Source organism: Microcebus murinus, chromosome 26, assembly GCF_040939455.1.
Source record: "Microcebus murinus isolate Inina chromosome 26, M.murinus_Inina_mat1.0, whole genome shotgun sequence".
Taxonomy (NCBI): Eukaryota; Metazoa; Chordata; class Mammalia; order Primates; family Cheirogaleidae; genus Microcebus; species Microcebus murinus.
Window position 1 is genome coordinate 18,641,375 of NC_134129.1, and position 144,179 is coordinate 18,785,553.

The window sequence follows — 144,179 nt, forward strand, 5'->3', positions numbered from 1 at the left end:
TAGGATACCACTGACTTTGTCATGCAATTTATCAGGATTTTCATGTACTGACTTCTTTTTTGTCAGGAAGTCTTAATGACTTAATTGAATTTCTTGCAGCTGTCTTATATAGCTCAATCCAGGTCTTTTTTTTTTTTTTTTTTGTCGTGTCACTTCCAGACTTTTTCCTCTATACTTTTCTCTACCTGTTCTTTAGGTGTGTGAATGAATGTGTTCTGTGTGACCATTTTGATAGAAATGGACACTTTGTAGACAGGATCTCTTATTTTTTTAGAAAAGAAATGATGTTGATTAATTGGCATCGATTTTTCAGTTATTGCATTGCCTTGTAATGGTTGTATATGAGACCTGTAAAATGTACAAATGTCAAATATTAACTGTGAGTCCTATCTGAGAATTCCTTCTTGGCTATCTCTGTAGGTATTTCACAGAATCAACACATTTTAAGGCTGAAAAATACTGTAGAAATCACCCAGTCCACACCCCTCATTTACAAATTGATTCCAGTAAAATGAGGCCCAGTAAAATCTGTATATATGTATATATTTAATAAAGAGTACTTGTACAAAAAAGCTTATCATAAATTATTTCATGAATGTGAATAGATTTCTGGCCTTGAGAACAATGCTTAGAATTGTGGTTGGAAGCTATGATAGTTCCTTATTTTGATGAAATGACTTAGTTCTTTGGTGAGGAACACTTAATCTTTGCTTATCTATTGGCCTAATTGTAATAAATATTTCACTGGCTTCCTTTTTTAAAAATAATATTTTTCTCCTATAGATTTTACAGGCTTGAAATGGATAAAAATAAATGATTTTAGATTTATAGACCAGAGATCCAGGTGAACTCATAGTGTTTTTTCTTACCTTTGCATATGACAATTTAAGTAAATCAAGTGGCTGAACACAATAAAAAGGACAAAACTAACCAAAGGCTTTTAATTGTTAATTTGAAGAATAATCTACTTAGTCTAATTGTTAGTACAAAATAAATTATTTCATTTGCACAAAATGGTTATAATAATAACGTGTGTTTTGTTTTCCCTAAATGAATGCCATCAAATCCACTCAACGATCTTTATTTTGGCCATCATTTATATCTTCTCAGTAACTCGGAGGTACATTAAGTAAAACACGTTTGTGAAGAGCCAGACACTTTTACTCTTTGAAAACCTCACAGGAATAATCAGAGAAGCTCAAAGTCCTGATAATCTGGCAAGAAGAAGAGGAATTCTGGCTGAGAATGGTACCTTTGTATGTCTCTTTTAAAGGTGGACTTCAGAGTAGTTTTATTTAGTACTAAGACCTGTACTCCAGGTTGAATACTCACTGCTACACAATGACTTCTAATTTCCTCCAGGCATGACTATGTATAAAATATATTTACATGATTAATCCACAGTTAAAAATGAACTTGCATTCGTGCATATACATATAGTACTTTCAATAATGTATTAATATGTTTTAAATCAGACCTCACAAATCTGGAGTTAAAGTAGGCGGAGAGATAGAGTCACCCTCTTGTATAGATGAAATGCGTTACAGAGAAGTTAATAACAAAAATAAAAGCCCGGGGTTGGAGTGAACTTTGAAAGGTCATGTTTCAGTATTCTCACCTTAGCGATGACTGTGTTTCAAGCAATATGTAAAAAAATTTATTTGTGGTTTGTATTACCCCATGAACTGCTCAATTCTGCTTGGCATAGAAAAAAAAAAAAAAATCTCCACTCTTCTATGCACTGTTTTCCAATGGTCCCCTCTTCTAAATTTGTGGACAATCGCCAGTGGAAAAACACTAGGTGGAGGGACAGGTCACTTAGTTTCAAATTCTGACTGTATTGTGGTTTTAGACAAGTCATTTAAACTCTTTAGATCTGATTTCTCACTTATAACACGGAGGGGATGGATTAAATAGTATCTAAGACTTTTTCAATTTTAATATTCTCTGATTTTCTTAGTAAATACAAACATGTTCTTATAATAGATACACTCGATTCTTTTTGCCACAAATTGTTGTGTATGTAAAAAATATTAGTTACACTGTTAATTACTTTAAGTCCATGACTTGCCTCAAACTAAGGTTTCTTTACCTTCAGAACAAAAAATAACATCTCTCCATTTAGCCCGGGTATTTTCTTTCCCATGGAAGATTCTATCCTTTAAAGACTAAAGAATATTGGTTATTTCTCTTTTCTGGGTTTTTATTGCTTGTGACTAAATGGTCCCCTGCCCAATTTGGATACTATGCTGATTTTTAGTCATACAAAGATAAATAAAACTGACCCCTTTCCCTGTAGGTGGTCACAGTCTGGAAGCAATGATAGACATATAGATAAATAATTATCGAGTATAGTAAGTGTTTCAGTAGTACAGAGCCAGGCTGAAACTAAGGTGATACTTGTTTCAGGCACAAATTGAGGGGCGTCAAAAAACCTCAATAATCAAGATAAATAATATTTCAACTCAATATTTTAAAAATCGAAATTGATGCAAAAAATTCGTGATGAACAAAATATTTCAATTTTAAATAAATATACGGTCAATATTAATAATGTTTTCTTTCGCCTCAGGCTCCAGTATTGCTTGGCGTGGCACCGTTTTAGACGGTGAATAAAGGATGCACTTAACCTTGTAACTCTGTCGATAGGGTGAAAAGAAAAAAGCAATGGCAGGCAGGGCTTCTTCCCAGAGATGGCATTGAACGAAACTTTATAGAATAATTTACAGTTCTTTTAGCTCCCACCCCTCCGCCTCTACTTGTACAAGCAAGCAGACAAGAAACAAAAGCACATTTGTATCACCTCTTGTAGCATGAGAAGAGATGGAGATTTGGAAGGTTCAGGGGAACTCTTACTACTAATAAAGATCAGGATGAACGTAGGGAAGGCTGAATGCAGAGAAGTGAGGGCTGTTGATGTCAGAAAGACCCAAAGGGGCTGGAGTAGGGACAGTTTTGTGTAATTGACTAAGGAGATGGGATTTGGTACCTATTAGTGACAATTTATTAAAAACCTTGCAGGATAATAAGAGGAAAACTAACGTGATTATGCTTCTGTTTTAGACAAATCACCTGATTGCTATGTGAGTAATGGTTTGGGGGGCCATGAGTCTAGAGGTACTGGAAAAATTGAGATCTCTCATTTTTCTTTTCTCTCTTAATTAATCTTCGCCTTCCATTTTTTTTTTCTAACCCAATGACTTCATGGTCATTGTAAAAATGATACATAGTTCTTAAAAATAAAGATAGCATTGCAGAAATTTAAGAACAGTCTCAAAAATCCCACCACTCAGAAATTATTAACATTTCATGAACATTATCCCAGATAAGTCTGTATAGATATGTTTGTATATAAGAATAGACTGCTCGATTAAAAGACACAATTTTATACTTATAAATATATGCCTTAAATGCTGCCATTAAGTAATGAAAAATTAAATTGACTTTTGTCTCAATTTAAGATAAAAATGTAAAACCTAAGAAATTGTTGAAAATTAGATAGTGTTTCTTCAAAGGAAGAGACTTTAGAGAGTCTTTGCTTTTTTATCCCAGATTTTAATCTTTATTTCAGCAAATTTTTCTCTAATTTGTGTCTAAATAATTTTTTCTTTAGAAACGCTAATTGTGTTGAATCTCTTTTGTCTCTGCGTAACTGTTTATAACATTCTCTATAATCACTTTTGTATCTTTAAATTTGTCGTCAAAACTGTTGTCAACCATAAACCCAGGCGAGTTTTCAATTTTGTGTGTTCTATTTTGTAACTTGTGATTTTCAACTCCGAGGTGGTTTTATTTCATTTCTTTCTTTTTCTCTGCCATTTCATTTTTCATCTCTTTTTTTTTTCTATTTTTATCATTGCTTTGTCGAAACATTTTCTCTCTTCTTTGAGCTTCTCAACTCTATTAATGAGAGCACGTGCATAATTTCTTTTGAAACTACAGAGAACTATTTATACAACCTCTTCCTCTGTTTCCTGAAAAACCTTGTTCTCCAGTGGGAGCTTCATTTGCTTTTTCATTGTGTTTTCCCCTCCTGTGCCTGTAATCTGGGCTGGTATCTGTCTATTAATCACTGAATAAGGGAGCCAGCTATTTACTGAGCTGTGGAGGAAGAAGTGGTGGGAGTGTGAGTCAGACCAACCCACAGAGGCTATTTAAATTTCAGGCTTCGAGCCCACCTCCCCAAATCTGTTTTTTCTTCTGCCTAGTGACTATATTTTTTTCTGTATTTTTGACATTTGGGTGGTCTAGGTAGCTCACAGTGTAAAATTCTCTTGTTTTACTTCCTCTAGGTTATTGCTAATGATGATTATTCTCTCTCCCTCTCCCTTTCATGCTAGGATTCTGTATTTCCCAGCAAGCTGGTTCACATCTCTCAAATATAGTGTATCGCGTTTATCTTTGCCCCCATATCCTACCACTTGGAAATATATACCAAAATCATATGGAATCAGATCTTGTTTTTTGGGTTTTTTTTTTTTTTTTTGAGACAGAGTCTCGCTTTGTTGCCCAGGCTAGAGTGAGTGTCGTGGCGTCAGCCTAGCTCACAGCAGCCTCCAACTCCTGGGCTCAAGCGATCCTCCTGCCTCTGCCTCCCTCCCGAGTACCGAGTAGCTGGGACTACAGGCATGTGCCACCATGCCCGGCTGATTTTTTCTATATATGTTAGTTGGGCAATTAATTTCTTTCTATTTATAGTAGAGACGGGGTCTCGGTCTTGCTCAGGCTGGTTTCGAACTCCTGACCTGGAGCAATCTGCCCACCTCGGCCTCCCAGAGTGCTAGGATTACAGGTGTGAGCCACTGCATCCGGCCTAGATCTTGTTTTTCTTTTGCCTGTTTATTTTCCGTCTCATGGAGGCTTCAAACAAACCATCTTTGGAAGACATGTCAGGATCATGACAGTTGAATCTACGTACTGCCCAAGTCAATTTATTTTAATCTTTTAGAGCCAATGTCTGCCTGTTTGAAAGCTACTGATTATAGCTGGTCCCCAATTACTTGTTCATCACAGACATGGTGTTGATTTTGTTTTTTCTCAATTTTTGTTATTTTTGGAGCTTTACTAGGAAGAGAATAAATTGCAAATGCTTTTATTTCACCATCTTTAACTGAATCACCATCCATTCTTTACATTCCGTTAGACCAGGGGTTGACCAGAGTATCTTTTGCTGATATGACAACCAGAGCTATGTGCTTTTTACCTTCTGTATGTCAGATGTCATTGGAATCAGGCATTACACCAAGATTTAATCTGGGTTACATCAGCCATATGGTACCTTAGAATACTGGGAAGGACCACAGAAGTGACAGAACTCCTATATAAAAGGAAATTCCTTTTTTTATTTTCCTGGGTAGTATTTCTGCAAGCTTTTTTAGCTTCTCTTAGGGAATTCCAGAGTTATTTCTGTGAGAATGCTTCCCTTTCGTTTTATTCTCCTTTCTTTCCTAGCCTTCGGTTTTCGATTATATATGTCTATCTTGTTTTATTGCACTATTTATTTTCCTGTCCCTCAATTCACCAGTAGATTAGTGGATTGCTTATTCCTTTAAGGATAAAAGATTTCAAGATATTTTTAAAATAATAAACACTAAATGAGTTTAGTGGAAATTTAGAAAATGTTTATTCTTTCTTATCAGTTTTTCTCTACCACCAATTACTTCTGTTAAGAAAGAAAACACTCATCTGTAATATAAAATAAATTTTGAAAATAATAAATAAATTTTGAATAAAATGTTGCCCTTTCCTTTTGCTGGAGACAAACATCTCTCCTTCAAAACAGAAAAATGTGGCTGGGTGTAAGGGTGGCTCATGCCTGTAACCCTAGCACTCTGGGAGGCCGAGGTGCAAGGATCGCTTGAGGTCAGCAGTTCAAGAAGAGGCTGAGCAAGCGCTAGACCCCTTCTCCACTAAAAATAGAAAAAATGAGCCGGGCATGGTGGCGCATGCCTGTAGTCCCAGCTATTCGGGAGGCCGAGGCAGGAGGATCGCCTGAGCCCAGGAGTTTGAGGTTGCTGTGAGCTAGGCTGATGCTATGGCACTCTAGCCCGAGTGACAGAGTGAGATTCTGTCTCAAAGAAAAAAAAAAAGAAAGAAAGAAAAGAAAAATGGAACTATGCAAAGGAAACATATGAAAATTCCAGGAATATTATTTTATCACCTAACCCATTAATTTCATTGCAAATACTAACCTGGGAAAAAGAATTGAATGAATGTATTTGAAATGTCGGTCATGCCTTGGGCTATGACTGAGTTGGTCATGTCAAAAAAGGGGTACAGGATAAATTAAATACATTTTGTACTAAACACTACCATTGAAAAGTAATTATACTCTTCTTTCATTTTTCTGCTATATACATGTCATCTAATTTTCAGTAAAACAAACTTTTCATCCTTTCTACTTATTCCATGTAAATCTAGTTGCTATAAGGTATAAACTACTTTGGAAATATATCCCTGTAATACATTGGGATTTTGTGTATGTGTATATTTCATCAGAGAGAATAAGCAAATGGTGTCAGCAAAATATTAATGTAAAATAAAGAGGTGATGCAGATTTGCCTTGGTAAAAATATCTCCCTTGCACTTTACTATATATAATATCACATATGAATATCATAATGTGAAGTGCAATTAGGATTTTTTTTCTTATACACCATCTTTTTAATATAAGCTTGTGCTGAACTTATTTGTTTTGTATTTTCCCAAGTGTGTCTCATTTTCATTCTTACTATGGTATTAATTAAAAGAGTGTGACAAATATAGGAACACAGTTATTTTGTTGATAGTATAAGATCTTACCAATTACATAATAATATGTTAAAAGGCAAATTAATATGTTAACTGTAGATTTTCATGGGTGTCCATTGCAAATTATTACTTGGAGTTGATAGAAAACCCATTCCTTTAGGGGAAGTCAAAGAAACCCTGCTAACAGAAAATGTAGATTATAACAGCTAACCTTTGATTGGCATATTCTTTTTCGGTCTTTTATATTTGTGAATTACAGTCTGTATTCTGTTTTTGCAGATGTTGCTGATACAATACAGCACGTTGGTTTGTCATTTTACTGATTATGAATATTGTCTCCTAGTTCAAGTATCCATTAAATCAGTTTTCATTTTTTCAGGAAGTAAATTATTATTTTTATTTCAGAATATCATGGGGGTACAAATGTTTTGGTTACATGGATTACTTTTGTACTGCTTGAGACAAAGTTAAAGTGTGTCCATCTCCCAGATAGTGTCCTTTGTACCCGTTAGGTATGATTTCATCTATCCCCCCTCATCTCCTCTCCCACCTGTTTTTATTTTGTTTGTTTGTTTGGGTTTTTTTCTGTCAACCAGAAAGACTCTGGTTTCTTTCTTTTTTTTTTTATTTTTATTTTAGCGTATTATGGGGGTACAAGTGTTAAGGTTACATATATTGCCCATGCCACCTCCTCCCTCGAGTAAGAGCTTCAAGTGTGTTCATCCCCCAAACGTTGCACATCTTACTCGTTGTGGTTGTATACACCCCTCCCCTCCTCTTCCCTCCCACCCTCCTGAGACCCGATAAATGTTACTCCTATATGTCCACTTAGGTGTTGATCCGTTAATACCAATTTGTTGGTGAGTACATGTGGTGCTTGTTTTTCCATTCTTGTAATATTTCACTTAGGAGAATGGGCTCCAATTCCATCCAGAATGTTACAAAAGGTGTTCATTCATTTTTTTTTTTTAATGGCTGAGAAGTACTCCATGGTATGCATATATCACATTTTATTAATCCACTCATGAATTGATGGGCACTTGGGTTGATTCCACAGCTTTACCATTGTGAATTGTGCTGCAATAAACATTTGAGTGTGAGTGTCTTTTTGGTGATATGGCTTTTTTCCCCCATTGGGTAAATACTCAGTAGTAGAATTCCTGGATCAAATGGTAGGTCTACTTTTAGTTCTTTGAGGAATCTCTATACTATTTTCCATTGCATTTTTACTAGTTTGCAGTCCCACCAACAGTGTATAAGTGTCCCTTTCTCTCTGCATCCATGCCAGCATCTATTGTTTTGAGATTTTTTGATAAAAGCCATTCTTACTGGGGTTAGGTCATACCTCATTGTGGTTTTTATTTGCATGTCTCTGATGATTAGTGATGTTGAGCATTTTCCCATGTGTTTATTGGGTTCTCTGTTCTGTTCCATTGGTCTATGTCCCCATTTTTGTGCCAGTGTCACGATATTTTGGTTACTATAGCCGTATAGTATAGCCTAAAGTCTGGTTGATGTGACCTCCAGATTTGTTCCTTTTGCTTAAGGTTGCTTTGGCTAGTTGGGCTTTTTCTTCTGGTTCCAAACAAAGCACAGACAAATTCTTGGTTGATAAGGTCAGGTTTTATGATTTTAAGGGAGCTTCACTGCAGATTGAATAACAATCCAGTTTTCATGCAAAGCCATATCTACTTTGAATGACTGTAGTTTGAAATAAGAGGTTAAAATTCCCACTGGTTTATACTTAGTGAAAGAAATACCCTACTACTTACTTTTGTGATTACCGAAAATGCTGAAAACTCAAGAAGAAATAAAGGCTTTCTTTGGTTTTTCAACTGAAATGTCACACAAACTGAGGAATATAAAGTTTACCCCTTTCCTTCTCCTCCCAAATAATTTTAAATTGTTTAGTTGTGCAGCTGAAAATATCCCTTATTATAGAAGAAAAACGATGATGCATATTTCATCATATCATGAAAACTAAATTTGTTTTCCTCTTAGCTTCATTATTCTTGTTCAGTCAGAATAGCAAATGTAAAGCGTGATAAAGTTTGATAAAAGATACAGGTGTTTTGATTTCATGGGGAAATCATTTCTTCAAGAATACATTTCTTGAGGTTTTAGCAATCACATTTGACTCCCTGAAATTGGTGATTTTACTGTATGTAGAGTATTACCATGGTAGACTATGGTGAGGAATACGTAGGCATCCTAATATTATTTTTTTGCAAACGTGTTTTGAAAAAAGGGATATTATCAAATGTTGCTTTAGTATTTTAAAATAATTCATCAGAAAATGGGTTTTTAAATTCTGTCTCTCTAAGCAAACATGCCTTGCTTCTCAAAGCTAAACTTATTACTCACAGTAGGAAATTTCCCTGTGCTTCTTAAAAGGAAACTGACACTGGAACATAGCATTGTGGAATTATTCAGGTATCAATTTCTCACTGGAAAGTGAGTCTTTAAAATAGTAAGAATTTACGGGTCAGCATTAGCCCAAGTGGTTACTTCCTCACGCTGGACTTTCCATCCGTCTAAAATAGTAAGAATTTAAATTTCTATAAAATATAATCACAGATACTTATATTTTAAGATATGTGTTGGAACTAAACTCTGGAATTATTAAAATATAAAACATTGTTTCCCTTTAATGTATTTTTTCCTATTTAAATTTAAAACAATAAATACCTTTGGAATATTTGTTGGTTTAAGCCCTTTTTTTTTCTGTGTACAGATATTCTTCATTTAAACTGGTCATAGTATTGTCCCTGACATGATATTTCACTTCGGAAGCAATGCTGCTATCATGAATATTCCTAGTTTTTACTTACCTCTAATTCCTTGCATGACCAAACCACCATTGAGATTTTAGTTATGCCAAGTTTCAATGGTTGGGAAAATTCTTTTTAGGTGTCATGGATGAAGAAAAGTTATAGGATCCATGATAGATATATGATATGGCATAATAAAAACTTTTCACTGTGTGGCTTTGATTTGCTAATGGAGTATCAAATGTATATGTGTGTGTATATATATTTTTTCTGATGGGTTGAACCCAAGGGAAAGAGTCAAAATTAATAAAGTATAGTAATCAATCTATAACTTAATCCTAACTTGGAAGACCAAAGTGAATTTCTGAGAAACCAAATGGGATTAATGTCTAATAAAAATACATGAGATTATGCTTTTTAATATTTAGCTCAGAATATTAGCTGTAATTATTTTGATGAAATTAAGCACTTTGGGAACTATGACTGTCATTGATGAAAGTTTTGGTTTTATTTATCTTTTTGTATCTCATAATGTGCTATGAAATATTTTGAATGTAACGTTCTGAAGCACTGTTTCTTGACGAAAAAATCAGGTTTTTGATTATATCTTTTATAAAACAGAATGTACCTGAGGGGAAATTTAATCAACCACAGATGTTCACGGTACACACATACACATTCTTATATGAACACATGCTAAGAAAACATAATATTCACAGTATTCTTATGTTGTTTATTTGTTGTATGCTATATTAAGTCTCCTCTATATTTATGGCATTTGGTCAGTTAAATATGATTTCGTACTTTAGCAAAAAAATTTCTATTAAAAATTTAATATTTAAAATGTACAGCCTCTTTATTGTGCAGTGATTTGTACTTTATATTAATATATATATTTCTTGAGGTCTCATTGATTACTGGGTCCTGTTTCCAATTGAATTGAATGCTGTTCAGTAACAGCATTGCTTGCTTCCTATTTTTAATGTGGATAATAAAGAAGTAGAGCCAATGTAGAAGAAGTGGAATCCAAAATCAAAAAACAAAATTATCCACAAACACAAGAATAAATAGAGATGTAGGAAAGATAAGTTAATGGAAGAGCTGGAGATAGAATGATGTTTCAAGCTGGATTAAATCAATCATTTAAATTATGCTGGTTTCATTTGTTTTAATCTTCTGTGAATAATTTCTACATAGCTCATTTTCTGGAGAAGTCTAATACTCAAAGGTTAATTTTCTTTCTGATTAACTGGAAGCGGAAGCTCAATGTTGGTCTCTTGGTTATGAAAATAAACCCTGGGGTGGCTCCGTAATTGTGAACTTGTTTACAATGGTACCTAATCTGCATTATTATCCTCTGTGCATTCTGAAAATTAATCTCCTTTACAAGAAAAATTACACGATTTCCTACTATTTTATTCTGGTATGTTTTGCTAGTGTCAAATATGCATCTATCATGTGAATTCTTATGTTATCCATCTCATTTTATTCTGACGAATGTAAAATAATACCATCCATTTAACAATTGGTTTGGATTATGCTCACCTTTGGAAACTCTTCAGGGTCACATCCATCAACTCGGCATTCTAGGCAAATGGATTCATGAATCTGTATCATTAGTGTTAAGACAAATGTTAATCGGCGGCACCATTTATTAAGTAAAGCCCATATGTCTGCTTGTGTAATGATATTATTGTCAACATGCCCCACGAGCATTTATCAGTTGAAAACTAAACAGATTGGTGTATGCGTACTCTTAATAGAAGGATATACCTCAATTGATAAATTATTCTGACTTTCTGATAGCATTTCCATTTCTTGCTTGACTTCAGTTTCCTGAATTTCGCCTACTCCCTGCTTAGTGTAAACATAATATAGAGTGGTGCCAAAACTCCTTCCCTCGTGGTTTGTGGTTTTCCTACCAGGGCCATGAGAGAAGAGAACAAAAATCTCTTTCTCTCCTGCATACCAAGTGGAAAAGATGAAGGTGCCTTTCTATTTTTTGTATATTTTCAAGTGCCTAATTTTCTAACCACTACATCATATAATAAATAATATTTCTCCATAAATGAGAACAAAATATTCTTCACTCATAAGTGAGACTAGGTCTAATGTTTAGTGAAAAAAAGCAAATGTGGAGGAGAAAGCTCTTGCTCTTTATTTTGGAAAACATTGCATTGTGAATAGAATTATACCTTCTGGCCACCCTAAGAATAAACCATACATAGAATTGAAAATGTCCTTTGCAGACTGTGCTAACTGAATTACTCAAATATTTATATCTCTCAAGGAGCAGATCTAAAATGCTGGCATTCATCATAAAGGTTAAGTGAGATGTAATCCATTTTCCATTACATAAATGAAATGTTCCTTGCATTTTTTCTCTACTGGTGGCCTTGTTACAGGTTCCTTGATCTCACCTCTCCAGACCAACCCATTCTACATGTTGATGTTGAATATTTCTAAAGCACATTTCTTTCTTTTTTTTTTTATTTCAGCATATTACGGGGGTACAAATTTTAAGGTTACGTATAATGCCCTTGCCTCCCCTCCCCCCTCAAGTCAGAGCTTTAAGCGTGACCATCCCCTAGACGGTGCACATCTCACTCATTGTGTATGATTGTACCCGTCCCCTCCTTCCCCCTCCCACCTGCCCAATACCCAATAAATGTAATTCCTATGTGTCTACTTAGGTGCCGATCAGTTAATACCAATTTGCTGGTGAGTACATGTGGTGCTTGTTTTTCCATTATTATTATTATTTTTTTTTAGACAGAGTCTTGCTTTGTTGCCCAGGCTAGAGTGAGTGCCGTGGCATCAGCCTAGCTCACAGCAACCTCAATCTCCTGGGCTTAAGCAATCCTCCTGCCTCAGCCTCCCAAGTAGCTGAGACTACAGGCATGCGCCACCATGCCCAGCTAATTTTTTCTATATATATATTAGTTAGCCAATTAATTTCTTTCTATTTATAATAGAGATGAGGTCTCACTCTTGCTCAGGCTGGTTTCGAACTCCTGACCTCGAGCAATCCTCCTGCCTTGGCCTCCCAGAGTGCTAGGATTACAGGCTAGGATTACAGCCACCACACCTGGCTTGCTTTTCCATTCTTGGGATACTTCACTTAGTAGAATGGGTTCCAGCTCTATCCAGGAAAATACAAGAGGTGCTATATCATCATTGTTTTTTAGAGCTGAATAGGACTCCATGGTATACATATACCACATTTTATTAATCTACTCATGAATTGATGGGCACTTGGGTTGTTTCCATAGCTTTGGCATTGTGAATTGTTAAAGCATATTTCTATTCATTTCATAGATGTGAAATGTCTTTGGGAAATGTTTGGTCTCTGTTGGTTCCCCAACACCTTTGGGATAAAATATGAATTCCTTACCATGACATTCAGGGCCCAACACAATCCAACCCTAAGTCACATTCATCTTCTCCCTCCACCTATTCTCCGACCTAGTCACCCAGGACTACTGAGTTTCTCTGACCATATCCTGCACAGACATACCTTGATGCCTTGTCAAGCTATATCCTTTGCCTGGGTTACCTTTCTCTTGCTCTTGCCTCGCTTGCAATCTTCTGTAAATCATAGCACTAATAATTCTGTTTGCTGAGGCCATCTCTAAGTCTCCTTAGTGTAATTAATTCATGATGTTTTCACACCTCTTTTGTATAACCTTTCATATGAAATTCTGATTACTTGGCATATATATATATATATATATATATATATATTTTAATTGTAAAGTGTCTATATTTGAACAAAGAAAGGCTAGGCTATACTCCCTGGTCGCAAGTTCATGGAAGTATCTTTTAAATTTAAGAAGATTAATATCAATACACTCATTTGTCTGATGACAAACTGAAGATCCTAGCATAGTACTTGGCCATTTTCAGGTTTAGCTCATTGGATAATTTTTGAATTGTAGGTTTAGTTGATTGCTAAAGAAGACAAATGACTTCAACAAGGTCAAATTCCAAACTTCTCATTCACTTTCTAGATCATGTTGGCAATGGGTTCCATATGCAAGAGTTATGGTAAAAACCAATAGCCTCGCTAATGTCATCCTACATATTTCATCGATAAAATTTTGATGTTTTCAATGTCAGAACTGACCTAATAGAGAATGCCAATAACAGCTTTCATTTTATTTATACGTTTTTTGATAATGGAGTATTTATTTAAAAGAAGTAGGCAAAACAAATTACTTCATACAGTTCTAATTTAGGATTACGTGTCATGACCAAAACAACCATTTTTAATGCTCTGAATTAAAGCTGTTACAATAGCTCTTTAATCATTATTCTGACATTTAATTGATAGCAATTGAAGAGGGCCTCAGATGCATATATTTCAAAGCTGTTGTAAGATGGTGTAATTTTGAGAAGTACTGTAACTTTGCTATTTTGGACTGTCTTCCCCTCATTTACCACTTGCTAAGAGAAGTACATAGAAACTAAAAGGATCAGCTTCACACCCTTATCATGATTGAAGACTGTTTCTCTTCTCTGTATATCCCCCGAAAATTTTGGTTTGCTGTTTAAGCGCTCCAAAAAAATTTTGTGATTCCTTGACAGTAATCATGCTCCATCTTAAGAAACACTCCTTACTCAGACAATACAAATTGTTCTGAAATAAATGTTCTGATAAATAATCATAGGACAGAGTTGGTCCCAGTGGTTTCAGAGGTAGAACATTTCAGAGGTGAACATTACATTGTTGGTCTATGAAAGCCTTATTTTAGTAAGACTATATTAGTGCACTGTTCGTGACATGCTAACCTGTGCAGAACTCCTTCTTCTAGTGAGAGCAGGAAGAAAAAAATGGTATCAAGGAAGTAAGAGGGTGAGAGAAATTAGGGAATGGTGGGGCACGGTATTCTGAAAGAAGTTCCATGAAAGTTTGTAAGGTTAGCTGGGAGCAGAAGGCAATGAAATACTATGCAAAACAGGGATTCCATTCCAATATTTCCAGATCAGTTTTTCAATTTTGTACAATTAGACGTTAACCTTGGGCCAAAGAAAATAAAATTAGATAACAGAAAGGACATATGAGGAATCCTTTTCCACGAACATAATTTGATATACATTTAACAATATTCTTATTTCTGAGTTGGTTGCATAGAAGCATAGACATTTAGTATACTACCACTGGGGACACAAGCAGATTGTTATTGCTAGTCTAGCTACTTTAATTGAGTGTTGTTGGTATCATCGATATAAAAATGAAACAAAGTCAGCCATTTCTCCTACCCATTTGGCAAGAAATGGCTTCCTTAGAATACAATGGCATTCTTTATATCATTATGTTAAAAATGATTTAAAGGAAGAAATGAAGCTGTAGAAATGAAAATAGAGTGAGGCAGAAACATTCTGAGGATATAAAGTGCATAAAAGCAAAATTAAGACTTTTAATTTTTAAAGTGATTTATTGTATTTTTGTATTAACATGCCTTCCTCTTTGGGAATTCTTAACTACTCCTGGGTACAAAACTTTAAGAGTAGTCTACATGTGATTTTGTATTTTATTTTAGTTTCAATCTTTCCATGTTACTATTAAGACTACATATCTATGTTGGTAATAATATATGGATGGGAAATCATACACAAAGTAATTTTTACTAAGCTAGTATTTCTTTCTTTGTTTTTCTCTTTTGAGAGAAGAAAGTCTGAAAACACAGAAGTAATTGAATTATATGCATATGATATAGATATTAGGTATTGTAGTCACACTTGATCATGTTTAGAAGTTTCTGATGCATAATTACGTGATTTCATATTAAGTGACTTTTTATATATATTAACTGTATTGATTTTGCTTTCAAATTTAATCTTTATAGTGTCTTCATAATTCATATATATCTTGTAATCTGATGTAATGAAGGCGAAAATATGTTTGATGGATTTACTAATTGTCGGCATAAATTATTAGGCAAACACATCCATACACACAAATGCATAATGTCGTAAATTAGAGGCTACAATCTGAATAATTAAGATGATGATAAAGTGCCTCATTTGCTGCCAAGAGGTAGGTTAGCATAGTGGTGACCCAGGGGCTGTAGATTCATGATACCAGTTACTAGCATATGACTTTCGGTATATTATTTAATCTCACTGCTTTTCAGTTTCCTCAGTCAAATAAGAATAATTCACTTATCCCAACAGTGGTTTCTTTTGTTGTTGTATGTTAAGCATTTTTTTAACATATAACATGGCTGTGTACCCCATAATTATATACGATTACAATTTGTCAAGAATGTGTTCAATGTTTACATAAACTGATTCAACTCAACATGTTTTGAAAAGTATCTGGCACAAAAGTAAGTGCTTAATAAATGTTAGGTGTTACTCTGGTTGCCTATTGCTCTTTAACAAACTTCCCTGAAATTTGGTTAAAACAACAATTTATTGTTTGTTTGTTTTTCTCACTGTTCTGTGGGCTCACCTGGGTGGTTCTCATTTAGGGTCGTTTGTACAGTTGCAATGAAATAGCAGGCGAAGTTGAAGCCACGGGACTGTGACTTCACTCACAGACCTGATACCTGAGCCGAGAGGGGTACGAACAGTAGTGGCTGTTTGAGGATCTCTCTCTTTGTGTGGCTACCTGGGGCTTTCTCCTGACACAGCAGTCCCAGAAGTCAGACTTCTTCATGCGGCAGCTGGCTTCCCCCAGAGCAGGGGTCCTCAAACTCTGCTCCCCCCAACCCCAGGACATTTATCCGGCCCGCCCAGTGTTTTTGCCGCCGCTGCCTGTCCTGCTTAGCAGCCGACTCGTTCTGGGCCCACTGTGCGCATGTGTGGAATGTGCCCGCACTCTCCAACGGTCTGAGGGACAGTGAACTGGCCCCCTGTTTAAAAAGTTTGAGGACCCCTGGTCCAGAGTCAGGATTCTAAGTGATAGGAAGTGGAGACAGCAAGTGTGTTTAACACGCAGCACACGAACCAGTGCAGTGTTGTCTCAGCCATATTCTATCAGTCAAAGTAGTTACAGAGTTTACTCAGATTCAAGGCGAGGAGACACAGCCCTCCCCTTTCCCTGGGACAGTGTCAAAGAATTGTGGTCATTGTTAATTGTCACATATACCGTGTTTCCCTGAAAATAAGACCTACCCATCCAACAAGCCCTAGCAGGATTTCTAAGCTTGTGCGCCATAGAAGCCCTACCCCGAAAATCAGCCCTAGTGATGGGCGTGGCTATGAAAATCAGCCCTAGTGATGGGCGTGGCTATGAAAATCAGTCTCAGTGATGGGCGTGGCTACAGAAAATCAGCCCTAGTGGTGGGCGTGGCTATGAAAATCAGCCCTAGTGATGGGCGTGGCTATGAAAATCAGCCCTAGTGATGGGCGTGGCTGCACAGCGCATCTGCACAACCCATGCGTGTTGTCGCGGAGCGGGAAAGAACACGAGCAGCCCTTCTCATCCGCCCCGTGAGAGCTCTAGTGCTCCACAGGAAAGATTGGGGCCAGTGGTTCTAAAGGAAATAGAGTCGCAAGACATTCAGGATGGGATTTGGGGTTTGGAGAGTGATGATGATGTTCCAGAAGAAGACGACTTCACTCTATTTGAATCAATGTAGATGGTTGTACCGTACTTAAAAAAAAAAAATAACACATCTCCTGAAAATAAGCCCTAGGGTGTCTTCTTGAGGAAAAATCAATATAAGACCCCATCGGGGAAACATGGTATTCACATTATACAGTAATCTGTTTAGTGGTTGTCATCATCTTGCACCTTCTTGACAGTTGGAAAACCTCCGTGGAGTTTAGGTAACTTTGGCCTGGATTATCCACATTGAGCTACTAAAAAATCTGATCTTCGAATAGTTAGCCTTATAATTAGTACATATTTCTAGCCTATGAAAAATCACCCAAGCTATCATTTCCCTTTGATCTTTGTCATTTGGTGTGTTGTGTGTGCTCCCACTACTTAATAGGCAAACGCCAATCCAGATTAGTGGCTATAGAGGATGGACCATTTATTCTTTAATGAAACTCATAGAGGATACATAGCTCTACATTCGTAACACGTGAAACAAGATGGTAAGAGAACTGGGTCACAGATGTTCCTCCAAGCAGGGTGTTAAAATTAGAGGTCATTCAGGTACCAGAGCAGAGGGACTTCTTCCTAAACCTTCTCTAAAAATAGCAGCATAATTTAAATCAAGGAAACTCTGAGCTTCGGGACTGTGACGGTGAAGATATTATATCCTTCTTGCTGATATTACACCGTTGCCTTAACTGTGCCTTTAATTAGCTGATTGACTTCAGACCTGATAGTGGGCAGCAACTGAGGCAATGAAGTGGCAACTTGAAACTAGGCAGGTTTAAAATTGGTTTTGAGGTTGCATTTCACAAATTTAGACGTCCCTATAAATAAGCAATCTATACAGTTTATTATTTCTTTTTTCAATTTTTTAAACTCTTTATTTGTTGAAGAAATTGGGTTATTTGTCCTGCAGAATGTCTCATCTCTGGATTTTGCTGACTGTATTCATATGGTGCTATTTAACATGCTCCTATGTCTTATATTTTCTTAAGCAATCTATACAATTTAAATAAATGGAGATGTCAATTCTGTCACAAAGCTTGTAAGCCATTAGTTTAAAAAACAAAAACTTGCATGCAGTAGAGTGTCTCATAATATGTGCATGGCCAGGCTGCAGAGCTGTGTAGCCTGGTATCATAGATGAAATACATTTTAAAAGTGCTAGTATAGCTGGATAATTATTTTACATTTGTATGCTTTGTGATCAAGACATTATTTCATGAAAATTTCTCCTAAATTCTATTGGCCATTCTATATTTTATCCTGCTGAAATTATACGGTTACAGTATGGTGGTCCAAGAATCGTGGCACAGAGATCAAAAATTAATTTCACCTAAGTGGACATATAGGAGTAACCTTTATCGGGTGTTGGGCAGGTGGGAGGAGGGAAGAGGGGAGGGGTATATACAACTACAACGAGTAAGATGTGCAATGTTTGGTGGATGGACATGCTTGAAGCTCTTACTCGAGGGAGGAGGGGGGCATGGGCAATATAAGTAACCTTAACACTTGTACCCCCATAATATGCTAAAATAAAAATTTAAAAAATTAATTTCAAAATAAATTTATTTACTTGGATTTCTTAGGTAGGCATCATGTAGTATATACATATAATTCAAATGACACTTCTCAAAAGCCCCTTTTATCTCTGATTCTTTCCCCATAAGTCATAGTTACTTCCTTATCTTTGCCTTCAAAAGTCTCTATACATGTCTCTCTGAGACCTGTGCCAGGTACTGCTCATTTTTTCACCTTTCCTGCTTTCCTCCAAGCTCTCTACTTTCATTTCTCCTCATATTCCACTACAAAGAAAAGAACTAATCTGGGAAGTGACAAAATCTGTGTTAGAGAGTTCTGTTCACTTCTCACCCTCAAATTGGATGTATGAGTGGGATCTAAACTGAGAAAAAAGCTGGGATGGTTAGTGTTTGGGAGATGGATGAGAACGAGTTATTTCAAAAAGAAGAGAGGTAAGCACAATGTTCCCCTTACCCCCTTCTGAGATTCCATGCTGGGAGGGAGTGAGAGATGGGGTAGTAAACAAAATTTATGTTTTGAGAGAAGTTAGGTGAAAGAAGATCTTGTCAGAGGGGACTTATTTTCATTTCTTATCTGGAGAGTTAGGAAGGTGTCAGGCTCACAGTAAACACACTACACAAAAGAACGTATATCTTATGTCTGGGCATCTTGCCCAATAAAATATTTATCCCATCTTTAAACATTTTTGTTGAAAAACTAGTATTTGTGTTTGCATTAAAATAAGTCAGGGTAGGTTTGTTAGCTCTTGACCTTGTATTTCTCACTTTCACCATGGTCTCATTTAGAAATGTATGTAATGTGTGCAGTAAACAAAATTCTGATTTTAACGCATTGTCAAATCCCACAGACAACAAACAATAGCCTGTCTCTGTTTGCCTGAACTTTTCAGACCAGAAAATATAAATCTTGAAAAGAACCATCAGCACTTACTTCAAAAGTTATTAGTATTCAGTTCTGTGATGTTCCATGAAAAAAGTAAAAAAAGAAAAAAAACAAAAAAAGTTATTAGTTATTTTAAGAAGACCGTACTGGATGATAAGAACGTAACACAGGCAGAGGTACACGTACATATAACAGAGTGAAATACAAGTTTTTGTTTAGATAAATTAATTATTCATCTAATTAATTTTTCTTATTTTTAGTCCAAAATTTTCTAGTGCATGTGCATTGAGACATATTAGCTAAGACCAATTTTATATCACTGTTATGATCTGCTTTAAATATAAAATCAGTTAAGTAACCACCAATGGCTGTTTCTTTTCTTTTCTTTTTTTTTTATTCATGCCATTGAATGAAAACTTTGAAAGATTCATTCTTCAAAAGTAAAGCATCCGCTATTATTGTGCATGTTATTTTATATTCAGTTCGAAGAATATTTAAAATAAAATTACACAGTATAATATGGATTTAAATTGGGCAGAACACAAGTTCATAGTTAAAAAATGAAAATTCCATTTAGATTGAGACATTTTTGCAATAACCATATACTTGGAGTTGGCTGTGGTATGTATATGTCATAAATGAATCTAAACAGCAATTGATATATAAGCTATATAATTGCTAAAATTCAAAAATAAGGTTGTAGGTAACAATGAAATGAATCAAACTTTTTGCAATAAAACTACAATTGAGGACAAAGAAAAAAGACAAACATAATAGCACATATTTTCTTTGTTGCTTTTAAACAGGATTTTACAACTATTCTATCCTTAGAAAAAACTACTTTGTAAATAAATGGTTTACAAAAATATTAAATTTTTATGACATGAGATTTTTTATTCAAACCATTCAATTACCATTCAATTACTCAATAAAATTCAGGTTGTGAACATTTTGCAGATTGCAGTTATTGAAAATGAAGCCTATGACAAAGGAATACATATAAATTTACCCCTTCAAAATTGAGAGATCATATGAACAAATTTAATTGGAACTTAAATAATGTATAATATTTAACTTTGAAATTCCATAGGTGTGTTTTGTAATATTTTAAATCTGTATGAAGACTCTTTTGATGGGATTCCTTTCCTAATTTGTATAATTTCGCATTCTTACAGAAATAAAATAAAATGTAAAAGGTTTTTCTATTTGCAGGATCTAAATTTGGGGAAATCTTCAAAACAATCATAAATAATACAAATCTTATTTTATGAAGTTTGTCTAATACAAAAAATTCCTGAAGATAGGTACTCTTTATAAATGCAAAAAAAGAGTACTTGTGAAAATATTTGGGCTGAAAAAAATTACATATTTCAATGTGAAAAAATAGAAATGATGTTTTCTGTTTAGCAACATTTCTCTGAGCTTATTTTCTCAGTTTAAAATATAATCTACAGTGAAAAATTAAGTGAGGGTGTAAAAAATTTCATATATATCAACCATAGCTACATGTTTGAGAAGACTATAGACAATTTACAAAAATTTTTTAAACAGTAATACTGTATTAAAAAAGTATTCTTCAGGAAATACTAGTGACCCAATATTAAAGATAATTAAGGCTGAAACATGAATTAAAATAAATTAACATGAGCCAAGAATTATCACTCTATATATTTAATGTTCCCATTATTAATACATTTTTAAAAGTTTTTGTTTAATATACAGTTAATTTTTAGAAATTTCATTGTTTGAAATAAATTTTGAATTGCACCCTTTATTGGCCCACCAATATAAAAATCTCAAAATCTCAAGAAAAACAAAAATAAAAACTTATAATTTTAATTAGTTACATTGCCCCTTTCACTTTCAAAGGTCCCGATTTGGATGAAATATTATACTGTCACCAAGACAAGCATGGTGGGCGTGCTTAGAAGAGGTCTACAGAAGACTTCTAGCTTGCATTGGATCTCAGTTCCTTCATGACCAAGTGGGAGAAAGATGTGGCTGAGATAAAGCAACAGTGCTCTTGGCCAGAGATTGTTGTGACATAGGAGGAAAAGATTCCAACAGGAGTGACTATGAATTTCGTTGGAGAGCAGGAACATCTAGCTGAATTCCTTTGTTTCCTTCATCACAGAGGGACGCATATTAGACCCACACGCCTAACATCTGCCTCGTTCTTTCTTCCTGTCGCCGCGGCGATCTTTTAATCTGATTGGTCAGTTTGGAAGGAAGCAGCGCGTGGAGCCCGCCCCTTCCTTTCATCGCGGGCCGGAAGTGCCCGTTTAACTCCGCCCCCCTCACCCCCTCCAGGCTATAAAGTTGGCAGGGACGGCGTTTGCCTCGACGCCATCTTCTCTCAACTGCCTTTCTCCACGTTGACGGTAAGTCTGTGATTTCTGGGGTTCGGTCTCAAGAGTCTCAGAAACTTCACAGTTATAAGCCTTGGTCATTAATGGCTGCTCTGGCAATTATAAGGAATTTTTTTTTTCTTTTTTTTTTTTTGGCGACTTGTGTTATTTCTCCCAGAGGGAAACGAGGCGTTACATGTTGGGCTTTCCTCACACCCTAACTTCTAGGAGTAAAGAGGTGACGAAAAGGGGAGGAGTTCCGTGTCGCAGAGGGACCTGTGGGGGTTTTGTGCTTCTAAGCACGGCCGAGGTGGGAGGCGTCGAAACTTCTGGGGAGTTGGGCTGGGCGTTGATAAACAGCGTTCATGCGTTGGAGAAGAGGCAGGGCGTTGATAAACAGCGTTCATGCGTTGGAGAAGAGGCGAGTCCGTGAGCAGTTTAAGCGGTTAGGAACCCAGCGTCCCGTCGATGACATGGTTAAGAAGGTAACGAAAGCTCTCTGAAAGGTGTAGGAGAAGGAGAGAAGGAAAAAACAACAACAACAAAAAAAACTAGAGGTGTGTATTTCCTTTGCTGCAGAAAAATAGGTAGCAGGAAAAACAGCAACAACAACAAAATCTGAACAGTTGCCATCAAAATCTGAACAATTGCATGATGAAAGACAGCGCCTACAGGGGCGCGTGCAAGAGGAATTAGTTCTCCTTGCAAAATCCCCCGGGGGGCTCAGGCTTCGGAAGCATCAGTTGCAGCAGCTTCTTCAGTTTGGGAATCTGTTGAGCGTGATTTTTTTTTCCAGCCAAAAAAAGAAAAAAAAAAAAAAAAAACGGGATGAGAGAGAGAGAAAACCCTCCGTAAGAGGCAGGTTTCGCCGGCCCCAGCAATTCCATCACAAGAGGCGGTGGAAATGTCATCCTAGCACTCTGGGAGGCCGAGGCGGGAGGATTGTTTGAGGTCAGGAGTTCGAGACCAGCCTGAGCAAGAGCGAGACCCTGTCTGTCTCTACTATAAATAGAAAAGAAATTAATTGGCCAACTAAAAATATATAGAAAAAATGAGCCGGGCATGGTGGCGCATGCCTGTAGTCCCAGCTACTCGGGAGGCTGAGGCAGGAGGATTGCTTGAGGCCAGGAGTTGGAGGTTGCTGTGAGCTAGGCTGACGCCACGGCGCTCACTCTAGCCTGGGCAACAAAGCGAGACTCTGTCTCCAAAAAAAAAAAAAAAAAGTAAACTGAAGTAAATTATAGGATTTGGTCAATTTGTATGAGAATTGATGCATACTAGGGAATTTCTGAGCATATTTACGATAGCCAGTAGTTTGTGTGTAAGTGCTCAGTAACAAAGGGGTTATTAGATACAAGCTCTAAAACAACCAATCAGATTAAAATGTTTAGGGACTCTGAAGAATTTTAAAAACTGTACATGAATGGGTACATCAGTATTTAAGAAATATGAAGTATAAGAAACAAATTAATTGACCAACTAAAAATATATAGAAAAAATTAGCCGGGCATGGTGGTGCATGCCTGTAGGCCCAGCTACTCGGGAGGCTGAGGCAGGAGGATCGCTTGAGCCCAGGAGTTTGAGGTTGCTGTGAGCTAGGCTGACGCCACAGCACTCATTCTAGCCTGGGCAACAAAAGTGAGACTCTGTCTCAAAAAAAAAAAAAAAGGCTGTGGAAAGAGCCACTGTGGTTAGGTATGGGATTGAAATATTTGCTCATCAGAGGTAGTAGGCTCTGCTTTGTAAGATAGAGTTCACTTCCCGCAGCACCAGAGTGCCAGAGACTGCACTCCCAGAGGGCCTGGAGATGAAGAGGTTTTTAAAACACTTTGTAGAGGGGAAAATATGCTTAAGTAAAACCTGATGATTTTGATTGCAATTTTTAAAATATATATATATATATATATACACACTTTTCTGGAGTCAGGAATTATCTCAGATGCCACTCTTGTGAGGGAGGTGACAGGATTCTAAGTGCATTTTCCCCCTGGATTTGATGAATCCTTAGTGTCAAAACGAACCTATTGATAGGAGTTTTCTAGATTGTGTGCTACTGGCATAAACTGACAAGCATCCTGGTGGCGTTGAATCCAAGGATATCTTCCTCTTCCTTTAGACGCCCTTCAACTCTGGTTTCTAAGAACACTATGTATGTTCTTTGGAGTAAGTGTTCCAGGGTCTGGGAGTGGCTTGTGTTTAAATTTCATGGGTGGGGGCGGTTTTGTTAAGTATTCTTTTATTATTGTTTTTGAGCTATACTTCTACATAGTTCAAAAACTAAAGCGATAGAGAAAAGTATACATTGACAAATCTTCTACTCATGTCTCTACCCATCCCCTGCAGGTTCTATTTATTTAATGGTTTATTTAAATAAAAAAAGAAAAGAAAACTTCCATAATACTAAGTGCCCAATACAGCCCTAAGTACTTTGCAAATGTTAACTCATTTATCTGCTGTATTAACTCTCTGAACTAAGAATTCCTATAATTCCCATTTTAAAGATAGGCTCAAAACAGAACCAATAGGATATAGAGAGATAGATACAAGAAAAGATTTATTATGGAAATTGTCTAATGCAATTATGGAGACCGAAAAGACCCATGATATGCTGCCTTAAGGTGGAGAACCAAGAAAGCTGGTGGCGTGATTCACTCTGAGTCGTAAGGCTTGAGAACCCGATGCACTAACGGTGTAAATACCAACTCCAATGCCTCAGCCTTGAGAACTGGAGGCTGGAGAACCAGAAGCTCTGGTGTCTAAGGGCAGGAGAAAAGGGGTGTCCCAACTGAAAAAGGGAGAGAGTGGATGCCCTTCCTCTGCTTTTTGTTCTGTTGGGGCTCTCAATAGATTGGATGAGGCTTGCTCACATTGGTGAGGGTGGATCTTTACTCAGTCTGCAGATTCAAATGCTAATCTCTTTTGGAAGCACCCTCACAGACACACCCTGAAGTTATGTTTTACCAGCTATCTGAGCCTCCCTTTGCTCAGTCAAGTTAACACATTAAACTAATCATCACAACAGATACACCATACTCTTTACTGTCTGCTTTATTAGATACAGAAGTAGTATTTTGATCTCACGTTAAGCTAACATGTTTATTCAGAACTTGAACAGGAGTCCCAATTGCTGATTTTTCCTACCTTCAACTACATCAGGGTGGGAAGTCCATGATGAGGACAATGGATAATTTGGCTGAAATTTCAGATGCTTGATTATGCCTCATAGCTGAGGTGGGAATCAAATCAATCAGTGAGACTGTTTTCATTACCTGCTTCAGTTATAATCCATATTTAATATCCACATGGAGGCAATATATGACAAGTTATATTGTCACAGGATGTCTCCAAAAAAAAATGAACAAGGATCATATGAACCCTTGATGTGTCAATGTGACATATGCTTTTTTCTGAAACCAGAATAAGAAATCACAGGAAAGGTTGAATTTAAAAGTGAAGATTGACTTTTTGTGCTAGGCAGATGATCAAAGGCAGAAATTATAATAAGATGTAGCAATAATGTTTCATGTTGTACACTTGAGTTTTCAGAACTACCGAGACTATAAAGTTGAGTGTTGAATTTTTAATATCTTTCTCAGTCCTTTTGGGCTGTCATAACAAAATGCCATAAACTGGGTAGGTTATGAACAACAAATTTATTTCGCAGAGTTCTGAAGGCTGGGAAGTCCAAGATCTAGGTGCCAACAGATGTGGTATCTGGTCAAGTCCCTGTTTTCTCATAAATGGCACCTACTCACTGTGTCCTTAAATTGTGGAAAGGGGCACACAAACTCCCTGGGGCCTCTTTCATAAGGGCACTAATCTCATTTGAGGGCTCCACCCCCATGACCTAATCACCCCCCAAAGGCCACACCTCCTAATATTGCTGTGGGGGTTAGGATTCCAACATATGAATTTTGGGGGAACACAAACATTCAAATTATAGCAATATTTGTCTTTATTTTATTCTGAATTTGCCACTGATACACTGAGGTATCAGTGTATCAGTGGCAGATTTCTTAAGAGCACCCCCCCACTTCCACCCCAGGTCTTACATTTGTAGTGACTTAATGACAGCTAAGTCCATTTTCTACTCAGGAAGCCAAACTACCCATATACTAAGAACAAGATCAAAATGAAATTTCTTTGCTTGCTTAAGGGGCAAGGAGGAAGTTATCTACCTCTCTTTCTGAGGTGTTTTAGGAAACATAAAGGTCTTCCCCCAGCAGCTTCTCCCCCCCCCCCCAGCACTTTAGTATGTAAATAAAATCTCCCTAGGAGTCAGATGGCCCCTTGTGTCTCAGCCATAGAGGTGTCTCCAAGTCCTAGGTCTCATTTTTTCTTGAAATGTAAACACCTAGGAATTGTCTCCCAAGTACTTTCACCCAGTACCTAGGTACCTATCCCAGTATGTAAAACTTTTTGACTTCCAGAGATCTAAGTTTAATTTTAGTTCAGAACAGTTAGCTCCGTCCTTAGGGAAACAATTTGGCTACAGATTTAATCCTCTGGTATGTGCAAATGTTTCTAGAAGAAATGAAAGAAAAGATTCTCTGACTTTATAGTGAATACATTTACTTGTTGTAGGAGGTTTGGGCTTTTCATAGGAACACTGAGAAAGCTAGGGGTGTTGAGTTTCCCCACACACCCATTGCATGGCTTTGTGTCATTTTGCTGGATAAAGCTGTTAACATACCTGGGGCATAGCAAGGACTCCACAAATGGTAGCTATTATAATAATTGTTATTCTTACTATTTTAAGATTAAAAATACCTATGTCAATGTTGCAGAAGAATCATTGAAGTGGAAATTACTTTTAAATTCATTTCTTTCATTTATCAAATGAATTGGTGGATGAAATTTAGATTGGATAGTAACCATCATGAGCTTGGAAACCTATAGGAACTTATAGTTTCTCATGGAAGGCCAACTGTTTAGCTCACAACTATCTCTTCCTCATTGGTGAAAGAGCACCCCCCCCACACACACACATATATGCTCAAATGTTACATACATAGAATAAAAACACACAGACGCACACTCACAAAACTCTGATTGTTGAGCCTCTCTCCTTGAAGGGCATTTAGATTTCCATTCTTTCCAGAGCTTTATCAAAATGGATTTTATGCTTTTCAAGGTGTTGAGATAATCTATTCCTTTACTGCTAGCTAAACCCAATAATTAGGAGATAATTTCTTATTTGCTTGCCTTTCCAATTCTAATTCTAAGGATTCACATTCTTTTTATTTTCTGTCTAATACTATGACACTTTTTCAAATAGATTAGTATTTAAATGTTCATATGAACAAGTACTAGCATGGTACTAGCTTGAAAGATGAAGCTACTTAAGATGTAATGATTAACATAGTACAATATAGTTAGTATATTTTAAAGCTATAGCAGTCAAAAGAGGAGAAATATCAATACAGGCCTATTGGAGTAATTGATAATATTTGGTAGAGGAGAAGGTACAGGAGTTGGGCCTTATTTTGTATAAAAAGTAAAGAAAAAGCATATCAGCTGTAGACTAATATAAACTAATAAGAACTAAGATCATTTCTTGAGCATGTTAATTTTTTTCTCCAAGTGTATTGGAATATGGTGATTAACAAATGAGGTATTTTGTTTGTTACAGTACATTGTGATCCATTGATTAATTTCTGTGATTAGAGAACAGAAAGGTATATCCTGGCAGCACTGAGTGTATCAGCCTGGACAAAAGGGTTTAAAACAGATGCTATAGACAATGTGGCATCAACACTGCTTTTATAGGAAAGTGAAGGAATGAGAAACAATATTTCAGGAAAATTAATCAGTGATAAATTAAATGGAAAGAAATTTGAGCCAGGATAACCAATTAGGGAAATACTGGAATAAGCTAAGCGATAAAAGATCAGAACACCTAATAAAATTTTGGCTTTTAGAAGAGAGAATTCAGAAGAAGAATCCAAAGCTCTTGTAGACTTGATTTATGAATGGAAGGAAAAGTAATTCAGAGGTTAACTTCAGGATTTGGAGAAAAGAATATAAATGTGGAAGGGAAAGTAGCAAATTAATGTTTATTTGGATATTGGCCAGTGACTACATCCTGGAGAAAACTCCCTATAGACATTAAACTTACTGTCCTTGAATTCTAGGAAGGAGGTTAAGACTCAGAGTTCACCAACCTAAAAGTGATAGCATTTATAAGAGTAAGTCCTTTGAGTTATAAGGCAAAAAGATTAGACTTTGGAGGAAGCCCATGGAGGGTTAGGAGGAGAGATGGGTAGAGATCAGAGAACATAGCCAGTATAATTAGGGAAGCTGAAGAAGTAGTGATGTCAAATCCATGTGGTTAACAATATCAATTTTTTTGTGTGTGAGATAAAAGAAAATGACATCTGAAAAATCCTCATTAATCTTCTAGTTTAAAGTATTACCCAGGGTGGGGATGGGTTGTGTGATGAGGGGACCTGAACTCTTATATCCATGTAAATATGCCCTTTAAACTGCTGTCACCCATTTTGGCAGACTGATTTGTCAGATAATTTGGGGATGGGTTATTTAATTTGAGCAGTGGAGAGAGAGGAGGAATGTGGGTGGGACTGGGAGAGTGGTGCTGAATTGACAGCCATAAGGAGTATATTGAAGGGTATATGAGATAGAACACTTGAAAAGGGGGACGATATTGGGTTGTTTCATAAATTAGTGTTTTCTGATCATACTGGGAGCAATGGAGCACTCTGTTTCTTGGCAGAAGCCCAAGTGTTGTCATTAGTAAAGGTGACTCGGACAAATACAACTTTTCCTAACACTCAAGAAGGGGAATGTATAGCATTCTCCTGAGGCGTAGAGGATCCAGCTGAGCTGGTGTTGGATTGATCTTTTTTACATGGAAAAAAAATGAGAAGAAATCTGGAGAGACAGCAACTCCTTTTTGCAAGACCTGAAACATGGGTGGTGGTGGAAGGGAAGGGAGTTGGTACCTTATGTTACAAGAGCTAGCAGTTCATGACAGGGCCCACCGCCTGAGTGACCTTTTTTCCCAGACAGTTGCCCCTGTCTTGACCCTGTTTGTTTCTAGTTTTGTTGTCTGTGCCCCTGGGTGAGGCTAAGACAGAGAACAATTCGGAAACCAGTCATGGCCTACAAAAATAAGCCTTCAATTGTCATTTTAATGGGTCTACCATTTCATCTTAATTTCATTTCCCTACCTTTAAGAATATATCTTGTTTTGTAAGTTCACAAGCTGACACATCATCCAGAGAGACTATTTATTTTCCCTATCCTTTTCACACAAAGGCTGAGATTATTCTTGCAACAGTAATCAAGATCTTCTGTCTTTGGGTTGCAAAGAAAATGCATTCAACTGTACTTGAAAGAGAAAATTGAAATTCAGCTACAGATGATAAAGCACTTTCTCCTCTCTGTTTTGTCTGCTCATATCAGCTGAACAGCGTTAATAAAAGCAAAGGGTGCCTGTTGCTTGCTATTGCCAAAAATACAATATTCGATTGCCCAAAGCTGTGTAGCTGTGTATTAGGTATGTTGAAGTTTACTCCTATTAAGGAGCCTTGTGCTTTTAGTCCCCTTTTTTTTTTTTCTCTTGTCAGTACTAGCATGGTACAAAATGAACCAGGAAAATAGTCTCCAGAGGAACGTTTTTTTCACTAGCTTTAATAGCTGAGCCATTCGGAATCTTTCAGAAAAAGAATCAAATCTCAAGTGTGATTGGCTTGTCTATCTGCCTGTTGTAAACCTTTTACATTATTGGTGTAATTGTTTTAGGAAACAATCTCATAAACTTATTAGCATACTTAATGTTAGCATTAATTATTTATTGCATTTATTGGGTACATAAGTCATGAAATTGCCACTGGGTACATGTACCAATAGCACAATCACCACAATAATAAAAAGCATCCAAAAATAAAAATAGGTTGGTACCTCTGAGAGAGACATTTCCATAAACAAAGGGTGTACTGCAGATTTCTCCTTTTCCCATTAGACAATCTCGTGGGTATGTCGATTGTGAAACCATAGTCAAATTTGCAGAAGTGCAAGGGTAAGGACAAAATAAAAGTTCATACTCATGTACACTCAGTAATTAATTCTTTTTAGCTAGATGTATCATAAGAGGCCAGCAGCACAAGTCTAGGCAAAATTGTGAAGTAAGAATAGTTTATCTTCAGGTACTTCTAGCCTCCTCCTTGTGTATTTAATAATACTACTTTCTCTACAAGCTTCATTGATTTTTCTTTTCCCTCCAAATTTATTTATTCTCAAGAGGAGATGAAATTTATTTACACTGAGGTTTAAATGATAAAGGCAGTGATAATGCAATGGAAAGAACTGTTTGAGACCAGTCAGCCCTGGCTTCAAGTCTAATTTTAATTATTTTCTGGTTAAGTGATTTTAATTAATTATTTCTCCCTCGGAGAGATCATGGTTTTGTGCAGACTGAAGCTTATACAATGTTGGGGACCTTTTAAAAAATATTAATATTAAACTATGTATATAAATTAAGAAAGTGAATATATGTAATTACACATTAAAAATAACAAGGACAACAAACTGTAAGTAAGTAGGTAATTAGGCAGTAAGTAACTGCCTAATAATTCTTTTTTCCTTCATTTTTTAGCTATATATTCTTTGATTCCTTCATGTTAAAACATTTTATAACATTCTCTATAGAAATAAGAGAAAGATAATTTTGAATTTTTAAAAATATGAATGGTAGTTTTTGTTAGGTTGGAAAAATTTCTTCTATTTTGATACTCATTTTTGGAAGTACCACGCCTTCGACTTTATCAATAGGTTCTTGCTCCAGTTGCTGCTTGTCCATGGACAAGCCCTGGAAAACTCTGGCATTTTGAAATTTCCTTGCATTCCCTCATCTATGCTACAGCTGCCACAGCAGCTGGTCCTGCTTGGCCAGGTCCTTGCCACTCCGAAAAAAAAATGTATGAGCTATATTAATAGAACTCACTTAAGAATTCAGTCATTCATTCATTTTACAGGCCTGAATGCATTTATTCATCAGTTATTCAGTATTTTCTTTTTGGCATTGTGCTGGGTCCAGAGAAGAAAGAAAGGAAGGGGAGGCATTTCTGCCCCCATAAAGTTCACAGACTCGTGCAAATGGTTATTTTATAACATAAAATGAAGAGTTCAGCAACCTAGTGTGAACAGAGGGCTGTGGAAAGTCAGTAGAGGTAATTTCAAATACCACTTGTGTTATCATTTTTCAGAACATATTCAGGGAATGCTAATCCTCTAAGATGCTATGAAAGAGAAGGATTTTTATAGCCAAATAAGTTTAAAAGACATATAATACTATGTTCTTCTCAGAGATTCACAATATGCTATTGCAATAGTTAAGGCTCTAGGAAGACCACCCAAGAAACCTATTTAACTGTTTAAGTAGGCATTCCTTAACCTTATTTGTCTATGAAGAAATTATTTCCACCATAACAAAAAATCCTGCCAAAATAACTAGTGGTCTAGTGATACAGTGACCTATTCTACTCCTTATTTTCTGAAGACATCTGAAGTTATGGGGGCTACTTTGATTTCCGCTCTTTATGAGGTGTCATTTTTTTCCCCGATTATGGAAGTTGATGTGGAGAGGAATGCCAAGGTTTGGGGTCAAAGAGTCAAGCATGGTTGAGTAAATCACCTTCTCAAGTGCCCAGGCTCTAACTTCCATGGGAGCTGATGAGAAGTCCCCAAAGTAACTTGTATGCAAGGAATGCATGTCCATGCATGTTCAATTTCTGTGTTGTGGCCAAGCTAGTGAACTTCTTGTAAATGTGTTATAAATTCTATCATGGATAATAGAAATAAAAGATACATTACAGTGATTCAAAAGATGCCTACCTATACTGTCTGCATCTACTAATTCAGTGACATTTCTGATGGACTTATCACGGTTATTTTATCAAAAATATTAATGAAGTCTAATAAGCAACCAATGTAATGTGCTTTTATTTTCTTTTTAGTCTACCCTATAATGTATAGCAGTAATACTAATAGTCCCTGCAATTAATATCCAAGTCAGGAAGACTTACAGGTTATTGCAGTTAGCAAGAAGGAATCCTTGAATCCTCTGGGAAGAAAGGTGATCTCCTTTCCTTTGACGTTGATATGTTCAGTAGGTTGTTTTTTGGAACCTGTGGGTTGTATTCTGTTGTAGTCCTTAGTATTTGCCTCTCCTGTAGGATGCTCAACAATATCTAAAAGCAAACTTAACACAGGGTGAAAGAGTAAGGAAATAAATGAATACATAAGATACCTGTTGCACAGAGCTGGAACAAAAGAAAACTACTTACATCTGAGTCTCATTTCCTCTTTACTGAGACTCATTTTCTCAGCATAACATGCTGCAATTTAATGTAGTTGAACAACGCTCACAACCAAACTTATTGGCTTTCAGGATGTGTTACCCTGAAGAATCTGTGGTCCCTTCAGCTTGTGCTGAATCCACTGTCGTTCTTTGGTGACACTGACTGGAAGAGAAGGGGGAAGAAGCAAGAGTGGGTGAAGTGCTAAACTAACCAAATGGGATGGCACAGTGTCCACTAGTCTACTTTGTAGATTTCAAATGGATGTGGAAACCTTCATTTTGATCTAAGGTACTGTCTTTTCCCCAGGGTTTCTGAGATCAGAGAAAAGACATGGAAACTTCAAAGTGAGTTCCCTTAGACACTTTGTTCAGTTGACTTTCGGGACATTTTTCTCCTAATTTCTCCCTTGTCTCGTTGCTGTTCCCTTTCAGTCTTCCCTGCTAGATCCTCTTCTTTCTGATCTCTAAATGTTGAAGTCCCAGGACACTGTTTCTAAACCTCTTCTCTTCTTTAGATATGTCCAATTCCTGTGCTTCCTTTGTGATCTCTTAATTACCTTGTATGAAGACCCCAGGTTCTCTCTCTGGCTTGAATCTTTCCCTTGAACTTCAGATTCATAACCAAGTGTGCAAATTTTGAAATTTATTCTGAATTTGACCACTCCTCTCTATTTCCATTGTCACCACTTTCTTCAAGCCTCAATTCTTTCTTTATCCTTCAACCCCTTGTATTTTAGTCTTGCCTTTGTTTAGCTGTACTTCACACATGGCTGGAAAGATTCATTTAAAAATGCAACTATGCTATTACCCTCTGTATGAAACCCTCTGGTGACTTCCTCTTATAGTCAGTAAAATCCACAATCTTTACTGTGTCCCAAAGGCATTACATTATCTGTCTCCAGACTGTCTAACTACTCTATCCTTACTCACTGTTCTCTAGTCATTTTGTTTTCAGCACTTTACAGGTGTTCCTCAGGGTCTTTGCGCTTGCTGTTCCCTGTGTCCGGAATGTTCTTCATTCACATGCCCATATGGTTTGCTCTCTCACTTCTTTCAGTATCTAAGTGTCAGCTTGCCCAAGAAGACGTTATTGACGATCCTGCTGAAAGGAACATTCTTCCCCTGTTTTATTTTTCTTTATATTTTTGTTGCCTACGTCTCCCAGTAGAATGTAAGATCTATGAGGGAAGAGACATTGTCTGATTGTCTCATTCGTCCTCTTTTGAATACCCAGAGTCTACCATGTTTTGGCATAGGCACTGAGTATGCACCCAGTAAATATTTAGGGAATGAATGAATAAAGCATCATAATGTTCTAAGGGCTCCATTTGTTTTAGAGCAGCATCTTTTCCGTGTGGTAGGCAAAAGGAGTATGGCCATAGTCAAATCCCTTATAGTTCCCAGCTGGTTACCAGGTCCTGCTTTTAGCAGCTAATCTCTACCAGAACAGAAGCCAAAGCCTTGTGATTATGAAAACATGTTATGTACTAAGAAAGACCTAGACTTACTTTTCTGCTCACACACGCCAGAGTAACACAAAGCTTTAGGACTCATTCCAGATTCTACTTAGTGGAGGCTTAAGTCTGCTGTCGGCTCCCTTCATTATTATTAGATCCATTATTTCTGGAGCTGTGCTCAGCTGGTCATGCGGGTTACAGGTATCAGTGCTTAGATGAATTTCCTACCATTTGGGATGCTGGCATTTATTTTTTGGGTAAGTCATTTTTTCCCTCATAATAAAATTAACCCAGACTGGATTAGTTAAGAAACATTTGAATAAAAACTATAGAGAAAAGGAGAAAAATAATTATTCAGAATTCAACTTTTCAGAAACAACTATTGTTAACATTTTGATATATTTCTTAGCAGTTTTGTTTTAGAGCGTGTGTGTGTGTGTGTGTGTGTGCGCGTGTGTGTTTACATAGTTAAGGGAAGCCAACAATATTAATAGAACTCTTTTTGTATTTGAAAGCCCTATATTCCTGTGTCAAATAAGCTTAATAAAAAAACCTGAGGGAATTTGGCTTTGCGTACTCATTCTGAGCTAATTCTCAGGAGGCATTCCCTTTATTTGAAATCATAGACATCATTCTATCCACTTACCATTACGCTGTGCTTGAATATACATTTGTCCTTTTTGTCATACCTTATCTAGCCTCTCTCTCGTTAAAATTTGAGAGAGAATGCCCATGGCAGCCTTGTCTACCTTGCTTCCCAGTTTGTCAGTTATTTCTGCTCAGACAAGCCAGAAAAACATTAGAAAACAGAATTTTAATCAGTGGAAACAAGAGTTAAAATGTGTGAGTTCCCTGATGTGAAGAAGAGTGAAGAAGTACCATGGTGTCAGGTCTGGTGGACATGGGGAAGAAATGAATGCTAAGATTGGTTTGTGACAGAACCTAAATCTGGGCAACAGGTGGCAGGTGTACAGTAGGGCTGTGGTTTAAGATCCAAGGCCATACCTAGCAAGGGAGATGTTAAAAGTCCTAGGTAGGAAAAATGCAGATAATAGGCATAATGAGAGGAGCAACTGTGGGTGCTATTTATAAGGGTGGTTTAATGAGTTTTACCAAATGGATCTTTCTCCTTGGATTTGTTTAAATAATACATAATCATTATAGGAGCACTAGAAAGTAAAGATAAATAACTGCCACACTTAAAGATATCTATTGGTGCTTGTTTTGTAGTATTGGTAGTATGTAGGATAGGGGCTTGGGGGAAGAAATAGAATTGAGATTAGAGTTAATATACAGAAGAGATGGGTAGGGAAGTAATATAAATACAAATATAAAATGTTTAACAAAAAAATAGTAATCTGCCCCTGTCCATCACTGTTATTTAACTTGTTATGTATTACTTTTATGATTAGAAAACACATCTAATATTTTTTTTTAAATACTTAAATTCTTAAATTGGCATGAACAAGCTGGAAATAGAAAATTGAAAGGGCCAGGATTTAAATGTGGTTTATTTCTCATAATCCTAATGGCTGAAGCCTTGGCAGAACGCACTGTTAGCTGAAGGCTCTCCCTTGAGATACAAAAGTCTTTGCCTCAAAGGAAAGCACTCTTGTGGCAAGGGACACCAGTTTGCTACTCCTGTTGTGCTCCTAATGCACAGTACACAGCATGTGAGTTACTGCTTATCAGTGAAGTTCCGATCATCACTGTGAAATCTTGTTTTCCAGATGTGTGAGTCATTAGGCGTGGTGTCAGCGCAGCAAGCAAGCCTTCCATTTTGGGCATCTATGCCTTCAGCAGGGTTGGCAGACTCCTGGTTCTGGCCTGATTAATGGCTTCAAATAGGAGAAAGGCATGTCCAGGAGATGATGGCAAAGGAATCTTTGCACCAGGCCAACTCCTGCCTTTGTTGTCATTCTCTAGGCTGCCTGCAGGGTGCAGAGGCTAACTGCTGAAATGAGGGCACTGGGGGAGAGTAGGTAGTAAGACTGCTTGCCTGGTTGGTACACATTGCCAAATGAGACCTGGTTGTCTTGTATCTCTATGGAAGGCTTACTTTTTCAAGTAGTTTTATGTACATGATCTTAGGTGAGTCCTCCAAGATCTGAGTCCTGGGTAATAGGCTGCGTGCAGACAAAGGTCATGAGGTAATCATTTGCTGTTTTCTCACAGGCGTCTGTGACAAAAACTGGCTATGACAAAATAAAGTTCTGCTTCTTAAATGATGGTGTTTGCTTTTTTAGCCCATACCCTTAGGCTAGAAGGACACAAATATCTTTCTATGGAAAATGCACATGTATCCCCTAAAATGCTTCTCAGAAAGCAAACAGACTTAGGAAGGAGAGATGGGATTCATATTATCTCTCTCTCCCCCCCCCCTCTTCCCCTCTTTCTTTCCTTTCTTCCTATTTGATATTTGTTAAGCCCTCCTTGATGTGAGGCATACATAATTGTTAGAATTATAATACTAAGTATTTTTTAAAAAGCCAATTATATTTTCATGTTGCTGAGAAGATTTCTGCCTAGAGTATAAAACATCTGTTTGTGATTTTTTTCCACACCAGTTAATAACAGTTCTGTCCAGTAGGTGGACTCCTGCATATACACGTAGGGGTTTTCTTTTTCTTTGAATCAAGTGTTCCTTAAATCTGTGAAAAGGCATTTCTCATACTGAACTTCTGATTTCACCAATTTACTATCTGAAGGGCTGAAAATAGATTCTGGGATTCTGCCTTGCACCTTAATAGGAAGTTGAGAGTCAATCAAAAACTGTCCAGTGACCTACATGCTGTTTTCCTGTAATCATCTTGAAGGATGGACTCATTTAGTAATATAATCTTGAGTCTTAGCTGAGCACATATCTAATTAGCTAAGGTTTTGATTTCCTAGTCTTTTTTGCTAGGTGTATCTGTGTGTTTAGATTTTTGTCAATTAAATGTGAGTAGAAGTGATGTGGGCAACTGCTGGGTTATCCCCTTAGAGGGAAAGGCTAGGCCGTCTTTCCTTCCTCCCCTTCTTATTGTCTGGAATATGGATGTGATAAGGGAAGGGAGAGGAACCATAGTTGCCCATGAGGTAGAAACCAAATATTGAGGAAGTGGGAAGAACAGTGAGGTAGTGGGAAACTGAGTAGCTCTGACATTACAACCGTCATATTTTTTCTGGACTTTTTATGTTGAGATTATGATGTGAGAAAGATACTTATTTCTACCCTGCTTAAGACACTATATTTTGGAGTCTCTTTTTGACTTTTTGGTGTATTTAAAATGTACAATGTGATGTTTTGATATATATATATATGGTGCTTATTCATATATATGTGTATATATATATACACACACATATATATATATATAGTGAAATGATTATTACAGTCAAGCAAATTGTCCTGTCCATAACCTTTCATTGTTACTTTATATTTTGTAGTAAAATCTCTTTAGCAGATTCTCAGTATATAATACAACATTATTAACTATAGTTCTCAAGCTGTATATTAGATATTAGATCTTATTCATCTTGCATAAGTGAAAGTTTATATCTTTGGACATACTTTTCCCCTTTTCCTCTTCTTTCCATTCCTAGTAACCACTCTTCTCTCTGCCTCTGTATTTGACTTCTTAAATAGTCCACATATAAGTGAGATCATGCAGTATTTTTGTTTCTGTGTTTTACTTAGCATAACGTCCTCCACATTCTTCCATGTTGTAGCAAATGGCAGTATCTCCTTTTTAAGGGTGAATAACGGTCCGTTTATTTATATGCCACAATTTCTTTATCCATTCTTCTGTCAATAAACACTTAAGATTGTTTTCATACTTTGGCTATTGTGAATAATGCTACAGTTGAACATGGGAGTGCAGATATGTCTGCAAGATGCTTATTTCTATTCCGTTTAGGTATAAACTCAGCAGAGTGATTGCTCGATCACATGGTAGTTTTATTTTTAATTTTTTAAGGAACTTCTATACTGTTTCACATAATGGCTGTACTAATTTATACTCCCACCAACAGTTTAAAAGGGTTTTCTTTTTCTCCATGACCTTGCTAATACTTATTATCTTTTGACTTTTTGATAATAGCCATCCTAACAGGTGTGAAGTGGCATGTCATCCTAGTGGTTTGTTTGATTTGCATTTCCCTGATGAATGATATTGAACACCTTTTCATATATCTGTTGGCCTTTTTATGTCTTCATTGGGAAAATGTCTGTTTTAGTCCTTTGCTTATTTTTAAATTAAGTCTCTTCATTAGATCAGTCTAATTCTAAGATATGTGTAATATCTATACTAGGATCTATATCTATATAAAGACAACTGATGTGTGTAGTAAGGTTTACAGTCATAATGTCCTCCTGTAACAAAGTTAGAAAGACTAACCAGCAGTAAAAGACAAAAAGAAATGTTATATATTAAGTATTTTAAGGACAATGAAGGGTGTTTTGTCCAAAGACATATCATGATAAATGTAAAAGCATAAGTTTTGGACTCAGTTGGGCTTGAATTTGGTTGTGAAACTTCAGTCAGTCACTTAACACTAAGTTTCCTCATCTGTAATATGATGTTCCTTATTCCATATACTCATCTCCTACCCCTTTTCCTCTACTTACCACCCCATAATACACCAAGGTCAGCTTAATGTCCCATTTAATCTATTTCTGTTTTATTTTCAGGAATCTTAGAGATCATTTTGCCATTTGTCATAATAGAACAACTGAGACTGTGGTTTCAAAGTTGCTCAATTCTTATTCCTAACAATTTTAGTTCAAAAACTTAAAATTGCAAATGACAAGATTTCCTCTCCAGACTCATTACAGCTTATTTATGTAAATATTGGTAAATTTCTGGATATAGCAATAGCTCTTGTGAGAAAAATACCGAGTAGCTTTAGCCTTCTAACAAAACTCATTCTTGACAAAGTTTTATAAAAATTTTTAATGCAATGGGAAATACTTGAGACTATTTTGACACTTAGATTTATATTTTAATTCTATCATCTAAATGTAGATAAGGCATCTCTATTTTTTAAATTACTGTTTTAGAAAATGAAAAGCTTTCTTAAGACAATAATAGGAGGGATACCTGTGTTTGAAACTCTGAAAATCAATGAGTCACCTTCCCCTTATATATAAAGAGATTAATCAAAAGATTATTTAAATGTCACCAACCAGTATATTTGATCTATAATTTCTTTCTAAAAATGTTATCTCTAACTTTTTCACAGCACATAGAATTTCCCCTATTCTTGGTAACAGCTAGTGCAATTGCATTTTATAAACCCTTTGTTCTTTTTAAAGCATCCTTATATATCCAGTATGTTTCCAGGATGAAGAAAAGCATATGGATAATAGGAAAAAAAAATTGCAAAGGGAATATTCATGTTTTCAATCAGTTTATAATATACTTGGACTAGCAATAGTTTCATAGAAGAAATAATGCAGAGTAGCATGTAAACTTCACTGAAGTATTTGGTTATTACAGCCAAAGAAACAGTCATGAAAGTAAACAGACAGCCTACAGAATGAGAGAAAATTTTTGCATCCTACGCATCCGATAAGGGGCTGATAGCTAGAATATACTTAGAACTCACGAAAATCAGCAAGAAAAATCAAATAACCCTATTAAAAAGTGGGCAAAGGACTTGAACAGAAACTTTTCTAAAGAAGACAGAAGAATGGCCAACAAACATGAAAAAATGCTCAACATCTCTAATCATCAGGGAAATGCAAATCAAAACCACAATGAGATCTCACTTAACTCCAGTTAAGGCCAGTGAGAATGGCCTTTATCAAAAAATCTCCAAATAATAAATGCTGGCGTGGATGCGGAGAGAGAGGAACACTCCTACACTGCTGGTGGGACTGCAAACTAGTTCAACCTCTGTGGAAAGCAATTTGGAGATAGTTTAAAACGATACAAGTGAATCTACCATTTGATCCAGCAATCCCATTACTGGGCATCTACCCAAAAGATCCAGTGACACTCTACAAAAAAGACACCTGCACTGGAATGTTTATAGCAGCACAATTCATAATTGCAAAGCTGTGGAAACAGCCCAAGTGCCCATCAATCCAATAATGGATTAATAAAATGTGGTATATGTATACCATGGAGTACTATTCAGCTCTAAGAAACAATGGTGATACAGCACATCTTATATTTTCCTGGTTAGAGCTGGAACCCATACTACTAAGTGAAGTATCCCAAGAATGGAAAAACAAGCACCAGATATACTCACCAGCAAACTGGTATTAACTGAGCAGCACCTAAGTGGACACATAGGTACTACAGTAATAGGGTATTGGGCAGGTGGGAGGGGGGAAGGGGTGGGTAGTTACATACATAATGAGTGAGATGTGCACCATCTGGGGGATGGTCATGCTGGAAACTCAGACTTGTGGGGGGGGGAAGGGCATTTATTGAAACCTTAAAATCTGTACCCCCGTAATATGCCGAAATAAAAAAAAAAAGAAAAAAAAGGTATTTGGTTATTAAATATGTAATGTCCGATTTCCTTAAGCACTAAGTTTGTCAGTTGTATCCCTGACATGTCACTTTGACATTTCTTGTTTCTTTTCTTTCTTTTTTTTTTTTATTGTGAAGGTACATCCTTAATCTTTCAAATATACGTTTTGGCTTGTGATTATCTTTCAAATTTTTTTGGAGCAATTTTTGTGAAACCATGGATAGTAAAAATTTGTTATTTTTCAATATTAGTTCCATTGTGGAACAAATGCAGCACAGCTTGAAATATCAACAGTGTTTGGGAAGGATGTGGCTAATGAATGCACAGTAAGTACATTGATGGTTTGGGAAGTTATGTTCTGGTGATTTTAGTCTTGAAAATGAGCCATGTAGATGACCTGAGACCAAGGTGGATAATGATGAGCAGAAACCTGTAGTGGCAGCAAATCCATCTCAACCTACGTGTGAATTAGCAGCAAGGTGTGTCTTTACTATTCCAACAGTATTGGACCATTGGAAACAAATGAGAAAGATAAAGAAGCTGCATAGTTGGATACCACATGAATTAAATGAGAGTCAGAAGAGAAATCATCTTGATGCTTGCTTTTGTCTGCTGTCATGATGAACTATTTCTATGCCATATTATTATGCGTGATGAAAAATGGATTCTGTTGATAATCGTAAGCATTCGGCACAGTGGTTGGATAAAAATTAAGTGCCAAAACACAGTCCAACACTGAATATTCATCAAAAAAAAGCTAATGGTGTCCATTTGGTGGTCCATCACTGGTATTATCTATTACAGTTTCCTGAAACCTGGTCAGTGGATTACAGCAGATATCTACTGCAACCAAATGGATGAAAGGATGAGGATGCTTGTAATTAAGCAGCGGAGATTGGTCAATAGAGACAGGCCTATCCTTTTCCAAGACCATGCTTGACCGCATGTCACACTAAAGCTGCTGCTCAAATTACAGAAGCTGGCTTGGAATCTCTCTATCATCCACTGTATTCACCAGATTTTGCACCAACTGACTACCACTTCTTCCAGACTTTGGACCACTTCTTGCAAGGAAAAATATTCAGTTTTCAACAAACTGTGGAAAACAGCTTTGCAATTTCATTGCCACTCATTCTCGAGGTTTCTTCACTGCTGGCATAAGCAAGCTACCGTTAGATGGCAAAACTGTGTCGATAGTTTAGGCACATACTTTTTTTGATTAATTCTGCTTGTTGAAATATAATAAACTAAACTTTTGATTTGAAGTCAGACATTTCATATTTAATGACCTAATACATAGGAGCAGGATACATATAGTGTGAATTTAGAGAAAAATATGACTAGTGAGTTGGAGTTGTTGAAATTTCTTACAGAATTTATACACTTCAGTTGGCCTTGGAGGATAGGTAGGATTTAGATAGCTGAAGAGACGTGGAAGGAAGAGAACATTAGGAAAATTACTGAGGCAGAATAAGCATGGGCATAGGGAATTAAAAGGAATTTCTTCTGATGGAAGAAAAAATAAGTTGAGAAGTCTTAGGTTATTAGATTAATAACTAAAATGGAATGCTCTTTCCCAGGTCTTGGAAACCTATCAGTGTAAGAAATGTGGGCTTTTCCCTATAATCATTAGAACCACAGTAGGATCTTGAGCAAGATTATGACATGATAAAAGTGGGGTTTTAGAAAATTTAATCTAAAGGGTGTTTATGGTGTGTATTAGAGGTAGCAAAAACTATCCTTGGGGCAGTAAAAATGAACTGAAATTGTTTAGGTCCTGAAAGTGAGCTATGATACTGAGGATTGAAAAGATGGAAGAATTCTGAGCTCTTTACAAGGATAATTGAGAACATGGTAAACTGAAAAAATAGTGAAAGGTTAAAACTGGCTCTAGAAGATATTGGGCAAAATGAGTGGTCAGTGCTTTCTCTGTTTGAAAGGAACATACTAAAATCTAGTATTTTGCACTTGCCATTGAATTTAAAATGCCTTTTTAAAATTTCTTTGTTTAGTAGTTATTTTGTTTCATGACACCTCCAAAAAGTCTGCAAAATTCCCATTAAAAAAAGAAAAAAGATTCAAAAGAGTTGGTAATGAAGGGTTAGAAAAATACTTACATAGAAGGTATCTTTATGAAGTGTAGCAGTGACCCATAGGCATGTATGTGCTCTAGGTAAGCTACGCAGCCTTAGTACCCGACTATAGTCTTGGAAGCAAAGGGGAAGTATGAAGTATTTTTAATAAGTGGTACTGGGAGGCAGGTATGAGCCTGTAATTTCCAGAGAATGTCTAGGAGACCAGCCTGGTGACAGCAGATAAACCAGGTAGGAAGCACATTGGCTAAATGGTACCATGGTGATATATCTATAAACAAACACAACAAAAGGGAAACAAACAGGGTAGAATTGCTCATGTCAGTCTTACAAAATACACAGAAATATCAGTGCTGAGAAAGATTTCTAGAAAACATCTGCCAGGTTTGCAGGTATTTGGCTAAGTATACAATTTTCCTGGTATTTTTAAAGTGTTATATCTAATCTACATAGATAAACAATACTGTGTGCTTTCAAAATGCATCAGGGACCACATAAAACCTATGTATCAAAACATAAACTTGGTTTTGAAATATGATTAATGTAGCTGAGAATACATTCAGCTCTTGGAATAAAAAAAAAAAAAACCCACACAAGAGAATCAATATGATGGGCCATATGTTCTTTGATAGTTACAGAAATGGAATATACAATGAAGACCAGATAGGTTTCAGTTTGTTTGTTTTCAGTTTTGCACATTAGCTGCTGCAGCTGAAAAAGCATATCCCCAGTGAGGATTTCATGGGGTGAAATATTACTCACCACTTTATTCTTTTGGGATCCTCTTGTATCTTCACTGCAACTAAAAACACTTCAGCTTTGCCTGAAGCATATTTTCTGGATCTTAAAAATAACATGAATTTAAGCAAATTCTGGCTGTTTTTCCCCTCCTAGCTACATTGCTTTACTTAAATAAAACATAAAAGTAAGTGTTGTATTTTGGTCTTATGTTGTAAATTATGCATTTAAGTTAGTTTTCATAGAAATGTGAGTTGATGTTAATGCTTTAAAACAAAAATAGATGGATAAGCTAAAGTTCCCAGACTAAGGGAAGTCTTTCTTTCATTTGGCTTGAAACACAAAGTGAATTGTAATCTGCAAGCAAATATATTTTTTTCCTTGGGATCTATGATCTTTTAGTCCATTTAATTGGAGATCAATTTCAGTCTCCTGATAATTTGACCAGTAGAATGGGACTTTGGCATAAATAACCAAGAAAATGATAATATTTCTAGTAACAAATAATAATAGCAAAATTTATTAAGCTCCTACCGTATTCTAAGTGCTTCCTATTTTGTTTAATTTCTACTTAATTAAATTAATAACAAAACCCTGTCAGGTAGGTAGCATCATTATCCCCATTTTACAGATGAGGGAGGTTAGGCACAAAGTGACTCAGTAAATTGTCCAAGGTTATACAGCTAGGAAGCGGTGAAGCCATGAACTCAGACTCTGTCTGACCTTCTGACCTCTGAGTTCATTTCCTTGACCCTGTGCTATGGAATTGCTCTATTGACATAATTTTTGAAGAATTGCTACCTTAAGATAGAAATAAGAAACAAGGTATGCGTTGTTGAAAGTCAGATAAAAGAATAGAGGATGCAACAACATTGTTAAACCCATAAATATAACAGTGGTAGCTACCAAGCAGACCTCTTAGGTTATCATATTTAATTAAAAGTCTTTCAGTTATTCTGCTTTCCCAGCACCATTTTCCAGCTGAGAAAACTAGAGCTCAGAGACATGGAGGCCCATTCTCCAGGATCACAGAGCTTGTAAATATCAGATTTAGAATTTGAATACAGATCTCTGACTCCTAAATTTATACTCCTTTTGACAGAAAGCCAGGAGTCAAAAAAGAGAGTATGGGGACAGTTGAGTCCAAATTAGAAGAAATGCTTGGAAGAGACTGGGCCTGTGGCTGAGGCAGTCAAGGGAAAGGAGGAAGCTTGGTAGGCCTGGGGTCTGGATGTTAAGGTGGAAATGACTTAGCAGCAGGGGGAGACCACATACCTAGTGAGACACTTTCAGGCATCACAGCCTGTTTATGGAGCCCAGGGGTAAGGGCTTGTTCATCTCCTGCATTCTTCCTCACACTCATCCATGTATTTTAAGGACAACACGTTATTCCTGAAAAAGTATTTTTTCCACCTTAAGTCAACAGATCTAAGTTTGAGGTTCTGGTTCTGCCAGCAAGTGGATGAATAATCAGAGGAAAAATCACACATCATTTTTGAGCAGTAAGCAGCATTAATTTCACAAGGTTGTAATAAGAAACACTTGGTGATGTTTGTGAAATGGCTTGTAAAAGTGGTCAATCCTGTCCTACATGGTAGTTTGTTACGATTATTTACCTTGACGTCCAGCATTTTTATTTCCTTATATGTCTGAGGAATAAGACACTTCCACATCAATTGCTGGAAGATAGGGCTGTGATTGTGAATCTTTACAACTATGACCCAGACAGATGCCAAATGCTGATGCCTGTATGTACACACACAGCACTCAGAATCTTCAGCAGTTGGGGTAAGCAAAGCTGTATTGTGTGAAAAATTCTCCTGTTCTCAAAAAATTCTTAGGTGCTCTTCTGGGTTGTACCAGCCTACACTAAACCAAATAATTAGATCCGGTTTAACTTTGAGATGCAGCATTCTAAAGCTCTAGAATTACCTCTATATCTCTCTTCCTCCTTTTCTCTTATGTTTAAAATGTATTAAATATAGAACTAATATTTCCATAATGAAAAATGGCCTAAAACCCACATGCTGTTTGAGTTAACTTATTAAAATATCTTAAGATATACTTGATGCTACAATATTTACTTTGTTGGGGTATGGGGGTTGAAGTGGGGTTGGGATATCAACAAGCAACATTTTTGTTTCCCAAATGCAATCTGCAGTCACTTTCCTCCACCCCTTTGTATAAGCCATTTCTTCTGTTTGAACATTTCTGTATTTCTACCCTACCTTGTCCCTAGACATGGCTAATCCTTACCTTTCCTTCAGGTCTCCATGTATAGGTTGGTTGTCTTGGGAGGGGAACCCACCAATCTCTTGTTTTCAAATCATATTTTACAACTTTAATATTGAAATATTTTAATTGCCTATTAGCTTTTCTCTATGTCTGGCATAAAGTCCCTCTTTTTCAATACATCCTCTTCAGTGTATATGAGAAAGTGTGTTGACATTGGAATGGGACAACCCTGGTTTTGGAATCACATCTTCTACATACTAGTTATATGACTGCAGACATTTAACCTCCCTGGCCTTTAGTTTCCCCATAAAATTGTAAAAATTGGGATAGTAATCAGCTTACATTTTTATGATTAAAAAAAGTTATATCATGCAAGACATTTGAAGCAACAGAAAGTACCAACAGATATTTTGCCACAGCACTCAGTAAACCAGAGACTGTAAACTGTCAGTCCACAGGACACATAAACGTCAGAGACATACCCATTTGATTTACGTGATGTACTTAAAAGTTTGAATTCATTTCCAACATTAAAAAAATTAATACATAGTTTACATAAATATCTAGATTCTTGTTTCTGTTTAGAAAATTAGAAGATCTGGGTCCCCTGGGCCTGCATTTCCAAATGGTAGCAACCTGCAGGAACTGAGCAGGCTGCTTTTCCAAGAAATCACTTGTCAGTTTCGGTTGTTATCTGCTCTGCCTGCTGTGGTTTCACTTGGCTTTCTTGGACCTGATAATCACTTAAATTTATAATCCCTGAGTTATACCATTTACTTCTGTTTTTGAATACATTGTACCTTTCATCACTGTGTATTTGTCTTATTCTATGGTATATCAAAATAGCATATATTCTTACGTACTTCCTTATTTATAAGGTATCTTATGTATCTTATTCTGTGGTGTATATATAGGATTCTGAAGGGAAGACATGAAATTTAATGAAATTCTTCAAAATCTTCACCAGCTTCTAATAGTTACACCACCTAGTAAGTTAATAAATACTAGTTAAGTTAGATTATGAGGTGAAAAGATGTAACTATTTCAGTAATCACATTTTAGATTATGAAGAAGGAGAAATATAGAGAAAAAGAGGAAGAAATAGCTTGTCTTATTCCTTCTACTCTTTGGAACACCAGGGTTAGTTTTTCAGGGCTTTTGTTCTGTTCACAGGTTCACTAAAACTTCAGTAGTGCACACAATCTGAAGACTGTTTGGATCAGTTTTTACTTCTGTTGCTCTCTCCCTGGGGAATTCTACACGCTCTTTGTTTAATTTAGTTGTTACATAAATATGTTGAAATGCTCTACTATTTTAGTTCCTACTGTGAAAATATTTTGTAAGCAGGAGTATTAAAATATTTTTTTCCCTCCCGGTTCCATAGATCATAAAAATTTGAGAGCAGCAAGGGAGTGTAAAGCTTATCCAGTATAATTCCTCATGACACCACTAGGGCCTAGGAAAGACAATGGCTTGCCCACAGTTCACATGGAGGCAGAAGACCCTCAACTGGGACCCAGCATTCATGACTCCAGTTCAAACTGATGTTTACATTTTAAATAGAAATTCAGCTTTTCATCGTATTTGAAAAGCAAATAAAATGGATTCCACTGAAATAGTTATGTCCTCCATCTCATAATCTGAGTCCACTAATATCTATTAATTTACTGTGTGGGATAATTCTATTCTCACACGAGCTGTGTAGGGTAAATGTTGCTGTTACCCTCGTTTTACTATAGGGAACTCTGAGGAATAGAAAGGCTGAGTAACTTGTCAGGAGTTACACAGCTGGTGAGTGATGGAGGTGAGATTTGTACTCTTCTGTGCCCTCAACCACTGGGCCAGCTGACTTGTCCCCACGTGCTTATTTTCTTCATTTTGTAATGCACTTGTCACGTGCATGTGTAAGAACTGGCATGACATTGGCAAAGTTTTCACTTTTTCTACCTATGATTGCTTGAAGTTTAATTTTTAAAGTTCAGAGTTTCTACCTTCATCACACAGTTCTAGCAAACTATCTTCGTTGTTCCAGCTATTTCTATTTACCATTTCACCTATGTGTGACGTTCTGAAATTAAGTTATGACTTTTTTCCTAGTGCAAAAATATCTTACCAATGCTTGCTTTTACAAACAAACCTTCAGCTATTAGATGAGTAAAAAAATTTAATAGCTTTAAGACTTTTCTTAATTACTCAAAAAATCTCTTTTCCCCCAAGGGTTGTTTTGATCCTCAACTGTTAATTTTACCCTTTCTATGAAAATGGTGCCTGCTGGCATGGAAAGTTATGGAGTTTCTATTCAAGGGAAAATTCCCTTGTTCAACTTTTATTTTATATTTTTAGAGACAGAATCTCACCCTGTCACCCAGGCTGGAGTGCAGTGGCACTATCATAGCTCACTGCAGCCTTGAACTTCTGGGCTCAAGTGGCCTTCCCACCTCAGCCTCCCACATAGCTGAGAAAACAGTAGCATCTTACCATCATGCCCAGCTAATACTTTTCTTTTTTTAAAAAAAAAATATTTGTGGAGACAGAGGTTTCACTGTGTTGCCTACATTGGTCTTGAACTCCTGGCCTCAAGTGATCCTCTCACTTTGGCCTCCCAAAGTGCTGGGATTATAGACACAAGCCCCCATGGCCAGTCCCTATTCAGCTTTTAAATTTTGCTTTTTGCAAAAGTTATATGCAGTGCTAAATGAGGCACTATGGGACAAAACTAAAGTAATGAAAACTTGACATTGCAGTTGAGAAGTAGAACTTATGAATGCCATGTCAAATATTTAAGTCTATGTAAAGTCATCCGGAGTAGTGAAAGTTGATGTCCCAGTCTTCTAGTGCTGAGCTGAGGTGAGAGTGTGGAGTGAAGCAGGACTGAGTCAGGTGATGTTAATCAAAGGCTTTGAAAGGAAAACTTGGTCCCATGGTCATACCCTGTCTGACTCTTATTCCTTGCTGATCTGTAGGAACTTGGAAAAAGAAGATAACTTGGATATTAGGGATTTTTAAAGATATAACATTTATTTTTTGGATTATAAAAGAAAACCAGACTTTACTGTGAATATTTTTAACAGGATGAAGAAAAAAATTACTTGTTACCTCAACACCCAGAGAAATCCATTGTAAACAGTTATTAATAATTTTCCATTTCTCTTGTTCCATGTATTTAACTGCCTAAACACCTGTCTGAATGAAAAATGACCGGAAACCCACACACTGCTTGAGTTAGTATAATTAAAATATCTTAATATTATATATATTACTATTAGTGTCTCTACATTATATAACGTTGATAAATTTGGGATAATGTTGTTTAAATAAGTTTGTACCTTATTTTTGTCACTTAATCCATGAATCAGAGTAGACAATATACAGGAATAGTTTGCCATACATACAGTATTATTCAAAAGCATGCTTTTAATGCCTTCATCATAGTTTCTTCTATGATGATTAGTATATATTTTGGCATTTTCCTATTATACTTTTCTCTATTTTTAATTAGGAATAAGTGTTGAAAATCTTTTTATAGAAATCATTGATTTTTTTCTTATAATTAAATAATATGTAAGTATTCTTGCTTAATAATACCTTCTTAATTTCTGTAGGAATAAACAATGAAAGCCTTTTCTCTTACATCAAAGTAAAACATATAAAGTACATATAAAGTTATAAAGTATAGATTGACAAAAAATAAAATATCTGATAACTAGATAGTTCTCTTAGCTTTTGATATTTATATTTCATAATTATTTCCCATTAAAATGTTACTGTGTCTTATTTTATTTAACTATAGAACATGACTATCTTTCCAAACCATTAATTTTTTAAATAGTCTTTTTAATGGTTTTATAGTATCCATTATAAGAATATATTATTATTTTAAAGACTGCATTTTATTGGATATACAGATTATTAGTGATGTCTTATATTATAAAAATTCTGTAATATCTCTTAATACATGTTGCTGGATTTTGTTACTACTATCATTTATTCATTTCTTTCACAAGTATGTCTTAAGTGCTTACTATGTACTTGTGGCACTGTACTTAAGCACTTAAGGCACTGTGCTGGCTTTAAAAAAGCCACTAGCCTCATTGAATTTACAATGTGGAACAATGCTGTCCAGTAGAATTTTCAGCAGTGATGGAAATGTATGCATGGTCCATTGTGGTTATTTATTTTAATTAATTTAAATTTGAGTTTAAATAGCCACATATGACTAATGACTACCCTCTTGGACACTGTCTTGTAGAATTTACCTGAAATCTGCCAGCTATCTTGACTACTACGTACTACTAGAGCTTTCATGGATCTGTACTAAGATGTCCTTTTACATATTATGTCACAAGTAATATTTATATTATTCTATTGCAAAAGTTTTATAAATTCAGTACTACTTTTTAAAAACTCAGTATTTTGGCTAGCCAGTTACCCCCAAAGTAAATGTGAAAACCTTAAAAAGTTATCTATTGATACATGTTGATGCATATGTTAATGTAGATTGTACTGTATTTGTTTCAGATGACTAAGAGGCACTATGATATTAATTAGTAGCTTAATTTAAAAATAATCACTCTATATTCTATTCAGTATATCTTGCTGCTTTGATCTGTATGATTAAAAATAGTTTTGAGGAAACAACTAAACTTCACTTGAATTATCGTCACATAAGACACTTGATATTTTTGCTTTGAAATATTCTCATTCTACCTATATGAAAACTTATACTTAAATAACAATTGCACATAGTAAACACAGGTTCTAGAATTGAAATGGAAAAAATTTAAGTCCATAATTTGTAGATAATATAGAATCAATTGAATGGAAATATACCATTAATCATACTTCTGTGGATATATCTTTTTGTATAACTGACTCTTAAAATTATAGTATACAGCCCCCAAATAAATAAATAATTAAATACTGATGTGAGAGGAAGCCAAAGTGAAATACAAACAGTAAAAAATAAGCCTAAATTGTATTTCAAATGAATAATATAACCACACTAAATAGGGAAGAAATAACTTACCAACATTACAACAAAAAACCAGTATCTTGACTGATATTGTATGGCTAAAGACAAAATATTGTCTATAACTGTCATCTAATTAGTAAAAATGTTTCTAACGGATGTGGGCTAGCAAAGTATGTATTTTATACACCTATTTTCTAGAATTTTTAATGTAAATATTAGAATTGAAAAAAAAATACATTTTAGGTAAGAAGATCTGGGTTTCTTACTGTTGCAGAAAGATGTATAAACAGGAGAGAGGGGAAGGCCAAAATGAATCCTGTGATGTTACACAGGTTAGAATCAGAAGTATTAGTATAAGCTTTGTTTCTAATATATATATGCAGAGAGATAATTAAATAAATACAGTTGATTCTTGTCATTCCACAGTAATTGCAGTGCATAAAGTTGATAAGCTAGCAAATGCTGAGGCATTGCTCCTAGGGGAAATACAGGCTTATGTTCCTGTGAGACTCTGGTCACAACATTTTCATCAGTCAGTCAGTGCATAACCTTATTTTATGTGTGTTTCTGTTTAAGACACTTAATACATATTGTTGACTCATTAGCATTGAACTCATGGCCAGCAGCACCGTAACTCAGACCTGAAGAAAGCTTACGTAACACACATATTAATATATTCACCAGAAGGCCCAGCCCAGCCTTCTTGAGCCTAGGAACACTAGCCAGCACTTCAGCACTACACTTGGGGACCATTCTAAACAGCAAAGTCACCAACAAAAAGCACAGAAATGTACAAAACATGGCATTAAATAGACCTGCAAAAGGGCATGTGTCTATAGTGTGAGAACTGAAACAAGAAGGAAGAGCGTTGCCTTTTCCCACTTCAGTGGCCTGTGTGCATTGAGTGACTCAAATGTTACTCACTCTGCCCTAGTCTATGAAAGACTGGATATGCCTTGAAAATTGATTTGGGGGTTACAAATAAATTTTAGTGAATGGGTAAATTCTAAAATGCAATTGCAAATAATGAAAATCAACTCTATGTATATGTATGTTTTTTTGTATGCATACGTGTGTAACCTGGCAATGTCTGCCGAGAGGCTCAGAGGCAATGGCACTCTATTAACAATAAGGACACCTAGCACCTAGATCTTGGTCGTCAAACAGCATTACTCAGTAAAAGGAATCTGGACTTCTTAGAGAAGTGCTTGATTTCAGCGTTAGGACAAATGCAAGTTAAGTCTTCAACATCTTATGGTTTTAGAAAGTAAAAAAATGATTTAAAGAAAGTGACTTGTCAAAAGAACATAAGAGCATAGGAGACAGTCTGAAGGCACTCCTAATGGCAAGAGCTGGAACAAATTGAGCAACAAAATAAATAATAATAGTATTGGATTTTAACCTAGAGAATAAAATCAAATCTCCATGTGTCCTTACTGATATCAGTAAATAATTTAATAAACTGATACACAAGGGAGAAGAGACAATTATTCCTCACAGTGGAATTTCAATGAATAAATGTAGAAGGAAACAGGGAAATAGAGAATCGCCATTGGGCAAACACCATAGTAACACATTTTGCAGACAAAATCCCCTATGGATGGTAGCAATTGGGGAGTTATTGAGGAGAAACAGGATTTGCATAGTTTCAAGGTATGTTCCCAAGATAATTATCAACTACTAAAAGAAACCTGTGGAAAAACCTGGCTAATATCAATTTCATCAAATGATCAAGGTGCACATATCACTAGGAATAAGACGAATTGATAGATACCATGAACCCTTGTTATGATGCACTGAGAAAGTCACAACCCAGTTTTTGTGGTATTCTTACGAAAAATGCATAATCTCATTCTAATTTGAGAGATCACTGGACAAACATGAATTGAGGGATATTTTACAGAATAATCAATATCCTTCGGAAGTGTGTAGGTCCTGAAAGAAAAGGGAAGTCCGAGGAACTGTTACAGACTCGAGACTAATGAGAAATAACTAAATGCAATGTGGGATCCTAAATAGGTTCTTCCAGAAGAGAAAAAGGCTATCAGTGGAAAAACTAGTGAATATCAAATAAGGTCTAGGGTTTAGTTGATAATAGTGTATCATTGTTTATTTTCTATACTTTTGTGTCATTGTTTATTTTCTATACTTTTGTTGTAAGATGTTAACATTAAGAGGAACGAGTAGATGACATAACAAGTCTTACTAGTTTTCTGACTTTTCTCTATGTCTAAAGTACTTCAGAAAGTTTAAAAATACTATTAAATTCATTGAGTCCATTTTTGTATCTTTCATGTCTAATTTTAGATTAGTTTTAGTATTTGGGTTAAGAGAAACTAAGATTCATAAATGTCTAAGAATACTTTAAAACTAGTTTGGCTTACCTTGGATACACAGTTGCTCTAGTTTACTTTTTCTGATTCTTGTCAACTGATACTTGCTCAGGTTACCTCAAGACAAAGGTGTTTTCTTATATTAGTACAGACTGATTCGCATCTAACTGCAAAGCCAGTCCTCTTGAGGGTCACCTTCTTGGATCCAGTCATGGACCAAAACGCCTCTAATGGTGGTTCTGCTGCTCTCTCTGCCTTTGTTCCCTAATAACTTGCATCACCTCTTTCCTTACGCCATTGCCACTCTGTCACTGCTTCATTTTCTTGGCACTTCTTGGTTCAAATCCAAAGGGAATGAAATAGATTGGCCCAGGTCATTTCTTTTTAAATTGAACCAACCTCATTGAATGTCACAAGCCAATTTAATGGATTCCTTGCCCTTGGATTAGATGCCTAGCTCAGGTACAGTCAATTCTGGTCCTTTGGGGGCATGGGCCCAGAGTTCAAAGCCTGACCACCTAATGATTGCACTCATCAGGGGCAGTGGGCTAAATAGCTGGGCATGGTATTAGCAGGCAATGTGTCTCACCTTTGTAGAGTAGTGAAGAGTAACAGTTTGCTCTCACTAATATGATTCTGTGGTAAATAACTATACTTCTCTACAATGTTAGTAATTTGCATTTTTCCAAGTGCTTTGCAGGCTAAAATTGTATTCATTCATATATGTGATGCTTCATATTAAAATGAAGTAAACACTTACCTTTTTGGGGAGTGGAAAATGGATTATTAATATTAAAGTATATTGAGGTATTTTTTCATGTACATTATCAATACTATGTGAACACATTGTGCATTTCGAAAGTACAAGAAATTTCTGTTCATTTAGGAGCATGTTTTTTTTTTTCTTGTCTTGAAAATGATCACCAGCTTGTCCTAATAATTACTGATGCATCACTAACACAGAGTGCATCCATGACACAAAGAGTGATGGTCAATTGAATCACGATGTAAATCCAGAAGAAACCTTACCTTCTATCCAACACCAGAATTTTAGCAATTCAAAGTCAATTTATCCATTTTCCCTAACACCATTAAGAAAGACATGTGTTTTGTTTTGGTTTTTTTTTTCCCTTGCTTTTATCTAATGATCCTTGCAATAAATTCTTAGAATTTGCAGCCAGGAAAAATTATTTTTCATTGGTAAAAAGAAATACTTCCTTTTGTTAGAGTTATACAATCTGTAATAACTATGAAAAAGCACTGGGATAGATTTAATTTTCAAATGACACTGCTAACCTGAACAAAGTGAAACACGGGCAATTGATTTAATCTTTTAGCCTTGATGATAGAGCAAAACCTGATGATACAAGAGGCAGAGATGTGTTGTTGGCATACATAGAGTACATATAGATAAAATGTGTGCAGTGTGTGTGGGGTACATATATGTATGTACCATGTTTCCCCAAAAGTAAGACAGAGTCTTATATTTATTTTCCCTCAAGAAGACATCCTAGGGCATATTTTCAGGGCATGTGTTATTTTCCCCTCAAAGCCTCAGCTTGCAGCATGCACAGGATGGCCGGGACCTGACAGTGGGAGCCGACCTTGTTAGTGGCGCTGCTCACACCTTTCCGGTCACCTCTGGGATAGTAGCTGTCACCATGGGGCAGATGAGAAGGGCTGCTCGTGTTCTTTCCCGCTCCGCGACAAAATGCATGGGTTGTGCAGATGCATTGCGTAGCCACGCCCGTCGCTAGGGCTTATTTTCGGGTAGGGCTTCTATTGCTCAAATGCTTAGAAATCCTGCTAGGGCTTATTTTATGGGTAGGTCTTATTTTCGGGGAAACATGATAGGTATGTATACAGTGTGCCCTCTGTATCCATGGGTTCTGCATCTGTGGACTCAAATAACCCTGGATTGAAACTATTTGGGAAAAAATGCATTTGAACTGAACATGTATAGACTTTTAAAAATTATCCTTATTCCCTAAACAATATAGTATAACAACTATTTACATGGCATTTACATTATATTAGGTATTTTAAGTAATCTAGAGAAGATTTAAAGTCTACAGGAGGATATACATAGATTATATGCAGATAGGACACCATGTTATATAAGAGGCTTTAGCAACCTCAAGCCTCTTATATTTTGATGTCTGAGGGAGGTCTTGGAACTAATCTCCTACAGATACCAAGGGATGATTGTATGTATATAAAAAATACATACTATACATGCATATACACACACACATATATATATATAGATAAAATATATTGAAGCTATAAAACAAAAAGGGACACAGTTTGGATGTTTCTTATAGAATAGGAACTGTAAATATTTCTCTATTTTTTATCCAACTTGCCCCTCTGTGTAACTAAGTAGGTGTTCAATAAATCCTCTTTGAACAAATGGAGGAGAAATTGCTTTCAAACATTATAGGAAAATGGGATGCTCACCATAGATAAATCAGGATAAAAGCTGAATACTAATCACATTAGGCCATAACATTGTCTGTGTTTGTGCAACAGTACTTTATAAACGGTGTAAGTTTGTACGCAAATTACAGATGTAGAGAAGGCAGCAGGGCAGCTTTTTCACTGAGCTATACTTAGTTAACTCAGGGCCTTTCACATAACACATGCTTATTAGATTTGGTTGTATTGATTTTTTTTTTTTTAGAAAAATAAATTAAAAGCCAATCTTTGCATACCTTATGACAACAGAAAGTTTAAAAATAGGTTATGTTAGCTACTTAGTAATTAAAATGAGCCGACTTTGATTAGTATTAGCGTTAGCCAGTTTTGAAATACCAACCTTCAAAGCCTTATAAACAGTGAAGTAGCACAGCTCTGGCACTAATTGGGTCTTCTGAGGAGCCTAATAAGGCTGAATGCCATTTACTTAGCAGTGAACAGCTGGCTAGATTACAAGGACTCCCTCCCTCTGACCCCCCCAAAAAAAAGAAAAAAACTGCAGGAAAATGCATCAGTGCTAAAAATTAGGTGTGAATCTTTTAATTGTAAGAGTTAGCATTGTTAGTGAATGAGCATCTAGAACAGAAAGAATGAAAACACTTTCTGGCTTCTGCCAATTCCCTTGTAGCATGACTGCCTCTTAGCACCTCCTAGGAAGGGGTAGAGGACCCTGAGGCCTGGGTAGAGAGGTGTGGATGGACCTGTCTTCTGTCCCTTTCTCTGCTGACTATTATCAGCCCTAGCAGGTCAGTGGACTCAACTTTCCCTTACCTGTTTGTCTCTGTTCCTCTCTGGGAAGCTGGCAAGAAGCCTTTTGGAGAAATGCTTCTCTCACTTTTCCTACTAACCTCACTGGCCTCTTCCCTGGCCTTTTTCTTGGCTCTTTCACGTCTCCCTGGCCTCTGAATGTTGGAGTAACCCAGGATGTATATTACTTTTCTATCAGTGCATAAAAAAATTACCACAAACTTAGTGGTTTAAAATAACACACTTTTGTGTTACTTTGTGGATCAGACGGCTATGCACAGCAGAACTGGGTCCTCTGCGAGGCTGGAGCCCGGGCGTCAGCTGGGAATGGTGTGTCATCTGAATGCTTAATTTGAGGAGGATTTATTTTCAAGCTGTCTTAGGTCAGTGGCAGAATTTATTTTCTTGAGGCTAGAGGAGAGAGGGCCTTACATCTTCTTGGCTGGGGGCTGGAGGCCTTGCAAGCTGGCAGCTGCAGCTGCCCTCAGTTTCTAGAGCCTTCCCTCAGTTCCTTGCCAAGTAATTTCCCCTACATGGTCGCTTGCTTCACAAAAGTTGGCTGGTGAGGGGAAAAACCAGCAAGTTCCGGGCAAGAGTGAAATAAGGTAATCATACAAAGTAAGACACGTACATCCAGTTGCCTTACTCTGTCACATCTTCTGTGAGTTAGAAGCAAATCGCAGGACCTGGGATCATACAGGACCATGAACACCAGGAGACGGGGAACTGGGGAACCAAGAGTTTATTCACTTCTGGGCCAGTTCTCCAGCTGGTTCATTTCCTCTTGTATCTTGTGGCTTTAAATACTGATAACAAGGGGACAGCCCTCGGTTTTATATCTACAGTGTTGAATTTGATCTTCTCTAACCTTCACAATGATACAGCCAACTGCTTGCTTTATATTTTACCTACTGGATGTGTCTAATTTGAGGAGGATTTATTTTCAAGCTTAAGTTGTTGGCAGAATTTATCTTCTTGAGGCTATAGGAGAGAATGCATTTCATCTCAAAGTGCACACATCCAAAGCCAAAATATTATAATTATTTCTCCCCAATAATGTACTTTTTCCACGCTCTTCCAGTCTCACCAAATGCCAGCTCTACCCTTTCAGTTGCTCAGATTGGAAAACTTTGTATATCCTGTTGCTTTCCATTCTCTCATTCCAATATCTAGTTAGTAAAAAATCCTGTCCCATCTATTTTTAAAAAATATTAACTTTCTGACCATTTCTCTCCACTTCATCAAAGCTCTTCCCATTTTATTCTCAGTAAAAGCATACAATCTGGCCTTTGTACCTCCCTGACCTCTTCTACCACTCTCCCCTTTTTCATTCCATTCTATAATGGAACACTGGCTTACTGGCCTTTCTTTGAAGAGCCCAAGCACCCTTCCACTTTAGGGCCTTTCAACTTGCTGTTCCCTTTTGCTGGAACCCTCTTCTCCCATATGCTTGCATGGCTGACTCCCTCATCTCCCTCATGGTCTTTCATACATGAAACATTGTGGATGAAGCCTATCGTATTCCCCTGTTGTTTCAGTTGCAATCAGTTTTTTTCTCTTCCTTTGTTCCAGATTTATTTCTCTTATACTGCTCTCACTCTCTTTTTTCTTATTATATTACAACATTCTGAATTTCCTTATTCAGTACATTTATTATTTATGGTCCCTTTTCTGGGCTAGAATATGAGTTTCTTGTGGACAGGGATCTCTGTTTGGTTATTGATGTACTCCAAGCCCTTAAGAATGTGCCTGGCACATAAATAGGTGCTTGTTAAATATTTGTTGAATGAATGAATGAATGAATGAATAGATGCAGTTAATCTTTTATCAAGGTGGTATCTACAGCACCTTCAGTTAATCCTGGAATCTTAAGTGCTTACAGAATTATTTTACCCACCAATCTTTTGAAACTTGTCATTTCTTGGTTAATATCTCCAGCTAGCACGAGGGCCTGATCTAAAATATAGGCCACTTGGTGGCCCAGTGGCAGCCATTCCAGTCCTAGTGAAGGGTAAACTGTATCTCAGTTTCCTAGCAGCTATCTCAGGACCAGCTGTCCAACAGGATGGACCACACAGATTCCCAACACCACTGCTCCCTGACTTTGCTGTTGATGGAAACTCACGCGGTTTTGCCCTGTGCCAGATTGCTTCACGTCCGGTGTTGCCTCGCTCCAGATGAGGCTGGACATACCTTGGTGAACCCCTCAATTTTCATTTTGCTGGGAAGATTAGGAAGATTGTGAAGTAGGCAGTGGTAGTCAGCTGACTCCTCTCCCAATATACCCTTCCTGCAGGATTTTCTCCCCTGTGGCCTGTCCTTTCATCCTGTTATTTTTTTTCCCCCTATGTCCCCACATCCTCGAAAACCATATTGAAATCTGATTTTTGGATGGGATTTCCTTTCATTCACATACAGTTTACTCTAAAGTAGTAAATAAATGCATCATTTTTGTCTAGATGTATGCTCATTTTAAAGCCTTACACTTGTTATGGAATGAAAAAATTTGTTCCTCTACATAGCACTTGAGGCATTAGTATGCTGGTTAATTTGATTTAGAGCACACAGTAGAGAGGTCCATTCCTGTTTCCTTGAACTCTCATCAAAGAGGTTGCTTACTATTCTCCATACATATTAGGTGGACGTTGGCCAGAGCTTTTTCTGTTTGAGCATGGGCACAGGTGGTTGGTGACTTCTGGGGGTAGCTGATAGATAGAAGGGGGTGATCTCAACTAGATTGGCTGAGGAAAGCTTACAGACTCTTTCCCTACCACTATTGAATAATAGGTAGCTATGTCCTTGTTGAATAGTTTGTGATGCTTTCATTTCAACTTTAAATTGTTTCTTAAAATTTATTTCAATCAGATGTCATTTATATGAAAATATTTACTGTTGATGGAGTAATACATGGTGATTTTCTCTGGGTAACAGTCTGTGCTTGCCTTTTGTCTTTTTCTGTTTCTTTGAAGCCCAACACTAATTTTCTAATTGTATTTTTAGGGAGCTGAGTCTTAAACTTCCTGAGGAGAGCATCCAGACTTTGGAGTTCCTACCAGGTAATGAAAAAATTTGGACACAACTCAATACTGCCCAGATTAGACTTTCACTATGATGTCAATTTTAGATAACTTTGAGAATTGCTCTTTTTTTAATGGAGGAAAAAAGATACAGCTCTGGTAGGAAATTAGGTAAAAAATAAAATCACAATGAAACCATTTTTAATAATTGTACCATTTAACACTCTGTTTATTGATAATCAGCCCAAATACAGAAAGACTAAGAGACAGATGCCAGTCTAAAGAGAGAAGTGTTTCTCAAATAAAATATTTCCTATCAGCAGAAAATGTTTTACTTGATATACTAACTTGATAGTCTTAACTGCACAAACAGTTGGATGAAAATAAAAAAGAAAATGTGTGTATTGCCAGCAAACATTTTCAAAAGATGAGTACTTGCTGCAAATACTACATGCTTAGAAAAATTTTGCATTTGGCCAGCTGAGACCACCACGTGTTCTAAAATATGCTATCCATCATTTCAGTGTTAAGAGCGCCCCCTGGTGTGATTGCATATTTATATGCTAATGTAACACTTAAATTCTGTTTTTAAAATCTCATTTTGCTATCAGATGGTCATTAGCCACCTTTTTATGCTAGGTTGATATGGTCAATATAGTTTGTGACTATTGAGAAATATCATTTACATTTTTTCTTACCCTTACTCATGGTTTATCTGGAGTCAGTGGTCTGCTTGAAAGTAGAGTTTGGGAATGTCTAATTCCTAAACTTCTTCAGTTCAATCTAATAACCAAAAATATATCATTTAGTAAGTTTGAAATTATATTCTGAGATAAAAATTTGCAGGATAATCAAATTCTTTGGTGGTGATAACTTTGTGAAGTGGCAAACTGCTGTGAACAATTCCTTTTTGGTAAACTCATGGACATTTTAATAATGAAACCCAAGAATTCAGACATTTTTTTTTTTTTAAATATTCATTGTGTGAAAAATAAGCAATCCATATTTTGAGATTTTCTTACAAAGTAGCAGCTCCTCTGTAGCTACAGAATTTGCCAAGATAAGCGTAATAACTTATCCATGAATCATAAATAGGACTCTTATGTAGCCCATGCCACCAGGTAAGAATGTCCTGAAATTGCCACCACCACCGTAAATTCTCAGTCAAAATTGGCAGCAGAGTACCTATCTTATAACTTTGTTTTCCTTGTATTTAATTTTTATTCTTTTGGGAATAATGAAACCATCCTTGCAAAATGAGAGTACACATAATATTCTAAATATTACATTTCTGTAAATTTGGTAATTTCTATAAATGTGTAAATTTGATAATTATTTTCCTCTACTGTCTCTTCTTCAGATTAAATTATCTTGATTACTTTGACCATTTCTCATAGGTTCTGTGTTCTAAACCTAATAATTTGCAGAACTACAGTGGTGAACTGTTTGCAATAGACTACTTTTGCTTTTATTTTCTTCTGTATGCTTCCATCTCATTTGATTCTGTAACTGTAAGCTCAGTATAGTATTTACATTAATTCCAGGCTTGTTGAAAGAATGTCCTCTAAAAAGTAGATTTTAAAAAATCAGAGCAATGAACCTGACATAGGAGCCGTGTTTGAATCCTGGTTTTCATATTTACTTGTAGGAATTATGACTTTAGGCAAATTGCTGACTGAGAGCCTCAGTCTCTTCTCCTGTGAAAGAGGAATGCAAATAACTACTCCACAGGATATTTTTAATGCATTCATTACATTAATATGTACTTAGGACTTACTATATGCCAGGTTTGGGGCTGGGTGCTATTATATAAGCATCTATTTCTAACAACAAACCCATGAACTATGTACCATTACTCTGTATTTTATTGATGAGACTTTGTGATGCTAAGAAACCTCATGAGTGGAAAAGCCAAGATTCTACTTAAGGTCTTTCTGACTTAAAGTGAACTCATAACCACTATACCATGTATTTAATTTAATCATGAATATTCATTTTTACTAATTTGTTGATTTAGTTGTCTTTAAGGTCATATAATCCCCCAATACACTAACAGAGGAAACCAAACTTTTGAAAAACAGTAAGGAAATTTTTTACTTGGATTAACTTCATGAATCTTGTATCATTTTCCTCCTTATAGGTTAAGAATTTTTTTCTGATTTATTTATACCAGATTCTGTACTTGCTACAGAGGCCAATGTAATATGTGTCTCATTTTATTTAATAAGTTGTTTTGAAGACAGCTCACCATGGAAACATGGTGTGAATAGGCCTGATCTTTGCTTAATAAAATCCTGTGTGGCATATCATTCCCTTGGTCTTTGAGATTTGCTCAAGAAAGTAGGGTGTTCAGTTATGATTCAAAAGCACATTGTTGGGCTTCTCAATGGCCAAGTGACTATTTTCTTGTTTAAGTTGCCTTATGTCCTGCTTGGCTCAGATATATAGTTATTAATATGAGCAGATAGCAGATATCCATATTATGTCTTACGAAGGTAGCACATTACGCCAGACACACGCTCAACTTAAGAAAAATCAGTTAAACCATTATAGTTGAGCCAATGAATGAGTGAAGGGGAGATGTTTTAGTATTTTACTCTCATTTCTGTCCCACCTCTACATTAGCTCCCCCTGCCATGCACATTTCTCTCTCTCTCTCTCTCTCTCTCTCTCTCTCTCTCTCTCTCTCTCTTTCTTTCTCTCTCTCACACACAGAGCATTTAAGTGTGCTCTTTAAATTGATTTGTTTAATGTCTGTGGGAACAGCCTTCTCCCTCCCCCATCCTCTGATACTGTTTTGGTGTAGGCCCTCATAATTTGAACAATTAAAATAGTTCCCTAACTGAATTCCATCTCTTTATTTTATTTTATTTTATTTTATTTTATTTTATTTTATTTTATTTTATTTTTTGAGACAGAGTCTCACTGTATTGCCCCGGCTAGAGTGCCGTGGCATCAGCCTAGCTCACAGCAACCTCAAACTCCTGGGCTCAAGCGATCCTCCTGCCTCAGCCTCCTGAGTAGCTGGGACTACAAGCATGCACCACCACGCCCGGCTAATTTTTTCTGTATGTTTTTAGTTGGCCAATTAATTTCTTTCTATTTTTAGTAGAGTCAGGGTCTCACTCTTGCTCAGGCTGTTCTCCAGCTCCTGACCTTGAGCAATCTTGCTGCCTTGGCCTCCTAGAGTGCTAGGATTATAGGCGTGAGCCACCGCGCCCGACCCCTTCTATTTTTAACCCTTTTCAATAAACTAAGACAAGGCTAATTTTTGTAAAGCATAGAACTAATATCAGTTTAACATCATTTCATGTCTTATTGTTTAAAACTACCGTTTGGTTTTTTCTTACCTCTCTTCTGGTTTGTCTCACTGCCATTGTCCTTACTCCTTAGATGTTATGCTTTGCTCTACTGAAAAAATTGCAAATCTCGGCATGCTTTTTACTCTCTTTGCCTCCCTGTGCCTTTATGCACCAATTCTCTATGCCTGTAACACCCTTCTGTACTTCTTCCTTTGATGCCCTTTTTGTGTAATTAAGACTTAGCTCCACTTTCACTTTGTATCCTCCCAGGCTAGACTCTCACTGCACAAGCACACACCCAGTCTGGGTTAAGTACCTCTTCAGAGTACCACTGTAAGACCCTGTGCCCACATCCGTTATGCAAAATTCAGTTTCCAGTGGACATCTTGAAGCAGGTATTATATTATTCATTGTGCTACAGGGCCAGCTACATAGAAAGTGCCTGGGAAAGTGCTCAGTGCTCAGTGTTCTCATGAAGTCCATTAAGGGCTGAAGGAAAAATGTTTAATAGAAAGATGTTGTATTAGGATTCCCATGTTGCCCATGCTTTTAGTCAGGTTTCAAAGCTGTTAGATAAAAATACCTGGTGCCTCTTCACTGTTACTGGGCAGGATAGTGAAGCAGCCATTAGTTGACTTCTTGCGTTCCCTCTTCCATTTACACTGACTCTCTCAGCACTCAAATACTCCTCAGTGTACCAACCTGCCCCTCATGACACATTTCATGCGGCTTATTCAGTTCATTCTCCTCTTCTTACTTGCTGAGTCCCAGTATTGTTGCAGGCAAAAACAGATATAGAATCACCCCACCCCCATATTTTCATCATGTTTATTGCAATGCAAGACAAACTGCCATAATTCTGTCCCGTGAGATATAAACAGAAATCTGATGGAATTTCTGGGTAAGTTCTGCTTTCTTGATACAGATTTGACCCTCTCTTCCTTACTCACTCCTGGAAAGTACACAGGTGGCTGGAACTGGGGCAGCCACCTTGCATCCTTGAGAGAAAGGCCAGGAATTACTGAGACTTCAGCCATGACATCCTTGAACTTCCAAACTGATACCAGCAATTACCTTCCTTTGGATTTCTCACTACTGAGAAAACTTCCTCACATTGTGTTTAAGCTGTTGTTATTTGGGATAACTGTTGCATCAATTGTTTCACTTCCCTAATTGATACTCATTAGTATTACAGTTCAAAGGACTACATTATAAATTAATGGTATAAGTTTCTCACCTCTCCACCTATATATTATATTTGTTAATTCAAAAGTTTAACATGTGTTAAGACCCAGTGTTACTATGTACTACCTTAGATACTAAAATATAAGGATTATAACACCATTTCTGTGAAAATGGGTTACAGTCTTATGCAGACACAGAAGCATAAAATTAATTACAATAAGCAATACAGTATAAAATAGAATTGTAATATAGAAAGCACTATAGTAGATATGTGCAGAAAAATCAAGGATTAACAGAAGAGAGTATTTGCATTTTAATCAGGATGCCCTAAAATTATTAAAAGTTTTGAAATCAGGAAATGACACCCTGGACAGGACTTACTCCTTGTGTCTTTTCAATGACATAGTGTAAGTGGTCACCAACTTGTGTCAGTCTTGCTGCCTCTTAATAATAATTAAAATGAGCACACTCTAGGAGACTTTGAGCTGTAGACAGGCTATCTTTGGAAAGCCAAATTGGTCAAAAGCAATTTGTGGAAAAGGAGAGGCAAGAGACAACACCGGAAGTTACCAGGGATTCTTTTGATATAAAAGACTGAAGCAGTAAGCAAAGAGCTGTAGCAAAGATGGCAGTAAACAAGAAAGTGAAGCTCACTGGGTGAAAGGCAAGAGTTAGTTAATGGAGACAGGCATCGAAGAAACATCACATCCGGCAGCGGGCAACCAGGAGCAAATTCACAATGAGGGAGGGGGGCTAGGGAACAAGTCTCCTCAAGTGAGCACAAAAATAGGCTGCTCTACTCCGGGACTCTCAGCAAAGTCTCTGTGAGGAAAGCCAGAAGCAGACCATAATAAGGACACTATTTATAAAATCACAGAGACTCAAAGGAGTAAAAACGAGAAAATGGTCTCAAAACGTAAAAATTATAATGAGTCTATGTTTTAAAAAGGCACTAAATGCTAGAAGAACCTGACTCAAAAAGAGGGTCTGGGGACATCAGCATTGATTTCAGTGCTTGATCTTGAGATGATTTATTTATTTTTTTGGTACAGATGTTGAAATGAAAAAAATTCCCAGGAAAGGCAAAATTAATGTGGAATAAAATGTCTGGGACTGAGCCAAATGCCATTCAGAATTCTCAGGTCTTGGCATAAGCCATAGAAGAAAATTTGAGCGCATTACCATTTCTTCTAACTGTTACACACAGGGTTTTCCCAGAAGACAAATGAAAGGAAAACTGTCAATGATCTAGGCTTGAATCATGAGGACTGACCAACTCCCAGTGTGCAACACCACACACTTGAAAGAAGCTATGAATACCAATAAGGCATCAGGACATTACGTAATACTCCGTACTTTTACTCTGTCCAGGGTTAATGGACCACATTATGCTTAGATGCATGACCACCAGGGTCCTGTGGAAAATCATAGATACTCTCCTATGGCACGAGTCCAGTCTTCCTGAAAAAACACAGAGCATAATACAATACCTGGCTCCTATGACCGTATTCTGCATGCACACTTCATCTAATAAGGAATGCTAATTCCTCATCTAATGAAATTCGGCTGAGAGTAGTTTTCCAAAATATATTCATATGCATTATATATATTTGCAATTTTTAAAGAAATATATTGCATCACTTAAGATATTTCAAATGATCTAAATTATTCTCAGTGTAAGATATACTGCTAGTTCATTCACGATTGTTTTTCGACTTTGAAAAAGTTACCTCTGAGACAGCATAGTTGTTTTGCATGATGTCGAATGCCATAGAATAGAGAGATAACCTGAACACCTTTTAATTTTCCTTCATAATTTGATGCTGATATAGAATATATAAATTCACCTAAATTGTTCTTGAAATTATTTTGCTTGCGGTTGGTAGGCTGCTTTGATCTGTGAAACATAGTGTAACGTACTTCCAAAGAGTGTACCATTTTTCTAGATTTAAGTTCTTGGCATCTAAGATTCAGTAAATACCTATGATGACCGTCTTCATGTCTGTAATGTTTATAAAAATTTCAACCTCGGTTCTTCAGACTGAGAACTTCTGACTTTTTGTATCTTTCTTCATTTAGAAATCTTTTCCAAGGTTTATTATTATTATCCCCCCCATACCATATCGATTGTGCTGCTTCTACTTATTAAAAAGAAAAGTTAATTGTAAAACAGCCTTGGGCAGATCCTTCAGGAGTTATTCCAGAAGAAAGCATTGTTGTCATGGGAGGTGACCAGCTCCATGTGTGTTATTGTCCCCGAAGGTCTTTCAGTGGGACAAGATGTGGAGGTGGAAGGCAGTGATATTGATGATCCTGGCCCTGTGTAGGCCAAGGTTAATGTATGTGCTTGTGTCTTAGCTTTTAACAAAAAGTTTAAAAAGTAGAAAAACATTTAAACAATTAAAAATAGAAAAATGCTTAGAGAAAAAGGATATAAAGAAAGAGAATGTTTTTGTACAGCTATACAGTGTGTTTTAACCTAATTGTTATTACAAAGGAGTCAGAAAGTTAAAATCATAAAGTAAAAATGTTACAATAAACTAAGGTTAATTTATTATTAAAGAAAATTTTTAAATTAGTATATCCTAGGTGTGCGGTATTTAAAAGTATACAGTAGTATACAGTAATGTCCTAGGCCTTCACATTCACTCACCACTTACTCACTGCATCACCCAGAGAAACTTCTAATCTTGTCAGTTCCATTCATGGCAAAGCCCCTATGCCATACCTTTTCCATGTTTGGATATGTTTATATGCGTGAATACTTACCATTGTACTACAGTTGCCTACAGTATTCAGTATAGTAAATGCTGTACGGGTTTGTAGCCTAGGAAGAATAGGCTATGGTATGCAGCCTCGTGTATCGTAGACTATGCCATCTAGGTTTGTGTAAGTACACCTTATGATGTCTGCACAACAATGAAATTGTTTAATGACACATTTCTCAAAAGAGCTCCCCATTGTTAAATCCCCATCACATTGCTTATATTTTTCATATTGTACACATTTTTCAAAGGCTCTGGAAAAAGCTTGTGGCTCTAAGAAGTAAATGGACCTATGTTACCTTACATATTTAAAGTCTGGGTTAATAGCTGGATTTTCTGTAAGATGCTACATCCTATGCAGTCAGTTTTTTCCAAAGAAAGCCATTTTCACTTTTGTATCACTGGGAGGACTAAGCATGCTTACTGTCCCCAAATGCAGCTAATCAGACTGTTCTTCCACCTTCTTAATATGTATGTGTGGTTCGTCTATATCTCAAAACAGTTACCGCATTTTTTTTTTCTTCTGATTTTAAAAGCAGTCTACTTTCATCTTAGGATGTTTAGAGAAACATTTGGTTTGCTAACTTTGCTGTTATAAACAATGTTGTAACATACAGCTTTGTGCATACTGTTTTGTGTCGGTGTCTAGTTAGACCTGAAGGCAAAAACTGGGTGCATTTGTAATTTTGATAAATGGTTTCAAATTGTCCTGTATTTATATTACACTGTCACACACATTCCCAGCAGCAGGGTATAATAATGTCCATTCCATTACATCCTCATCAATAGCATGTATTTTGAGATTTTTGAGTCTTTACCAATCTATTAGGGGAAAAAAAGACTTGACTTTTATTTTTCTTATTATGATTGAGAGTTTTTTCATATTTAAGAATCACTCATTTCCATTTTTATGAATTATCAATTCATATACTTTGCTCATTTTTCTTTTGAGGGATTGTCTTGAAGGTTTTGCAGACTTGCACTGCCCAGTGTATTAATTGCCAGCATTTTTCTCAGTTTGTGATGCTATTTATCCTTTGATATTATTCCTGTAGAGTTTTGCCCTTCATGATTTTTGAAATGTAGTTAAGTTTTATTTCTGTTTTTCTGTTTATGGTAAACAGAATGGCTTCTAGGTGAGATTATATAAAAAATATTTTCCATGATTTCTTTTAGTAATATGCACATTCTTCATATTCTATATTTAAATATTTAATCTATTGAGAATGTATACTGCTAGATTGATAAGGCAGTCAAAAGTCAAGATAAAGAAGAAAAGCGTTGGAGAATAGAGTAAAATGCTTGCAAAGAAAGTTGGATAAAAGCAGTAAATCTTTTTCCTAAATGACAACTTAGTTGTCTGTTACTGAAATACTGATTTTTTACATGAATTTTCAGTGCCTATACTCATTCCAAATATGATGAAGTTTTATTTTCAGAGGTTTTTTTTTTTTTTTATGCTACTGGCATTATATCTTCATGCTTAGCACTATCCTGGTTTAGTTATTGTAGGTGGAAGGTATGTTTCAACATTTGAGAGAGTATTGTTCCCATATTTCTTTTCTTGTCTTTTTTCATAAATTCCACAGCTTTTCACGCTTGCTTGTTTTACCATCTGAACTGTAGTATCAGCATATCTGGTTCTCCAAAACAAAACAAAACTTGTTGACATTTTAATTGGGATCATATTATATTTAGACTTAGACTTAGGAATAATTGTCATCTTTATGATGAGTGTTTCTAAGAATATGTATATCTCTATTTTCATTTTATTTTTTATCTTTCAGTAGTTTTAAAGTTTTCTTCATAAGGAACTTACATATGTCTTGTGAGGATTTTGCTGTTTTTTGCTTGATTGCTTTCTTATTTATTTTAGTTGTTCAACCAGCTCTCCTTTTTCATCCTCTCTCTGTTCTTGCTTAATCAGTCCTATGGTTTATAGCTACATCTTGAAATTCTTTTTTTGAACTGAATCTTTATCTTTAAACTTCAGAATTTTCATGGAATTCCAATTTGCTCACCCAGCAACGTTCTCTACAACCCACCATATCTTCAACATTCTTTTGCACACTGCTCTTTTTTTTTGAAGTTGTTATCTCTAAAGATTAATATCACACAGACTGAAGTTTCTTACAATTCACTTATTCTTTCATCCTTTTTCATATGATTTCTACTCTCACAGCTGTTGAAGTCACACTATTTTAAAGTGATGTAATGGTCTCATAGTCATCAGTTCCCATGGACTTTTCTCTCTATTCATCCTCCTTGCCCCACTCTTGATGATTTGATATACTGCTTATTGCCTTTGCTTTCTTAAAGTTCTTCCTTTAGGCCTAGTGACACTAAATTTCTCTGAGTCTTATTTCCCCTTCTGAGTCTTGCTTCAAAAATGTATGACTTCTAGTAACCTGTATTTGGACTATACTCTTTCTGTACTTTCTCCTTTGGAATGTCACATTTCCTGTTGAGTTTATTTAATCATATACCTTACAAGTTTGTCTCCATTTCTTCTTATCTCCTTCTAGTTACATTCTCTTCTGTGGTGAGCCATCCATCAAAGATACATGATCCCATTTAAATTGTGGAGTTGATACCAGGACATAGCTGCTCAGCCAGTTATCTCAGTTTTTACCTTCGTCTTGCACTTAGGTGTAGCTATGTAACTAGTTCTTGCTAATAGATTGGGAATAGAAACGATGTACGACATTTTTAGTTCAACATGGTTAGGAATTCGGTATGCCCTTCACACTTTCTCCTCCTGTCTGCTGACTGTATATTAATGTCCAGTCAAACTTTGAAAGCCATATGTTAAAGATGGCAGAGACTTTCAGCCAAGGTTTCTAAATCACCGTGGAGCAGGCTCCCTTCTTCCACTTGCCACGTTCTTACAGGACTTACATGAGCAAGAAATAAGCATTCATTGTGTTGAGCCACTTAGATTTTAAGGGTTTTCTATTATTGCAGCTAGCATTATTACCTTAACTAATAAATACAATTGCTCTTTGAACATTTTCCTTTAAAGGTTTGGTAGATACTTCAAACTCATTATGTCCCAAATGCATTTTTTTTTTATCTTTTGCTAAACCTGATCTCCCCTTCTCTTTTTCTGTTAATGAATATTATACAATATACTGCTAGTCACCCAGATTAAAATGATCGATAATTTTAACTTTTTATTTCATATCATTCTCACCTAATTACTTTCCATTTCCTAGAAAATCTTTCTATCTACGTAATTTTTCTCCATTTTCACAGCATCTACCCTATTTCAGGCTTTCGTTTTCTCTTAATTGGACAGTTGCCATAAGTTTATAACCAATCTCCCTATTTCATTTTCACACTCTTTCCATGCATCTGATTATTTGACAATATCCCATTACCTTTTACTCAAACCGTATGTAACAAAGTTCAAATTCTTTAGCTAATTCTTTCCTTCTTTAGCAAATTCTTTCCTTCAAAATAATTTTGCTGCAGCTCAAATGTTATTTCTTCCACAAAGTTTCTCTAATTCCCTTCTTTAGTAATAAATAATTGCTTCATCCTCTGATGAAGTGTCGTTAGACGGGGTGTCATTTATGACACGTTGCTTTTCTTATAGCTGTTCATGTGTGTCTTCTCTTTCCCACCAGAGGAAGAGCTTCATGGTGACATCTTTTAAAAAAAAACTGTTATTAATAGAATCTTACCTGAAAAAATTACCCATGAAAATAAGAAAGTATATCACCAGTTTTTGCCAAAGAATAAAAGTGGGTGCAAGGTGAAGTAGAAAATAGACTTTCAAAGAATTTCTAAATAGATTATTGTTGGACAATAGAAAACATACTTCACAGTCACCAACTAATTGTTATGAAATGAGAGACATTATTACTTCATAATGTTCAAGTAAAGTGAATCATGATTCTTGACATATTTTTCAATTTAAAACAAGATGGGCAGTATGACATTCACCATGAAAAATAAATACATTCTTTTTAGAGGGGAAAAAATGATGATGAAATCAGTCTTTGATGTTTCCCAAGGAATGCCATATTCATTTTGATATGCAGAAAGACAGTAATCTAAAATACATGCTTAGAATACTACTGTTGTCTTCATTGCTGTCATTTGAGAAGTGAGTATAATAGCTCCTATACAAGGATATTGACTCAACATTACAAAAGTGCTAAGAAGCATGAACATACATTTTTTATTTTATATGCAGAGTGAATTTACTTATCTGTTACCAATCTGTACAAGGCTTCTCCCCTTTTAGTTTTCTATAATTACCTTTTGACTTGATTTCGCATCTTCACTGTAATTCCTCTCCACCCATACCCATCAGTGAGAGTTTGAACTAAACATATCTTTGAAGACTATATAAGGTCACTCCGTATATGTATGTATTCCCATGTTTTAATTTACATAAATCATATTGAATTATATTATTCAGTTTAATAGGTTTCTTACTCAATATTTTTCTTATGATTTATTAATTTTACTCTATATGTCTCTTTTTATTCTTTTGACTATTGCCTAGAATTCCATCTTATGCATATACCACATTTATCTCTTGATTGGCACCTGTTATTACCAGAAGAAGGTTTTGTAGGTCACATGCACATATAATTTTACTAAGTACTTCCTGACTGCTTCGCAGAATGACAGAATCAATTTACAGGCCTGCCAGCAAAACCCAGCAGCTTAATTTCACCATTATACTTACTAACATCTGATGTTATCCAACTTTCTTATTTTTGTTAATTTGGAAACTGGTAATTTGAAATTTGTACTATTTAAGTAGAGGTTGAAATTTTCCTCCATTATTTCCTGAAGTAGATTTTCCATTCTTTTTTCCTCATCTCCCTCAGGGATACCTATACCTATGATTCTTGTGTTTTGGCTTTTACATATCCTATAGTTCTCAAATATTTTGTTCATGTATCTTGATTCTTTTTATTTTGGAATGGCTGGGTTAATTAAAAAACCTTGTCTTCAACCTTTTAAATTTTTTCTCTTGCTTGGTTTAATCTGCTGTTAAGACTTTCCACTATATTTTGAAGTTCCTTAAATGACTCTATGATTCATAAAGTTCTGTTTTTTTATTTATCTTTTTAGTGAATTTTTCATACTTGTCCTGAATTATTATTATTATTATTATTAATATTTTTGGTTTCCTTATGTTGGTTTTCAACTTTCTCACCAATCCCCTTGAGCTTACTTGTGATCCATAGTTTGAATTCCATATCTGACATTTCAAAAATTTCCTTTTGGTTGGAATCCATTGTTGGAGACTTAGTGTGATCCTTTGGTGGTGCTGAGAGAACCTGTTTTGTTTTTTATGTTGCCAGTGTTCTTATACTGGTTCCTTCTCATGTAGAACCACTTTCCTCAGCTCAAAAGAGAGCTTTGTGTTTCATCTGTTCCACACTGTTCAGAACTGTGCTTCCCAGTGTAGAGAGGGAGAGGTACGTTGCCTTTTGGATCACACAGGTAAGTACCCACTGTGGTGTTGCTGGCAATTTGGGTCAGTTGGGCCTCAGACCCCTGGGGGAGTGTTAAGTGCCAGCAGTGGTGGAATAAGTTAGGTAATCTCCAGATCCAGACGCCCGGATGGTGTGCTTGAGTCCTAGGGGAATCAGACTGTGGCTGGCAAACTTGCCTCCCTGATTTTTAAGCCCTGGCTGTTATAGGGTGGGGTGGGGTGACCTCTTGCTCCAGAGGAATGTTCAGGCAGGAAAAGGGAGGATGTACTGTGAGCCTGAGATAGGAGTGGCTGATCCCTGTTGATGAGATTAGCTGAGTAGGTAGCTGTGGGAAGCACATACCACTCACACCTGCCTCTCTTGACAGTGAAAAATGGTCCCTGTCCTTCAGGGACATAAGAGCACCCAGACTCCCAGGTTCCATTCTGACCTAGCTGCATCAGTGGTGTTGGGGGCAGATGAGCCCACTATGTGCAGGGTACCTTACTGGCTACGGCCTGTGGCTCCATCAGGAGAGGTGTGGTTGTGTCAGGTACTTGCTGCCAGGTTGGGTAGAATCTTTCCAGAAGAGGCAGCTTGGGCCCTGTCTGTTCATATGAGTAACACAAATGGGAAAGGGGTCCCAGGCCACATTACTAAGGTAAGTGTATATGGTCCCGGATGGTACTGGTTGTGAGGGCTTGGGGAAAGGCAGATCCATTGTATTTTTTTTAACCATCTGAGTGTGGGTGCGGGTGCCCCAAGTATGTGAGGGGATGGAATGTTGCTCGATAGTAGGAGAGAGATTTCCCTGTGTTTCCCATGTTATTGGTTGAGTAAAGCCCCATGATTTAGTAGACAGGTATATCCAGCAGGTTTGTTTGAGCCTTAGGGTATCTATGGTTTGGTTTGCCAGGGCAAAAGGTGTCTTGCCCGTGGGTAAACAGTTTGTTCTACTTATCTGAAGAAAAGTCCACTTGAACAGGTGCCAGAGATCCTCCAAGGGAGGACACAGTATTTGCCTCCACGTGGGAGTCCTCCCAGCGTGAGGGCCAGGTGAGTTTCCTTTTAGTCTTTCCACAGCTTCACCTGAGAGTGATAGATCCCTGGAACTTTAATAGCAGTTGAGGTAGAAAGTAAGACTGGATAAGGAACTTTCTGTACTGGGGTTAGCTGGGATGTGGGGGACCCATCCTTCCACTCTTTGATGAGTACTAAGTCCCCTGGCTGACAGAAAGGGCTGTGGGAAGAAGGATCTCTAAGAAGTAGCTTGCTTTCCTGTAATGTCTGCAAGAACTAAGCTACTTGAAGGGTGTGTTGGTGTCCAGCCATTTCCTGAAAATCAAAATGTGAAGTGATCAGAGAAGAAGGTCAGCCATACAACATTTCAAAAGGACTCAAAGAAAAGGGGCTTTAGCTACAATGCATAAACTCAAAAGAGCAACTGGAAAAAGTTGTAACTAACTGAGTACAGTCTCTAGGTCACCTTGCGGAGGGTGAACTTGAGGTTCTGGTTAATACATGCCACCTGACCTAATGACTGAGGCCTCTGGGTGCATTGCACATAGTAAGAGATCTGAAGCGACCTAGAGACTCACTGAATTACATGTGAAGCAAAGTCAGGACTGTTGTCACTCTCTAAGGACTCGGGGAGGCCAAAACGAGGTATGGTGTCCTCCAGAAGTCTTCAGAAAACGTAAGCGGCCTTTCAGTCCTGCAAGGGAGAGCTTCAAACCAACAAGCAAAAGTGCAAACAAACACTAGTAAGTACTTGAATCCTCTGTAGGGAGACATTTGGGTGAAATCAGTCCTCACAGGGTAGTCTCTTTTCGTTGGGCAAGCATGAAATAAGTTTTTGAGGAAGGACAAGATAGGTTTACAGAGCAAGAGCAAGATACATTAGCCATAGATGATCAATGGACCCCCTGTTGTAACAAGAGGGCCCTGATTATGGTCTGGGGTCCTGTTTTATATTGTCTGAATTGGGCCCTCCTCGTGGTTTATATGCCACCACTGAACCACTTGGATGGACAGTTAATGACATGATAATTAGTCTTAGGTTATTCTAGGTCACTTTCCAAATCCTGTTGTTCCTGGGCTGCCAGGACTGTGGGCTCTGGGATTCCTTGCAGTGTTTTGCAAACTAGCAGGGGGTTCCTTTTTTTCCCAGGCATGGCCGTTGCTTGGGGCAGGCTTAAGGTGGGGGAGCACTAAGATGGGGTGCCCACCCTTCTTCTTCCCAGGTGGGGCAATTGCTCAAGGCAGCACCAAGGCAAGGCACCCACTTTTGTCCCTAGGAGAGTCTTGGAGGTCCGTTGCTATCTACCTGACACTTTCCTCTTGTTTTATTGAGTTTCTACCAGTTCATTTAGGCCACAGTTTGTTTTGCTTTTGTTTTTAACCTTCTTCCTGCAGATAAAGACCTGTGTTCTATAGGATAAATAGTGATGATGTGTCTGGATAGAATTTTAGAAGTGGCTACTGTTTTAGAAGAATCTTTCCAGGATTTTCACTGATCTTTCCAGTTAGCGTCTGGTGGGTTTCCTAGAGCCAGAGCCTGTAAAGCATGAGCACATCTATGTCTGTCAGCCCGCAGGGTCTTCACACTCAGCCTTTAGAAAATTTAAAGATATTTCTAGTTGAATCTTTTTACCAGCTTTTATGGGATATGGTATTACATGTACCAGGTAGGAAATGCCCTTTCTGGTTCTCCCTGTACGTACCTCTTTCTCTCCAGATTTAGGTTAGTTGTTTATATTTAGACTTCAGTTTTCTGATGGGTTTAACAACATTGTTAATTTATGTTTGTCCTATTTTGTTTTTATTATCTAAAGGTTGGAGTGAGATCTTGCTCTTTTATCTCTGAACTGTTGTTTTTAGTGTACTGGCATATTCAGTTATCTAATAATTTATGTTTGTACTCATGAATATTCTTCTTATCCTATTTTAGAATCTAGGCTATACTAAGCCCATGAACTAAGTCGGGTAGTATCATTTTTCTAAAAAAAGAATTTGTAGGAGATTAATATATGTTCTTTGAAACTTGATAAAGTTTTCAAAACATGTAAATCTTTTTGTTTTGGTAAGGGAAGGCAATTTTTTAAAATATAATTTAATTTTTTTGCCTAGTTAATTTTTCTATTTCTGTGCCAATTTTGCATGGTACTATTGTTTTCCTGCCTGTGACAGTGAGTGGGCAAACATTCATCCAGGTCATATAAGAGAGAGAAAAATACACAAATAGGTACTTCTTCCCTGCCCCCAGAGCCCTCTCTGCACCTGTACCTGCTCTATATTATCTTTTGTCTCCTCAAGGTTTTCTCATAGTTTTTATGTCATATTCTGGGCTCTTTTAGTTACAGTTTCTCACTTGGAGGACATAGGCCATGTTGGTTTTGTGGAAGAGATCTAGTTCATGTTTGTGGCCTCTCCTGAAGAAACATGTTTGTGGGTTCTCCTCAGTATATTCTATTGAAAACAATTGATTAACTTGAGTACCTAAATTTTATTAAACATTTGGCAGTTATTTTGGCAATGCAAGAGACAGTATGACATGATTTTTGTTTCCTAGGCTTAGATTATATTGTAGTTAATCAGCAGAGACTCGTTAATATTTCATTATAATCGTTAGTGTTTAGCATTTGATAATATTTGTGACAATGATTATTACTCAACTTATGCATTTGAATAATTATACTTGAGAGTTTATACTGTTTTCACTATTAATCCTATTTTCTCTTTCCTACCTGTGTAGATAGCTACTGTCAACCACATATTGAAGATAAGGGAATTTAATGCCCAGAGGGATTAAATGATCTGTTTAATATAAAGAGTGAATGGTAGAGTTCCATCATATTCTTGATCTAGTTCTTGTATTGTTACTAAACACACTACTACTACATGGCATCAGCGCTTCTTTGCTTATTATATTGTGTACTAATTTCTGTTATTTCAACTCAAGCATAAAGCTGTAACACATAGAGTCAAATATATTTAAGGTTAGTTTGGAATTCACTGAAAACTTCAAAAAATGTTGTGGCCAGATAGAGTTCATGTTTTGTTCTGGAAAAGTAATTTCACTCAAAAGGAATTATCTGTGCTATTTAACAATGTTTTCTTTGATGAGAGTGACAGAATTCTCTCTGGTGTATCTTTCAAAGTGACTCTCATGGCTTTTACCTCATGATTTCCTATTGAATTTATGTGACACCTTGTTAAAAATAATTAATTGAAAATGCATATTAGAGTTGAATTCAGAGGAGAAGAGCTTCAACTAAAACAATCAGTGGTTTTTAAAGAAGCAAAATCATTATCTGGAATTGGTTGTGGCAAAAAAGTAAAAAATAAAGAAGCAAGATCAGCATAGGGCAATGGATCTAACTTTAGTATATATACAACCCACATGAAAAACAAGTTAAAATTCATATTCCCAGGCTTCAACTGTAGTAACTCTGGTTGACTTTCTGTGATGGACTATTGAATCTAAATTTTTAATTCTTACCTTAGAGTAGACTACTTTTTCAGAGACACTACTTGACTGCCATAATATCTTAGTTAAAAACAGGACTTCAGATTAAATAGAAAGTTACTTTAGTCTGAGTACTTAGCATGTCAGCTTTGAAGAAGTGATGTAGTTGCTTGTTAGAATGAGGGCAGTTGATTGAAACCTTTGGAATATGATCCTAATTAGCATAAGTCCTTATTTGGGACTGGAGTAGGATTCTCTGCTTTGCTTTAACATTTAACCATAGTTTGTAATTTTTATTTGTTTGTTTCTTTTATCGATTTCCATACCTCTGGACTGAAAGCTCCCTGAAAGTGGAGTATTATTTTGTGGCTCTGCCTCTAGCCTTAGTACGGATGGTTAATACACATCTGTAGGAAGAATGAATGAGGTGTGACCCTGAAGTGGTAGCACAACAGGGTTTTTGATGAATGAGGGTGAATTAGGAAGTTTTCCAAATCAAATTTACCCTCATTTCATGAATTTTTTCTGTGAGAAGTGGTTATTTAATAGTCTGTATTATGCAAAAAGAAAAATCTATCACTTGTCAGCCAAGAGAAGCTAACATGATTTTTAAAAAAGGCTTTGTTTTAAAGAGGGCAGAATTTGAGGTGCTTGTGACTATGCTACAGTGACTCTGAAAACATTTTATTCATTTATTGAGTCATTCATTAAAAAATAGTTATTGAGTTCTTGTAATATATGAAGCACCAGATATACTGAAATATGTAGAAAGAAAGGTCCTTTCATTCTTGAATCTTACAGTATTGGGGGAAGAAATACAACAAAATGAGTAATCAAAACAAAGTGTGTGCTATCTGCAACACTGACATGTCTGAAGTGGTTGGCACAGAACAGAGTCTCTGTGTTTGTGGAGCAGGTAAAACTGATGTGTCATCTGTTGTCCATGTCATAGAGACGACCACTCATATGTGTGTGGCATGCCAGAGAACACAAACCATAGTGACGAGCACATTCCTGTTTACTTATTTGTTTTTCCATTACATTGAAGGATGCTTGAGGTCCAGGAATCTGTCTTCTATGCTCATGTGTTCTTTACAAAGTTCCCTGCTATACTTTGAACAGTGGACCTCCAGTATAAGTCATTGACAAACTGTCCCTTCCCATATTCTGCTGGATGTGCAAAAGATTAATAAGACAGCACATTCAATAAAGGTCACTGAGTGCATAAAAGGGCATTGAAATATTGACAATTGATATATAATTTTTCCCTTTACCCATTCGCATTTGTCCGACCATTCTGGATGTTTTCAAACAGTACATCCTGGTGCAGATGCCAGTGCTGCACTTACCCTTTGTAATGTGCATAATAAGACTCACTGGAAACCTCTGTGTAGTATTTTCGGCAAAAAAAAACCTCTTTTTTGCAATTTTGAATGTGTCTGAAATTTAAATTTCTAATCAGTTTCTTTTCTGTGTTCTGCTGAGAAATGCGTAGGTTCAAAGATTTATTCAAACATCTCATATACAAAGCAAGTTCTGAAGCTGAGGAAAAAACATGTTTGAAGAGGGTCTCAGTAGGGTGACCCTCCAACTCTTCTCAATAACAAAACTCTAATCTACTGGGATGATTAGGGAATCTGGCCTCTTTCAGCTGCCCCAGTTTGAGGCTTTATCCCCATCTTCTGGCTTTCTTTAAATTTCATTGAGCCTGACTCTGCAACCAGACTATAAGTCTTTTCCGGCTATGTTTGCTTTAACTTTATCATGTTTCCTGAAGAGGAGAAAGTATTTGAGAAAGTTGATATGTTAATACTTTGTGACCTAGGATTATGCCTTGATTTGGTAATTATTCAGAATGTTTAAAGCATAGAGTTAGAAAACAAATTAAAGTTGCCCAATTAAAAAATTGTCAGATCAAAGTTTTGATAAAGAGTACAGTAAAAATGTCAGTATTCAGACCATACTTGAGTTTATCCAATGTGTTATAGTGGAGAAGACTTAGACTTGGGGGACTGATGGGCTGAAATGTGAACCCTGGCTTAGCTATTGACCCTTGTAGCTGTACTTCAATCCTCAAAGCCTCAATTTTCTCATCCATAGAAAGGGAATAATGATTCTATCTATATCATAAATTGTTATAATGGAATAAAATTTATGCAAATGACTTAGAAAGCCTGGCTCAGTAAACATTTAATAACTTTTAGTTCCTTTCTAATTCTTCCTGTTGTCCTTTCATACACAAGTCAAACAACATAGACTAGCAAAGAATAGTAACAGGTCATCAGTTAACCAATTAATCTGAATAATTGAGGTTTAAAATTCACTTGTTTCCCCTCAATTATGGCTCTACCCCCTTTCTTCTTATCTATCACTTTTTTAAAATTTCCTACTTTGTAGCATGAGCAGCTACCTGAAAACACTAAGCTAAGATGGAATAACTCTTTTTCATAGTGCACTAAATCTAAAAGGCAAAATGAAACAAAATCTTGAATTGAACCCCTCCCCCCCACTTTAAAAGACAATTTTCTGAGGCTTACCTTCACAAACAAGCCATCAGGCTTTCAAAGTAGGGTTTCAGTGAGTGGTGACAGTGCAGCAGTTGCTTATTATATGGATGTCTCTTGTAGGTCCCGTTCTAGTCCACACGCAGCCTGGATCACAGGCTGTAAAAACAAATCAGTAAAAACATATCAGTGAGATATGTAATATTCTGCTTTAAGTGAATCCTAATAGACTTCGTAAGTTTTTTTTTATTTTTTTATTTGCATCACATTGTTTTTCTACCTGTGGGCAAATATCCTAATGCAAAATATTTTGAAATTAAATAATATTTTTAGCATTTAATTAAGTTCCTAGTATGCACAAGATATTTTGCTAGTTATTGCAGATGATTAAAAAATATTTAGACAGAAATCATAATTTCATGGCAGTAAAAAAAGACTTACAGATATGGTAAGTATTACATAATTATAATACAAAATAGATCTTTTAAAAGAGTTTTTAATAAAGTACTGTGGGAATGCAAAGAAGAACATGGTTACTTCAGCTTAGGTTTAAGGAAGGGCAGAATTTGAAATGTGTTGGCATTTTAGTGGCCATTGGAGTATAGACAATACACAAAGAGGAATTAAAAAAAGAAGGAGCATTCTAGGCACAGAGTACAGCCAAAGCAAAGAACTGCAGACCAGAAAGGATGAAGCATGTATTAAAAATGGCAAAGAAATTCAATATGCATGAGCTTTAAAGGGAGAGTATGAGTTAAGATTTGACTACATCCTTAAGGACCTTGAATACCAAGCTACAATTTGGTTCATTCACATGTATTCAGAAATTTAAGAATTTTGTAGGCTATTGTAATTATAGGTGTAATGTCAATCTTGTACTCAGTAATGTTTATATGTACATTTTATTGTTCATGGGAATGACAGGGTGGCTGCCATTAGTGGAGACTATAAGGAGAACATACATACCCATTTCTTCTTAAGTCATCAAGTTATTTTCAATGAGACAGAGAGTCTGATAGTCACGTCATGCATAAAAGAGAAGAGGAAAGTGTCTCTGGTCCTTTTGTGGTTTGACAAATCTTACATGTATTTATGTGGTACCTTTCCAAAACAGAAATGTCAATTTAAATATTATTACCAGGGAAACAAATTGTCATCTGCTAAGGCAACTATCTGTATTACAGACATTTTAGCAGTTAAAGCTTAGTTTCACAGGGCACTGCACCATGGTCGGAAGCCAATGGCCAATGTGGATTTAGATGACAACATTTCCTTGAGTGTTAGAAAGCCAGCTGGTGCCCAGCACTTTGGGGTCTTGGAGGCTTCTGATCCCTTTGGAAATTGAGATTGGAAGAAGAGGAGGACTTGGTCCCAGCTAACTAACTGCAAAGCAGTCCAGAGGAAGCTCCCAAAGTTATTTGCCAGACAGTTCTGTTCAATGTGAATTTAAAGAGACAAGTAGAAATACCAAAGCCAATCAAGATTCACCTGCAAACTTAAAACCAATCACTTTTGTTCAGAGTAATATTATTTTGTTTACATTGGAATTATAAAATGCCATATTTATTTCCTGATGTTATTTCTACTTAAAAATCTGGTTGATTGGTTCGTGGTATTAGGGCTTCAAGTATCAGCTGAGGCTAAAACTTAAGAACTCTTGTGAAATGCACTGAAGTCCAAAATTGAATTTCACTCTCACTGGGGCTGTTAAAAAACAATTCAGAAAATTGGGAATAAGCCTAGGATTTGATTCTTAAACAACAAGAATCAGGTGTTTATCAAGAGTATAGATATAGATATAGGGATAATAGATAGTTCCAAAATGATGGTCAGGCTTGCCCAGGGCGCATCCAGTAATGTTCGCCTTACCCGACCCCAGTGAGAATAATATATTGCCGCCTTCTGAAAGATTTGCTTTGGGAATAGTAAGAGGCTGAGCTTGGAAGTGCCAGGAGGATCTGGGTGTTTAGAACCGGTACAGGCTGAAAATAATTAGAATGAATTGGAAGGTGAGATTCCATAAGCAGGGAATTTAGTTTGGAGTGACTTTAATAGTCTTCGTCTAAGGTAGAATGGTCCTGAACTGGGATAGTGGCAGTGACAATGGAAAAGGAGCAAGAATAAGATAAGCCTAGCCATAATAAATAAATTACCTGTATAAATACTATTGAGTTTTGAAAGTGAAGTGACCAAACTTATTGATCAAAAGTATGTCACTCAAAATGCTGCAGTCGTATATGTATGAATAAAAGATTCAGGACTCTGGCTCTTCAGGAGCTATTTACCTTCCTCCTTCCTTCCAAATGAAATGAAACCAAATAAATTTAGGATGCAAACTGTGAATCATCTACCGAGCCTAGCCTTAGGCTAGAGCTTAATAAATATTTGTGGTATAAGTTAATAGAGGAACCACACCCAAGACAGATAAATTACTCATTCTCTTCCTGCTTTAGGTTTTCCTGATTCTTGATTCCAAGCAGACATCATGGTGTAAAGATGTGCTTAGATGACAAATTAAAAATTACAGACTAATACCTTTTCAGATAAGGCATACTTGATTTTAAGATATGTCAGTGTCTGAAATCTAAACTGTTTTTTTGCTGTCTTTTTCTAAACAAACCTACAAAAATATTTTTTGATAGAAAATGTAAAATAACTTTTATTTTTTTTAGTTACTAAGTGGAAATTCTAGACAGAGTCTCACTTTGATCATCTTTTAAACATCCAGAGAAGTTCACCTACATTGGAAATATTTGCTAAACCTGAATTTTCAGAATGCTGGCAGGATGCACTTTAATTGGATTTATAAAAGTAATTCCCTAAAGAGTATACCTCCAACTAGTTTATAGAAACCATTTGAGAGTTTACAGAGAAGGAAAAAAAAGAAAACACAGAAAAAACTACTAGTCTTCCTTTGCTCAGCTTAATATTCAAAGTTGAAAGAGTTAGGAATGAAGCTTTGGTGGTTCATTTGGATGATAATTCATTGTTTTTTCTTTGGGTTATTTGAGATGTCATTTTATGTGGTTTTCTCCAATGGTCCAGGATATTGTAATGCCATGGACATATGCCTACCAAAAATTCTAGGATTTTCATGGTAATGGTGAGCAGTGGTAGAGTAATGAAATTAACAGATAACTGGAAAAGATCTTTTCATTGAATAAACAATTTCAAAATTTCTAGATAATACTTTTTTATATCAACTTTTTATTTTGAGGTTGTGTGTGCGCATATGATGGTTGTTTTTGACCAGTTAGAAAGGCACATTACTAATCTACTATATTCTTTGATTCCATAGCCTTGTTTACTTATTTTGAACTTTCCTATACTTGGATCTTATCTGATAGAAATTCAGGTAGACAATTAAATAGTCAAAGGCGAAGCAATCAAAGGAAAGGAAGGAAGTAAAATAGCTTCGATAATCCATACACTAGCTAATCAGCCTCCTAATTTTTGAGTGTTGATTGGATTCACAGACTGTGAAATGGAGTTCTGTAAAGTTTTCTTAACTAAACTTCGACTTATTTTGCTTTCCTGTAAAAAACTTGCCCAAGTTTATGAAGTTTAGAAACCAACTAAGTTAGCACACACCAGGCGTGACTTAGCGTCTGAAGCAGAAAATAGAACAAGCGTATATTTTGGGAAAGTTTGGCTGAATCAGCATGGTGCTTGTTAAAAATGGTGGTCTGCACACTAAGTCTCTCTACAATCCTGAGAATAAATAATTTTGTTCCATGGATCATTCATGAGCTGACTTAGGTCAACACGGTTTTCTGTTTGCATCAAATGATAGGCAACATTCCAAGCATTTCTCTCTCTCTCTCTCTGTCTCTTTTTTTTTTTTCCTGCAGCATTTTGCTGATCAGGAATAATGTGAGTTTACTGTTGGTAAATTACTATTTCTGACTCCTTACAAATATCCATTTTACTTTACATAGATGTTTTTAACAGAGAAGTGACCCCTGGCTATTAAAAAATAGCATGTGTTTAATGAGATAAGTCATCTAGGACACATAATTATCATCAAAACTCTCACAAGGCAACATTTTTCTTGGACAATCCCAGTTATTTATGTTTTTATTCTCTGTCAAAGAAAATTATTTTTCAATTCAGCTTTAAAGATATACAATATCTAGCATTGTTTTGTTCCATTTATATTGATTTGAATATAATAGGACTGAATAAAAGAGACCAATGATAGCAAACCTCTTATACTATGGAATATGGGGCTTCTCTTCTGTTTGATACTGTGTTTTACATGCTATTCTACAGCTTTGCCCTTTATTTCCCTCCCCCCCCCCGCACCCCCCCGGGACTTATGCTATTTCTCAGTGGAAACGTGCTCTACAAGTTTATGTACCCAGCTCCATTTGTTGAAAGCCTTGTCATCTAAAGTCTTAAGCTGCATGCAAAATGGCCATAGGGGAAATAGTTGGGGATCAGAGACCGTACACAACAGTCCTGTAAGCTAGCTAAGAAGACATACTTCAAATGGTTGGATGGCTGGGTGGTCAGGAACTGGATAAGGAAAAGCCACTAAAACTAGGGTAGGCTAAAACTCCAGGAAGGGGAAAAGGCAGAACACCAAGTAAGTAGAGCCCAGGCAAGGTGTGTGAGGGTCATTTCAGAATTCGTCTGCAGCCTCCTTAGGCAGCTCAGTGAAGTCTTGCTAATTAAGCACTTTTTGTTCTGCCAGACACTGCCCTCTTAGAACTCCCATCTCAAATGTTCTTTCTTCAATAAAGTCTCTTCAGTATCCCCCAAACTATAATTAATATGTTCTTCAATACTTTATCATTATTCCTATTGTATTTTTACTTTCTAATTCTGTTCAGTCAATATTGAGCACCTGCAGTGTGCCAGGCATTCTATCTGTACAAGTCTGTACTACATAGGTACATGGGCATTTACATGATCAATTTTCAGCTTTACTCTTTTTGTTCACATATATGTGTTCATGTTTCTCTAAGGGGCAAAAAATAGACTTATAAGTAAGACAGATAAGAATACATGACCTTATGGAACTTGCAGTTATAGTTGTATTTTTATAAGTATACCAAATGAGGTATGGAAGAACTGTCACATTTATCATATTCTTTATATCAATCCAGTTAGGCTTTAAACCATTCCAAAAGGGTACTATTAATCGGAAATTCCTTAGTAGTCCTTGTTAGTCTTTCATTCCCTTCTACGATCACACAAGGAAAATCTGCAAAGCTCAGAAGATGCAAGAAGGCTCCTCACTGTTCTCTCTGTCATGGTTATTAGCATTATCATCTTTTCCAAACCCACAGCAGACCCTTGAAGTCCAGAAACTCTCTCTTTTATGCCACATGTGGTATGTGGGTTCTTTGCTAGGATTCAGATTTCTTAGATGTACTGTTTTCCTACCATACTCTCTTAGGTCTGGCCACCTCCTTGGGGACCAGCTATGGTCTACACTACTGAAGGTATCTATGGCATCTCTTTCTTCAGCCAGACGTCCCTATATTGTTGCTTTTCTCTCCAGAATATCTGACATAATCTCCTCGGAGGTTTTAGGCTTTTCATAAAAGGCAGGCTTTTTCAGGCTGCTTTCACTTTCTGCCAGGCTGTAAACCCTGAGGGGAAGAATTACAAAGCCAGATTATCTCAGCAAAATGGGAAAAGGGAAAAGAGAAAATATATCTGAGCCTCTCAAAAATTGACTCGCTAGTCTAAAATGGAAGATGGGTACTAAACAAGTGACTTTTATATATGAAAAAAAATAATTGTAATACATCCAGAGGATTTATTTCCAAAAGCATAATGAGCAAGCAAACTGATATTTAGCTATATTTGCACCTATCGCAGCATTACTTACTAAAGCAGAAAACCAAATGGAATCAACATTAGCACTCAACAATGAGAAAGTGGTTAAATAAAGTGTGTTGTATTTATCCGTACAAGTCTGTACTACATAGGTAGTACGGGCATTAACATAATGTTGATATTGACGTGAGAAGATGTTCATAATACATTTTAGGTATAAAGAGTAAGTTATAAGGCGCATTAATGGCAAGATACTCTGCAAGGCCTTCACCGGTGATTATGACTAAATAGATTGATTGGTGGGAGTCAAGGATTTTCAGCTTTACTTTTTTTGTTCACGTACATGTTTTCATGTTTCTCTAAGGAATGTATATTTCTTTTTAACCATAAAAATAAAACCATAAATATCTAAATTGAATTTCAAAAAGAACTATTAATAGCAGCTTCCATCTATTGCATATTAACTGTGTTTCAGTCACCTTGGTAGGCATTTTGCATATATCACTTCTATTCTTCCCACCAATTCTGAGAAATAGGTATACATAGATGGAATATCTGTTCTGTTTATTTCCCTTCTTTTTTCCTAAAAGAGGGAGTCTTAGATTGGTGGATGGAAGGGCCATGTTTCCTAGTGGACAGGATTGCTGTGTGGTAACAAGTTCCTCTCTCATGTCTGGCTCCGCTTCTACTTTATTTGTGTGATGAGGTGAAGATCCTCCTCTCAGCCTGACCACCCAGACTTTTTCCCCTTTTCTTTTATTAATATCTTAGCATACTTGACATTGCTATTAATTTGGCTAGAAAATGGTAACGAGATGACTATAAAAGGGGTTTAAGCATGGGAATGATATGAAGAAATTTGATTTTTTTAAAAGATAACTTGAAGAATTTCCACACAAACATCAAATTGCTGGATCAGATTTTCTGGAATTCCTTCACGTACATTTCTCAAGAAGAATGACATTTTTTTAATGAAAAGCAGTATTGTATTGGGTCCACAATTTTGGCAGTTGGTTCCACACCAATGATGGTATAACTTTCCTCATTAGATTATCATCTACTCACTTAATATTCCTGTGAGTGGAGCTCTGCTGATTTGGGAATATACAACAGCTGCACAAGTGATGAGACAGAGAGTGCTCAGGTTTGTCCTCATCTGAAAATTTTTAATGCTTTTTAAATATATTTTTAAATACTTTGGACTAATGAAATTCTAAAAGTTTATTATCTATGAGCATTTAACCTATAACTGAAGTGTTACCAGAATAAAAGATTGATAACATATAGAATTCAGAAGATAACCTGGTTTGCTGACTACATGTTATTTCCATTTTTTCTTTATATTGAGAAACAAAAATTAATGAGGATGGAGATACTTGCATAGTATGAACTAGGTTAACTCATTTCAGGAGAAATATCAATATATATATTAATAGGCACAATAAATATTTGTTTAATGAGTACATTTAAGTCTTTTGAGGTACTTGTTTAGGTGTTCTTATGGACTAAATGTTAGTATCTCCCCCAAATTCATCTGTTGAAGTCCTAACCCCCAAGGTGTTAGGAGGTGTGGGGCCTTTGAAAGGTAATTAGGTTTAGATGAAGTAATGAGGGTGGGGCCTCCATGATAGGATGAGTGTTGTCCTTACAAAAAGAGGGAGAGAGACCAGAACTCTCTCTCTTCACCATGTAAGGATGCAGAGAGAAGGTGACCATCTGCAAATCAGGAAGAGAGCCCTCACCAGAAACAAATCTGCCTGCAGCTTGATCTTAAGACTTCCTAACCGTCAGAGTTAAGAGAAATAAATGACTGTTGTTTAAGCACATTAGTCCATGGTATTTTATAGCTAATAACAGCTAATGAAGATATGTGCCCTTTTAAACTCTAATGGAACTCTTCTTGGTCTCCCAGTTGACTGAAGTGTTCCTCAGACTTTATTTGGACCATGGGATAGGTATGAATTTCAGTAAAAGATCACTTCCAAATCAATGTATTTTGACACATTAAACATGTGCTTGGTCTCCCAGTTGACTGAAGTGTTCCTCAGACTTTCTTTGGACCATGGGATAGGTATGAATTTCAGTAAAAGATCACTTCCAAATCAATGTATTTTGACACATTAAACATAATTTTTGAAAATAGTTGATTTTCAATCATGTGGACACTAAGGGAGCTACTACATGACTTTGTCTTTCAGCCTAGTAGATGGTAGAGACTTGTGCACAGCAGTAGGGGTCCCGTAACAATAGACTAATTGTATAAATTATTCATGTTTGCCCCCTTATTTAAACATGTTAAAATTACTCTTACAACTATAAAATGCATTTTTAAGACAGTTTAGTATCCGCAGTTCCGTATAGGGCTTAGCATTTTTCTATGCCATAAGCTTATTAACACACATTCACATCATATTCACTCTGGATGATGCATCTTTAAAGGATTTATGTTTAATATGCATCCAGTGGAAGGGCAAAAATAGTAAGAGGAAATTGGGATGTTGACTTAAAAATAAGGTTGTCCAGAACCATCTTACTGCCATCTATGGCCAGTTATGTGCTTTGCCACATAGGTTAAGAGGAGGAAAATAGTCTACAGCACATTTACATTAAACTAGGTAGTTTATGGTGACCAAGGAAAGCCCTGAGCCTATGGGATAGAATTGTTGGAGATCTATCCTGCTTTTGCAAGTTCTAAGTAAGGGGAAAGTTCACTGTCTTTACTAAGCTCCTCGAGGATATGAGAAAAAGCCCAAGTTTTTTTTTTTTTTTTTTTTTTATTGCTCCATCTTCAGCTGCTGAAATAAAATGGCTGGAGAAAGAAGGGAGAAATCCAAGAGGGATTATAAATTTTTAAGTTTTCTTCTTTATGACTAATCAGTCACAAAATCCTAGAGAAGCTAGTATTTCCTGGTCTTCTCCTCTTCTCTGTGTTCCCACTGCTACTACTTTAAATTCTTAATTCCCAATGAGTTTATTATAATAGTAATCTTGCTTCCTGGTCTGTCCTCCTTCACATCGCGTATGGAATTGTCTTTCTCTATATATATTTAATGAAATCAGACTACTCTCTGGCTTAAAATTCCTTAGTGGCCCGTCATGGTTGTGGGAATCTAGTCCAAACACCTTAGAAGGAAATGGTAAATGCTATTAATAAGTTTTAAAAGTTATGTTTTTGCCATCATGACTATTTTGAAATATTGCATGCAAATTCCTTTAAACGTAGCTTTTTTGGCAGGGGGAATCCCCTGGTTTCCTAATGCCTCAAGCATGGGCCCTTTCTGTCTATTAGATAATCTTCTGTTTCCCCATACTTGTATAGAATCAAGGGTGTATGCATTTCACACTGCCTATAATTGTATGTTGTCAGGAAGTATGACTTATTCATTGGTTTATCTTCAGGGAACAGAAAAGTTCCTATTATACAATAAATATGTTTGGATAAATATTCTTCAGTTTAAATATTCTGTCTTTTCCAAAATTTCCAAGTATTCACATTTTACCTTTTGACAGAGAATTGGAAATAATGTTGGCCACTGTCTTACCTACCATTTGCATTTTTCCTTCAACATTGGCCCTCTTTGAGCACATCTCATAACAGGGATCTCACTATGTCCCAAGCATGTATTTTTTCTTGTCGGATAGCTTTAATATTTATAATCCTCTTTTCATTGAGCCAAAGTCTGTGTCTAAAGTTCTCTTCTAATTTGTCATACTTTAGTCCCATTGAAGCCCATCTACTGTTCTTGCAGACATCATAAATAATGGAAGATTTTGGCTGTCTATGTATCTTGCTGCTGTAACACTTGTACATGGAAAAAATACTTTATTTAGAAGCTTCTCATTATACATCCATACATAATGCAGGGGGCTGTTCATTGCAGTATGACCCAATTAGACAAAAACATTTAAACAATATATTTATCACTGTACAATAAAAAATTTGCTAATAAAAGTAGTGCACAGTAATGTGAAATATACTTCAGGGAAATATAAAATGCTAAAAACTGGGCATTATGCTTTCCATGATGAAAAATTTAAAGTCATCCTAAAGTACAATGACTTTTTGTAATTTCATTAGAACACCAAACTGAATAGAGATTCTTTTAACAATATATGACTGTAACACTAAAATTTGGCTCCAGAAAACCAGTTACTCTGGTTTACAAAATACAGTCTTGTAATATATGCTTTTCATAACATACTGGAAGTCATATTTGTTCTTTCCTATAAAAAATACAACTTGTCTTTTCTTAGTCATTATCTTAAATAATACTAAAGAATCTGGCAAACCACGTACACTCATAATTTATGTTTAAGTATCAAGCAGTATTATGATGTCTAGAGTCAAGGTAATTATGTAGTTGAAGTTATAAATATGAATGTCAAAATTTATAGAAATCTAATTTTTATTTCACAGATATGGAACATCAACTAGCTGTTTGAAAATTAAATGGTATAGCTTTGTTTATATTTCAAAGTAAGCATAAGCTGTGTTCTTATACAGTGCCTTATGTTCTGAGTGAATGACTTGCTATAAATTGTATATTGAAAATGTAAACTACATTTAGTCAAATATCTGATACATTTAAGTGGTTTCCCTTTTGGAGTCAGGATCAGCCCTAGGAAAAATTATTCTTTCACTCCCAAGAGTGTTTATTATCAGCTGTAATCTTAATCCACCAATGATAAGATTTGAGGGAAGGGAGAGGTCCAGGTAAAATGGATAGAGATATGAGAGAGGAGTAAGGCATCTACCAGAGAACAAGAACAGAGACACAATGGGTAAAGTCCATAGAGCCATCAGTATCAGTAAATAGTACATTGAACATGAAATTAGGGAAAACAGACAACAGTTCACTAATGAAATAGGGATAGGGCAGATACCACTGTCCCTTTAAAGTTAAGTCCCCCACTTTGATGCCAACATAGACTATCCACAAAAGGTTTAGAATGGAAATTTGGTGATATGCATGAAAAATTAATAAAACAAGTACCAGATAGTCAGACAGGGAGTTAGTATAATTTCTCTGAATTTGAGGACAAGGTTAGGGAAATTTAAAATTCAACACAGAATGATTGAAAGTAACCATTCATAGAAAAATCAGATCCTAAGATAATGGGTTATAAATGTATTACTGACCAAGGCAAGTAACGAGTATAGCTTTTTCAAAGAGAATCATCTAGAAAAATTTAAGGCACTTTCCAAAAAGGGACTAATAGATATTTGAGCTCTTGAAAAGATAAAAAGAGTGAACCTCTTGACTGAAAAGTAATCACGGAAAGCATAACCTAGCTAATTCTGATGTGTCTGACTTTGTAGCTGGAGATCGTTAATGGATTCTGGAAAATCAGAGCCTGACAGCAAAAATTCAGGTCAGCCTAAAGAGAATAACAGAACAAGGGAATTAGGAAGGCACATGTTTCCAGTAACTATAGATGTACATCTTTCTCTGAATCATGAAATTCAGTTCTGCCATTGTCTGATTAAAACATACCTCTAGAAAAGAGTCTCAGAGTGGCAGCCTATAAGACTAAATCTGGCCCCCAGATCTTTTTTGTTTGCCCTGCACTGTATTTTAGACAATAAGTCTACTTTTAAAAATCAGGATATTTTACATTGAGACTCATTCATCTTCTCTTAAAACATTAGATCTGGAAGCCCAGCTCGAATTCCAGCAAGGCAACAGTCAGTGCAGTTGCCTTTTAAAAGGAAAGAATATGATTTCACTAGTTAACCATGGTTTTTAATATAGCCTATTTCTTCCCAATACTGAAGCTTTAGTATCAGTCCTCATTTTTTGTCATGCTTACACCATGGATTTTCCTTATAAAAGGAAAAAAAAATATTTTTCTGTTCCTATGTAGAAGATAAAGTCAAATCAGTTAAAAATCATACTCATTTCATGGATCTAAAAAGAACAGAGAATATATATATTTATGTTGAAGTATAAAAAATTTCTGCCTAATCTATATGCAAATCCTCAGCTCATTATCGACTTTTCCATTATTTTTCTGGTTTTCATGATATGTAAGTCTGTGCTCTATGTTTTATAGTCAACAATCAAAAAAAAATTTTAAGTCTTATTTAAAGCTCACCATACAAACTCCATAGGTAAATTAATTTCCTAGTGTCTGTCTCCTTACAGGACATACGTAGCCTTACTACTGGATTAAATAAGCCCAAACAGTAAATCATCTTATTGTTTAAGACTGTGAGTTTGGACAGTATGATTTGATCATCTGAAATCTAAACAACCCTGCATAAGTTGAAATAAAAGATATTTTGTGAAGATGAGGATCAGGTGCTATGTTGTGGTCACTCTACTTAAATGCTCATGTTGGTCTTTGGATTTCCCAATTTGGGATGCTCACCCAGTAAGTACAGGTTGAGTATCCCCTGTCTGAAATGATTGGGACCAGGAGTGTTTCAGATTTTGGCTTTATTATTATTATTATTTGCATTACACTTACTGGTTGAGTATCTGCAATCTGAAAATCCAAAATGCTCCAATGAGCATTTCCTTTGAGCAACATGTCAGTGCTCAAAACCTTTCAGGTTTTGAAGCATTTTAGAGTTCAAATTTCCGGGTTAGGGATACTCAACCTGTAATGCAAATACTTCAAAATCTGAAAAACTTCAGAAATCCAAAACACCTCTGATTTTAGGCATTTTAGATAATGGATATATAACCTGTACTGATTTCATTTCTTTTGGATATGTACCCAGAAGTGTGATTGCTGGATCATATGGTAGTTTTATTTTAAATTTTTTGTGTTTTATAGTTTACAGTGTATTTTTAACCTCCTTGATTAAATGCATGTTTTTGTATTTTATGTATTTATTTTTTATGCTATTGTGATTGTATTCTTAAATTCTTTTTTGAACAGTGCATCGTTAGTGTATAGAAACACCTCTGATTTTTGCGTGTTGACCTTGTATCATGCAGTGTTACTGAAATCATTATTTCTGACAGTTTTTTGGTGGAGTCTTCAGGGTTTTCTTTATATAAGATTATGTCTGCAAACTGAGACAATTGTACTTTTTTTCTTTCTGACTTGGGTGCTTTTTATTATCTCCTCTTGCCTAATTATTGCTCTGGCTAGGACTTCCAGTACTATGTTGGATAAAAATGGTAATAGTGGGCATTCTTATCTTGTTCCTCATTTTAATGGAAAAGCTTTCTGCTTTTCATCACTAAGTGTGATATTATCTGTGGTCTTGCTGTAGATTGCTTTTCTTATGTTGAGAAACATTTCCTTTTATACCTAGTTTAAGAGTTTTTATCATGACAGGATGTTGAATTTTGTCAAAAACACTCTTAATATGATGTATCCTATTTATTGATTTGCATATATTGAACCATCCGTATATTTTGGGGGTAAGTCCCACTTGATTATGGTACACAAACCTGTTATTGTGCTCTTGAATTGATTTGCTAGTTTTTTGATGAGAATATTTGCATCCATGTTTTGGGATATTGCCCTGTAATTTTCTTTTCTTGTAGTGTCTTTGTTTGGTTTTGATATCAGGGCAATGATATAAAATGAGCTTGAAAGTGTTCCTACTTCTTCTGCATTTTCTTTTCTTCTTTTTCTTTTTTTTTTTTTTTGGAAGAGTTTGAGAGGGATTGGTGTTAATTCTTTTTTAAATGTTTTGTAGAATTTACCAGTGAAGTAAGGTCCTGATCTTTTCTTTCACGGGAGGATTTTGGTTACTAATTCAATCTTCTTACTCATTATTGGCCTGTTCAGATTTTCTGTTTCTTCATAATTCAGTCTTGGTATATTGGTTTTTTTGTTTGTTTGTTTGTTTGTTTGTTTTTTTAGGAATTTATCCATTTCTTATGTATTATCCAATTTGTTGTTGTGTAACTGTTAATAGTATTTCTGTCATATGAACTATAATGTGTTCTTTTTCATTGGCAATTTTTTGAGCCTTCTTTCTCTTTTTTTTTGGTCTTAGTTCAGCTAGAAGTTTTTGAATTTAATTTATCTTTTCAGAACCAATTTTAATTTCATTTACCTTTTCTGCTGCTTTTCTAGTTTCTGTTTTTTGCTCTCATCTTTGTTATTTCATTGATTCTGCTGACTTTGGGCTTTGTCCTTATTTTTCTAGTTCCTTGAGGTATAACGTTAGATTGTTTATTTTTCTTAATATAGACACTGTCACTATAAATTCCCGTTATAACTTCTTTTGTTAAATCTCAAAAGTTTTGGTATGTGTGTTTCCATTCTCCTTCATTTAAAGATATTTTATGATTTCCCTTCTCATTTCTTCTTTGACCCATTGGTTGTTCAGGAGTGTGTTGTTTAATTTTCACACATTTGTGAATTCTCCAATTTTCCTTCTTTTAGTGATTTCCAATTTCATACCATTTTGACAGGAACTTCATCTGTAGACTTCATCTGTAGGGAAAAGCCTGAGGCCATAGGGGCTGGTCTGATGCTGGTATGGTCCTGGTGTCTGTGTCCACAGGGTGGTTCTAGAGCCCGAGGCCACGGAGTCCAGCCTGGATCCTTTGTCTGCAGTGATATGCCTTGGGACACAGGGTCTGGCCTATTGCTGGGCCATGAGGCCAATCTAAAGCCTGGGCTATGGGGGCTAGTCTGGTGTTGAGGCAGGCAGGCCTATAGCTTTGGGATTGTAGTGAACAGCCTGGAGTTAGGCCAGGCCTGGAACCCAAGTCTACAGGGGAAGGCCTGAGTCATTGGTCTATAGAGGCTGCATTGGATTCCGGAGCGGTGAGGGCAAGCCCAGAGCCTGGGTCCACTAGTCCCAACATGATATCTATGGCTCAGGAACTGCCTGGAGGCTGGGGCCATTGTACTATTCTGAAGGGGCCACAGGAGTAGGTTTGGAGCCTACGGTCAATTTAAATCATCCATGTAGATAGTTATCTACTCCCTGATTGAGGTTAACCTGAGTTTATTATCCTTGGCCATATTTTTAATTCCAAACTCTTTTCCGACTGCCCTAATGCCCTGCAAGAGTTTGAATTACCTTCATGTAGTTCATGTAGCCGAATTATATTGAGGCTACATGAATAAATTCAAATATTATTAACTTAAGTAAAAACTGGATAAGGGGATAAATTTTTTGCTAAAGTTATTGATCATTTGTCTGTTTCAGTGTATGTGTGTAGAGGTATATGCATGTTTCATATTACATGCATATGTGTAGATATAACTTCAAATAAAAATGATATTTTAATTTCCTGGTGGTTTATTCCTTAGTCCATTAACTGAAACTTTGTTTTTCCACTTAAGAAATCATGTAGAACATACAGTCCATCCTGCCTTGTGCCAGATCTCTTCTTTCTCTAGTTCATGAACTATGTAATCCATTTGGCAGGAGGGAGGAGATAGTTATGTAAGCTTATAAGTGTGATAAAATAAGGGCTAAATTTGGCTGAATTATGAACATATGCATGAACCTGATAGAAATGGTCAGGAGCAGAATGGCAGACCTTATTTTGTGCATGAAAATTTAAATGCAGTCCCCTGGAAAACGTTTCAAAGAAATTTCTAAAGCCAGCTAGAACAGCTGAATGTCCATTAGTAGGAATAGAATTCTCTCCTTGGGTCTGCTATAAGACCATCTAACATAAAGAACACAAACAAAAATGGAGAAATAAGAAATATCTTTTCCTCTAAGATCATGAAGTTATACACTTTATAGAAAGAGAATTGAGGCAAACAGTTACATATATCTTTGTCTATATATCTCTAAATAGATATAGATACATTTTTCCCTTTAACTGATATGACAAATGAAATCCTTAATACACAGCTTTCCTCTTACTCCCCCATTACCTTGGCTTCTTTAATATGGCTCTATAGCTGCACACTTATTTTGACTTAACTCTGTCATTCATTTACTTAGAAAACATTTATTGAAAACTTTTATATGCAAGGGACGCTTGTGATAAGAATTCAACTATGAATAGAAGAGTCTCTATTCTCAATAAATTTATGATTAAGTAGAAAAATAGGGGAGAAGCACTATTAATACAGTTTGGCATATGCAGTGATAGAGCTAATCACTTTCATGTCTTTGCTGGATACTATATTCCATTGCCACCTACTTCTATTCTCATTAAACCTATTATGAGCCATTTCTTCTCAGACTACAATAGGTACTATTATCTTTATATATATATATATATATACACACATACATATACACACACATATATATATATATATAAATGAGAAAAATGGAGCAAGAAAAGTTTGCAGCTTCTTCCAAGTTACATAGTTAATAAAGTTGCAGAGCTGAAACTAGAATTTCCTGGATCTTGTGTATATGATTATTTACAGTCTTAACCAAGTGGTTAAAAAAAGAGAAAGACAGTAGGTGGATAGATGATAGTCATGATTAAAGAGACCAGTAAAGTGACTTAATGGCTGGTGGGATTTTCAGGTCTCTTAGAATTCACTCATCTCAACAACTTCTGACCCATAGTTAGAATTTTTGATTTCTCATGAGTTCTCTTGATTTTTAATCCCTGGTACTTCCAAAGGTCTGAGAAGGACATAACAAAAAGCAATTCATCATGTTGGCCAGCAGAGATCTATATTTCCCTGGAGCAAAGCAGTGAACCTTTGAGTTTCAAGCAGCGTGAGATATTGAGTCCAAACTTTCAGATTTCAGACATGAGATAGTAAAAGGAAGTAATAATCTCTGGAAAGTGCATTCGCAGCCTAGTTATGTTTAATGCTTCCTTAGCAAGAGAGAATGTTACCATAACATCGGCAGGAACAGTTTAGCACTCTCACCTGCCCTGAGACCAGGCGAACACAGTAGGAATGACTGACCAATTAAAGCAATATCATCTATATGTGGAAGGAAGAGGAGACTGTGTATCTAGTAAAGGCCATTTCTAATGTGCCTCTGGAAGCTGTGCCAGCTCTTTAATGGATACCTTGGCTGCGTGGGAACAGCAGGAAACCGCACTGCGCTCCAGATGCTGCCATTTAGGTGGCGCCCTGCCTCTGGTTTTGCTGACAAGCAGATTGTGCAGATAGAACAGGGGCTGTGTGTCAGGGACTGTGGCTTCCACTCTCATAGCACTCTTTTTAAAGCTGCTTCTACTCACCTAAAAACGTTCTGATTGAGGGAGAGCTGAGGCCCTGCTAAAAGAACACTTAGCTTGCTATGTAAGTAGCTCATCTGCCTTTCAGGAAGTTTTCTTGTGTTTGATTTGCAGCCAACTCAGGTGAACAAACAATTAAACGCCAGAGTGGTTTTTAAAGGTCAAAAGGAGGAGGAAGTTTTTAAGAGGCCAATTTGGAAGACATATTTTACTATAATTTGCTGCCCTGTGTACTCACCAGTGTGATTATGAGTTCTCTTCTAGGCATCTGAACACATCAAATGCTTTTTTGTATTTTTTCCTTGTTTCTCTGCTGAATTTTGAATAACTACCTAAGATTTAACCTTGTTCACTAATTCTCTCTTCAGCTGTGACTGATCTGCCATTAAATCCATTCATTGACTTTTAAATTTTAATTATTTAATTTTTAGAAACATTTTTGGATCCTCTTTTAGTCTTCTTAGGCATTCTTTGTAGTTTCTTGTTCATAGAACATATTTTAAGGTAAACAAACTCATTATATTAACATTTTTTTATAGTATGTCTTTGATAATTCTATCTGAAGTACTTGTGAGTCTATTTTTTCTATTTTTCTTCCGGTTCTTGCTGTGGTACCTTGTTTCTCTGTGTTTGGTGCTTTGGTCCTTGAGTTCTTCATTTTTGTTATATTTTTAATTGTGGTATTTCTCTGAGATCTGGGATAGAAGTGTGTTCTTCCAGAGAGGATTTGCATTTACTTCTGTGAGTCTAAGAACTCCATAAGTTATATTCTCAGTTTGAGGGCTTTCAGACTGTCTAGGCAGTGTGAAATTGTGCTATAAACCTGTAGGTGGGCCAGTTTGAGGTTCCACAATCTTAATGCCAATGCCCCTCTAGGCAGTTTTAAGTTCGAAAATTAGTTTTTCTTGTGATTTTCTGCAAAGTGGGTTATTTATGGCCTGCCCTTTCTCTGATGATATAACCCACTGGGATCTCCATTTTAAGAAGATAGATTTCCTATCTTGGACAAGTCTGAGCTTTGATTCTTGTTTTTTATGCATGAAAACTGAAGTTCGAGTTTACTTTTTTGGGCAAATGCTCTTAGAATGAATGCTGGCTGCTCTCCTGTGCTTATTTCTTGAGTCTCTTCATCACTAAACCTCTACTTTGTGTGTGTGTGTTTCTATATAATATATCCTGCTGCATTACTACAAATAGAAATATTAATCAAAAACATTCTGGTGAGAGAGATTTGGACTTATTCATAGTTGTTCTTATATTTTACATTTTTGCTGAGGTAGACTGGGTGTCTCTTTATTCTTTTCCCTATGCCATATCAGCTTTGTTACCTGCACTTTTGAGGATGGAAATATATCACATTTTCATCAATAAAAAGCACGTGCAGACTCTCTGCACTTTAGCTACTTGCCAGTATGCAGAGACATGAATTGACTATCATCCAACTCCTGCCAAATATATGGCTGAGGTAATGGTTAATTGAAAGAGAAACTGGCTCTTTCTAAGGGCCATGTGAATGACATTCTTCTGTAAGTTTTCTATGCCATATATGTCTGTTTGTAAGATTAGAAAGCACCATATATAAAAAAGATTATCTTAATTGCTATAGAAAATGTTTCATTGAATTCTGGTTGAATAAATGTCACCTCAGTTCTTATAGAACAATATTATAAGAAATGCTTATATAAAGAAATTATAATGAAATACTGTATTTACAAATAAAATTCAAAATTGCTTGGAGGCCTGAAAGATTCTGCGTCACTGGCTCCTGTTGACCCTTCCTAACTTACTGGTGCCGCTTCCCTCCATTTCCTAGTTTCCCGGTCATTTTCCATCTCAGGGCCTTCACGGGTGCTGAGCGTTCTGCCTAGAATTTTCTTCATTCTCTGCTATGGAAAATTTCTAATCATTGTCTGGTCTCACCCTAAATGTCTTTTCCTCAGAGGAGTCTATCCCGCCCAGGCAAAATAAAATCATATTTTTATTTCCATTTCTATAACACTTAGTATTTTTATACAGCATATTAAATACCATAATAGTATAGGGTCACGACTAAGTTCTTTGAGGGCAGAGAACACATCTGTTTTTCCACTACTGTTTCAGTAAATACTCAAATGACAAATAATATAGCATAAAAATATTGTTGTATCTGCTCTAAAATGAAGATAATATCCATGTTTTCTGATAGAAATTAAAAGAAAATTAAATGTTAGTATAAGAAATGGATTCTAAAGTAGACATGAAAACATTCACTAAATGACATGGCACAGAATCACCAACAGTGAACAAATTCATATGCATGTCTTAGCAAAATTTTAAGTGATGCATGTCATAGACCTAATTTTTTGCCTTTAAGGAGTTCAGACAATAATGAAAGGGCATAAATAACTTCCTGTGAACAATTTGAGCTGGAATTGATTATGTGAAGTGAGAAGAAACAGAACAGAAAAGTCAGTGGAGAGAAGTAATAAGCATTCCAGAAACTGAAAGAGTGTCACCTGTAATTGGGTTGTAGAAAGTGAATAGGAGATTTGTGTGAGATGTTACTGATTAATTGGTCAAGGGCCAGGAAAGTTTCATAGGTTGTAGATCATTGTTATGGAATGCACGTGTGTGCCCCCCCCCAAAAAAAATCAATACATTGAAGCCCTAACCCCTAATGTGTCTGTATTTGGAAATAGGATCTGTGAAGAGGTGATAAAGGTTGAATGAGGTCATAAGGGCGGGGCCTAATCTGAAAGGGCTGATGTCTTTATAAGCAGAGGAAAGGACACCAGGGCGAGCAATGTCTCTCCACTATGTGTGGGCACAGTGAGAAGGTGGTCATCTGTAAGCCATCAAGAGAGCCCTCACTGGAAACAACCCTGCTGGACCTTGATCTTGGACTTCCCAGCCTCTAGATACTGTAAGAAAATAAATTTCTATTGTTTAAGACATGCAGTCTCTGGCATTTTGTTATGGCAGCCTGAGCAAACTGAGGCAGTCATATCAAAGTTGTTAGTTTTTATCTAAAAAGCAGTGAGAAACTGTTGAGTGTTACTATGTCCTGACTTAAAAACAATTTTACCTTTCAACCATTGTCATTGTCAGGTTTTTTTTTTTGTAAACCTCCGCACTCTCTATAGATAGAGTAGGTTTGGGGACATAGAGAGTCTTAGTACTAGGTGGTATAATTATAATAAAGAAATTGTTAAACGTATTATGTCCAATATGTGGAATTAAATAGAATGCAGACATAAGAACATGTGATCAGGGGAGTCCTTACTCTGTCGTTAGGCACTTTGGCATATTTTTTTTTGCATAAAAACAAGACTGGTGATATTCTTTTTAAAGGCAGGAGCATCCAGTCAGGTAGATGATCACTTTTTTAACAGGTTGGGAAAATAAATGTAAGGTGATGAATGGAAAAAGTATTGTGGGAAGACCACTTAAAGCATATGTAGAGAATTTGGGACTATCATGGAGGCAGTTTGGATAGAGAAAAGGTAGTAGATTTGAGACTTTTTTGAGGTGAAAAATTATCCAATGGTATATTGAATGTTTTGAGGGAGCTTAAGGTATTTAGAATTATTTTTAAGTTTAACTTCCTCAACTGGATTGATGGAGGTTCTGTTTACTGGAGTGAGAAATACTTGTAAGGACCAAGCTTGAGAGTAGAAGGGCATAGTTGTAGACTTAGGCCTATTGATTTGTAGACACCTTTGTAACTATCTTAGAAAAGATGGTAGGAAAGCAGTTTAATGTGCTGTTTCTCTTGAACTAAGAAGAGGGTTTGTGGGAATGTGAATTGGGAGTCATCTAATCATCCATGATTATTAAATTTATTAGTACAGTTGGGAATACCTAGAGCACAAAAAGTAAAAATAGAGGAGAACTTACGACTGAGCTATGAAGAACTCTAAGGGCCTGTTAGAGGAAGATGAGTTCTTTGTTTACAAAAAAAAAAGTTTGTAAAAGAAAAATAGACATAGAGATAGGAAGAATACTAAGAGAATATTATAGAAGCTAATGAAAGAGATTTTCCAGAGGAGGGAAGCATCATTAATATTATTTCAGTGAAAAGTAAAGAAAAGTAATCTAAAATGTTCATTTGGGCCATTGACCTTTGTACTACCCATTTATACAGAATGGAGTGGAAACTAGATGAAGTAAAAGAAAAGTTACTGAAAGTTCAGAAAATGGCCAGGGTTCTTGGAGTAGTTGTCTGAGCCTGGATCCCTTTTTCCATGGGCAATGTCTTTGTCCTTTCATCTTGCCCTCCACCATTATGTATTAATAATATTCTTACACTGTTTACAATTCATGCAGTAAAAATTGCTGTTTGGGCTTAAAGTATTATTTTTTTGTAGTTCTGAAACTATTTTCTGCAGTTTAATGACTTTTTTAATATAGTGAATTCTCAGCATTGCCTAGCTGGTGGACATATATCAGTATTTATGGACTTTGCCAATATCTTGGCAGTGATCACTTATAGGCACTTAAGGTAATGTGTGACAATAGCTATAAGGCATATGTAGGGGATACCTTTGTCAGTTAGCTTGAGTCCAGTCCCATGGAAGTGAATCCCATGATTCACTTGAGTCCAGTGAATCATGTGCTTATGATTTTCTTGGTATTGGTTCCAAAATTGTTTTAGTTATTCTTTTTGGTTCTTTGATGTAAATTATAAAATTATAGGTGATGCTGCAATATCATCAACTCTGAAGTAAATGGCTCTGCTTTGGATATTGTTAATTCTAAGCATAATTAGATTCTAACTAGCTTAACTTTGTGTGTTTCCGGTATTATAAATTACATTTGTTCTCCAAGAAGTCTCTGAGGCTTGTCTGCTATTATTTCACAGTAACATTAAAAACAAATTTTTATGGTTATTATAATATGATGTTCAATCAAGATGAAAATGTATTATAGCATTGGCAAAAAGCCAGAAGGAGCTTTATCCCAATGTAATGTTTATGTACCGCCATTACATATGCTATTGTTAGGAATTTGACATTAAAGGAGACTCTCTTGATTTATATATGATTGGACTTGAAGGTTACCTTTAAAGGAGAAGTTTTTCAAAACTCAATTTTATCCTTGTTAGGTAAAGAAAAGCTCTAATAAACCTTCCAACCCCCATTTTTTTCCATCTGACTGAGCCTTTTTGAGGTCTTAGCTTATGCATCAGTTACTCCAGGAAGCTTTTCATGGGGTTTTTGGATGGGAAAGGTGCCTCTTATTTTTGGTGACATAGTACCCTGATCATATCTGTTATAACTTTTTCCATACTGAAGCCTTATGATTACCTGTCTCTTCTGCTAACTGAGCATTCCTGGAATGCTCATTCTCATCCATGGAATGCACCATTCTCATCCATATTCGTAACTTCAGTGCTTAGGCAGGCTACACTCACATAATAGGACCTAGGGCTTTCCAGAGGATTTTTTCATGCAGTAAAAACCTTGAAAGGCCAACTTTTAGTTGTTGAAACATGTTGCAGAAAAAGGAATGTGCATGTTCCCATATTCACACAGTCCTGATTGCCCCTAGCCTTGAGTCCTTCTCTGGGGCAATATAACACGTTTATTTGAAACTTTAGATATAGAAACAGAATGTTAGAGGTGGTAGTAACTAGAGAGAATCTAGTCCATGTCACTTAATGAATAAGTGAGAATCTGTTCCATGTCACTTAATGAATAAACCTTTGTTTCCACTCCCACCCTCAATTGAGCCTATAGTTGTATAGTAAAGATCTTTCTTTTTTTTTTCTCTGGTACAATATTCATTCCATCTACCTCTGGTAACAGCATCCCCATCTTCCACTCAGTCAATATCCTGATTCTGGAGGAAAGAAAATGACCTGAGACCCTTAACTCTTCCAGACTTAGATCTTTGCACCTCTCTTATAATTAGTTTGTATTAGAAAAATACATATATGAGTTTAGTTCTCCACTTCTTCAATTAGAATGTGAACCTAGGAAAGGACTATAGGGGTCTATGTATTAATATTTACTATCTCCTATTTACCTTCTTATTTCTACCCATGTTATTCCTCAACATATATTTATTGTTTCAAGTCAAGAATGGCCAGTAACCAAAAGTTTGTTAAAGGAAAATTTAAAGTGATCTGTGGGTCTTTCAGATCTGATGATTTTGACTTGAAAAATGTAATCCAATACATTATCTATATAAGAAAACCCATTATCAGCAACAGTTCTAAGCTGTATAAATTGTATATGCTGTATAAAAATTACGGCCTATTTGCATAGAAATCTTTAGCAATTAAAAAAGGTTCTAATGTTGAGTTATGCCAATTTAGTTTAAAAATGCCCTTCTAGCCTATGAAATTTTAGACTTCATTAGATTTGAGAAAGAAAAACTGAAGCCTAATAACCTCTCTGAAACTAGAATTCTAATTGGAAATTTTAAGATTGCAAAACAAGAAATTCTGAATTTTTGTTGTATGTTTTTAAATGAGTAATGTCTTTCAGGCTTGCTTTTTTCTTTAGCATCCTTCCCTCAGGAATACAAAATAAAAAATAAAATATCAGTTCACCAAAGCAAGCACGGTGCCCCAAGGTTTGGCAAAGTGCATCCTGTCTCGCGCTTTCTGCTGAGGCATCTACAAGGGGGAAAAAATCAGTTTACCAAAGTCAGCCCCTCTGGCCAGTTGTTCTCACTTATAAATAATGAATCCAAGGGGAAAAAAAGAAAGGTAAAAGGACAACATCTTGTTAAAAGTTTTCAAAAATTGTCCAAAATTTTATGCATGTGAAAAGAAGAAAAATTACACTGAAAATGCAAGCCTGATATAACAACCTATCGAGTGCTCACACTGACTACTTCAAGGCTGTGAAGTGCTCTTTTCATCAAATGAAATTTCTCTGCAAATGCTCCATAAGTTGTCCAGGTGATGGCAGTAACAAAGCCTTACTCATAAAGGGTGAATTTACAGGTATATTTAGGAGCACAGAGATAGTCTAAGTTGGAAATAAAAAATCTGGAGATCTCAGAAATAAGGAAAAAAGGATTACTTTGCAGTGCTAAATAATCTGGTCTGAAATTGGAATTTTATTAAAATTAACTTCTGCACTGGACCCTTGTTGGCCTAAGTTCTGGTTAGTAATTGAAAACAATTTTTCTGCAAAGTGGAAACAGTTGGCAAATGTCTCTTTTAAAATTAAAAGTCTTCGATATCTAAAAGTTAAACATTTTAATGTTTACTTTTACTTAAATATTTCAGTGACATACTTAGATTAAAGGTAGAAATGAAATGACTTGTACATTTTCATTTCAAGGCTTAAATGAAACTTTCAAATTATGCAATGAGGGGTTGCTGATGCAATTCTAATGGCCGCTGTGGAATCATGCAATCTTTGTATTCAAAGAGTCTTTAATAAATAAAGGTGGATATAGAAATGAGAGAAACATCTGCACAAATATTAAAATTGCAGAAGTCGGAATCACATAATGAAGGCTACACTTAATTGCCACTATGAGTGTTGTTAAGACAGACTGGTCTTACCACACACCCTATATACACTCCTTGAGTCAGTGTTAAATTTCCCATAAGGAAATGATTTAGTTTGTGAAGTACCTCCTGGAGCCATTAAGCCAGTGGAAATTTAACAGCATTGAGAACACAGAGGCATCCTTTGGTGTTCCTGTAAGTGTGTTCTGGAAAACACTAACATGGAAATATGCTTCAGATGGGCAAAACCATGGCATGTTCAGCTAAGTTTGGAGAGCACCATGTACCATTCCTTTTAGAGAGTTAGTGTGTATATTAGCACAATAGGAGTTTGAAAAATACTTCAATAAAGAAAATTTGACTTTGCTACATAGCTGTGTATTTCCCAAAACTTAGATGACACATTAGAACTGTTCTTTGAGTAACTCCCACCAGCATCTACTTTGGGAAGTACTGATATAAGGTCACTTTATAATTGGAATCAGTGTCAAGCTAGTAAAACTAAGAGATAGTCTATGTATTCCAGTCGCTGAAATGGAACTTTTCTAAAAGTTAATGAAATAAATTCCTACATTCCAGATTATATGAATTCTGAGAGTTCCACTGGCATGGCATGGATTCTCAGAGGCTTGTCATTTTCAGGTACCTGTGCAAAGGAATCATGGTCTTGTTTTACAAAGCTGAGAATTGGATGCAAAAATATGATGACTACACCAAAGGACTAGCACATCTTGAGGCCTTAATTATTGAACTGTACACATTCCAGTCTGTATTATTTCTCACTGGAATTTTTGCAATAGTCCCGTAGCCACCTTCCCTTGAGTACAGTCTTTTTCATATGCAAACCTTTCTCTACACCTGTACCAGCATAATATCTGAACTGCAGATTTGAACATGTAACTCACATCCTTAATGTCTTGTGATGACTCCATATCTTTTATAAATAAAATTTTTTAGGGTTTCTAGAATTCATTGTAATTATGGTCTCTTTCCTTTCCCAGATTTGGTTGGAGAAATGCTGTGCATTTATCCAGGTGTTTTAACTTGGGAGAGCCACTGAAATAGACTATTCTAGCAGGTCTTGACTGTACAGCAAGCTGTGAGCCATGCATTGTAGTTAACATGAAGTCTTTTGAGAATAACCATAGTGGCCCACCTTATAACACTTAATACATTCCCCGAAATAGCAGGGTCACCTATTTCCAATGTTTGAAAGATGGAATATAAAAATAACATGGACATCCACTTTGAGGAAACGTGCTGGGCCTGCTTGAAGTTTAATAGCAAACAAAGTAAGAATTATTGCACAAAAGCCCTCAATCTGTTACTGTTTTGTTATTTCTTATACTCAGATAGGAAAGAACAATGAATGTAGTTGAAAGAACTTTGTGACTAAAGAAAATATTATGGGTGCTTAATGAGTGAACCACATTAATTTGATCAACTCCGTAAGAGAAATTGCTTCAATGAACGCTGTGATTATTCCCAGGGTGGGCATTACTGAACACTTTCAGCACTCCGTATGGTGTAGAAATGGTCTGTTAATTTAGACTTTGACCATGGGAAGAGGGAGGGAGAGTTCATACTTTATATCCCTTTACTCTTCAGGCAACATACGGCATTTGAAGATTCCAACTTGCAAGTTCTTTGTCTACTCTGTTGTTTCTCTTCCTGGCATAACAATTCACTGCTGTAATCTGCCTTTATATTTGTTCAGGTAGCATCCATTTATGCAACTATTTCGGCTTAATAAAGTGACATAAAGCACAGCCTTAAGCAAATGGCTGTACTACCCATCAATTCAGTGACTCAAGAGATGATGCCATTACGTATAAAATAGAACCATTGTTCAGCATTTCCACCAGCAGCAGTGCTTCTTTCAGGGTCCCCATATTTCCTGTTATGAAAGGCTGAACGCTTAAGTGGTTGTGATTGGAGACACTTGGCACTGTGTACACTTAATCTCTCCTTGAGCATCATAGTCTTCTGACAAATACATAAATGAACTGGAGACACTGCAGGTTATGTGCATTTTCATTTCAGGAAAATTGCCTTTTTATTGTTTCTTATTTTGCATTGGTATTCTGAAGCTGTAAAAAGAAGAGTAGAAATAAAAGTAGGTGGAAATGAAGGTGTTTCAATTGAATAATGTTGTCCAGGAGCCGTAGCTTTGAAAGCATACCTTTCATTTATACAGCAAAACACCAGTGTTATTAGTGATTTTAATGTTCTTAAATGCTTCCAAATGTTTCTGTTGACTAACTTATTCCCAGGGGGTCCCTATAACTCTTTCAGGTCACTCAGGTACTGCTTTCTAAATTACCATGGTAGGGAATTCAATTATTACTGTACTCTTACAATGGCCTAAAAGAATAAACGGTCCTCCTAAAATGTTTTTCTCTTTCGAGAGGCCTAGAGTGTTAGAGCTGGATAGTACCTTAGAGATTATCTGATTCAGTGTTCTATAAACATATCTGATAATAAGACTCTCCTGAAAACTTGCTTAAAAAATACAGATTCTCAGGCTACTCCCTTAGATACTCTGTTACAATACATTTAATAAAGAGCCCAGAAATCTACATTTCATAATAAAGATTCCAGATGACTCTTAGGATCAGGCCGGTTAGGGAAAAAACAAATTAGTTCGACTTTTCTTTCTTTCTTTTTTTTTTTGTTAGGAAGCAAATGCCCAAATACATAAAGTGATTCATCTAAGTTATATCACACAACATTTTAAATATTGAGATTACTTCAGGAAAAAAACAGTTGATAGGCAACCTTTTCTCATCCCATGGTAGGGAATGAGAGAATTTATTTTCTTATAACTTAAGTTGCCTTCTGTGTTGAATAGAATGATGTCGTTCATTGTTGGAGAAGTGATAGGAGATGCCCTGCTGTAGATACAGCAGTGACTCTCCACTGAGGACGATTCGCACCCAGATAACATTTGACAATGTCTAGAGATATTTATCATGCTAAAACCAAGGGGTGATACTGCTGGTATTTAGTGGGTAGAGGAAGGGATGCTACGAAACATCGTACAATGCACAGGAATACTTCTTTCCTGTCTCCCCCAAAATGAATCATTTGAATCAAAATTTCAGTCGTGTCCAGATTGGGAAACTTTGATATGTAATACATTTAATCCCCTCTTGAGCCTTGTCTTTCTCTGACATATTTAAGAGGAATATCTAGGACACCATTTCCTATTTTCTTCTTAAAATGAGAAGGCCTATATCAAAGCTAAGGGGATCATTGTTTGGTTCGTATAAGGCTATACTTAGACTGGACAAAGTTTTTTTTTTTTTTTTTCCTTTTAGGGTCCTATAGAAAATCCTTTCAGGATCTCTCCTCCTTATCCTACTTAAGTATCTAAACCTGCTTATTCATAGAATACCTCAATTATGTGTACTTTTACCTTTCTGTGTTTTGTGCTTGGATTCTCCAACTCTGATTCCCTAGGGTCATCTACAAGCTACACTGTCAATGTCTGCTGATTTTGAATGGAAATTGGGACAGAGATTTTGAGTGAAGTCAACCTAGAGGTTAAATGAATGAAATACTCAATTTACTTAGAGTAACTTATTTACTATATCAGTCATATTTTAATTTTCTAATATTTCACAATTCTATCTCCTTTCTGTCTCTGTTATATGTACTTAATCAATACTTAACTAACATCTTAACATTTTTGCAATATTTTGCCATTTCCCCATCCATTCTCCACCTAAAAATTTTCTTTGTGAAGTGATTTTCCAGATTAACCAATCAGTACTTTCTCCTCACCTATAGGAATGTTTCTAAAACTTGGATTATGTGTGGAATCTTTTTAAAGGGGAAATAGTTTATTTCATATCACTTGTGTTAACACCATCTTACATTATTTTATTGTAAAATCACTTACATGTGTCTAAACATGAAACCAAATTGACCCTCTTTATGTTGAAAGCTTAATGCAACTATAAAACCAAGACACATGGAGTTCTTCTAATCAGCCACAAAAAAAAACAGTGGTGATCTAGCACTTCTTGTATTATCCTTGATAGAGCTGGAGTCCATTCTACTAAGTGAAGTATCACAAGAATGGAAAAACAAGCACCACATGTACTCACCAGCCAATTGGTATTAACTCATCAGTACTAAAGTGCACATATAGTAGCAACATTCACTGGATGTTGGGCAGATAGGGGGGAGAGGAGGGGAAGGGTATATTCACATTTAATGGGTGCAGTGCACACCATGTGGGGGATGGACATGCTTTAAGATCTGACTCAGGTGGGCCTAAGACAATCTGTGTATCCTAAACATTGTAACCCCATAATATGATGAAATTGAAAACAAAAAAACAGTTTTAAAAAAACAAAAAATGAACCAAACAATCCAATAAAGAAAATTCAAATTTATCATATTAATTCAACGTGACAGTTAATATTGTCCTAAAACTGTAACATTGCTTTTAGTGTCCATAGTTATTTTATTTTCACATATCTGTGTTATGTAGTAAGCTGTGGTATGACTTGATTCTTCTAATTCTTTATTACTGGCATAAACACTTTATTTAAATATGAAAGCTGCATCCATTCTTTCTGCATTTACCCAAACAATTGTTATATACCAGTATAACCAAAATGCAGAACAAAGATTAACAGAAACAATGGAAGTTGATAAGCTACATCATCCAGGTCTCTTATTATTTTCTTATAATGTGAAAGTAAAAAAACAATTAAAAATTCTCATTGTTAACTTATAGAAAAGACTGTGAATTTGAGAACGTTTATGCAATTATAGGGAACAGTGACCTGTAGAATTGAGTCTAAATAATACAGCAAGGCATATAAAATTCTCAATATGCTGCCCTTTCTTTTCTCATCTCTCCAGGCTCATCTGTTGGGCATTTGCTGCTTCAACACTTATTACCTAGTGTTACTGAGCTCACTAGACTGCCCTGTGTGTATGCTTTTGCTTCTTTGTCTATGTATTTTTTCTCCCAGTTTTTTTTTTTATTTGGCTCTTTTTATTTCTAAATCATCTTTCAAGACCTAGCCTAGGTATCATCTTTTCTAAAACCACTTCTAGAACCTCAGGTTGAAATGTTTCCCTATTCTGTGGACTAGAGGCACCTGTGCTCATCTCTAGACTATCTCCTCCTTCAGAGCAATGACTATTTCTTCACTATACCATGAGCTTCTTGAGTGTAGACAGTGCACCGCTGACACCCAGGCCCTGGCACACAGTAGTTGCTAAGTAAATAAATAGTAAACTGTAGTGAACCATTTTTAATTAAGGAGCTATTAATATTTCTGGCCACCATGTTGTTTTTTCTGATGTTTTTTGGTTTGATTGTTTGTTTTCTATTACTCAGTGTTGAATATACGAAAACATGGTATAGTTAAAAAAAAAATACATTGGATTTAGAATCAGAGGACTCATGTTCATATCCTGTCCTGTTATTTGCTCTTATATATAAAATAGAGTTAAACAATCACCCTTCCACACCATTTTTGCAGATGTGGAGAATCCTGGCAGTGTCTGGCACATGGGTATATACTCAATAAATGTTAGTTTTCTTCCCATATTATTGCTTTCTTTTAATGGCCTTTGTTGATTTGAAATTATTGTTACCAGTGAAGCTTCAAATCTATATAATTCCTTACTGCAGTTAGATTGAGGTCTGCTACTAGTTATTTTTTTTCTGACTAAGCTTCAAGATTACTGTATAAAATAGATGACACAATCAATCTTTCCTTTTCATCCTTGTAGGACACTTCACTCCCTTTAACTATTTATATTCATTCAGAACATTCTTTTATTTTATTGCCACAGGCAGGAGGGAACCTTTACTTTGTTCTTATTACCTAGAGAAATCTGTCTGCTTCCATCTCTTTGTAGTCTGTTTTCATCAGAAAGCATCTACTTTGAGAATCATTTCCTTTACCTACATTATATTATTGAGTTTCCTTTTTTATGCTCTCATATGGATATTAGGACCTATAGCTTTAGTTCTTTGGGTAAGGGGATTAGGATTTACCAATAAAACAAAATTTATTATAGAGGTATGTCATGTGGAGTTAAACAATATGGAAAATTCCTCTAATAAGTGAGTTCTTAGTTTTTACACATGTTTTATAAGTAAAAATGGATATAAGGTAGATATGAAGGCAATTGAGACAGATGTAGCCTGATGCCTACAACAAGAAAGAAAGGGAACAAAAAGACTGCCGTTTGCTTATTATAGGATGAAATGCCAACTGCAAACTACAGAAGGAGTTACAAGAGGAAAATTCTTAATAATAGACACTTACTGGTACAAGAAAATGTGGGCTAAATGGAAAAGAAAAGCTTCACAGATATGGGAATAACCCAAGGATGAACTAAGCTAAGGGATGCAATCACTGTCACTAGAGAGAAAGTATCTGAGTTAACATCATGAGCATAGGATTATGAAATCAATTCATCATAAAGCAGCAGGCACGAGCCGAGACCCACTAAAGATGGCTGTTACCACAGATTATTCTCTGGTTGTGTGCCTTCCTAAAGACTGAAAGCAATATGTCACACAGGTGCTTTTATATTGACTTGAGGCTGTACCTGATGTACCCTGACCCATTTCACCTTCAGTCTAGTGTCTGAATTCAATTCTAATTAAAACCTTGGTGTCTTTTGGTGAAGAAATTCATTACTAATGGGAAACATCTTTGAATATTTGGAATTTCAGAAGAAATTAACTTGCCTCTGTCTGCCCTGATTGTCACAATCATGAAGAGTCTCACTTACCATAGGATAGACGATGAGAGAGAACCTTAGGGTCTTGTCTTCTAAGTGGGGGATAAAGTCTTCTGAGCTGGTGCATCTCAGTGAATGAAGAGTTATGAGTTTATGTGTACTGACCTCAGGCCCTTTTATCTCCGTGTTGCCCACATTAGGGCAAGAGTTAACACATGTCATTGCTGAAGACTGAGCGCTGTTTGACAGGTTGCACAAAGGGAGAGAAATTGAAGGCATTCTTCAATGTGTTTATGCTTCCAGATTTCTTGTATCTATCTGTTTAAAAATAAAATCATTTGGACTATTATGAAATGCACATCAGATTTCATTATTTTTGACTTGTTCTTAGTATTCATTTTAGCTTCTTATAAGAACATCAGTATTCATTTATATTTCAGATTGGTTCAAAAAGTTCTTTCTATGCTTTTGTGTCAGCTACTCTATATACAAATTTACATCCCTTGCTATTGGAGAACCTGCAGTCTATTGGAGGAGAATAGAAAGATAATTCCATAATATAATGACAAGACAAGTCACAGGCTAGAAGGAATTATTTACTATATGTGTATATATATGATTGAGGATTGTTATCTAAAATATATAAAGAACTTTTAAAATTCAACAATAAGAAAATGAACAACCTGGTTAAAAATTGGATAAAATGTCTGAAAAAGATACATTACCAAATAGAGTATATAGATGGAAAATAAGCATATGAAAATATGTCCGACATTATATGTCATTAAACAACCTATACACTTAGTAGAATGGCCAAAATCCAAAAGGCTAACAACTTCAAATGCTGGCAAGGATGTGGAACAACAGGAACTCTCTCTCATTCATTGCTGGTGGGAATTCAAAATCATACAGCCACTTTGAACAGTTTCCTATAAAACTAAACATATTACCATATAATCCACCAATCATGTTCCTTGATAGTTTACCTGAATTAGCTGAAAACTTATAGTCAGACAAAAAGCTGCACACAGACTTTATAGTTTTTGACAATTATGTATTTGACAAATATGTTTATAGTATTTGACAGTTTTATAGTCATAATGGTCAAAATGTGGGCACAACCAAGATGTTCTTTAGTAAGAGAATGGAAAAACTGTTATATATCCATATAATGAAATATTATTCAGCACTAAAAAGAAATGAGCTATCAAGTCATGAAAAGAAATGGGGTAAACGTTAAATGCATATTACAAAATCTTTTTAAAAAGCCAGTCTGAATTGATTACAAATATATGATATTCTGGAAAGGTAAAACTATGGAGACAATAAAAAGATCAGTGGTTGTCAGGGGTTAGCAGACAAGGAGAGATCAATAGACAAAGCACAGAGGGCTTTTTAGGGCAGTGAAACTATTCTATATGATATTATAATCGTGGATGCATATCATTATATGTTTGTCAAAATGTACAACATCAAGACTAAACCTTAATGTAAAATGTGGACTTTGGATAATAATTATGTGACAATGTTGGTTTATCAGTAGTAACAAATAAACCATTCTAGTGAAAGATGTTGACAGCTGGGAAAGCTGTGGGTGTGTAGAGTAAGGGTATTTGGGAACTCTCAATTTTGCTGCAAACCAAAAAGGCTCTAAAAAAATAAAGTTTATTGTAAAAAAAAAAAAAAGGTAATGCCTCAGTGTTAAGTGCTGTGACATAAGAGTTATAAAAGTGTGGGTAGCCCGGAGAAGAGAAGGGCTTATTCAGCCTAGGCAGTTTGGGAAAAGACTTCACAGAAGTGGAAACTTCCAGAGTAGAATTTCAAAGGCAAGTAGAATTTGCCTATACAAAGGAAGGCAAGTAATATAGGCGGAGAAGATGAAGAAGGAAGGAGAAAGAGGAGGTTAAACAGGAGGGAGAAGAGGCATGGCATACTGTGCGAGAGGCTGAATGAGCCCAAGTTCATAGACCTAATCAGGGATAGAGCTACACCAAGAAAGCGTGTAGGCAGAACATTCAAAGAGGGAGAAACTGGATGAAGATCAAATATCATTGCCTATTTTCTTTTTGTTTCTCTAGGACCCTTCGCAATAAAACAGACCAGTAGCTGCAATCAACTGTAGTCCTATCACACCTTCATTATGTTTCCCTTGGCCAGAAGTGCACTACGTAGTCTCAAGATTCGAACCATTCAGCAAAGTATGGCAAGACGGAGCCATGAAAAACACTCACCAGATTTTCATGATAAATATGGTAATACTTTGCTTGCCAGTGGAACCACTTTCTGTGTGGTTGCATGGGTGTTTACACTCACACAAATGGGAATAAAATGGAATCCATCCCCTGTTGGCAGAGTTACCCCAAAAGAGTGGAAAGTTCGGTAACTATTGCAGTTGCTATTATACAAATTGTTCCAAGACCAACTTGTCATGTAAGCAGTCTGTTGATCATTAAAATACAGCATAATGGAAGAAATAAAATACATTTGAAATCTTTAAAAAGTCATTGAAAATGGTCATTATATTGTCTGGAAGCACAATAGCAGTGGGCATAGATTACTGGAGATTATGAATAAAAAAATACTCGACCTGCAGAAGAAGTTGGTTCCCTTCACTGTGGAGCTGTATATTCACCTGGCTTAGGACTCAAAAAAGGTGAAGAACAGGTAGGAGTTTGCATAGAAGGTCCAGGTACGGTTCCTTGTCAGTGAGCCAAGCCAGAAGATCAGCAACAGATTGTACAAGTTGCCACAATGTCTGGTGCTCTATGCCAACCTTCTAAGTGTAAAATGGTTGCTGTTTCATGTTCACTTTTCTTATCTTATGTATTTTTCTCTTGTGGCCATCCCTAACCTGAAAACATAAAGGGAAGGGAATAAGGAGTTCAAGTTTAACAAAGTTGGCACTTAGAAAGCCACAGTAATCTACCCTGTGTCATCTTGACATCAGTGTACATCTTTTTTCTAACCATACCCAGACATCAAATAAAGACAGTAGCAAAACATACTTCCTTCCACCTGTCATAATGCAATTTTCCCTCATAAAACTAAAAAACATACTGTCTCTCCAAAAGAGGACACAAAGTCCTCTCAGGTTGACACTCCGAACTTGCAGTTTAACAGCACCTTTATTGCCATGATCCCTAGTGGACACCTAAGACAAGACCGGCAGAGCCTCAAGTCGTGGGACTAGGAAACCAACATTTCTTTAGCGGATCACGAGGGGTAACAGTGAGAGGAACCACTCCCATATTCACCTCTTTGTTCCCAGACCTGTAAATCCTGGCTCTGGGAAAACAGCACCATACATTTGTTGCTTATTTATTTAGAGCATATCCAGCATCCCAGCAGACATTACCTCAGCCAACATGGTGTTGTCCAGCTGTTGCTGTAACTGACACATCAGAAGACTCTTACACCATTCTGTCAGTGCCGGGAAACATGGTGAGACCAGTGACTCCCATAAGCACGAGCCCACTGTTGCACTTCATTGGCTATAAAATGAGTTTTTGGTCAGAACCAGTACTATGTGGTATACCGTGATGCTGAATAAGGCATTTTGTACGTCGTCCCTGGACGGCAGCACTCTCAGAAGAGCGAGAGTCAGAGGGACGGAAGGTAAATCTATGTGCTCAGTGAATGTGTATTCATGTGAGGGAAAAGTGCTGCCTCTCTATGATGGGAATGGCCCACTGGAATCCACCTGGCACTGATGGCTGGCTCGCACCCTCCCCTTCCCTGCGGAACGGTGCCAGAGGGAGGTGCAGCGTTTGCCCGCCCGTGTAGCAGGTTGGGCACTCGGCAGTGCCAGACTATAGCCAGACTAGCCTTGATAAGTGGAAGTCCATGTTGTTAAGCTCATATACATAACTCACACTGCTGCTGCCGTGGCCACTTCGTCTCTGAGTCATTGTAAAAGCACAAGGCAGCTGGGAAAGAGACTGCTGGCCCTAAGAGTGGGTCATCCAATCCACCTGATCATTAAGATACTTCTCCACTGACTGTCCTTTTGGTGAGCATTTGTATAGGACATGAATATCTTCCGTCTGTGCTAATTTGGAGAAATGTGTTCACACAGTCCATCCTCTGACTTTTTGGCACCAGTTTTCCAAATAGTGTTCCTTTGGATTGCCTGACCATTTTTTTTTGTCAAGCCACTGGCTAGTATCCATGACTCGTCAAGGACTTGTACCTTTGGCCATCTCTCCTTCCAGGGAGAATGAACATGTATGTGTGCCCTTTAATGTAGTGCCCATCGAGAAGATTTCCTTTTTCCTTCAGGGCCAGCTTGGAATTAAACTATATTGCTGAAGCTGTCCGCTTTCAGGTAGGGCCGGCATATATTTCAGAACCAGACCTGAATTTGTTGTTCTTTGGGTAGCTAGTAATACGAAGGCTGTATGCCTACCCCATGTTCAGAGTGACACGAAACTTTCCCAAACACGCAACTTGTAAACAATGGAGCCAGTACTGAAGCCCAGATCTTTCTGGCTTTAGAACCTGTTCTTTTACTTGTGATCTACACTGTTCACCAGACTTCTTCAGATATGTATGTAGGTTGGAAGTTCTGGAGAAGGATTCAGCTGGAGGTAGAAGAAGTAGGAAGTCGTCATAGACTGTTGTGAAAATCATGGGAGTGAATAAGATCATCAAGATAATGTATCAACCAGGAAGTGAGGATAGAGTATACATGTGGCATATAATGAGTATTTTAAAATGACATTTTCTTCCTTTTATCCTGAATATTTTCTGATTTGAAATTAGTAGTAAAGTCTGCCTCTTTCAGTTTATATATGTAAGTGTATGTGGTGTTGTCTATATATTAATAGGCAGAGGTAGATATATACACATGTACATATATATTTTTAAGAGCAAAATTATTTTAAGGAGCATATATATATATATATATGTGCAAAATCTTATAATACTTAACATTTTGGGGCCACTGGTTTCTTATAATAAAGCTTAGATATTGAATCTTTTTCTGTTTCTAACCTTTCTGCTGGAAATTATATTCAGACCACATGCAAAACATTAGATGAAAGCCATTTTGTTGTCTCCATGTGTCTAAAAACTAACTTCTGAATAAATTTATCAAATTGCCAGCCATAACATAAATGTTATGTCATCCAACACAATTTGTAGAAAATTATATTATACATTATTACTATGGGAAAAATGTTATTTGATGGTTATCGAGCACATTTGCTTGCTGTCAGCAGAGACAGAACTTCATTTTGACATATGTTTCCCTTTATTTGGAAAATCTGGGCTACTGGGACCCCGTGTTGCTACTGGGCTGTGGGTAAATTTGAATAATAAGTGGGGAGTGAATAATTAAGATTTTCCATATTAATGTGCTGTTACAGTTGTTAAAAGATTAAATGTTTTTCTCATTTGAAATTTACAGTAATTCTGTAGTGTCCTTAAGCTGGTCATTTACCCTGTCGAATAAATTTACACCCAATACTAGCCATGGGTTGGTTAAGTGACATGTAAATCACTTAAAAATAGAGATAGACAGCCATATAAAATTGGTGACCTAGTATCTGTTGTAATAACTTGAGTGGAACTGGAGACCATTCTTATAAGTGAAGTATCACAGGGATGGAAAAACAAACACCACATGTACTCGATACCAAATTGGAACTAATTGATCAACACTTATGTGCACATATGGAAGTAAAACTCAACAGAAATCAAGTAGATGGGAGGAGGGAGCAGGGGGGGAGGGCAAATTCACACCTAACACATGCTATCTGGGTGAAGGGCACACTTACAACTTTGACTCAAACTTTACAAAAGCAAATTATGTAAGCAAAACGTGTGTACCCTGGTAATATTCTGAAATTTTTTTTTTTTAAATGGAGATAGAAATAGAACTGCATCTCTTGGCTTTTGGTCTACTGCTCCATTAGGGATTTCACACGCTTTCTAAGAAAAGACAACCCTGATCTTATCCCAAGTGATTATGACAAATGGATTGATAAATGGCGTGACTGCATGCCAGCTACTGGGAGAACCGGTAAGTAAAAGAGTCAGACTGGAGAATAGGGCCAAAAGGATGGTGTGTGTTTGACCAGTCTGATTTATGTGCAGCCACTTTCATGAGATTTGAATGTGAGGTCCACTATTTACTAGTTCTTGCTTCATGATGCAACTTTATCAATAATAACAGTAAGATCTATCAAAAACCCTGTAAATATTGGTCTCAGGTGTGAACAGTGGACAAAGAGAGAAAACTCTGTCATGGAGTCTTTACTCATGTCCTTCACTGGTGGAACAGATGCACTGTGTGTCGTCTTTAAAGATGGGGTGTAAGAAAAACGAAGTGGAGATAGCAAGGCAGTTGTCAGTAACCATTGCTAAAACACACACATCTCAGCAATGAAATGCACCCCTTTTAAGCAAAGTGCTAATTTTGGAAATTGCTCAAGTATCATGATAGCTCCTCATTTATTACAAGTACAGAGACGTGCATACATGTATAATGTACATCATAAAATCTTTCACATTTTGCAGTAACAACAGTTGCTTTCCTCGGGGGATAACATTAATTTGAGCAGCATCTCTTATTTTCCAATAACCTTTTACATTACAAAAAAATCTGCAACTTCATTTTCTTCCCCTATCTGGAAACCATAGAAACCAATGTGAAATTATAGCTAAGAAGTTCGTCACTGGGCTATCTCAAGCTGATCTCCATGGAAACATTTCACATTTTCTTGAAATGAAAGATCTTCCAATCAGACACACAACCATAACTGATGGGTGTCTGACAAATATAACAACAAGAAGAAGTATATGGATATTTTATTGGATAATATATACAGGAGATTTTTTTAAACTATTTTATAAATAAGAACATTTAAATAGTAAATATGATGCCAACCACAGAAATAAAATACAGTTTGGAAAACAACATTCTATTACTCTTTTCACATATTGTTTTTTTCTAAATTTTTGCATTAAAGATAACTTCCTAAAATAGTATGGATTGGATTCAGAAAAATCTCTATTCAGAGCCTAACTTAGCCCTTTAGCTATCTGGTTTCTTCTCTGCCATTTTCATAGTATAAAGCTGAAAGGACTAATACTGGATTTACAGAATTTGTTTGAAGATAAAATGAGTTAAGGTAAATACTTAATAAGTAATTATAAATTTATATCTGGCGAAAAGAATAAATGAGTGATAGGATAGATGATGATAGTTCCAGTTTTGTAAAGAATGGTTATTAAAGGCTAGTACTATTTTAAGGGATACATAAGATGTGAGTGCCACATTCCCTAATATCAGGAGCTTTGACCACGATTTAACTTTGATAATAGAAAGACTATCCCCAGTTCAAAACTCGGCTAATCTCTAAAAATTCACTTCTAAGATTGTTTGGATCTTGGGTCCCATGAATAGAGTAGGGGAAGGGCTTCTTTTTATTGTAGGATTGAGCACTAAAAGTAAGCCTATTTGTTAGGTGAAAATCACATTTTCAAAATTATCTTAAGTTACACATATAATTTAGTATTCATTTTAATATAGCTTTCTGTTACTCATATAAAAGATATACAGTCTACATTTGCCAGGATAGCGGATGAATATAATTATAGAATATAGACTCAGAGTGCAAGGGCATGCCTTTTTGTGAGAGCAAAGTGAAACCAAGAAAACACTCAGGAGCATGTAGATGTATTGAGCAGAACAATAAATAGAATTCTCAGCCCTATATACTTTATTCATCTCTATTATTCTTTGTCCACGTCCCAGTCTCTTAGTTTTTGCCTACCCCTCACTCTGTGTGCCTTTCCTGTGTCTCTATCTTTATCTGCAAGCCTGTATAGTTGAATCTGGTTTAGTTAAATACATACATGATGTGATTCCACTATATTACCATAGAAACAATATTAAAATTAAGCAGCTTTTAAACTTTTTCTGGTGTAACACATGCTGAATAATAGATGCATGACAGACTTCTATGAATGTATTCAAAATGAAATTTAAAAAAAAAACGGAAATAAAGTGATAGAAACATATTTTTGTAGGTTAAGAAGTCACATGTATTTATAAATATTTTAGACATACAAAATTACATTGATTATAGAATTTCTCAAACAACTGCTAATGTTAAGGAAATAACTAAAGATTCATAAGCCACATGCTAATTTATTACCTCAAGTATGTTAACAAAATGTATTTTAAAAAATTTTGCTTACCTCAGGTTAAGATGTTTGCAGTTATGACACAACTTCAAACACATTATGTTTGTTCTCACACCTTTCCATCCAAATGAAACATTTAAATACTCGAAACATTCAAATATCTTCAATGTCTTTCACTAAAACCATTTTACAACTTCCTAACTGGTTTTCTGTTTTTAGTTCTTCTTGTATCTCTACCTCATAAAAAATTGAAACAATACTCCTTGATTAATCCATCTCAGCCATTATCTGTGGATTTTTTTTTATGATAGAGGATTTTTAGCAATTCCTTTCTTATAACATCCTGTTCTTGTTTTGAGATTGCAATAGTTGTTCAAACCTCTATGAGACTGTGGGTCAGTTGTTTTTAAGTTCTCTTCAATTCCTTGATAATTGATGTTTCCACCGTGCTAGTTTTTTTTCCAAATTTGTTCATCCTGGTCTTTCTCTTGCCATAATTTTTTTCTTTGATTTCTATCGATTCTTGATTATCCTTTCATATCGAGAATTACTGGCAGTGCCAGGTTTACAGATGAGGCATGTCAACTGGTGGACTTCACTTTAGAAAAAAATGAGCAGAGAACTAGAATTTCCCTAATAGTAGAATTGGAACAGTTTTGCTTTGAGGAAAATTACCTGGGTGTCCCAATTTTCCCACATAGAGTTACTTCAGTTTCATTAGAAATAAACCCCTCTTCCAATCCCACCACTATGTGAGTTTGTATCGCAGAGAGCTAAGAGCTAAGAGGGAGCTATTTCAGCCCCTTTTTAAATTAACTCAGAGGTATTATATCTGGAAAGTCAGCTTCCTCTATTTCTGTAGCTCTTATCCTTAAATTCTAGTGTTGGTTTCCTCCTCTGTTTCTCCATCTGTAGTAAATATTCTGTCTCCCAAAAGCACTTGTCACTCTTTATTGTATTCATTTATACATTTTATTCTTTGTTTTATTTTATTTTACTTTATTATCTTATTTATTTTATTGATTGATTGATTGATTTTCAGAATATTAGATGCCCAGTAATGGGATTTCTGGATCAAATGGTTGTTCTATTTTTAGTTCTTTGAGGTATCTCTATATTACTTTCCATAGAGGCATTTTATTATTTATTTCCCGTTCACAGGGATCTTGAGGTAAAATAAAAATTTGTATTTAGCCTGTAACCCTGAGCCAGAAGCCACAAGTTATTTTTTAAAATAAATTTCATTATATTTTATTTTAAAAATATATAATCATCAAGGAAAATTTATAATATTCAGAAACATATAAAGAAACATATAAAGAAGAAAATGGTTTCATCATTGATGATAATGATACATGAGTTAATTTTACCCTAAAGCTATATCTCTTTTTAATTCTATGTCTATATCTCTAGTATATTTTTGTGTTCCATTTTGATCACAACATTGTATGGTGAAAATTTTCCATGTGAATAATAAGTACTCATAAATTTAAAGGAAATGCAACTCTCCATTTCCTACATGTATGTATCATGGTAACAAAATATTTTCTTATCTCTATTATAATAATGTTAAGTACAGAAATCTTGACCTACATCTCTAATTATTTCTTTAAGATTTCATCTTAGAAGCAAAAATTCTGAACCAAAGGATATAAAAATATAAGTTCACAATGCATGTGTCAAATTGCTTTCTAAAAATATATCCATCAGCCATATATAAAAGGGTCTCTGTCCCAGTGATTCTACAGAACATAGCATTAACATTTTATAATATTGCCAATTTTATAGATAGGAATGGTGTCTTATTTTACCTGTTCTTTTTGAATTATTAACAAGGTTGAAGCTTTTTATTTTTAATTGGATATTTTTGTTTTTCCTTTCAATGAATTACCTGCTTGGATCCTTTTTTTTTTTTTTTTTGCAACTATGATATTCAATGGCTGCATTTTGAATTTTATAGCAAATAAAATTGTGTTCCCTATTGAAAATATGTATATATGAATAGGTCGTTTTAGAAATTTTCTAGTGTATAGCTTGACTGAAATCTCCAGTCAGTTTTTAAGTTTTCTGTGGATATTGTCATCAACATATGGTTATGCATGTTGCCAAAATTTTAAAAATAAATCTCATACAATAGAAACATAAAGAAAATAAACACATAGCAAGAATTATTAATAATAATAGATTTTTTTGCCAGGGGAAATAATTGGAAGACATTTGCAAAAAAATGCAAAGAAATAGAGTATCTATCACAGTGTCTTCTGAGGGGCTGTCACTCCATAAATATTTGGCGAATGAATGAATGAATCAGAGAATTATGAGCCAGCAGAGGACTACCGAGTCAGCTGGCAATGACGTCAACTCCTTTTTTCAGTTTTTTTCTGCAATTTGATAAGTAAATAAGGCAAATCAGAAGTCCTCCCTTTTTTTTAGTTTTTTTTTTTTTAATTGCTAAAGATAATCATGTCTTCAACACTCCTCCATGGTGATATTGTCAGAATTTATTAGCTGATGCTGTCAGAAAATGGTCTAAACTCCTCAAAATAGAGTTGGACAAATACAAGTGGTTCGCATCAAGTTATCACAGTAACAGAAAGGTTATTAAATTTGCATTCAAGGCAGATACAATTGCAAAATTAGTGTTTCTTTAAATAGCAGGTGGTTTGGTTGTTTCTATAGCAATAGAAACAATCTTCAAAATGTTTTAAAATTATTCTCTTTTCTGGCAAGAGTTCTCTTTTTTCACAAAATCTTATAATTGTAAAAACAATATAAGAATCACATTAAAGATAATTTTGGGAAAAAAGAAACAAGATTTTTGTGAGGCACAGCTGTTGTTAATTTACATTGCATTCTCTTAACTGTTAATGGATATATATTTGTAACAGGCTCTTTTGGAAAACTAGAACTGGGTAGGAGATTTAATAAATTTTCAGTGAACTTGAGCTGCATATCAAGAAGTATATAAGAAAAAATGAAGTTAGGTATAATTAATTTCAGTTGTGTTTTTTAAAATTTTTTTTATATCAGCATATTACGGGGGGTGCAAATGTTTAGGTGACATATATTGCTTTTGCCCCACCGGAGTCAGAGCTTCAAGCGTGTCCATCCCCCAGACGGTGCACACCGCACCCATTAGGTGTGAATATGCACCCATCCCCTCCGCACCCCTCCCATCTGCCTGACATCCAACGAATGTTATTACTATATGTGCAAGCAGATTATCTAAGTTCACTATCTGAATATTTTTTGAGACCTTACTAGGTCTACAAACCACAGAGTTTATGTGTGACTTTTATATCTTGGTCCGTGTTCCTTCCTTTGTTTAAGTTCCTTTCCTAAATATGAGAGATTCCTGGCTATACGGGAAAAACAAAATCCAGGCTGGCTTATAAGACTAAACCTTACTGTTGAGAATTTTAACAGATCCAGAACTTTTCAGGGAATTAATAAGGGTATTGGTAGCAAAGGATCATGATATTTTTGTCCCAGGAATACTAGGTATAAGGAAACAGCAAACCTAGAGCTCCCGTGTTTGTTGAGATGAGGATACAGTCCATTTGGGAATGAAGAGACAGGATTTCCTTTATAATATTTGAACCTTTGGATGCATTCAAGCCTAAAGCAAGAACATGTATTTTTCTTATCAAATGAGCCAACAGATTTCCTTTTTAGCCTAAGCTAATTTTGGTTGGTTTCTGTTTCTTGTTGAATAATAAGTGTCCCGATGCTTTGTGTAGACACTGAGTTTATAGCTTTAATCTTCAAGTGAAGTTGACAAAAATAAATCCTTGCACCACGGTGCGTAGATTAGTGCAGAAGATGGCAGCAGGTGCCCAGCAACCCAGCTAAACAGAATAACTTGTGTAAACACATTGAGGTAAGGGACATGCCAGGACACATCACAAAAATTAAGCATTGACAACATTGACAATTTTTTGGTTTGTTATGTAAGGAACTCGGGAGTTGTCACTGTGTTCTAACAAGTAAATGGATGAACAGACTGAAGACGCACAACTCTTCTGAGATTCATCGGAAGATTGAGATCACAAGGCAAACTGCTGTCCCTAACGTTGGAGACAGACTGGCAGATACAGAGAATTGCAGTTTCCTGGAACAGAAACCCCAATGGTAGTTGAAAAATCGCCGGAGTCTCAAGTCTAAGATTTAAAAACTCTGGGGGGGGCCCAGGTTTAGGTGGGTGAGGTCACACTTTTATGAGTTTTGCCTGCAGAAGTCCTACCTGGTTGTCAGAGAGGAGACCATCGAAAAAAACCCCTTCTGCCTCCAGGAGGGGAGGAAGAAGAAGACAGCTATTTTGATACATACCCAGAGCATTCTGTGCTGCTTAAACTCTGTCATAGAGAGAAAACAAGTTGCCAGCACCTAACCTACTAGAGTTTTAGCAGAGCCCTATTCTGGCCGGCTCTGCGCGTCCTGTCTCACCTAAGAAGAGGGAGTGGAGAAGCACTTGTGAGTGTTATGGCTCACAGGCACAAGCTCACTAAAAGACCTAATCAAGTTTGTTTTAAAGCAAGTTCTCCTAACATGAGTCATCTCACTTGCCTGTTTCCTCGATATAAAAAGGTGTTTTTTGTTTCTTTTTAGGAGTCTTCATGAATTTTCTTTGAATTGCATATATTGTTGAGCATTTAACACTATCAGTGAAAACAGTATTTAAGAACTTTTTAAAGAAAAATTACTTTTTCTTTTAATTCAGGTAGTTAACGTGGTGCCAGTCATCAAAGCACTACATTTTCCACATATAGAAATATTTTATGGGAGAAAAGATATTGTTTTGTAATTCAAAATATTTAATACATCTCTCAAGTATTGTCCAGCCATATGAATTTAAGTTTAGGATTGATTGTTGAAATTTGAACTTTTTTCAAAAAAAATCATATCGACATTTAAAGATAAAAAGATTATGGCTATAGCATATGGTTGGGATTTTTATTAACAAAGTGTTATTCATCAACATTTTTTTTTTTTTTTTTGAGACAGAGTCTCGCTTTGTTGCCAGGCTAGAGTGAGTGCCGTGGCGTCAGCCTAGCTCACAGCAACCTCAAACGCCTGGGCTCAAGCGATCCTCCTGCCTCAGCTTCCCGAGTAGCTGGGACTATAGGCATGCACCCCCATGCCCGGCTAAGTTTTTCTATATATGTTTAGTTTGCCAATTAATTTCTTTCTATTTATAGTAGAGACGGGGTCTCGCTCTTGCTCAGGCTGGTTTCGAACTCCTGACCTCGAGCAATCTGCCCGCCTTGGCCTCCCAGAGTGTTAGGATTACAGGCGTGAGCCACCACGCCCGGGCATCATCAACATATTTTTTGTGGAAACTTTGCTCTATGGTAGATTATTTAGTAAAAGATTCCTCAAATAAAGTTTATCTATAAAATAAAATAAAAAGACCTAATCATAGGATTATAGATTATTTTCCTTCACCCCACATCTTACCACCACATTACTAAAGGCATAATTACTACAGTTCCTTTTACCCAGTACATAGTGTCCAGCTTTCAATCAAAAAATACAAGGCATAATAAAAGCAAAAATCAAAGTTTGAAGAGATAGAGCAAGCATTAGAATCAGGCTCAGATATGGCAGGAATGTCGAAATTATCAGAAAAGGAATTTAAGATAACTATGGTAAACATGCTAAGGTATCTAATGGAGTGAAGGAAATTAAAAATATTTTGCTCCAAAATATATTTCTTTGACATATTTTGAGGTAGCTGCCATGGGTCTCACAGATAGAAGTAAAGCTGCAAAGCTGTCGTTCGGGCGGGGAAATTTGTAGAGAATCTCCATTAATGCAGCCAGGTAGGATTAACTGAGTATGATACCTTTAAAAGTCTGAAGAAAAAGAACATTTACCATTTATTCTCTCCGAAGGCTGCTACGTGTGAGGCTTTATCTGTAGAACAAGACAACCTTTGCTAGCCAGGCTTCCTCTCTCCCTCCTATGACCTGTCTTGCCACCAAAAACACTGTGGGGAAGTTAAATTTTCCTTCCGAAGGCTCCAGTGTTTATACAAGCTAAAATGAATTTGTCTCCTATTAATCAATCTGCTCTTACTGTTTGTTAACTTGATCCTCTCAACAGCCCTAGAACCTACTTTTTTTTTTTGTCTATCTTTGCATATCTTCTGCCCTTCGTGCTATGAAGTTAGGATGTAATAATATTGAAACTCTGCTTCAATCAGAGAGGTGGGTGAGTAGTACGAGAGTTTAAGTGCAAATAAATCAAGCTCCGAAAGTCCTGGTTTATAAGGGCCATAAACTTTGAGATTTAGGGCCAAAGGACAGCTCTTGCTTAAAGCCTCTTTCTCCCATTTGTCATTGTTCCCTGTGTGTCAGTCTCATGAGTAGGACATAGTGTTGGTTAAGCCTTCAGTACTGCTGGATATCCAGCGTATCTGGACTTGTGCAACCTTAAAATCCAAATGCCATAATATTAGATAACAAAACTCTTATTACTTGCATTAATATTAATAAAATAATGAATTCAAATGGTAATATTTGAACATATATGCAATGAAAAGAAGTTTGCATCTCAGTGTAGGTCCTGGGTCCCAATTGTCAGCACAAATAGGAGTATCCCCTTCACATTTCCAGTGCTTTCCTTTCCTCATTTCACAGTAGACTGGTGGACAACACTGCTAATAAATGCCAGTATTTACATTTGTGTGTGTGTGTGTGTGTGTGCATGTGCATGTGCATGTAAGAATAAATCCCAAGAAGTAAAATTTCTAAACCAAAGAATACGTGCCTTTGAAATTCTGCTATTGCCAAATTATTCCCCAAAGAAGTTTGGCCAATTTATTTTCCCTACACTCTAGCGTATGAACGTGTCAGATTAATATTAATGTTTCCATCTTTGTTAATCTTGAAGGTAAGTGTGATATCAAACTTTTGTTTCAAGTTCATTTTGTTGATTATAAGAAGTTTGTAACTTGGTTATATTTCTTTATATAATCTACTTTTTTTCCCCCTTGGGTGGTTGGTTTAGTTATTTTTGTTTGTTTGTTTGTTTGTTTGTTTGTTTTTTGAGACAGAGTCTCGCTTTGTTGCCCAGGCTAGAGTGAGTGCCGTGATGTCAGCCTAGCTCACAGCAACCTCCAACTCCTGGGCTCAAGCGATCCTCCTGCCTCAGCCTCCCGAGTAGCTGGGACTACAGGCATGCGCCACCATGTCCGGCTAATTTTTTGTATATATATTAGTTGGCCAATTGATTTCTTTCTCTTTATAGTAGAGACAGGGTCTCGCTCTTGCTCAGGCTGGTTTTGAACTCCTGACCTCAAGCAATCCACCCGCCTCAGCCTCCCAGAGTGCTAGGATTACAGGCGTGAGCCACCGCGCCTGGGCATCATCAACATATTTTTTGTGGAAACTTTGCTCTATGGTAGATTATTTAGTAAAAGATTCCTCAAATAAAGTTTATCTATAAAATAAAAATAAAAAGACCTAATCATAGGATTATAGATTATTTTCCTTCACCCCACATCTTTAGTTATTTTAATGTCTAGAAAAGCTTTATATCTTTAAGAATCGTTTCTAGTTTATAATCTGCCATTTTTGCTTTTCATGATTTTTTATTTTTTTTTTTTCTGCACTGACATTTAATCTTGACGTTGAAAACTTTAACAACATTTCCCTGTATGGTTTCTGGAGTGTGTATCTCATGAAGAAAGACATTTCCCACTCTAAAATAATAAGTAAATGTCCCCCCTTGTTTTGTTCCCCATGTCTGTGGTCCCCAGGCCTGTTCAAAACTGGGCCACACAGCAGGAGGTGAGCGGCAGGCCAGCAAGGGAAGTTCCGCCTGTATTTGCAGCTGCTCCCCGTCCATTGCTCCAATCCACGCATAAGCTCTGCCTCCTGTCAGCGGTCGATGCTCATAGGAGTGCAGACTGCGCGTGCGCGAGTTCTAGCACGCTCCGTGTGAGAATCTAACGCCTGCTGATCTGGGGTGGAGCAGAGGTGGTGATGGGAATGGCTGCAAATACAGATTATCACTGGCAGAGAGGTTTGACTGTGCAATAGATGTGATGCGCTTGAGTCATCCTGAAACCGTCCCTCCCCCCAGTCCGTGGAAAATCTGTCTTCCATGAAACCGGTCCCTGGTGCCAAAAAGGTTGGAGACCAGTGCTCTATGAGATTAATTTTCACATTTTCTACTTCAGTTCGTCTAAAACGTACTGTGGTTAAAAAAAAAAAAAAAATGAGATGATTTGGAGATACAGCTTCATTTACCCCAAGTGACTAGCAGTCATTCCAAACCACTTTAAAATATATTTTTAGATATCCAGATTTTTCCCCACTGGTGTGAAATGCCTCATTTATATGTATTTACTAAATCTCCCGTATGCATTTGCTTTTATTCCTGGTTTGTGTTGTATTCCCTCGATGTGTTCACTTTTTTCCACACCAAGAAAGATCAAGTGAACAAAAGTTATGAAATATAAAAGCCATAAAAATAAAATCAATAAGGTGGATTTTATATAAATACATATACCTGAACACAACCATACATAAAACCAGCAAGGATTATGTACAGTGCACAGAAGAAAAGAAATGCAAATGCCTTATAAAAATTTGAAATATGCCCTACTTCACTCAGCATCAAAGATAAACAAATTAATATTACAAAGACACTCCACTTTTTGTGGATTATGTTGACAAAAGTTAAAATGTTTACTGTTCACGGAATGTAAGAAATGTAAATTGGTACTTTTTCTTTAATTAACCACTTGATAATAACTATCGAGACTCAAATTGCACATTTTCTTCTGCCCATAATTTCCTACAGATACACTGGTATACATTTAAAAAGATATTTGTACAATATGTAGCATTATTTATAGTATCAAAGGACAGAAACAACCAATCTGATATATGGAATTTTTTTCAACATAATAATATAATACATTGCAATGTTATCAGCCTTTGGAAAAAGTGACTTAGATATGTATTGATGATTGGAAAATAAAACTCTGAAAATGCATTATTCTTTTTTTTTTTTTTTTTTTTTTGAGACAGAGTCTCACTTTGTTGCCCAGGCTAGAGTGAGTGCCGTGGCGTCAGCCTCGCTCACAGCAACCTCAAACTCCTGGGCTCAAGCGATCCTCCTGCCTCAGCCTCCCGAGTAGCTGGGACTACAGGCATGCGCCACCATGCTCGGCAGATTTTTTTCTATATATATTAGTTGGCCAATTAATTTCTTTCTATTTATAGTAGAGATGGGGTCTCACTCTTGCTCAGGCTGCTTTCGAACTCCTGACCCTGAGCAATCCACCCTCCTTGGCCTCCCAGAGTGCTGGGATTACAGGCATGAGCCACCACGCCCGGCCAAAACTCTGAAAATATATTATTACTATACATAAAAAAAAATATTTTTAAAAATGATCAAATACTGAAGAGTTTTTAGGGTAAGCTTCCACATAGGATAAAGCATATACATTCCTTAAATGGAAAAGGCATGCATGTCTATGGCTGTATATGAATAAAACGCTTTTGAAATAACATACGATGCTATGAATTGTTGGTGCCTGTAGTCAGTGGTGGGATGGAGTCTTTCCAACATAATCGACATTCGGTTAATTTGTTTAGTTATCAGATGTTTTTGTAAGTAAGAGAGCACAGCCAACAGCTCTCAAAAAGTGGACAAAACAAACTAGTAAGGACTTTACAGAGAATAAATTAAATGCAGTTGGCCAACCATACTGCAACAGAAAATGCACATTAAAATGAAATTCCATGCTTTACCTATTAGACTAGAAAAGTTTGGCAGTATTAAGTGTCACTGGTTTTTCTTCATAGTCTGTCATTTGGCTTTATTTCCTAGGACAGTTATCCTTGGAAATGGTCTGCTTTTTGTGTGTGTGCTTGTCACGTCTGTGTGTGTGTGTGTTCTTGTTTTTGAAGATGGAGCAGATGTTACACGTGCCTTTACTCTGCCATCTTTTAACCAGAAATTCCTGGTTTTCTGTTGGCCTCCACCCCGACCTTAGACATCATCTTTGACATCATCTTTGCCCAGCTCTAGTCCCCAGATGGCTGACTTTTAGAGACACTATCCCCCCAACTCTCTTCTGGCTGGCTCTCTGTCAAGCTTGAGGAAAGAGAAGATTAAGATCGTCAGAGAAAAATCAGAGAGGGATTGGGATATTTCCTCCTCCTTGTTCCCTCCCTGCTGTGCTACTGCTTCTCTGGCAGTTGCTAAATCCCTTTACAATTAACCCTAACAATATTTGTACCCCCATAATATAAAAAAAAAAAAAAAAAAAAAAAAAAATTATCCCCTCCTCCCTGACTCTGTTCTCAATGGGATCCAGGATCACCTTTTGCCCTGGAAGTCTAGAAGTGGTAATGGCTTTATTTCCTTGCAAGTCTCTGGCTCCTCTGTTTCCCTTTTTTTTTGTTTCTTAACCATTCCAACTCCTGTGCAAATAAATCTCATCAGTGAAATCTTTCATTTAAGACATGAAGACAGGAGACACATGAAGAAATCTGTGAATGAGCAGCCTCAGGAGGTACAAGGTACAAGCAAAATGAAGAAAAAAGCATTTTCACAGAAGGCGTTGAAAGTGAGATGTTAAGTTATTAAGCATTTAATGAGATCATATGGCAACAGCATCAAATAAATGAGGCACTGAAAATTGGCATTCAGGATAAGGTAGGCATGGGTGATTTGGTGGTCTTAATGCCGATCATTTTAGCAGAGAATCAGGGGCAGAAAAAATAGATTGAATTATTGGCATAAAGACAGTGAGCACAGATTACCATGTATAGAAGCTTAAATCAAATACTCTCCTTTTTACTTCATATAAAACTAGACAATTTAATTAACCCAGATGATTAAAATACTGTTCAATTAGTTGTGCTTGTTAGAACAAAGCACAGAGTAATTTCTCATCTTTTTAAAATTAAAAACACAACTATGGAATGTGCAGGCAAGAGGAGAAGTTTAATTTGTCATCGAGATTTTTCCTAAACCACCCAGTCACCAATCTGATTCTTAAGTATATCTGGAGAAGGCTTTTGTATAATTCCTCCCGTTCTCTAATACATCTCTCTGGTGGAACAGGGCCCTCAAAGTTCTGTTACCCTCGACAGAATTGAAGAACACTCCTGTATCACTTCTCTTACTATGAAATATTGATAACTACCTAAATATTTTAATAGCAGCATGTCAATATCTAAAAATCAAACATCATTAGAATATCTACATTAGCATTGATAAATAAAACATAAACAAGCTAATGGAACTATCTAGTATGCTTGCCAGTAAAAGCAGTTTAATTCAATGGAAAGTCACATATATTTGTAATGTTCCCGAAAAGGGAATTTTTGGATAGTATCTTTGTTGCATTGTAGCTGGGTCATGTCAGTTTCAGTAGTTTTTAATATGATCTGTCAGTTTAAAAAAATGTAATGTTTTCTAGAAAATTAAGCACTAGAAAGCAATTAAAATCAAGACTTCTGACCACATGTTGTGAAACACAGACTGGATACTGGATTTTGGCATATTTTTTCAGGCATAAGTTAGAAGACTACAGACATCAATTAATTTAAGACAATTTAAGCATTTTAAATATAAATGAAAAGTCATCTCTATTTTCTTAAAATGAGTATTGACTTTATATTAGTAGCAATTAAAATTACTATAGAATTTAATTCTGAAGAAAAGTATCCATCTTCAGGAGATAGTCATTTTCCATACTCTTTAATTTGGGCACTGGATCAGAACATTGTGTTTCTCACCATCCAAATCACAGAATTCATGGCATTTTATGAAACTCAAGAGGGCGGTGAAATCCACAGGTAGAACCAGAGATGTGGAAATCGCTCGTCTAAAATGATGCCAAGAGAGTCAAAGTTATAAAGCAGTGCCGTGTTCCGTAAGAAAGAGAATAAAAAAAATGTAAATGAAACCAGAGGAACCTTTTCATGAATGATGAAAATATTAAATAAGTTGATCACGGCCAACGGTATAATAATCTCTGCTGTGCTATACAGTCAGGATAGAAAGGTATACTTTCTGTAAGAACAGAAGATCAAGACTTTTCGTGGAACCTGGTTTTCCCCGCCACTGTCTGATTATTTTTCTGAATAAAGACATGGAAAAGAAAGTGATGGTTTCCATAGAGTACTTGGGGGCCTAGATGGAGAGGGGCTCCTTAAAGGCTGGCTCTGTGCTTGCAGTGAGCAAACTGAAACCCAGGGTAAGTCAGAGATGCTGGGCCACATAATTGATTGTCACACGAGCAAAACGTAATTCGTCTTACCTTGGGTCCATGTTTCAATCTCACCGTAGTGCTGATAGCTCTGAGATATTTCTAACTGATTAATGAACTGGATATTCTTCCGACCAGATGCTTTGCAAGAAAAAAAAAAATTAAATGAAAAGTGTATTTCTCTCTTTGCCTCTTCCAGGACACTGTAATTTTATCTAAGTTCTTCTGGGAGTTAGGAGAATGTGTGATAATGGAGTCTCTTTGTCTGGGGGAACACCCTAAAATAAGTGACAGTCCAGGCAGGTATTATTTATAAGGACAGGCTCATCAAAAAAATGCGTAGCTGAAATTATCCTAGAGCAGCACCGTCCAAGAGGAATGCATTTGTGGTTTTAAAGCCACATTTGTGGCTTTAAAATTTTTTATACCTATATATTTTTTTTAAAAAAAGCAAAAAGAAAGGAGTGAGAATAATTTTAGTGATAGATTTTTGTTAGCTCAATATAGCTGAAACATTGTTTGAATAAATAGGTAGTCAGTATAAAATTGTTAATGAGATATTTTAAAATTGTTAATGAGATATTTTAAATTCTTTCATATGAAGCCTTTGACATGCAGTATGTATTTTATACCTATAGAGAGCATCTAATTCCGACTGGCCACATTTGCACAGTGCTCAATGGCCCAATGGAGCCAGTGGCTACAGGCTTGGATGGCAGTGCTGTAGAGGGTTAGGGGCAGAGAGAATGGAGAGGAGGGGGTAGCTCCATCTGGACCAAGGATGAGATTCTCAGGCTGTGGGGGTTGAGGGGTGGCAGAGAGCTGTTCCCCACATCTGCAGTGTGGTGAGAGTCCAGTGGGGGGTGGCTTCAAAATGCCTATGAACACCATGGATGTGGGAACAGTGCGGGTTCTTTATGAATCCTACTGGGTTAAGGCTTTGGGGGCATCTTTGTATCCTCACCTAAAAGAATAGGGGTCACCTAGGGTTTCTGAACCAACATTGGGCAGCTGCACACTCCAGATCAGGGGTCTTCAAACTATGGCCCGAGGGCCACATGCGGCCCACCGAGGACATTTATCCGGCCTGCCGGTGTTTTTGCTGCCGCTGCCTGTCCTGCTTAGCAGCCGACTCGTCCCGGGCCCACAGTGCGCATGTGTGGAATGTGCACCGCACTCTCCAATGGCCCTCCAATGGTCTGGGGGACAGCGAACTGGCCCCCTGTTTAAAAAGTTTGACCCCTACTCTAGATTGTCTCTTATGTCCCTGAGACAAAGGTTCTTATAAAATCCCTAAGAAATTGGATGGAGCCCCCCAAATGCTTGGATATCCTGTCATCTTGCTGAATGAGAGCTGTAAGGCAGGACAATTTCCTTTAAAATATGCCATTCCTTCCATTGGATTATTTTTGAATAAATTCGTGCCCGTCTCATGGATGTTTACCTCCAGTTTTTCACTAAAGCTTCTAAATAGAGTAATGTCTAGGCAATAACCTCTACTCCAAAACCTGCCACTCGTGGCTCAATCTGATGTGGCCTCACTTCTGCTTCTAATTTCCTGTTGGTGTTATCTGCACTGACACAAAGAAAGAAGAGGGTTGCTAAAATCAGGGAAAGACTCGTAATTAGAAATTTATATAAAGGATACATCTTATGAAACCCTTATTAATTTTTTTTCCTACAACAAAATAAAGAAGCTGGTTGAGAATAAACTCTCGATTCCACGTAACTTGATATTTATCTTGTACTAAATACTAAAGGTTTGTAGTGTACTCAGTATAACTATAAACCTGGGTTAAGAGGGTAGAGGCTACACTACACGTAACAGGCAGTTTTCATTTTGTATGTTAACTTTAAAGACTTGGTAGTGGCCACTGTCGGTTCTTTGGGAATAAAGAATCGGTGACAAAAAATTGTGAAGTTATCTAGGGTTGATTAGCAATGTCTGCCATGGGTTCAGTAGGTGGGCTAGGTCAGATCATGTTCTTGTGATATGACTGCATAGACCTTCAGGGAATATGTTAGAACGTATGCCCCCAGAAGTCATCTTCAGCAAAGCACACATACCTCAGATCTGCTTCTGCCTCTTGTCAGTGTCTGGAGAACCCAAATGGCTCCTCGGAGGCGCTCTGTGAGAGTCAGGAACGGTGATGGCCCCACTTTCCTGGCAATACCATGGTTTGGGTAAGAATTGCTTTGACGCAAGGGGTCTTAACTCTGCACACTCAGTTGAGTGTCTTTGGGATCCGTGTCCTCTTCTATAAAAATGAGGATAATATTAATATCCATCTTACAGGGATGTCGTGAATTTCTCTTTGATGCACGAAAGCATTTGACGTCCTTGCCTTTAACTAAGTACGCTTTGGGGCCATTACGAAATTTTTAAGGGCAAGGACCGTGACTTGTGTCCCTTTGTATGTACCTGGCATAGGTAATCATTGGGCAAAATTAAAGCAAATTAGAGAGCTTTAAAACTGGAACATCTTAAGTTTTACTTTCTGAGCACTTGGAAGCAAAAAGATAACGCATACATTCTTTTTAGTCGTATCAAAGCCTAGGCTTTGCTAGAGTCAGGGTAGGATGCTGAATGACTCCTTTGAGTTGCTTCCAACCATTTCTTTCTGTGCTACCTAAATGTAAAAATAAAAAGGAGTGGCCTGCCCATGGGAGCTTTCAGCAGGGATTCATTGCTAGTCATTGTGCAGTTGTTGTAAAATACAGCTTAGTATTTTGTGGCAGCTTAATCCTCTTTGCCTTTCATCTGTGCATCTGTGAAAAACTAGTGACAACATGGAAAATATTCTAAATCAAACATATGGAGTGCTGGATACCGCAGCCAAATCCTGTCCTTACCAAACTGCTATTGAGAGAAATTCCAAGGCTGGTTTTCGATAGTATGTGGTTGTAGTGTGCTCAGATAGCCACTCCCCCAAGTTGAAGATTATTTTAAAATACCCGCTAAAAGAGAAACAACGAAGAGTGACCTAAAACATTTTTTTTTTTTTGGGGGCCTGGTCTTATCGAATGTTTAAAAAAAAGAAAAGCACTTCCAGGAAATCCATATATAAGGGCCAATACACGCAGTGTGCATACTTGAGAAGATATGAACAAAAATTAAGACATGTGGATTCAAAATGAAAGAGGCTTAACGCTAAAAGTTGGAAATAAGAATAAGTTGATGCCATTATACGTATTTCCTGTTTATCACAGTGGTTTTTTTTTTTTTGGTTTTTTTAATGCCATGCCCTGCCTCATGGATACCCATATAATTGAAGAACTGAGCTCACAAGGAGCTACTAGGAGGAGGGCCACAGTGCTCTGTGTCCTGGCTGTGCCATGCACACCTGCAGAGGGCAGTCACATAGACATACAAGCCACCCTTGAACTGGACCTTGGAGAAGCAAAACGTGTTGACATCAAGCGAACTTCAAATTAAGGACTTTTGAGGGAAGACGGTGGTGGCGGTGTTTGTCGTATGACAACATTATTACTCTGTAAATGATTCGATTTTCTACATCTTAGCACAACATGCACTTCTCGGCGATATTTCTCCTAGAGCCGGGGTCCTCAAACGTCGGTGGCATTATAATCACTGGAAGCTTTATTAGAAATGTGTGGACTCCACCCCTATAATGTCTCAAGTTTTTATGAGAGCCGGTATGTTTGGGGTAGAGACCAAGAGTTCGTACATCTAACGAGTTCTTAGGTGAGACTGACTCAGACGGTACAGGGACTGCACATTGAGAACCACTGTACTTGAGTGATGATTGAAACCACACACGTGAGTGAATAAATGGCATAGTTATCTCTACATTTGCAGTAATTATTTTTTAAAATATCAGTGTACATAGAAATTTTTTAAGGCAACACTCCAAATAGAAAATTACATTGTTGGTTATTTAATTATTTTTTTATACCTAACCTTAAATATCCAGATATTCGGCGTCATGTAGATATTTGCTTTGGTTATCCTACGTTTTACTTTTGGCATTGTTTAGATGAAATTGCTGGATGTGAGACTGTATTTCTTTTTTTTTTTTTATTGCGGCATAGTATGGAGGTATTAATATGCCAGATATCAAACTATACTACAAAGCTGTAGTAATTAAATCAATCTGGTATTGACACAAAAATAGGAATATTGACCAGTGGAACAGATCTGAGAATCCTGATATGAAACAGTCCTCATATAGCCATCTAATCTTTGACAAAGCAGACAAAAACATACGCTGGGGAAAAGAATCCCTTTTCAATAAAGGGTGCTGGGAAAACTGGATAGCCACATGAAGGAGACTGTATTTCTAAACAAGTTATTGAAATAATAATTTTTAAAACAAGCCAGGCTGCTTTGGAATTGCCTTGTTCTGAGAGAGGCTGCTTGAGCCTTTAAGACATCAGGAAAACTTTGACTTCAGGGTTTGATTAATGAGTAAGTTTTGTTATTTTTAAATTATCCTACATTTTCATTGCATAATAAAGGACAGGTGTCCGTCAGTATCTGAGGGGGTTGGTTCTAGGACACCCCCATATACCAAAATCTGTGCATACTCAAGTCTTGCAGAACTCACTCACACAAAAATTTGGCCCTCCGAATATGTGAGTTTTGCACACTGAGAGTACTGCATTTAAAAAAGCTCCATTTGGTTGAAAATAATCCACGCATAAGTGGAACTACCCAGTTCAAAGCTGTGTTGTTCAAGGGTCAGCTGTATTTTCAGTTATCATCACGCCCAGAAACTAGATGTTGTAGGCCTTCATTCTAATTTCTGTGACTTTATTTTCACTTATCTGTTCTTATTTTGTTTGCTTTTCTTCCCTGTTTTGCTAACCAACGTCTCAGTCTCTCAGTACCTGCATTCAAATTCCAAATTCCTGGGAAAGAAATCAAATGGGTGACCCAGCCTAAGGATAATATTGTCTTGGGCCAGTGGTTTATGGGTTATTTAATAATCTCCAGTCAGATATTATATGCACACATGTTATATGAAATGATTTTTTTGCAAAGATTCTGGCATAGTTGAGTTAAAATATGAAAGCTATGTAAATACTATAGGCAAATGATTTTTTAAAGTATTCTCAGAGGAAGCCAGATTGCTTGGACCATAATAACATCATTAGTAAAGCCTTTGATTCATGTGCTGATGAAGTACCTCGATTACAGAGAGAAGACTGAATAAATTACCTCTTGAGAATGGGATTAAAATTTAAACATATAAATTAATGAAATCAAATACAATAGAAACAAAGAATAGAGTTCATGGAGGGAACAAAATGTTTCCTGCCGTAAAACAGTATTTCAGATGGAGAGAAGTAATTTTCTAGGAGACATTAAATATACTCAGTCCATTAGAAGTGCCATGGGGTTTTTGATGAATAGTTTACCTTTATACTTCATGATAATATTTTGTTACAACTTTAATAATTCTACTATAGGATGAAAAATTTAAACCCTCATGTTTATAACTGCCGTCATCCAGTTTTATCTGGTTACCGATCTCTTACTAAACGGTTTCCTGTTTACTGTGGGATGTTTCACATTTAGAAATACGTTGACCTTCCTATCTTGAAATCAACCTTTACATTTATGTTACTTGAATTTTTAACAACGGAAAGAAGGAAAACTGGCCGTGTACTTGGCCATTGGATCTTTTCACAATCTAACATTTAACTGTTTAGTGATTGAGGGTTGCGAGTGATGAGTCGTACCAAATAATAAAACTTGCTCGTTAAGGAAACCTTTTTTTTTAATAGTTTGGTTGTATTACCACGACGGAATGCCTGAGGCCGGGTAATTGCTGGAGAAAGGAGGTTTATTTGGCTCATGGCTTTGCAGGCTCTACGAGAAGCCTGGCACCAGTGTGTGTTCTGGTGAGGGCTTGGTGGAACTTGCAGTCGTGGTGGAAGATGTTAAAATCTTAACGCCAAGGTGATGGTGTCAGGAGGTGGGGCCTTGGGGATATCATTAGATTCTGAGGGTGGAGTCCTCGTGAATCGGGGTCAGTGCCCTTATTATAAAAGGGGCCCCAAAAAGCTCATCAGTTCCTTTCACCACGTGAGGACGTAGCTAGAAAGTACCATCTACGAATAGGCGTCCTCAAACTACAGCCCTCGGGCCACACGCGGGTGTTTTTGCCCTTTTTTTTTTTTTTACTTCAAAATAAGATATATGCAGGGTGCGTGGAAATTTGTTCATAGTTTTTTTTTTTTTTTTTTCCAACTATAGTCCGGCCCTCCAGCGGTCTGAGGGACAGTGAACTGGCCCCCTGTTTAAAAAGTTTGAGGACCCCTGGTCTAGGAACCACAAAATGTGCCTTCACCAGGCACCAGATCTGCTTGCACTTTGAACTTGGACTTCCCAGCCTCCAGAACTGAGAGAAATACATTGCTGTTTGTTTATAAGTTACCAAGTTTATGGTATTTTTTCACAGCAGCCCAAAGGGACAAAGACAGATAGGGATTAGTGAATAGGATCAAATATTTATGATTTTTTTTCCCTGAAAACAGTTTGTTTTCCATTGTTTCATAAGGTAGCTTTTTTCCCCCCACCATTATTTATCGTCACCCCACCTCCCAAAGATACTGTAGGACAGGAAAAGATCTCCCAAGTCCCCAGTCCAGGCTCTCATGTTTCCTATGAGGAACTTGTAAGATGTTGAATAACTTGTTTGATGTCCAACAATTTTTGGCAAAGTCCTGACTGCAGCTCATCCTTCCAGAATTCAGTCCAGAGCTCTTTATGTAGAATCGAAAAGGCAAAATTTATGACAATTGCTTATGTCCTAATTGAGAGATGGGATGACACAGGGGAAAGGGCTTCATTTTGAAATCAGGTCTACGATTATGTCTCACCTCTGCCGTCTTTGGCTGTGTATCTTTGGCTGAATTACTTAGCCTGTTTGAACTACAGTTTCTTCCCAGTTAAAGGATCTAGCGTTGATTGAGTCCTTCTGTGAGTATTTGCGTATATACATATCTTTTAATCATTAAGCATGAAATGATTTCAGACTTTATACATTTCTCTTTGAACTGGAATATGAGTAGGGTATTTTACATCATTTCAAATCTGAGCCCTTCTGATTTCTAAATCCAACTGTCTGAGTTCAGGCTTTGCAGTTTATTGCTTCTTTAACTCTCCCATGTAGACTGTTATTGCTGTATCATTCAACCTGCTAAGATGAAAGATTTCTATTCTCCCAGAGTGTTTTAAAAATCACCGATAAAATTCATTGAGGCTTAAAAGTTTGCCAACATGCTCAAATACCAAAACAGATTTGTTGTGTGAAATATAAACTATAGTGAGGTAAAAATATGGACAGGTGCCTGAAAAGTAAGATAATATGATTGTAGTAACTTCTTAAATAGGACTAATATAAAATAATAATATCATACAGTTTGAAAAAAACACTTTAAAATTTTGGCTGAGTGCCAAACTTTAGGTTGAATGTAATTTTTAAAAATCATTTACAAGTAATTTCATTTTTTTTTTAAAGATCTCACTGGTGCTAAACTTCTGTATTTGTCAGGTTAAGGACTGTTTAGCAAAACACTTGCTACATACTTCTCTTTCCGTTGCTATCTTATTTGCACAATGGTTTTATGATGTTAAAAGAACTGGGAATTATGTGCAACAACTGGAGGACAAAATGCTAAACAAATAATATCTGTAAAAAATGTCAGAGCATCTGAGTTATGCATTTAATTTAAAGAGGTAAGTAAGGTTGACTTGAATCCAACGAACATATTTTTGTGCCGACCAATCTGCTTAAAAGTAGTCTAGAAGTGATTAAGACGCAGAGCTGGACCCTCAAATTCTCAAACCAGTGCTGGAAAATTGTTATCTGTCCATTTGCTGTGTGCAGTTCTTTCCCTTTTACTTAGAGATATGGGATGGTTACGAAACTTCCAATCCTGATCGGTGTTAACAATAGAACGCAGGGCAAGTATGGGAGCTTTTGCAATTTATCCATTAATAATTACGTGTGGTTGAGGGTTACTCAAAGCCAGTGCTCCCGTGTATAATGTAATTGTTGTTCTTAAAATATGCCTTCACTTTGACAGAAGAGATTATTTTTTAAGACCCTGACAGGGAAACTAATTGCTACAATAATACACTACCACAGTAGGGTATTTTGAGGCTCAAATTGACATCTCTTCAAGTTACCTAAGAAGATGTTTTGGGAATTAGGGAGAACCCTGAGTGGTGCTCCTAGGGATATAAACTATTCCAATCATGGAACTAAAATTTGAGAGGGTTTAAACCGTGCTCTTTTCCTGGTAGAATCTTACTGAAACTAGGCAGATAAAAAGATGTTACCTGTTTTGTGATTTGAAAAAATAAGGATGGAAGGAAACACAAGTCAGATACTCTATACTTTGATAGAAAAACCATGGACAGTCTGAGATGTGCAAGGTGACTTTGTACCACAAAGGTAGAAGCGTTCTTGGAGGGGCTGAGCTTTTCAAGAGCCACGATCAAAGGAGAGCTAGGACATATAAAAAAGAGAGTATCTGGCCGGGCGTGGTGGCTCACGCCTGTAATCCTAGCACTCTGGGAGGCAGAGGCAGGTGGATCGCTCAAGGTCAGGAGTTTGAAACCAGACTGAGCAAGAGTGAGACCCCTGTCTCTACTAAAAATAGAAAGAAATTAATTGGCCAACTAAAAATATATAGAAAAACTTAGCCGGGCATGGTGGCGCATGCCTGTAGTCCCAGCTACTCGGGAGGCTGAGGCAGGAGGATCGCTTGAGCCCAGGAGTTTGAGGTTGCTGTGAGCTAGGCTGACGCCACGGCACTCACTCTAGCCTGGGCAACAAAGTGAGACTCTGTCTCAAAAAAATAAAAAAAAAAGAGTATCAGGGCCATTACTACTAGATTTCCAGAAGACTGAATTATATAGCTGGAGCACAGTGTCACCAGGCTTAGGACAAGGCTCCTTAGGATATATATTAAAAAAAAAATAGTAGTAATTAGAATTTAACATGAAAGAAAGACAAGAGAAAAACAATGGCATTTTAGCAGTAAAAAAAAAAAAAATGGAACAGAATTTGAAACAGCGGCCACATCTCCTGGGACAAAGGTTACAAAGTGATAAAAACATATTGAAATTGGGTAATGACAGGAGAAAAGCAGAATTAAATTTCTAATTACAAAAATCATGTTTTTCTGTACAAGTGTAGTCAATCATCGTACAATACTCTGACTCACTGAACACATCGAGACAGAGTCAATTTTAAAATACATCTGGGAGACAAAAAGCAATTCTTTGGAGTTTGAGATCATAAAGGAGGTAATTGTGAACAATTTTCAAGTGTTTAGCTATTATAGAAGAAAAGCTGCATTTGAAATAAATAATTGAGTGCAAAAGTTAAGTTGCATCATAAGACTTGTGAGTTTTGTGTTATTTAAAACATTCATGAGAGACAAGGGTTCTACAAGGAAAGTTAAACATATTGTTAAGCCCCTGGGGTAACTGAGTAAAAAAGAAGGTTCACCAGTTATTGTTCAAGGGCTATTGGGAAGAGAAAAATGTGAGATTTTGCTTTTAATTTAAACAACACTAGAAACCAGCTTGCTATAAGGAGAACAAGAAAAATGATGCTTCGGTAAAAGGCAACCTAAAACAACTTAAAAAATTATTTCCATTTAATTCTTGGCCACAAGATGTGTGGTTACAAGCAATGTGCTACTATATCCTAAGGATACGCAATTTCATCCTCAACTATACTTAATGCTGCTCAGTTGCATGGATTTACACACCATTGCATGCATTACTGAGATGGGAAAAATGGGTCCAGTATTTACTCAGATGAATACAGAGTAAAGCGTACATTTAAAAATAGGCCAGGAACGGAGGCTCACGCCTGTACTCCTAGCACTCTGGGAGGCTGGGGCGGGAGGATCGCTCAAGGTCAGGGGTTCGAGACCAGCCTGAGCAAGAGCGAGACCCCTGTCTCTACTAAAAATAGAAAGAAATTAATTGGCTAACTAAAAGTATATAGAAAAAATGAGCCGGGCGTGGTGGCGCATGCCTGTAGTCCCAGCTACTCGGGGGGAGGCTGAGGCAGGAGGATGGCTTGAGCCCAGGAGTCTGAGGTTGCTGTGAGCCAGGGTGACGCCACGGCACTCACTCTAGCCCTGGCAACAAGAGCGAGACTCTGTCTCAAAAATAAATAAATAAATGAATAAATAAAAATAAAAATAGCAGGACATGAAATGCTTGTGGACAAATGCCATGTCAGCAGCATAATTAGGTGTTTTGACGCTTAAAACTTGGGATTCTCTAATGCTTTCAATGTGTAGGATATTTTGTTCTGAGAAAGGCCAAACAGCTTTTATTATAGGACTTCTTTTCTATCGGCACACAGTGCGCGGCAGATACGAAGATGTTAAAAACTCGATGGGGTTTGGACCACGCACCGTTTCTGATAGAACTTTACCGAAACCAGGGCCAGAGCTTCTCAGACCTTATCATGCACCTGCATCATTCTCCGTCCTTCTGGTGAAACTGCAGGTTCCCGTTCAGTAGGTAGCGAGTGGCCCGTGTTCTGCATTTTTAACGGTTTCTGCTCGTCTGCGGGCCACACTGGTGGCAGCAAGTGTCTCCAGGAGTCCTCAAACTACGGCCCGCGGGCCACATGCGGGTGTTTTTGCCCGTCTGTTTTTTTTTTCTACTTCAAAATAAGATGTGTGCAATGTGCATAGGAATTTGTTCATAGCTTTTTTTTTTTTTTTTTTTTTACACTATAGTCCGGCCCTCCAGCGGTCTGAGGGACAGTGAACTGGGTCCCCTGTTTAGAAAGCTTGAGGACCCCTGGGGGTCATATCTGTAAAACGAAGCAGGTGGGCCACACGCCCTCCGGTGTCTCTGTGTGCTTACATTGAGCATCCGTTCAAAGCTGACACTTCGGGACCGGATCTGGTTACGTTCGTATTTCCGAAGATTTTATTGTTCTGCAACTCATCGGGGCAGACGACAGGTCCTGGGGGACACTGAGAATGGTCATCCAGGTCACCGCAAGGGAGGGGGCCGGCTTTCTCATGAGTGCCACACAGTGCCACCACCTCTCTCTCCGTCACCGTTGGAGTGCCCTGGGGTCTGGAGTGGGACGAGGTCCGAAGGCACAAAAGCACATTTAGATGTTTGTGCTTCTCTGTGCCTTAATAGTATTCTTCAGATGTCTGATCACCAATTCCTTTAAGTTCCATTTATATGCATTATAAAAGCTGGTACTCTAGTGTGGCTGGGATGGTACGAATCGATGCTTACTTTCTCGCTTAATCGGATAAACTCAGAAGTAATTTGCCAAATGGCAGAGGACAGGGATTCTTGTAAGAGGTGTATTGATCAGAAGTGAGTGGTTTGAAGAAGGACTCCACCATCTCTTGTGTTTCAAAATGAGATGGACTCACTTTGAACGGAGAGATATTCCTGACCTAAAGATAGCAATTTTTTTTTTTTTTGAAATAATGAAGGGCAAGAAGACAGGGAAGGTAGAAGTGAGTCACACAAATTTTTTTGTAGAACAAGAAGAAAGAAGAGTCTCAAACAGGAGAAGGTGGGCATTAAGTACATAGGTGAGTTGCCAAGCTTCAGTACAAGTAAATTTGAAAAAAAAAAAAAAAAAACTTGAAATAGTGGGTACTATGAAGCTGATGTTGAAGGAAAGCACAAGGAAATGAGAAGCACATTGAAAAGTCCAGAGTTGGCCAGACACGGTGGCTCACGCCTGTAATCCTAACTGTCTGGGAGGCCGAGGTGGGCGGATCGCTCAAGGTCAGGAGTTCGAGACCAGCCTGAGCAAGAGCGAGACCCCGTCTCTACTAAAATTAGAAAGAAATTAATTGGCAAACTAAAAGTATATAGAAAAAAATTAGCCGGGCATGGTGGCGCATGCCTGTAGTCCCAGCTACTCAGGAGGCTGAGGCAGGAGGATCGCTTGAGCCCAGGAGTTTGAGGTTGCTACGAGCTAGGCTGATGCCACGGCACTCTAGCCCAGTCAACAGAGGGAGACTCTGTCTCAAAAAAAAAAAAAAGAAAAAAAGAAAAGTCCAGAGTTGGGCAGGTCTCTTTCTTTTAAGACCTAAAAGAACTGTGGGTTTTGTTGTGCTAATTTAAGCCTTTAGGAGGCAAAACTTAGAGGCTGGTGTTGGGCCTCTTATTTCTCAAAAAGCAAACAAATAACAACAATAACAAACAGGATGAAACACAATTCAAAAAGCTGATAAAAAGAACCTACCGTAACAATCACGATTTGCAGTGTTATCAAAAGTTGAAAGAAGTTATAAAGGTAACTGTTTGTCCTCTCATAAGTAGTTCTCGCCCTCCTTCCCTATCTGCCAGCTTGCTGCTGAGAACTCAAAGCTGTAGGAGATGGCAGAGCCCTAACATGGAAATATCCCGAGTCCCTGATCATCACGTGGGGGGACAGCGATGGGAACATACACGTACACCTGCTACATGATGGACAAATACTCTTGCAGTCTGTTCAGCCACTGATTGGGTGGTGGTTTATTACGACAGCTAGGTTAACTTAACTATTAAAAAAAAATTTATGCAAGAAGTTATATGCTGCTGTAAGAAAGCACTTAACTTTGCGGCCTTGGCTTAGCAGGCTGGTTGTGGGTAGAAAATACCGAAGGCCATAAAGCTAGAGCCCCCTGTTTATCACAGCAAAAACATTTGGTAAAACTGTCGCCTGTGATAACTCGGGAAGTAGATCAAGTGCCTACTTAAGCCTCCAGCTCTTAAGAACGTTGTTGGAAAGAGCAAGACTAGCAGGCTGTGCTGTTTGCCTTTCGTAAAACTGATGTGTTGCAAAAAAAAGATAGGCTCGTTTTCAAGCATAAATGATAGTGATTTTACATGATTGTAAAAACCGATCAATAGTTTCTGAAGTTCAAATAATAGTTAAGATGGAAGAAGCATTGAAGGCGTAAGAATCATCTAGACTTCTCGGGTAAAAAAAAAAAATGTGACTCAGTTGTGGGGCCGTATAAGATGAAGGGAATTGCCCTTTTTAATCAAAGTCTGTTGTTCCAGCTGGCCTCAAACTGGTAGAAATTGAGTGAGCTTTCTTTTCGGGGCAAGGAAGGGGCAGAGATTGGAGGGCAAGACATGGCGGCGAGGAATGCTGGGGAACTGTATCTAGAAAACATCCTTGGGTGTTGGTTTCTGACCACTGAACTGACTGAAAGAAAACAGATGTGGTTTTTGAGGGATTCATATTTCTGTATTCTCCAAGGTTTTTGAGGGAACTGTATTGCCAAGGAAACCGTGAGCCTAGCTAAAAATAACTTGAGGCTGTGACCCAATCTTTAGCCCGTACTTTCCAACTTGCCGTAACAGGAAGCAGCCGGGACAGGCTACGCAGACCCCTAACCCCTAAAGAAGGCCAGCGCCCCGATACCAATGCCCTGTGGGTGGGCAGAGCCACGTGCTACTCAGTACAACAGATGTAATGTGGATCCTTCCAGATAGCCAAATCCAGGTCTAAGCAAAGAGCAGGGCAAGAATCTTCCCAGTCACTACCCATCATTGCCATGGATCAGTGATTGCTTTGTTCGCCATTTTTTTTTTTGTTTTTTTTGAGTAGAACTTTTCCTAAGCTATATCTTGTCTCTGCTCCATCATTGCATGTTGGGTTGTTTGAATTAGCTGGGGACGCGGCAAGTTTGTCATTTTATTATGTTTATTATGTTGTTGCACCACGAGGAATGCATTAGGACCTAAAGGAGAAGATTGCGCATTATTACCTAAAGGTCCTGGACTTCGAGCTGGGTTAAGTAGCCAGATGCTACTCTGGTCTCTCTCCCTTTATGAGGAGAATGAGCGTGTTCTAAGAATAGAAGGAAAAAGGCAAATGGATAATTGGTGTCCAGAAGAAGGAATTGGAGCAAAAGCTACTAGCTATTTACCAAATCCATTTCTTCTTTTTCCTGGGGACAGATGAGATTACATTTCTCAGGCTCCGTTGCTTGCAATTAGGTATGCTTTGGGACTGAGTGAGAACCCACTGGACATGAGCATAAGTGATTTGCACAACTCACAGGCACGGCCTTAAAAATATCACATACGGTTATGAGCAGTTTCTCTGTAATTAGCAATGGTTTTAAAAACAACTTTACCTGAGTCCTCTGAAGACCATTGGCAGCTATGGATCTTGTTAAAGTCAGATTACTGAAAGGGAAAGTTAATAAGTGGGAGAGTGATATTTTTTTCTATCCTTCTTCCTCTGGAAGCCATGCTTGTAGCTCTTGCCCTATCAAATAAAAGATTATTCATTTATTTACTGTTAAATTTTTTAACCTAGGCTATTACTGCTCCTCTTCCATTTTTAATTTCTTCATTTTGGTAGGATACTAG

The 144,179-nt window shown here is 36.6% G+C and overlaps 1 protein-coding gene across 1 annotated transcript; it reads left to right on the forward strand.

Annotated features, from left to right (window-relative positions):
* The first annotated feature begins 21,785 nt into the window (after positions 1–21,785).
* On the forward strand, positions 21,786–111,928 carry COX7B2 (cytochrome c oxidase subunit 7B2). The gene is made up of 3 exons (XM_012743056.2): positions 21,786–21,881; positions 58,688–58,743; positions 111,507–111,928. Exon 3 carries the CDS (start codon positions 111,569–111,571, stop codon positions 111,809–111,811), a length of 243 nt encoding a protein of 80 aa, XP_012598510.1. The 5' UTR covers positions 21,786–21,881; positions 58,688–58,743; positions 111,507–111,568; the 3' UTR covers positions 111,812–111,928.
* The last annotated feature ends 32,251 nt before the right edge of the window (positions 111,929–144,179 follow it).

Bases quoted from the DNA above. Each gene is read 5' to 3' on its own strand.
- COX7B2 (XM_012743056.2), top strand. From the start codon at position 111,569: ATGTTTCCCTTGGCCAGAAGTGCACTACGTAGTCTCAAGATTCGAACC.